We start from the raw sequence: 142,307 nt of genomic DNA on the forward strand, positions 1-142,307 counted from the left end.
CAATGGCCAAGACCAGAGAGTTGTGTAAGGACATCAGGGATAGAATTGTAGACCTGCACAAGGCTAGGATGGGCTACAGGACAATAGGCAAGCAGCTTGGTGAGAAGGCAACAACTGTTGGCGCAATTATTAGAAAATGGAAGAAGTTCAAGATGACGGTCAATCACCCTCGGTCTGGGGCTCCATGCAAGATCTCACCTCGTGGGGCATCAATGATCATGAGGAAGGTGAGGGATCAGCCCAGAACTACACGGCAGGACTTGGTCAATGACCTGAAGAGAGCTGGGACCACAGTCTCAAAGAAAACCATTAGTAACACACTAAGGTCCCCCTGCTCAAGCCAGCGCATGTCCAGGCCCGTCTGAAGTTTGCCAGTGACCATCTGGATGATCCAGAGGAGGAATGGGAGAAGGTCATGTGGTCTGATGAGACAAAAATTGAGCTTTTTGGTCTAAACTCCACTCGCCGTGTTTGGAGGAAGAAGAAGGATGAGTACAACCCCAAGAACACCATCCCAACCGTGAAGCATGGAGGTGGAAACATCATTCTTTGGGGATGCTTTTCTGCAAAGGGGACAGGACGACTGCACCGTATTGAGGGGAGGATGGATGGGGCAATGTATCGCGAGATCTTGGCCAACAACCTCCTTCCCTCAGTAAGAGCATTGAAGACGGGTCGTGGCTGGGTCTTCCAGCATGACAACGACTTAAAACACACAGCCAGGGCAACTAAGGAGTGGCTCCGTAAGAAGCATCTCAAGGTCCTGGAGTGGCCTAGCCAGTCTCCAGACCTGAACCCAATAGAAAATCTTTGGAGGGAGCTGAAAGTCCGTATTGCCCAGCGACAGCCCCGAAACCTGAAGGATCTGGAGAAGGTCTGTATGGAGGAGTGGGCCAAAATCCCTGCTGCAGTGTGTGCAAACCTGGTCAAGATCTACAGGAAACATATGATCTCTGTAATTGCAAACAAAGGTTTCTGTACCAAATATTAAGTTCTACTTTTCTGATGTATCAAATACTTATGCCATGCAATAAAATGCAAATTATTTACTTAAAAATCATACAATGTGATTTTCTGGATTTTTGTTTTAGATTCCGTCTCTCACAGTTGAAGTGTACCTATGATAAAAATTACAGACCTCTACATGCTTTGTAAGTAGGAAAACCTGCAAAATCGGCAGTGTATCAAATACTTCTTCTCCCCACTGTACTACCCACCACTGCGACCTGTGTGCTCTCGTTGGCTGGCCCTCGCTTCATATCCGTCGCCAAGCCCACTGGCTCCAGGTCATCTATAAGTCGTTGCTAGGTAAAGCCCACCTTATCTCAGTTCACTGGTCACCATAGCAGCACCCACCCGCAGCACGCACTTCAGCAGGTATATTTCACTGGTCACCCCCAAAGCCAATTTCTCCTTCGGCCGCTTTTCCTTCCAGTTCTCTGCTGCCAATGACTAGAACGAACTGCAAAAATCACTGAAGCTGGAGACTCATATCTCCCTCACTAGCTTTAAGCACCAGCTGTCAGAGCAGCTCACAGGTCACTGCACCTGTACATAGCCAATCTGTAAATAGCCCATCCAACTACCTCATCACCATATTGTTATTTATTTATTTTGCTCCTTTGCACCCCAATACCGCTACTTGTACACTCATCTTCTGCACATCTATCACCCCAGTGTTTATTAATTTTCCATACTGTAATAATTTCACCACTATGGCTTATTTATTGCCTCACCCCCCTTATCCTACCTCATTTGCACACACTGTATATAGAATTTCTCTATTGTATTATTGACTGTATGTTTGTTTATTCCATGTGTAACTCTGTGTTGTTGTTTGTGTCGCACTGCTTTGCTTTATCTTGGCCAGGTCGCAGTTGCAAATGAGAACTTGTTCTCACCTGGCCTACCTGGTTAAATAAAGGTGAAATAAAAAAAATAAAAAAAAGTTAGCTAGCTAACATTAGGCTATATCTAGCAAGGCAAATGGCTTTGAGATATGAATAATATTACTACACAGGTCATATACATAATGTTAGCTAGCTAGCCAGCCAGCTAACGTTAGCTAGATAGCTAATAGTACTCTTTAACTTGGGGCTCCGGTCTAAAGCACTGCATCTCAGTGCTAGAGGCGTCACTACAGACCTGATTCAATTCCAGGCTGTATCACAACCGGCCGTGATTGGGAGTCCCATAGAGTGGCGCACAATTGGCCACGCGTTGTCCGGGTTAGGGTTTGGCCGGGGTAGGCAGTCATTGTAAATAATAATTTGTTCTTAACTGGCTTGCCTAGTGATATAAAGGCTCAATTAAAATAAAAAACTTGAAATTAAAATGACTTTCTGACAAAATTAGAAACGTGTAATATCTGAAAATATAACTAGCTAGATTCTCTTACCCATATACATGGATGGACACGTCTCCCTCTCTGTCACGGATGCCAAGGTTACCCTTAGTTTGAAGATGCAATCCAGAGCCTTTTATGTGTTCTCTTTTATGTGTCTGTATATTTGCAATCAAACGCTATAATTTTTGCCATCTCCTTAGCTATCATACTCTAATTCCACTGATTTCAAAACTCAGTCCTCCAGAAAGTGGAGAGCAACACTTACGCAATTCTACTATGTGATGTCTTTCAAAAAAGCATCATTAGAAAAGATTACCTACACATACTGACCAGCATATTATAGACAGAAAAGTGTTGCATGGCAGACCAATCCGAACTCACCTCTCAGCATGTCCAGCCCATCCATTATCTCAGCCAATCATGGCTAACAGGATGGTTGCTGACTTTTTCCATGGCTAAACCAACAAGGCTCGTAATTTAACAATTATATTCGTATTTACAGATAGCATACAAGTTTGTTATTAAGGAACATGAAAGTTCACAGGCATTTTTGGCAAAAAACACATTTTAATTTAAAAAAAGGTTTTCGTTCAAATGCCTCTCCTGTGAAGTATTGACGTCTGACATACGCCCAGTTTCCTGAAACGAGTCACAATTGCCTTTGTTTTTGGGAAGAATTATGTGAGGTTTTATGTGTTGTTATTGGAGGTGCGTCTTGGTCAGTTTAGCTCAGAAAATGCCACCCTCGTCAATCTGGCGCCATAGCCAATGGCAATAATCCTGCTTAATGAGCGGGCCGCCTGTGGATGGGACCATGTCAGGTCTTTGGTGATGTTTATTGCACGGAACTTGAAGCTTTGACCCTCCCTACTGCAGTCCTGTCGATATCGATGGGTGCGTGCTCTCCCTTCTGTCTCCTGTAGTCCATGATCAGTGTCATGTTTTGTCTTTGATCATGTCTTGTCCCTGTGCTTCCCTCTGCTGGTCTTATTAGGTTCTTTCTCTTTCTCTCTCTCTATCGTTCCGTTCATGCTCCCAGCTGTTTCTCATTCTCCCTACGACCTCATTTACTCTTTCACACCTGTCCCCTATTTTGCCCTCTGATTAGAGTCCCTATTTCTCCCTCTGTTTTCCGCTCCTGTCCTTGTCGGATTCTTGTTTGATGTTTGCTGTTCCTGTGTCCTTGTTTCGCCCTGTCGTGTTCTTTGCCTTCTTCAGATGCTGCGTGTGAGCAGGTGTCAATGTCAGCTACGGCCAGTGCCTTCCCGAAGCGACCTGCAGTCTGTGGTCGCGTCTCCAGGCGTTCCTCTCTATTGACGAGAGGATTTCAGTTTCCTGTTTTGGATTACCATTGATTATATCCAGGAGAATCATTATTTGTTTAATACTGGAATAAAGACTCTGTTACTATTACGTCGCTTTTGGGTCCTCATTCATCAGCATAACAGAAGAATCCGACCAAGATGGACCCAGCGACTATGGATTCTCTCAACACTGCCGTCGAGTTCCAGGGAGCAATGCTCGGCAGACACGAGCAGGAATTGTTTGCTGCTCGTCATGCCGTTGAGACCCTGGCCGCTCAGGTCTCCGATCTCTCTGGACAGTTTCAGAGTCTTCGTCTCGTGCCACCAGCTACTTCCTGGTCTTCCGAGTCTCCGGAACCTAGGGTTAATAACCCACCATGTTACTCTGGGCAGCCCACTGAGTGTCGCTCCTTTCTCACCCAGTGTGATATTGTGTTCTCTCTCCAGCCCAACACGTACTCAAGAGAGAGAGCTCGGATCGCTTACGTCATATCACTCCTTACTGGTCGGGCTCGGGAGTGGGGCACAGCTATCTGGGAGGCAAGGGCTGAGTGTTCTAACGATTATCAGAACTTTAAAGAGGAGATGATACGGGTTTTTGATCGTTCAGTTTTTGGGAAGGAGGCTTCCAGGGCCCTGGCTTCCCTATGTCAAGGTGATCGATCCATAACGGATTACTCTATAGAGTTTCGCACTCTTGCTGCCTCCAGTGACTGGAACGAGCCGGCGTTGCTCGCTCGTTTTCTGGAGGGACTTCACGCTGAGGTTAAGGATGAGATTCTCTCCCGGGAGGTTCCTTCCAGCGTGGACTCTTTGATTGCACTCGCCATCCGCATAGAACGACGGATAGATCTTCGTCATCGAGCTCGTGGAAGAGAGCTCGCGTTAACGGTGCTTCCCCTCTCCGCATCTCAACCATCTCCTCCCACCGGCTCAGAGACTGAGCCCATGCAGCTGGGAGGTATTCGCATCTCGACTAAGGAGAGGGAACGGAGAATCACCAACCGCCTTTGCCTCTATTGCGGTTCTGCTGGACATTTTGTCATGTCATGTCCAGTAAAAGCCAGAGCTCATCAGTAAGCGGAGGGCTACTGGTGAGCGCTACTACTCAGGTCTCTCCATCAAGATCCTGTACTACCTTGTCGGTCCATCTACGCTGGACCGGTTCGGCTGCTTCCTGCAGTGCCTTGATAGACTCAGGGGCTGAGGGTTGTTTTATGGACGAAGCATGGGCTCGGAAACATGACATTCCTCTCAGACAGTTAGGGAAGCCCACGCCCATGTTCGCCTTAGATGGTAGTCTTCTCCCCAGTATCAGATGTGAGACACTACCTTTAACCCTCACAGTATCTGGTAACCACAGTGAGACCATTTCCTTTTTGATTTTTCGTTCACCTTTTACACCTGTTGTTTTGGGTCATCCCTGGCTAGTATGTCATAATCCTTCTATTAATTGGTCAAGTAATTCTATCCTATCTTGGAACGTTTCTTGTCATGTGAAGTGTTTAATGTCTGCTATCCCTCCTGTGTCTTCTGTCCCCTCTACTCAGGAGGAACCTGGTGATTTGACAGGAGTGCCGGAGGAATATCATGATCTGCGCACGGTCTTCAGTCGGTCCAGAGCCAGCTCCCTTCCTCCTCACCGGTCGTATGATTGTTGTATTGATCTCCTTCCGGGGACCACTCCCCCTCGGGGTAGACTATACTCTCTGTCGGCTCCCGAACGTAAGGCTCTCGAGGATTATCTGTCTGTTTCTCTCGACGCCGGTACCGTGGTGCCTTCTTCCTCTCCCGCCGGAGCGGGATTTTTCTTTGTTAAGAAGAAGGACGGTACTCTGCGCCCCTGCGTGGATTATCGAGGGCTGAATGACATAACGGTTAAGAATCGTTATCCGCTTCCCCTTATGTCGTCAGCCTTCGAGATTTTGCAGGGAGCCAGGTGCTTTACTAAGTTGGACCTTCGTAACGCTTACCATCTCGTACGCATCAGAGAGGGGGACGAGTGGAAAACGGCGTTTAACACTCCGTTAGGGCATTTTGAATACCGGGTTCTGCCGTTCGGTCTCGCTAATGCTCCAGCTGTCTTTCAGGCATTAGTTAATGATGTACTGAGAGACATGCTGAACATTTTTGTTTTCGTTTACCTTGACGATATCCTGATTTTTTCACCGTCACTCGAGATTCATGTTCAGCACGTTCGACGTGTACTCCAGCGTCTTTTAGAGAATTGTCTCTACGTGAAGGCTGAGAAGTGCGCCTTTCATGTCTCCTCTGTCACTTTTCTCGGTTCTGTTATTTCCGCTGAAGGCATTCAGATGGATCCCGCTAAGGTCCAGGCTGTCAGCGATTGGCCCGTCCCTAAGTCACGTGTCGAGTTGCAGCGCTTTCTCGGTTTCGCTAATTTCTATCGGCGTTTCATTCGTAATTTCGGTCAAGTGGCTGCCCCTCTCACAGCTCTGACTTCTGTCAAGACTTGCTTTAAGTGGTCCGGTTCCGCCCAGGGAGCTTTTGATCTCCTCAAGAAGCGTTTTACATCCGCCCCTATCCTTGTTACTCCTGACGTCACTAAACAATTCATTGTCGAGGTTGACGCTTCAGAGGTGGGCGTGGGAGCCATTCTGTCTCAGCGCTTCCAGTCTGACGATAAGGTCCATCCTTGCGCTTACTTTTCTCATCGCCTGTCGCCATCGGAACGCAACTATGATGTGGGTAACCGCGAACTGCTCGCCATCCGCTTAGCCATAGGCGAATGGCGACAGTGGTTGGAGGGGGCGACCGTCCCTTTTGTCGTTTGGACTGACCATAAGAACCTTGAGTACATCCGTTCGGCCAAACGACTTAATGCACGTCAAGCTCGTTGGGCGTTGTTTTTCGCTCGTTTCGAGTTCGTGATTTCCTATCGTCCGGGAAATAAGAACACCAAGCCTGATGCCTTATCCCGTCTCTTTAGTTCTTCTGTGGCTTCTACCGACCCCGAGGGGATTCTCCCTGAAGGGCGTGTTGTCGGGTTGACTGTCTGGGGAATTGAGAGACAGGTAAAGCAAGCACTCACTCACACTGCGTCGCCGCGCGCTTGTCCTAGTAACCTTCTGTTCGTTCCTGTCTCTACTCGTCTGGCTGTTCTTCAGTGGGCTCACTCTGCCAAGTTAGCTGGCCACCCCGGCGTTCGGGGTACGCTTGCTTCTATTCGCCAGCGGTTTTGGTGGCCTACTCAGGAGCGGGACACGCGTCGTTTCGTGGCTGCTTGTTCGGACTGCGCGCAGACTAAGTCAGGTAACTCTCCTCCTGCCGGTCGTCTCAGACCGCTTCCCATTCCTTCTCGACCATGGTCTCACATCGCCTTAGACTTTATTACCGGTCTGCCTTCGTCTGCGGGGAAGACTGTGATTCTTACGGTTATCGATAGGTTCTCTAAGGCGGCACATTTCATTCCCCTCGCTAAGCTTCCTTCCGCTAAGGAGACGGCACAAGTCATCATTGAGAATGTGTTCAGAATTCATGGCCTCCCGTTAGACGCCGTTTCAGACAGAGGTCCGCAATTCACGTCACAGTTTTGGAGGGAGTTCTGTCGTTTGATTGGTGCTTCCGTCAGTCTCTCTTCCGGGTTTCATCCCCAGTCTAACGGTCAAGCAGAAAGGGCCAATCAGTCGATTGGTCGCATTTTACGCAGCCTTTCGTTTCGAAACCCTGCGTCTTGGGCAGAACAGCTCCCCTGGGCTGAGTACGCTCACAACTCGCTTCCTTCGTCTGCTACCGGGCTGTCCCCGTTTCAGAGTAGTCTTGGCTACCAGCCTCCTCTGTTTTCGTCCCAGCTCGCCGAGTCCAGCGTTCCCTCCGCTCAGGCTTTTGTCCAACGTTGTGAGCGCACCTGGAGGAGGGTCAGGTCTGCACTTTGCCGTTACAGGGCGCAGACTGTGAGAGCCGCCAATAAACGTAGGATTAAGAGTCCTAGGTATTGTCGCGGTCAGAGAGTGTGGCTTTCCACTCGTAACCTTCCCCTTACGACAGCTTCTCGCAAGTTGACTCCGCGGTTCATTGGTCCGTTCCGTGTCTCTCAGGTCGTCAATCCTGTCGCTGTGCGACTGCTTCTTCCGCAACATCTTCGTCGCGTCCACCCTGTCTTCCATGTCTCCTGTGTCAAGCCTTTTCTTCGCGCCCCCGTTCGTCTTCCCTCCCCCCCCCCCCGTCCTTGTCGAGGGCGCTCCTATTTACAAGGTACGGAAGATCATGGACATGCGTTCTCGGGGACGTGGTCACCAGTACTTAGTGGATTGGGAGGGTTACGGTCCTGAGGAGAGGAGTTGGGTTCCATCTCGGGACGTGCTGGACCGTTCGTTGATTGATGATTTCCTTCGTTGCCGCCAGGGTTCCTCCTCGAGTGCGCCAGGAGGCGCTCGGTGAGTGGGGGGGTACTGTCATGTTTTGTCTTTGATCATGTCTTGTCCCTGTGCTTCCCTCTGCTGGTCTTATTAGGTTCTTTCTCTTTCTCTCTCTCTATCGTTCCGTTCATGCTCCCAGCTGTTTCTCATTCTCCCTACGACCTCATTTACTCTTTCACACCTGTCCCCTATTTTGCCCTCTGATTAGAGTCCCTATTTCTCCCTCTGTTTTCCGCTCCTGTCCTTGTCGGATTCTTGTTTGATGTTTGCTGTTCCTGTGTCCTTGTTTCGCCCTGTCGTGTTCTTTGCCTTCTTCAGATGCTGCGTGTGAGCAGGTGTCAATGTCAGCTACGGCCAGTGCCTTCCCGAAGCGACCTGCAGTCTGTGGTCGCGTCTCCAGGCGTTCCTCTCTATTGACGAGAGGATTTCAGTTTCCTGTTTTGGATTACCATTGATTATATCCAGGAGAATCATTATTTGTTTAATACTGGAATAAAGACTCTGTTACTATTACGTCGCTTTTGGGTCCTCATTCATCAGCATAACAATCAGCTCCTTGGTTTTGTTGATATTGAGGGAGAGGTTATTATCCTGGCACCACTCTGCCAGGGCTCTAACCTCCTCCCTGTAGGCTATCTCGTCATTGTTGGTGATCAGGCCTACCACTAACACGTCGTCAGCAAACTTGATGATTGAGTTGGAGTCGTGCGTGGCCCCGTAGGTGGCCTTACTGGATAAATAAAACCCACCTACCGTACAATAATACCTATCTGAATTATGAAAGACCTCATTCAGACTACACACTAAGGAAAATTCATCAGAAAAGGAAAGGGCGCTTTGTGAAGACGTATTCCCTTGAAGTGGGAACTGTGAAGGCATTCTCTAAAGAATCAGTTGTTTCTCTGCTAGTTACTTATTTAGACTCCTGGACGGTCAGCGTGGCTGTGGTTAATCATTGATGCTGCCTTGATGCCTTTGAGAGGGTGAAATGCCATGTAGCCATTGTTGGCTCCTATACAACGAGTGTCAGACCACGGGCTCCAGTTGGTGTCCCACTGAGACTAGCAGACACACAGGTCTTCAGACGAGACAACAGGCCTCCCTCTTTGCATCGCTCTCTTTCAGACTCCTGATACAGACAATGAAGAAGAATTGACTTATTAATAATCCTGTTTCCTGGCATTTAGGAGAGAATGACAGTGAAAGACCAATGCTGAACGAACCAGCTCAATATTGAAGCTTATGCAAACAAACACACTCAGTGCAGTAAATCCACAAACAAATAAATAGAGCCGGGACGATACCAGTATCACAATACTCATTAGTATCGTGGCAAGGAAACAAAACACAAAGCAGATTAAACTTCTTTAGGAAAACAGCCCTAATGTTGGAAACAAACATCATTGTGTTGCCTAGTTAAATAAAGGTGAAATAAACATTTAAAAAATGTAATGTTGTCATCCAGAGTCACATTTATTTATTTTCCAATCTATAGCACACATTATTTTACAAACAGCAGGTTTTTAAAGGATCAAAGAGTTTGGTCTGCTTAGTGGTTTCATTTTTTCCATGGAAAATATAGTGTAATAGTGGTATCGTCCCGGCCCTACAAATAAGTGCAACTGTTGAACGAAAGCTATTTAAATTACATGCAAACAAAGTGAATGAGCCTGAGGGTCAGAGTCCAAAATTGGTGGGGATCTCCTCACTGACACGATAGGAGAGACAAACTGGGGCAATGAGTCAATGAAGAATGAGTCAGGAAAATATACAATCGTGTTGTTTACCCATAGAGATGGCCTTGAAAAAAAACTATAGAACTGTTCGTAGGGGAGAGTGAAAACCTTCCCCGGTTTGTCTCTAGCTGCCATGGTAGATATATTGTTTTATTTATTGTTGTACTTTTATTTTGACAGGGAGTCATATTGAGACAGAGGTCTATGTTTTTCTCTTTTTCAATACAAAAAATACACACATAAAATATACGAATATGAAATGCCAAACAGAAATCGGAGGCACCAATACATCAAATTGTAGAGCATTTTAAGATTTGTCCACAAGTGAGGTGTACAAAAATGAAAAGCTTTTTTGGCTAACTCTGCAGTGACCAAAGGAATTCCTTGTGACCAGGTAATATAGATGTTTTTGTAAAAGAGCTTTTTAAATAAAAAGAATACAATGCTTCGACCTATGCGACATCAGAGAGGGCCAACCTATAACTATCATCCCTGCATTCCTGCATACCAGAAAGTTTCTGGTAGAGAATGCAGGGATGAGTACTAGACCTGTCGCCCGTAATAAAAGTAAGTGTCCTATAAACTGCATCTAAAGTTTTTAATAAAGTGGCAGTTGCATTCATATAGATGATGTCACCATAGTCTAGTACCGGTAGGAACTTTCTACTATTCTACTATTATCATGTGGTGGATATGATGGAGATCATGTGATCAAATGCAAATCTCAACATTTTGAGTCAAGACTAGAGAAGGTTGATGGGATGGTGAGAGAAAACGGATGGCGGATATGGCCATGAAAATAACAAGATATTCCAGAAGGCTGACAACAATCAGAGAGGAGCCAGATAAAACATTGAAGCAACAGACAGACATAGATGAGGCCAGAGAGTAGGCAGAGCAGATGCTCACAGGAGATTTTCTACAGGCTGTGGCGAGAACAACATATACAAGGGGAGCAATTTCCTCTGTCCATGTGTATGGTGGAAAGAGTGAGGGGCTGCGCGCAGATAAGTCAGGGAGGTGCAGCTCTACAATCAAACATAACCTAAATGTTAAAAGTGACTGCTCGAAGTGCCGTAATAGGAGCAGCGACATATGGGTGTGCTATCCTGACAAAACACAGAGAGACTTTGGTCAGACAATTACTACCATCAGCAGTGATCAATTATAGTAATTGTTAACCCTTTTCTTGTTACACTTTATGGTAGCTTCTATGATCTGGCAAATCTGATCATCATAACGGTGTTCTCAAAATATGAAAACATGGGTTAAGATTGTAGTGGTGGAGTGTATAAAGAAAACATTTTACCCTATCAATGGCTCACTTTATGCAAGTTCTAGGCACATGTATTTCTGCACATATTTAAACTTATGATATTTTCAACAAAAGAAAAATCTAAATAATGACCTTTTGGTGTTACTTCATTCTACAATAAAGTAAAACATTAAAGTGGCAATATGTAACTTTTTGGCCTACCTGACTAAATTATTATAGTTATAGATATATCATTCTAGTCTAAGAAGGAGTAGATCTGTTCTATATGCGCTATTTCTATGCTTACCATTCTTAAGTTATGTTTTTGAATGTTTTACTTTTGGTTTTGTACACCAGCTGAAACAACAATATTTTTGGTAATGGAAAAAATATTTCACAGCGGTTTAGATAGTACAATAATTCTCTACTATACTATGATATTTTGTCACATAAACTGAAATTAGGCGAAATATTTAAGTTTTAGCAACCAGGAAATGGCGGAACAATTTCTACATAGTGCAACTTTAAATTGTGAGGTAAAAGGTGTTGCCTTGGGAAAGGGTACCAAATAATGTCTGCAGCATTGAAGGTCCCCAAGAACACAGTGGCATCCATCATTCTTAAATGGAAGAAGTTTGTAACCAACAAGACTCTTCCTAGAGCCGGCCGCATGGCCAAACTGAGCAATCGGGGGAGAATGGCCTTGGTTAGGGAGGTAACCAAGAACCTGATGGTCACTCTGACAGAGCTCCAGAGTCCTCTGTGGAGATGGGAGGAGCTTCCAGAAGGACAACCATCTATGTAGCACTCCACCAGTGGTAGAGTGGCCAGATGGAAGCCACTCCTCAGTAAAAGTCACATGACAGGCACCTAAAAGACTCTCAGACCATGAGAAACAAGATTCTCTGGTCTGATGAAACCAAGATTGAACTCTTTGGCCTGAATGCCAAGCGTCACGTCTGGGGGAAACCTGGCACCATCCCTACGGTGATGGCATCATGCTGTGGGGCGGTTTTTCAGCGGCAGTGACTGGGAGATGAACGGAGCAAAGTACATAGTACATTAATGAAAACCTGATCCAGAGCACGCAGGACCTCAGACTGGGACGAAGCTTATAGCATCATAGCCAAGAGGAATCGAGGCTGTAATCACTTCCAAATTTGCTTCAACAAAGTACTGAGTAAAGGGTCTGAATAGTTATGTAAATGTGATCTGAGTTTTTTTATTTTTAATACATTTGCCAAAAAAACGAACTTTTTGCTATGTCATTATGGGGTATTGTTTGCAAATTGACGAGAGGGAGAATGAACAAGGCTGTAACATAACAAAATGTGGAAAAGTCAAGGGGTCTGAATTCTTTCTGAATGCACTGTATATTTGGTTTCACTTTCACTTAGCTAGCAAATAGCTAGTTTAGCCTACTCAAACATGCTGCTCAACCAAATAGGGATGCTACAGTATGTTAGCTAGCTGGCTAAGGCTATCCAACACTGGAACTCTTCCAAGTCAACGTAAGATTTTGGTTTAATTAATTTATTGCGACGAGGCCCACCGCTGTAACTGCTAAACTGCTGTCTGACTGTACTCCATGATTGTAGCGGGTTTACTAATGCCTTAGCTCTAGTAGCTATGTTGACTATGAGGTGACAACAATGTGTAGCGGTTAGCAGTCATGATATGAAGGTTTGGCTCTGAAAGTTTTTTTTGCCTGGTCACAGACAGCTGATGTGTTGTGCACTGAAGTCCATAAGCAAAGGGAAAATGTGAGTGGAGGAGAGCACGTAGATCGTTGTGAGAAGGAATTATATACACAACGAGTAAAGTGATCATGCTGTCTTTATATGGCTGCTATGAAAGTGAATTGTGTTTGCGAGTGATTAGGGGTGTATTCATTCTGCCAATTCTGTTGAAGAAACTTTTTTTTTTCAAGCAAACTGAACACACATATCTGAATTTGTCCAATAGAAACTCTATTTTGCAACTGTTGGACTAATGATTACACCCTAGATCAGCTAGATGCAAGCAAGAGTGTGCAAGGCGGTATCGAATGTGTCACTGTCTGTCACCTTGATTACTCAAAATTCTCCTGACCTGTGCACCTACGTTGTAAACTTTCACACATAGGCTAGGTTGTAGCAACCTCATGATCGGTAAAGAGAAAATTCTGCTATCATGTAGTAGCCTAAACCTATTGATGTTACATTGAGTTGGGTGAATGGAATATGAATGAGTCATCCAATATGCTGTAATAGAAATAAGGCCATGATATTAAAATAAATCATCCTCCCTCATTTTAAACGGCACTGACTGCCACCTCCCATAATAACATGATGCAGCCACCACCATGCTTGAAAATATGAAGAGTAGTACTCAGTGATGTGCTGTGTTGGAATTGCCCCAAACATAACGCTTTGTATTCAAGACATAATGTTAATTTCTTACAGTTTTAACTTAGTGCCTTATTGCAAACAGGATGTATGTTTTGGAATATCTTTATTCTATACAGGTTTCCTTCTTTTACCTCTGTCATTTAGGTTAGTATTGTGGAGTAACTACAATGTTGTTGATCCATCCTCAGTTTTCTCCTATCACAGCCATTAAACTCTGTAACTGTTTTAAAGTCACCATTGGTTAAATCGGTTTCCTTCCTCTCCAGCAACTGAGTTAGGAAGGACAACTATATCTTTGTAGTGACTGCGTGTATTGATAGACCATCCAAAGTGTCACGACTTCCGCCGAAGTTGGTCCCTCTCCTTGTTCGGGCGGCGTTCGGCGGTCGACGTCACCGGCCTTCTAGCCATCGTTATACGCAACTCCATCATTATACGCAACTGTTTCCCTCGTCACGCACCTCAGCGATTCATTGGACTCACCTGGACTCAATCACCTGCTTTCATTTCCTCCGCTATATCTGTCTGTTCCCGAGGTTGTTCCCCGCTTCAACATAATTGTTGTTTGTCGTTGTGTTACCCGGCTCTAACGCTGTTCTTGTCCTGTTCCTTGTCTGTGCAATATTAAATGTTCACTCTCCGTACCTGCTTCTCTACTCCAGCGTCGGTTCTTACACATTCCAAATATGTCATCAAGTTATCAAGGCTCATCAACACTTTTTTGGTTACTACATGATTTCATATGTGTTATTTCATAGTTTTGATTACTTTCTTTTCTTTGAGTTTGGGTCATCATCACTAGGCGACTCACTATGTGCAATCTACCGTTTATGGTTTCCAGCTGTGAAATTGTTTTTATTTTTAACCTCTGCACACTGTGGGGAGGTGCTGTGCTTCATCTGACCACTTTTTTATTGATCTAGTCATTGGTGCATCCTGCTTTAATTTTTGCTTGTAAGCAGGAATCAGGAGGATAGAATTATGGTCAGATTTGCCAAATGGAGGGCGAGGGAGAGCTTTGTATGCATCTCTGTGTGTGGAGTAAAGGTGGTCGAGTTTTTTTTCCCTCTGGTTGTACATTTAACATGCTGATAAAAATTTGGTAAAACGGATTTAAGTTTCCCTGCATTAAAGTCCCCGGGTACTAGGAGCGCTGCCTCTGGGTGAGCGTTTTCTTGTCTGCTTATGGCGGAATACAGCTCATTCAATTCTGTCTTAGTGCCAGCCTCCGTCTGTGGGGGTATGTAAACAGCTACGAAAAATACAGATAAACTCTCTAGGTAGATAGTGGTGGTCTACAGCTTATCATGAGATACTCTACCTCAGGCGAGCAATAGCTCGAGACTTCCTTGGATATCGTGCACCAGCTGCTATTCACAAAAATACATAGTCCGCCGCCCCTTGTCTTACCAGACGCCGCTGTTCTATCCTGCAGGTACAGCGTATAACCAGCCAGCTGTATGTTGATAGTGTCGTCGTTCAGCCACGATGCCGTGAAGCATAAGATATTACAGTTTTGAATGTACCATTGGTTGTTTAATCTTCCGCGAAGGTCATCTATTTTATTCTACAAAGAGTGCACGTTTGATAGCAGAATGGAAGGGAGGTTTATTCGATCGCCTACGAATTCTCAGAAGGTAGCCCGCCCTCTGGCCCCTTTTTCTCCGCCTCCTCTTCATGCAAATCACGGGGATCTGGGCCTGTTCCCGAGAAAGCAGTATATCTTTCGTGTCGGGCTCGTCAGACTTGTTAAAGGAAAACAGGGATTCTGCCAGTCCGTAGGGAGTAATCGCAGTCCTGATGTCCAAAAGTTATTTTCGGTCATAAGAGACAGTAGCGGCAACATTATGTACAAAATAAGTAAAGAAATAGGTTGCAAATAAACGAACAGAAAACACAATCGGATGGGGACACGTAAAACGTCAGCCTTCTCCTCCGGCGCAATTGATGTATAAGACACTAAATTGACGTCTGTCTCCAGTGGAAAGCTTCTAAGGATGTGGTAGCTTACATCTTCTCCATGTAGAAAGATGTAGGAGGAGAGGGAGTCGGCACCTTATCCAACACAAAATCCATTCAAAAAGATTTAGGGGCTTCTATATCTCATTAGCAATAAGGCTGTACAAAGAGCCCTCTATAAACTAATGCATGTAATCATTGTCTGCTTATTTGATTACATTTTTGTTTACATGTTATTTTTTTGCTGCTGTATATTTCATATTGATTAGGCATTATCCTCTACTCTGCTGCACTCCATACAGATGTGAGTTACAGTAACCATTCATCATGAATCTTTCTCTTGGGTGTGCACACACACACAGTCTGGCTGTCTCTGATACAAAGAGTACTCTGGTTTTCAAGGCTAAGTGGTTCACAAATGACAGTAAAACTATTACATATCAAAATCCAGAGATCACTTCTCATTTTCATTCAGTCATTTCAATGTCAATTTTCTCTCCAAAAATATATTAGTCCAATAGCCAATGATATTTCAGTCAACATGTATATACATAGATGTAGGCTATCTATTTTCTAAAGCCATTAAATTGCAAAAATCCGTTTATAATGATCAAGTCTACTTTAGGTATTCAAGGTGAAATATCAATGCATATATCAACAAAAAAACACAATTTACTGAATGCCACTGCGTCATCGTACAAGGTTTCGAGTCAAAGCACGCCTCCTCCTGTGCCAGATATAAAATCATCAGAACTTGCCTCTTGGGCTCAAATCCGTACTCTCCCTTTGCTGCTTTTACGCGCAAACTCACTTTCCTCACTAACGCTACATGTGTTTTCTCAACGGGATTTTTATATTTTGTAGTCTTTAACAAGTGATTCTAAGAGTCAATTATTTACATTACACAATATGGAGGTTAATTTTACACTGACAGGGCGCGACTTTCTAGATTTACGCGCGTTGGCACAAAAACTTCTGAGTCAGGGAAACAACTACTCTCTGCGTCTGGTGAACTACTCTCTGTTTGACAACGGATCGGGGTTCTATGAGGAGGACTCATTGGACGTGAACACGAACATCTACTCGAAAGTCCTGGTCACTGTGATCTATATCGCGCTCTTTGCGGTCGGTTGCTTAGGAAACTCCGTTACGCTGTACACCCTGCTGACCAAGAAGTCACTACAAAATCTCCAAAGCACTGTCCACTATCACCTAGCGAGTCTCGCCGTCTCCGACCTGCTAATACTAGTCCTCAGCATGCCCGTCGAACTCTATAACTTCATCTGGGTCCATCACCCTTGGGCGTTCGGAGGAGTCGTTTGTAAAGGTTACTATTTCATTCGGGATGCTTGCTCTTATGCCACAGCATTCAACATCGCCAGCCTCAGCGTTGAGCGTTATATGGCAATTTGCCACCCTTTCAAGGCGAAGAGCATCATGTCGCGCAGCCGCACCAAGAAGCTGATCAGCGGGATGTGGGTGGCTTCGTTCCTCCTGGCCTCTCCGATGCTCTTCACCATGGGCCAGAAGTACCATGGGCCCCAAAGGGAGAAGATATGTACCACAATCGTGTCACCTGTCTTATTGAAGATAGTGATTCAGGTGGGTTTGAAACTCCTCATTTCACAACAATCAGTTGAGTAGTGCACAGGAGGTTGGTGGTACCTTAATTGGGGAGGACAGGCTTGTGGTAATGGCTGGAGCAGAATGAGTGGAAAGGCACTCCGTTCCAGCCATTATAATGAGCCATCTTCCCCTCAGCAGCCTCCACTGGAGTAGTGGTATTTTACGCACCTATTTAGTCACTGCACAGCACACACAGAGAGAGAGGGGGGGGGGAGAGAAATGGTGCAGGAGAGTAGGATGAGATACAGAAACAGAGATGAATAACCAATAATCAGAACATTTTAATTAATTTCCCCACTCACGAGAGACAACCTGGTGGTATATTTTGTTTAATTTCCCCACTCATGAGAGACAACCTGGTGGTATATTTAATTTAATTTCCCCACTCATGAGAGACAACCTGGTGGTATATTTTGGAGATGCGATATGTAATACTGTTGAGGGGTCCTTGGATGTAAGTGGTCTGGTTGTCATGGTGATTGGCTGCTGCAGTTGTTTGTGGAAGTGTGTGACTAGTGATATTGTGGCATCAAGTAGCCTAGTGATTAAAAAAGCGGGCCAGCAACTGGAGGGTTGCTGGTTAGAATCCTAGCTCTAGAAGATTTATTGCAGAGGGTTGCTGGCATTATCCAAAATTCTATCGCCTGCTGTTGTGCACCTGAACTAGGCACTTAACCACCTATAATTGCTGCACTGTGATTGCTTCCCACCACTTGGCATATGTGTGTGTCTCAGGGGGTTGGGTTGTGCATAAAGATATGTTTCCAATCTCTGTACATTAATGGACTATAAAGCACATATAATCTTATCTTGTCCCTCCTTGCAATGTCCCCACACCCTCCACTTCCATCCTCACATATCATTGTCATATACAAAAACTGAGAGAACAGCAAGCAAATACAGGAAATCCTGTCTTCTAAGGGTGCTGTTGTTGCACAACATATTTCTTCAGAATGTATGGTTATAGCAAGGTCGAGCTCGGAGCTTGATGGAATGGCACCATAAATTGTATGAATTTTGCGCTTCCACAGAACTTACCATAATCTCCAAAATCATAAGAATTGCATTGCCAGAGCTGTCATTTTTTTCTTTCCACTTCTCTTTTCTCTACATACAACATGACCATTTTTTACATCATGTAATTTCACTTCTTCTCCTCCTCCTACGCATAGGGATGTCATTACACACGCTGCAGGAACACACACTCTCCTCCGCAACAAACCCTGTGTAGCCTAGGATACCTGGAGGGCAGCCACAAATGTCTTCGCTTATTTTATTTTGTTGGGCATAAATACTGACATTGTCAAGCATCAGGACACGGGAGGCAGTTTATCAACCTAAAGCATGGTGATAAAAGGGGGGTCACTACTACTACACTAGTTGTGTGTGCATGTGCCAGAGATGTATTAGTGACTCCCATTTCAGAAGCAACTGAACTAATAAGTCTGTTTACCTTTCAGTTTAGCTTCCTGCTGTTTGGTAGTGCAGGGCCCTATAACACTTCATCCACCAGTTTGATCACTACAGAGAGAGGAAGAGAGTCAGATAGTTGCTCCACTAGCTGCCCACAGATGTTTTTGGGTGTGGAGGAAACGTAGCCCTCTAAAATTGTTGATGTGTGTAGAGTGTGTGTGTCTGTTTGTGTTTGTCAGTGCATACGTGTTTGTGTGGAGTGTGTGCGTTTATGTTTGTGTGGGTGTGTTAGTGTTTGTGTGTGCACGCGTTTGTGTGAGTGTGTTTGTGTGCGTGTATGTGGGCGTGTGCAGTATTACTTAGTTTTTGGCATAGAGCACCACAGAATATTAGGGGAACTCCGGGATTAACATGAGTGGTGTCCCTCTGTGCAGGGAACTCTCTGATTGTATTTCTGGAGAGTCCATGCTGTGTGAAACACTTGGGATTGTGGTCTTTCTCATTCCAACCACCTCAGCGTGCTGTGACGCCACTGGGAAACAAACCAAACTCTAACACTCATGACTGATGACAGAACCGTGGCACAGCTTTCTGTGCCTTCCAGGTAACACCTCACAAACTCAGCCAAGGCTTGACTTGAGTCCAGAACTTTTGTGAAATAGCACAGTTACAAATAGATAACAAACTGGATGGACATCAGAAATAGAGGGTTGATCTTTAAGGGTTGATCTTTAAGGGTTGATCTTATGTAGCAAAAATTGAAATTGTGTTTTTTACATTGGATAAAAGTAGAGACTCAGAGATACAAAATGGTATATCATACACTACAGTTGAGGAACAATAGGAAAGTAATTATGCTTTGAACGTTGATAAACTTGTGAACTCACTTTTGAGAAAATGTCTTTTAAAATCTTTTGGTACTACTACTGGAGAGCCGTTCTTTATCTACACCCATTCAGCATCGTTCACACCCTCTTAAGCTTTAACCCCACCCATCTCTTTAAGGGTTGATCCGAGCATTCTGTACTAACAGCAGTCAAGCACCCAAGCTAACTTGCTAGCTACTTCCAAATACAAATGAGAGAACATCTCAATGAACATTACTGGCCCTAGCAGAGCTGGTTAGGTTGTTATGTTATCTAGAGCATTGGTGACTGCAACTGTGCTGTCAGATTGTCCATTTGTAAATTCAGAGCGTACACTGGACGTTCTGGTCGATGAGTAGGGTTGATCCGAACGGTCTGACCTCACAATCAATCAAATGTATTTATGAAGCCCTTTTTACATCAGCCAATGTCACAAAGTGCTATACAGAAACCCAGCCTAAAACCCCAAACAGCAAGCAATGCAGATGAAGAACCACGGTGGCTAGGAAAAACTCCCTAGAAAGGCAGAAATCTAGGAAGAAACCTAGAGATTGGCAGTCAAACAATGGCAGTCAAGCACCCAAGCTAACTGGTTAACATTGACTGGCTAGCTTGCTAGCTACTTCCAGACACAAATGAGAAAACACCCCACTCTGACCATTTTACTCACCCTAGCAGAGCTGGTTAGGCTGTTTTCATGTTATCCAGAGTGTTTGTGACTAACTGTGCTGCTGGCAACAATTTCATGATGCTTTTTTGCCGACGTTTACTGACACCGGCCATAATAAACAGGTGTTGAGCGTTCGTAAATTCATCAGTTATTCTGGACTCCGGCACACTCAGACAAGAGTGCTCTGAAATTGGAGTAGCTGGCCAGACTGAATTTATGAACACACCCGAAATGGTTACTTGCATAGTGGAGTCTTTTGTTAAGACATGAACCTAGATTTGGTAAACAATGAACCATAATCCCAACTCATGACGTTACTACTATGAATGAATCTGCATGTAGCTAACCAACCAGTTTCAATGTTAGCTACCTAACAATAGGCTATAGCTAGCCAAGCAAATGGCTCTGAGATACGAATAATAAGATCATACGCGAAACGTTATCTAGCGAGCCAGCCAGCTAACGTTAGCTAGCTAGCTAACAGTATACTAACTTGAAATGAAACCATTTTATTTCAAAATTAGTAATGTGTAATATCTGTAAATGTAGCTAGCTAGACTATCTTACCCATATACATCATTCATAGATGGATGTGTCTCCTGTCGGATGCCATGGTTGCCCTTAGTTTGAAGATGTAATCCCGAGACAGGTGTTTTCTCCACCTCCTTAGCTATCATACTCAAATTCCACTGATTTCAAAAACTCGGTCCTCTAGGATGTGGAAAGTAACACTTATGCAGTTTTACTACACTATACATTTTTTAAAGCTGCGTTAGACAGGATTACCTAGACATATTGACCAACTCAAATAGACATTTTGATTTAAAAAATGTTAAGTTCAAATGGCTCTCCTGTGAAGTAGTGACCCACGACATATGCCTAGTTTCTTGAAAGGGGTCACAAATGTCAAGTGAAGATGACTTAAACTTGACTAATTGTCTAGACTTAGGAACTAAGTTGAATCAATGAATATCAACGTGTTTACTCAATTTAGAAATACACAACCAAAAACTCAAATCCTCTAAAACAACAGAACAGCTCTATTGACAAAAAAAAGTTCAGATGACTTAAACTTATTTATTTGGGGGAGGGGGGCGTATTAGAATAATACCTAGCAATCTTTACAACTGTTTAATTTGAACATTTACAATTTTGTCATTTAGCAGACGCTTTTATCCAGAATGAACTTTCAAAGTGTCACGTCCCTGACCTTATTTCCTTTGTTTAGTCTTTGTTTAGTTGGTCAGGACGTGAGCTGGGTGGGTATATTCTATGTGTTGTGTCTCATTGGTTAGGTGTGTCTGATTGGCCTGATATGGTTCTCAATCAGAGGCAGGTGTTTTACGTTGTCTCTGATTGGGAACCATATTTAGGTAGGCTGTGTTCACTGTTTGTTTTGGGGGTGATTGTTCCTGTTCATTGCGTTCTTTGTTTTCACTAGGTTCACATGTTCAGGGGCCTGTTGCACAAAACTAGGATAAGGGATTAAGCCAGGATATCTTGGTGATCCTGGCTCAATTGATCCGTAATCCGGTTGCACTAAAGATGGATAGGGGGCAGGAGGATATGTTATGGTATAAATTACCATGGAGATTTATTCTGTGGAGCTAGCCTGCTCCAGACCAGGCTAAATTCCAGGATCTATTTAATCTCATCCCTAATGTCAGTCAGCAGTCACCACAAATGGAAACCAATAGTTATTTCACTGCTCACTATACATTGTTATCACATATAACTAGACCCACTGTTATTATTTAAACGTTTGTGATCATTAATTTCAATGATTTTGGATAAAAAATGATTTTTAGATGATGTTGCTATCATTAGATAATTTACAGTTTCCCATAGACTATAAGGCTATATATAAAATGATAGAATATTAGGGCCACAGAGGGGAAAAAAACACAAGTCATAATATTGTAACCAGTTGTTTTAAAGGAGGACAGTTGTTAAAATGACAGATGTGGGGCATTTCGTGAAATTGTACTTCAGTATGGTTTCATAAACAAAGACATGCTGATCTGCCAGAATATTAAGTATCACATTGTCATAAGTATCAAAACTGTAAAAACAATATGTAGCTTTTCTGCAGAAAGAACCAGCCTCATAAATTTATGACTTTATCCTTTTTCTTCAGTGTGGCCCTAGTACTCTGTCATATAAACAAATACACATTCCATATGAATATAAAAACACAATGTGTAACATTATGTTCCTTTATTGAATAAGGACAAAACAAAGCAGGTAAACCATCAGCTCCTTTCGAAACTGAAGTCACAGTGACTCTACAAGATGGAAAGCACAGAATCCAAGCATATTATACAAAATGATACATACACATTCAAAGGTCTGTATATAACACACCCTGCATGTCTGCACACTAAAATAAATGCAGGACAAATCCATACACATCAACTGAACAGACAAATGAATGGATGCAGTAGCCTCCCTGCAGCCTTGTATTACACACAGTATACCGCACAAACATCATAAGAGGCCAAATTCGTCAAAAAACGAACCCAAAAAAACCCAAATTCCTCTGCCACCGCAGGACATATTTAACCAAAATTGAAAGCACACATACTAACTAAAATAATTCAACACATATTGGTCCCTCAGCAGCCGACCACTGTCGTCATCAGGGAAGATTGCCGGATTGTCCCAGTCCATGGCTGGTGGCACTCTGGGGGCCCTCTCCTTCCTCAGGCAGGCCACATTGTGGAGGACAGCACAAGCCACAGTAATATCACATGCCCTAACAGGGCTGACCCTTAATTTGTGAAGGCAGTGAAAGCGTGCCTTCAGGAGGCCAAAGGTCATTTCAACTCTGGCCCTGGTCCTGGCATGGGCATGGTTGTAGGCCTGCTGTGCTTCCTGGGGGTCTGTGAAAGGTGTCAGGAGAAAAGGCTGGCAGCCATACCCCCTGTCTCCCAGCAACACACCAGAGAATTCACCTGTCAACACAAAATCTCATCATTACTACCTCATAAACACAGTGATATTCTTGACACAGCCATGATGGTTATAAATAGGGGTTGTGTGGCTTACCTTGTGATAGGCACTGATAGATTTCAGAGGCCCGAAAGATTCTGGAGTCATGGACTGAGCCAGGCCATTTTGCCACAACATTGCTGATCACACAGTCAGCATTGCAGACCATCTGAAATCATAAGATGAGGAATATTACACCAATCAATGCACATCACTGGCAATGCAGAGTGTTCGTCAATGGACAATATCAAAAAGTTATGTTCACCTGAACATTAATGCTGTGAAAGGATTTCCTATTCACAAAATCGGCCTCATGGGCACCTGAGGGGGCTTTTATCCTTATGTGTGTGCAGTCCACTGCACCAATGACATTGGGGAAACCTGTCACACAAAGTAATGAGTATCCTACTATGTGTTAACAGTTGTCCTGTAATTTGTAGATCCTCTTACCTGCAATCCTATAGAACTCCTCTTTGATGTCACAGAGTCTTCTGTGGCCAGGGAAGGAGATGAAGACATCTGCTAATGCTTTGATAGCCAGACACACACTCCTTATTGTGCGGCAAATTGTGGCCTTGTTCAGCTGTTCTGCATCCCCCACTGAGTACAGGAAGGCTCCACTAGCAAAAAATCGCAAGGCCACACAAACCATTTGCTCCACACTCAGTGCATGGCTCCGTGCAGTGCGGTGCTTAATCCTGGGACCCAGTAGTCTGCATAGATACCTGATGCCATCTGCAGAAAACCTGTATCTTTCATATAGATGGTCATCAGGGAAGGCCAGTGGGTCCAACCGGTCCCTGAAGACCCTTTCTCGCCTGAAGGCTCTCCTCAGCACAAGTGCTTCTTCATCCACCACATCTCGCACGAATGGGCATGCCATTGTCAGAGCAGAAAGGAACACACAATTTTGGGCCTTCATATAGGCTAGTGGCCACACCTGGTGCTGGGGGGGTGGGCAAAAGAGGGCGATGCCTTATAACGATGACTTGGTTGTACTGATTGCTGGGAAAATAAAAAAAACCTTAGAAAGATGCCACCGTCCTGTGTGCTCACAATAAGAGCTCATATGTCATGGCTCACTTGACTTTACGAGAATATACCTAATTTTTATTTTGAGCTGTGTCATCTTCTTGGAGCTGGGGGAGGAAAGAAAAATAATGAATAATACATTTGTGTTACAGTTAGCATACAGTGTACATTGAAGGCATATCTCACCTCCCTCTCAAGTTTTTTTATTTCAAGGTCCAGTTTCCTAATTGTCCTCTTTTTTATTTCGGACTCCAGTGCAAGATTTTCCATCTTTTTCTTCTTGTACTGAATGTCTATGTCTGCCAGTTCTATTTGGCGCCGGAGGTGGTTGCCATACAACTTTCTGATAGCTTGTGAGCTCTGTGAACACAATACAATTAGCGCAGCTGGAATTTGGCAGGATGTGGTGTCCTTTTATTAATACGCACTATGTTGCCAGGCTGGTTTTCCCACTGTATAGCATCTGGGTCCTGTAAAAGAAATTAGATTTTTTGATTTTGATGAGGACTCCTCACCATTGTAGAGTAAATAGTACTTTCACAGTCTTAACATGATACCTCATGCCTTCTGGAATCCAGAGAGATGGTCTCCTCCTCATCATCGTCTCCATCATGTGCTGTTGCTGCTGCACTGGGGCCTTCACCCTATCACATTTAATCGGATTCATATTGAAGCTAGTAGACAAGACATGCCAGGCCTACAGTATGCCTTTGATGGAGTACTCACTGGATCAGCATCGTCTGGTGCTTGTGCTGGTGGCTCTAACAGGAACACAGTGCTGCCAGACACTGCAAGGCAATAGGTAAACCAAAGTCAGACAGTCCAAATTGATTCAATATGAATGTGGTTGTATCCCATGTAGAGATGGAAGGACATACCTTGAATGAAGCGGGTGGCATCTTGGGAGGAACCTATGCTCGTCTCTTTCCCCCCAGGGATCCCCTCTAAGACGGGCCTGCCTTTATTTAGCTCCAAGGCCATGTCCTCTGCTGGGGTAAGGTCAGCCTTTGGTGACCCACCACCCGTGCCTTGTCTGTGGGTATTCTTTTTCACTGCTAAAACAGTACAGACAATGTGTGAGCAGGCACCTTCTGGGTACAATATATGCTTGTGCTTTGTTAAATATTAGTCAGGGACCATACCATTCTGCAGAATGTTCTTGTATTTGATTTTGACCTGCTGCCATGTCCGTTTTGGCCCGTTCATGTTTAATCTACACACACACACACACATTTAATGGAGTCACACTGCAAAAAATTACTTGGTATTTTTGTCTTGTTTTCAGTAAAAATATCAAAAAATGTATCATAGCTTTATACAGTGTGATGGAGTTACTTTACACAATTTCACTCATATCTGCAGTGCATTTCAATTAAAAATTTAACCGTTTCATAATTACAGTACAACTGCATTTTTGGAGATGTGAATTAAATATTTGAATTGTAATTGTGATGTTTCAGCGGAGCGGTGAGTGTGTAATTGTGCACTACTTACGCATTCAGGCGGTCTGCAATACTTTGCCACGCTTTTTCTCTTTGCTTTATCACTGTGGCGGTGTTGCCTTTCTTCTTAATTATATCTTTTACCTCCTCGTATGCCTCCATGAGGATTTGTGCTTCCGACGGGGAAAAGTACGCGGCTCTAGTTGCCATGGTAAATCAGTTAATCTGTGATCTGTGGCGGGGTCTATTTGAGTGAGCCGTGAGCGCGCACCTATCCAGGATTGGTTTCACCTGGCTTAATGAATCCGTGTCTGCTCATCCTGGCTTGGTCTTTGTGCAACCAATTAAGCCTGGACGCACATGTTTTGGCTTCATTGAGCTCAGCTGAGTCATTTATCCCGGATGTCTTAATTCTACTTTTGTGCAACAGGCCCCAGGTCTGTAGCGTCGTTGGTTTCATTCTGTTTATTGTTTTGTTCGTGTTTATAAGTGTTCCAATAAATATGGAAGCGTACCACGCTGCGATTTGGTCCTCCTCTCTTCCACCTAACGACGAGCGTTACACAAAGTTCTTGACATTTTCCTGCTTGACTAACCTCCATGTCTTACAGTAATGATGGACTGTAATTTCTCTTATTTGAGCTGTTCTTGCCATAATATGGACTTGGTCTTTTACCAAATAGGGATATTCTCTGTATACCACCCCTACCTTGTCACAACACAACTGATTGGCTCAAACGCATTAAGAGGGAAAGAAATTCCACAAATTAACTTTTAACGAAGCACACCTGTTAATTGAAATGCATTCCAGGTGACTACCTCATGAAGCTGGTTGAGAGAATGCCAAGAGTATGCAAAGCTGTCATCAAGGCAAAGGGGGGCTATTTGAAGAATCTCAAATCTCAAATATATTTTGATTTGTTTATCACTTTTTGTGTACTACATGATTCCATATGTGTCACTTTATAGTTTTGATGTCTTCACTGTTATTCTACAATGTAAAAAAAATACTAAAAATAAAGAAAAACCCTTGAATGAGTAGGTGTGTCCAAACTATTGACTGGTACTGTATATACAGGTAAAGTCTATTTAAGTTGATAGTAAAGTAGATTGATTGAAAATGTGAAGTTTTCTACCAAAACTTTAATTGATTCTGTCACGTTCTGACCATAGTTCTGTTGTATTTTCTTTGTTTTAGTGTGGTCAGGGCGTGAGTTGGGTGGGTTATTGTCATTGTCTCTGATTGGGAACCATATTTAGGTAGCCTGTTTTGTCTTTTGGTTTGTGGGTGTTTGTCTTCCGTGTGTCACGATCGTCGTTCGGTGAAAGAGAGAACCAAGGCGCAGCGTGATATAGATACATCTTCTATTTATTTGAAGAGATGAAAATGAACACGAACACTAATACACACTAAACAAAAACAACAAACGACCGTGAAGCTATAAACGAAAGTGCAGACACAAGCTACTAACGTCAAACATAGACAATTACCCACAACCTACCTAATGCCTATGGCTGCCTAAATATGGCTCTCAATCAGAGACAACTAATGACAGCTGTCTCTAATTGAGAACCAATCCAGGCAACCATAGACATATACATAAACACCTACACTGAACACAACCCCATGAAATCTAAAAAAAAAAATATATATACAATACAAACACCCTATACGAGACAAAAACACACAAACATCCCCCATGTCACACCCTGACCTAAAATAATAAAGAAAACAAAGATAACTAAGGCCAGGGCGTGACACCGTGTCAGTGTTTGTCGCCACACGGTACTGTTTCAGTTGTTCACTTCGTTTATTGTTTTGTTCCAGTGTTCAGTTTTGGTTTATTAAAAAGACATGAACACTTACCACGCCGCACCTTGGTCCGATCCTTCTTCCACCACCGAAAAAAATCATTACAGATTCAACTATAAATAGCAGGTTGTACTGAAACTGTAAAGTTGACTTGACTTTCTTTTATTAGTCAAGGTAAATTTGTGGTTAGTTTGGAAAACTCTACATTTAAAGTTAAAACTAAAATTGAAATTGATTCAACTAGGAAAATTGTAGGTTATACTGACAAATGGGGCCAACAGACATGGTCGCCCTGCTTCTAGCTCCTAGCCAACTTTGCAGTATTATTTTTTTGTTGTGTTATTTCTTACATTATTTGCTCAGAACATTTCTAGTACTATTACCTACAGCTGAAAATAATGTTTGGATATTAGATCAACGGTCACTTACCTAGATAAGGGATGCCGATGGCAGCTCCCGTATGGTTGATGAGCAATTTTATAAGGCATGACTTCCCTTACCAGAAATTTCCCTTCCCGGACCTGGATCCTTTGTTTGATGTGCCCGAGGCAGCCCCATTCATCCCGGGGATACTCCAAAACATCACTGCCGGAGAAGTGGGGTCTTAGTCAGACTTGGGAAGCAGGCACACCACTCACCGCTTCTGAGTATATTACTCTCTAACTTTCAGTCCCTGGAAAATAAAATAGATGAACTCAGGGTGAGGATCTCCTTCCAGAGCGACATAAAGGACTAACATACTCTGTTTTCCGGGAATTGTGTCGCTCTCTGGATATATTGTCCCTGTCCATACAACCAGCGGGGTTCTCCATTCATTGCGCAGACAGGAACAAAGAACTCTCCGGGAAACACAGAGGTGGAGCAGTATGTCTCATGACAACTCATGGTGTGATTGGGGTAATGTACAGAAACTCATCCTTTTATTGTCCCGATCTGGAATACCTCACCATCAAATGCAGACCACATTACCCCTCATTATCCCAGGAGGCCTGGTGCGTAGAGGAGGCACAGGATGAACCGGGCTGTGGGGGAGCACTGGAGCTCTGGTGCGCAGCCTTGGCACCATTCCTCCAGGCTGAATGCCCACTTTAGCCCGGCCCCTCCAGAGTGCAGGCACAGGTCGAACCTGGCTGTGGGGGAGCACTGGAGATCTATTGCTTACCACTCGCACCTCTCCACTTGGCTCAATGCCCACTTTAGCCCGGCACGGGCGGAGCGCAGGCATAGGACGAACTGAACGGTCCCAGCGCACCGGAGACACAGTGCGCAGAGCCGGCACAGGATACCCTGGGCCGAAACGGCGCACCGGAGACCAAGCGCGCTGAGCTGCGACAATCTGCCCTGGCTGGATGCCCACTCTCGGAGGGCTGGCATATAGCGCACCGGGCTATGAGTGCGCCCTGGAGACACTGTGCGCTTTACCGCATAACACGGTGACTGACAGTACCACGCTGCTTCCGGTAAGCACAGGGAGTTGGCTCAGGTCTATAGCCTGACTCCGCCAATCACCCCGTGTTCCCCCCCCCAAAAAAAACGAATTGGGGCTGCCTCTCGTGCCTGCTTCGCTCACTTGCCTCATATCGCCGCCTCTCAGCTTTAGCTGCCTACAATTCCTTTTTCGGGCGGCAATATTTCCCAGCCTGTCTCCAGGGTCCCTTTCCGTCCAGTATCTCCTCCCATGTCCACGAGTCCTGAACCCTCTGCTCCTCCATACCACGCTGCTTGGTCCGCTTGTGGTGGGTAGTTCTGTAATGGTCGTCGTCGTCTGATGAGGAAGAATCGGACCAAAGCGCAGCGTGGTAAGTGTTCCTGATTTTTATTTAAACTGAACACTAGAACAAAATAAAAGTGAATAAACGACACAGAAACAGTCCTGTCAGGTGCAGAACCCTAAACAGAAAACAACTACCCACAAAACACAGGTGGGAAAAGGCTACCTAAGTATGGTTCCCAATCAGAGACAACGATAGACAGCTGTCCCTGATTGAGAACCATACCCGGCCAAAACAAAGAAATACAAAACATAGAAAAATGAACATAGAATGCCCACCCAAATCACACCCTGACCAAACCAAAATAGAGACATAAAAAGCTCTCTAAGGTCAGGGCGTGACACTCAAGATAATTTTCTTCCGTTATAGTCACTGCCGTGCACATTCCCCCACAAGCCGACACCGACACGGCTCTCAGGGAACAACACTGTACTGGGCGGCAGGTAGCCTAGTGGTTAACAGTGTGGGCCAGTAACCGAAAGGTTGTTGGTTTGAATCTCAAGCTGATGTACATGAAAGGCACTTAACCCTAATTGCTCACGTAAATCGCTCTGGATAAGAGCGTCTGTTAATGACTGAAATGTAAAATGACTGGAAACCGCATTTATTGTAGCCTGGGACTTTAATTAAGGAAACGCTCCCGAAATTCAACATATCTCCCTTGCTACTTGACACAAAAATTCTTGACTAATATTTCTCTCCATTCCAGGATGGCTACAAGGCCCTCCCCCATTCTCCCTTTGGGAAATCAGACCACACCTCCATCCTGCTTATCCCTGCCTCGCCTCGCCTTATCACGGGTTATCACGGGTGCAGGAAGCACCTATGGTAAGGACTGTTCAATGTTGGTCTGACCAATCAGAATCTATGCTTCAAAAAAAAAAAATTACGAGTACTGGGATATGTTCCAGGCCACATCTGGATAAAAAAAAATTATACTGACTCGGTGACGAACTTGCAAAGGGGACGCTGTTCCTACTGTGACGAGCCTTCAACATCATAGTGCCAACGAAGCGCATAACAAGCTTAGGGCACTAGTTCTGAACCACTCACTGTGCAACTGGGTCCTGAACATTTCTGCCAAGCTGATGCTCAACACGGGGTCCCCACAGAGGTGTGTGCTCAGCCCCCTCCTGTACTCCCTGTTCACCCATGACTGCGTGACCACGCACATCTCCAACTCAAATATCAAGTTTGCTGACGACACAATAGTGGGATGACTATTTACCATCAACGACGAGGCAGCCTACAGGGAGGAGGTGAGTGCCTTGGTGGAGTGGTGCCAGGGAAAATAACCTCTTCATCAACATCAACAAAACAGAGGAGCTGATTGTGGACTACAGGAGACAGCAGAGGGAGCACACCAACATCCACATTGACGGGCTGCAGTGGAAAGGGTCAAAAGCTTCAAGTTACTCGGCGTGCACATCATTGACGACCTGAAATGGTCCCTTCACACCGACAGTGTGGTGAAGAAGGCGCAACAGTGGGTTGGCCAATGCCTCTGCGATATTGACATGTTGCACAGAAACACTCTCACAGAGAGAGTTGGGAGGATGGACACTAACGCCCATTTGGCTCTCTGGCCTGCTGGCATGTGCTCCTGGCACCACTCCCCTTGGAGAGAGAGCCTGTGCTGGGGTCTGTACACTGGTTCCTGGCCCGTCTGGTCCACCTAGCTGCTGGCTAGGCGGTGATGGGATGACTCCTCTATCCCCACTCCTTCCATCCTACATCCCAACTCTCTCGCTCAACACTCAGGCTCAGAAAGAAGAAGATAATTGCTCATGGTTTGAGAATTTGAAAACCTACAATATGGCCAACAGGAACTAGTCCAAGCCTTGTGTAAAAAGTAGATCAACTTTCTCAATGCAACCTAATCAACTTTTATGTTTTGTGATTATTCAGACCAAAGCATATTTTCTCCCGTGTGTTTGTACTGTAGGCTTCTGGCCTCAAACTCAGATACAATAACACATGATAAAGAGTTAACAACGCCGCAGGGAAGGCAGTACCCAGACTCCTGTTTCCACTGTTCCATCTCTGAGGCTGGAATTCAGCACAAACTTGGCTGACAGGCAAACATTGTTTTCAACCAAAGCAATTGAGAATAAACAAAGTAAACTGAGTTTAAACTGTCTTATGTTGGTGATGCCTGTGGTTTTGTTTTGTTCATGCCAGTTTGGCGGTGCCAACAAGTTTATTTGGGTGTCTTTTCCAAACTAGCCAAAGCAAAATATGCCATTGTGGTGAGGTTTGGCATGCTCATGTGTGAGGGGGAGGATATTTGGAAGGGTTGTGCAACCCGATGTATGGTCATCTCTGACTCTAGAATTACTTCAACAATGGATGATCAGTGAACTGCTGTTCAATGTGCCCTCATAGGAGAGGGAGAGGAGGCAATGTAAATGATAATATAGATTGAACCTTGGGGCTAAGAGTTCATTTCTTTATTACAAAGGTATTACAGTTTTTGGACTCCCATACCCAGGGCATAGGTATCAAAAACATTCATCATTTGTAATTTGCTCTCCATCACCCAGAGAGCATCTAGACACCAGGTGAATTGAATCTCATTTCAGCTCCAGACTAAAAGCTATGTCAATAGCATGAGTTACACCATTCAGAGAACTGCTCAGCTACATGACCCAGGGACCCAGGAGTGTTTTAGCACACTAAGGGCTATGCTGGCCATAAGATTAACAATAAGGTAGTACCAAATAATCACAACTCACAGTAAATTAATGAATTGATCTTCTATAGGGCAAACAGTAAGAGTTATTGCTTTTTTGGCGTGTGTGTGTAATAGCCTGCTAAATCCTCGAATAAATATTCAATCTATCCTAGTGCCATTCTAGTGATTTAGTTTTAGATTAAAATAAGAAAATCTAACAGAATAGCAAATTACAGTTTTCTTGGCTCATCTATGTACAGTGTTATGGCTCAGAGAGCTGTCCAGTTGATTCCCTTGCTCTGTCCATCCACCAGGAAGAGACAGAGATCGTGAGCAAAGTATGTGAGCGGAGCATGCCCAATTTGGAGCGAGTTTCCCAAAGGCTGGAGAGTCGGCCATCTCGCCCTCTCCAATTTCGCTCCAGTAGTGCTCACTTCACTTTATGAGTTCAGGGCATGCCCAGCCAGGCATGTATTTGTAGGCTACTTGTGTGCTGCTATAACCCCTTGCTTTAGCTACTGTCATGGAGTTCGCTAAATATTTCAATAAATAAACTGATAAAACACACAGGTGCAAAATCAAGGTGACTTACAAAGATGAGGTGGACCAAGAGCAAGAGAGGGAGGGCAGTGATGTAGTGTCCACAACTAAAGAATCATTGTGGAATCTAGGCGCGTATTCCTGAAAGCGTGATGCTATACTACATGTACGTGCTAACAGAAAGGCACCAGATGGGTAGCCAACTAAGTGTGTCATTTGAGCAAAGTATTTTATAAGTAAACAATCAGATCTCTTAAAAGTTTTGTTAATTTTCAGTCTATTATCTATACAATAGGCTATCATTGATTTTGGCCCAATAGGCCTGACATATTACCTCTTTCAAGGAGCTTTCCGTTTCTATAGGGTTATTTTGCCTAAAAACCTTTAGGCCTACCTATAGAAAGAAAAACTCTGCATCCCTGCCCATCCTGGCAAGAGTGGCCTGAAGGGTGTTACGCATCTCCAGTGGCTCTGCAAGCGCGGAGAGGGTATTCTCTGCTGCTGGCCTGCTTTCCAGGCACCATCACATGAGCCTGAAGCCACAGACTCTGGCCAAACTCCTCTTTCTAAAAGTTAATTCAAAGGAATTTTTATTTCATTGAGCCTAATATGGCATTTTTCGTAAAATGTGTATTTAATTCTAAGTAAGTCACAGCCTATTTGCGCGATTTGTCGACTCTAATAATTTACAACAACTACATGTTGTTTAAATGCTGAGCGCTTAATGTTCCTGCCAGCCTAGTGTGTTGCACTCGCAAATGCTTCACAGTGTATTTCTTTGTAGGCTATAGCCTTGAAATATAAATAATATAGCCTAATATATTTTCGTTCCTTCTTCTGATCTATTTAGTGTTTATATTGTCACGCCCTGACCTTAGAGAGACGTTTATTTCTCTATTTGGTTAGGCCAGGGTGTGATTTGGGGTGGGCATACTATGTTGTCTATTTCTTTGTTTTTGGCCGAGTATGGTTCCCAATCAGAGGCAGCTGTCTATCGTTGTCTCTGATTGGGAATCATACTTAGGCAGCCCTTTTTCCCACTTTCTGTTGTGGGATCTTGTCTGTTTGTGTTGCATGTGTTTGCACTACTAGCTTTACGTTCGTTGAGTTGTTTATTGTTTTTTGGTCGAACATTTAAAATTAAAGGAAAATGTACGCCAACCACGCTGTACCTTGGTCTCCATTTAACGACGGCGTAACATTATATCCTGTTTTAATATACGACATGTAGCCTATTTGAAATGATGAGCGCTTCTTACAGTCACCTTTTCGTGTTGTTTATTGAAATGTTTTTTATTCAGATCATATGGTTTGGTTTCAGTACTTCAAAACCAAATGGTAGGTAATCACAAAAATAGATGGATGTTGGTTAAATTGTGATTTTAATGAATGAAGCGAATTTGGAGCAGCAGTGTTTTTTTCCTGTGAGCCAGGAGTGGTTTTTAATGGAGCGGTTGAAAAAGAAGTAGAGCACTGGAATGGTGGAGCAGGATTTCCGACTGCTCAAGTCAGCTCACATACTCTGATCGTGAGAGATGAAAGAGGACCATCAAGATCTCCTTAGGTTGGGAATAAAGTGCTTTAGAGAGACGAGTCTAGACCTTAAAGGGATACTTTGTGATTTTGGCAATGAGGTCCTTTATCTACTTCCCAATAGTCAGATGGATGCTATTTTTACGTCTCTGTGTCCAGTATGAAGGAAGTTGGAGGTAGTTTTGCGAGCCAATGCTAACTAGCATCAGCGCAATGGTTGGAAGTCTATGGGTATCTGCTAGCATGCTCATTTCCACAATCCTGAAGTATCCCTTTAAATGTATTTCAACCCTGAAAGACGAGGCAGAAAAGAAAAGGTGGAGAGTTCTGTGTTTGAAGATATATTGTCATTATCTGAGAGAAAGAAGAGGAAAAATAGAGACCTTTACAACATGGCTGCAGGAAGATGTTTTGGTTTTGGGGTGCTGTCGACAGGGGATGCTGAGGAAAAATAGAGACCTTTACAGCATGGCTGCAGGAAGATGTTTTGGTTTTGGGGTGCTGTCGACAGGGGATGCTGAGGAAAAATAGAGACCTTTACAGCATGGCTGCAGGAAGATGTTTTGGTTTTGGGGTGCTGTCGACAGGGGATGCTGAGGAAAAATAGAGACCTTTACAGCATGGCTGCAGGAAGATGTTTTGGTTTGGGGTGCTGTTAACGGAGGGGTGCTAAGGAAAAATGTAGACCTTTACGAGTGGAGGGAGATTTCATTTCACCCGATTTTCTTTCATTCCAGTGAAATTTGTTCCACATTTGCCTCTACTGTTTCTGAAAAGTGTAAATAAATTCCTATGCATATTCAAGGTCCTGTGTGGCTCACAATATGGTCCCACACGGGACCATATTGTGGTCCCGTGTGGCTCAGTTGGTAGAGCATGGCGCTTGCAACGCCAGGGTTGTGGGTTCATTCCCCACGGGGGACCAGGATGAATATGTATGAACTTTCCAATTTGTAAGTCGCTCTGGATAAGAGCGTCTGCTCAATGACGTAAATGTAAATGTAAATGTCCTTTTCATTATTACACCAACAGTAATATCAAATGCTTTCATTGCATGTACAAGTGGGTAACCTGAAAAAATGTGAGGTGTGAAATGGAAATGTATTTCTTTGTTATCCCATCTAGGGCTGTGGCGGTTGTGAAATTTCATCAGCTGGTGACTGTCAAGCAAATAACTGTTAGTCTCATGGTAATTGACCGTTAATTAACATAAACACATTTAGCATCTCCTGGCATCTCCTGATGCAGACCTTTGGAACATCTACATTTTAAGGCGTCTAATAAATCCATGTAATATAGTCTACACCTTCACAATAAATCCCTTATTTATTTTAGACAGGTCTAAAGAAGCATGATATGAAGAAAATGTAGTCTATTTCAGAAGGACAGAATATCATACTCTGAGTTGTCCTTGTGTTAGGTCCTGATATGGCTATGCCAAATGGCTGTGGGCTACACTAGTTCATTTAGCAGGCAAGATTTGCTTAGAATTCCTTGGCATTATTTTATATTATTTTATAGTATGAAGAATACAATTGAACATAGCTGAATAAAATACACTGGATATTTTCTCCAACCGATTTGAGGGAGTGCGCACATGCGGGTATTCTGTATTGAGCGGTTAACAAAGAAATAGGTACTCCTGTATGCTTCATTTCGAGTTGTTAATGTGACTTTAGTTGTTCTACAAACGTTGGGCTATATGTTTTGATTGTTAATACATTGTAAGGCTGCATGATGGGACACTAATGATGATTTGAAAAAAGTTGCATGAAAGGCATGTGCTCTGCTTTGTTTTTTTGCGCAGGCTGCACACAACTCATCAGTCTCTCATTCAACATTTGACAAGCACTTGATGATGCCTCAAATTTCACGGTGGCATCCCTTTTGGGTGGCCCTAATGCACCCAAAAGAAATCCATGCCTTTTGTGGCCATTGTGCCCTTGGCCCGGAGTGCTGCGTTGTGCCAATTCCCGAACTGTCCACATTTACTTTTCATCAGCCAACAAGATGAGGAGGCCTAACGAACAGCAAAAGCACTAGCCTATGTCAATCTACTATCCCCCAGAGTATAAAAGTTGACCTATTCTGTGTGAGAAATAAATATTCCAAACATGGTCTGGGACAGTTGTGGGATGTGATAGATCCCAAATTAATTCAACCGCTAGCATCAAAAACCTTTTTTTCACTATGAGGCTGACGCAACAGATCAGAACATTTAGCTTTAAATGGTGATCAACTATTAGGCTATTTCTTCACATTATAAGCGCAGCAATGTGCACATGGCAGTAGGCTATAAAGGCAAATGTTCCATTATCGGGAAAACACCATTATCAAAAGTGACCACAAATGTGACTGACCGGCTCAAATTGGTCTTATGAAAGTGTGTTTTTTACATTGGATAAAAGTAGAGACTCAGAGCTACAAAATGATATATCATACACTGCATTTTTGAGGAACAATGGGAAAGTAATTCTGCTTTGAAGTTGATAAACTTGTCAACTCACATTTGAAAAAATGGCCTTTGAATGTTTTGGTACCTAGTGAAGAGCTCTTCTTTGTCTACACCCATTCAGTATTGCTCTTAAGCTTTATCCCCACCCATCTCGTTTCACTCTCGGAGCATTCAGAGTGCACACTTGATGCTCTGGCCGATGACTTGTTTACCTCTGGATAACATGAAAACAGCCTAATCAGCTCTGCTGGCAACAATTCCATTAGCCTTTTTTGACGACTTTTACTGACACTGAAAATATTCAATGGGTGTTGTGCGCTTTTTTGCCGATGTTTACTGACACCGGACATATTCAACGGGTGTTGCGCATTCGTAAATACATCAGTTATTCTGCGCCCTGACATACTCAAACTGAATTTACGAACGCACCCGAAATGGTTACTTGCATAGTGGAGACTTTTGTAAAGACATGTAGCTAGCCAGCTAGGTAAATCAAATCAAATCAAATGTATTTATATAGCCCTTCTTACATCAGCTGATATCTCAAAGTGCTGTACAGAAACCCAGCCTAAAACCCCAAACAGCAAGCAATGCAGGTGTAGAAGCACGGTGGCTACGAAAAACTCCCTAGAAAGGCCAAAACCTAGGAAGAAATCTAGAGAGGAACCATGCTATGAGGGGTGGCCAGTCCTCTTCTGGTTGTACCGGGTGGAGATTATAACAGAACATGGCCAAGATGTTCAAATGTTCATAAATGACCAGCATGGTCAAATAATAATATTCACAGTAGTTGTCGAGGGTGCAACAAGTCAGCACCTCAGGAGTAAATGTCAGTTGGCTTTTCATAGCCGATCATTAAGAGTATATCTACCGCTCCTGCTGTCTCTAGAGAGTTGAAAACAGCAGGTCTGGGACAGGTAGCACGTCCGGTGAGGGAACCCAGGTCAGGGTTCCATAGCCGCAGGCAGAACAGTTGAAACTGGAGCAGCAGCACGGCCAGGTGGACTGGGGACAGTAAGGAGTCATCATGCCAGGTAGTCCTGAGGCATGGTCCTGAGGCATGGTCCTAGGGCTCAGGTCCTCCGAGAGAGAGAAAGAAAGAGAGAATTAGAGAGAGCATACTTAAATTCACACAGGACACTGGATAAGACAGGAGAAGTACTACAGATATAACAGACTGACCCTAGCACCCCGACACAAACTACTGCAACATAAATACTGGAGGCTGAGACAGGAGGGCTCAGGAGACACTGTGGCCCCATCCAATGATACCCCCGGACAGGGCCAAACAGGCAGGATATAGCCCCACCCACTTTGCCAAGGCACAGCCCCAACACCACTAGAGGGATATCTTCAACCACCAACTTACCATCCTGAGACAAGGCCGAGTATAGCCCACAAAGATCTCCCCCACGGCACAACCCAAGGTGGGGTGCCAACCCAGACAGGAAGATCACACCAGTGACTCAACCCACTCAAGTGACGCACCCCTCCTAGGGACGGCATGGAAGAGCACCAGTAAGCCAGTGACTCAGCCCCTGTAATAGGGTTAGAGGTAGAGAATTCCAGTGGAGAGAGGGGAACCGGCCAGGCAGAGACAGCAAGGGCGGTTCGTTGCTCCAGAGCCTTTCCGTTCACCTTCACACTCCTGGGCCTAGACTACACTCAATCATATGACCCACTGAAGAGATGAGTCTTCAATAAAGACTTAAAGGTTGAGACCGAGTCTGCGTCTCTCACATGAGTAGGCAGACCATTCCATAAAAATGGAGCTCTATAGGAGAAAGCCCTGCCTCCAGCTGTTTGCTTAGAAATTCTAGGGACAATTAGGAGGCCTGCGTCTTGTGACCGTAGCGTATGTGTAGGTATGTGCGGCAGGACCAAATCGGAAAGATAGGTAGGAGCAAGCCCATGTAATGCTTTGTAGTTTAGCAGTAAAACCTTGACATCAGCCCTTGCCTTAACAGGAAGCCAGTGTAGGAAGGCTAGCACTGGAGTAATATGATCAAATTTTTTGGTTCTAGTCAGGATTCTAGCAGCCATATTTAGCACTAACTGAAGTTTATTTAGTGCTTTATCCGGGTAGCCGGAAAGTAGAGCATTGCGGTAGTCTAACCTAGAAGTAACAAAAGCATGGATACATTTTTCTGCATAATGTTTGGACAGAAAGTTTCAGATTTTTTCAATGTTACGTAGATGGAAAAAATCTGTCCTTGAAACAGTCTTGATATGTGTCACGCCCTGACCTTAGAGATCCTTTTTATGTCTCTATTTGGTTTGGTCAGGGTGTGATTTGGGGTGGGCATTCTATGTTCTATTATTTGTATTGCTATGTTTTGGCCGGGTAGGGTTCTCAATCAGGGACAGCTGTTTATTGCTGTCTCTGATTGAGAAACATACTTAGGTAGCCCTTTTTCCCACCTGTCTTTGTGGGAGGTTGACTTTGTTTGTGGCACATAGCCTTAAGCTTCACGGTTTGTTTTGTATTGTTTATTGTTTTGTCGGCATCGTTTCTAATAAAAGGAAAATGTATGCTCACCACGCTGCACCTTGGTCCACTTCATTCAACAGCCGTGACAATATGTTCATCAAAAGAGAGATCAGGGTCCAGAGTAACGCTTCACAGTTTTATTTGAGACGACTGTACAACCATCAAGATTAATTGTCAGATTCAACAGAAGATCTCTTTGTTTCTTGGGACTTAGAACAAGCATCTCTGTTTTGTCCGAGTTTAAAAGTAGAAAGTTTGCAGCCATCCACTTCCTTATGTCTGAAACACAGGCTTCTAGCTAGGGCAATTTTGGGGCTTCACCATGTTTCATTGAAATGTACAGCTGTGTGTCATCCGCATAGCAGTGAAAGTTAACATTATATTTTCGAATGACATCCCCAAGAGGTAAAATATATCGTGAAAACAATAGTGGTTCAAAAACGGAACCTTGAGGAACACCGAAATTTACAGTTGATTTGTCAGAGGACAAACCATTCACAGAGACAAACTGATATCTTTCCGACAGATAAGATCTAAACCAGGCCAGAACTTGTCCGTGTAGACCAATTTGGGTTTCCAATCTCTCCAAAAGAATGTGGTGATCGATGGAATCAAAAGCAGCACTAAGGTCTAGGAGCACGAGGACAGATGCAGAGCCTCGGTCTGACGCCATTAAAAGGTAATTTATCACCTTCACAAGTGCAGTCTCAGTGCTATGATGGGGTCTAAAACCAGACTGAAGCATTTTGTATACATTGTTTGCCTTCAGGAAGGCAGTGAGTTGCTGTGCAACAGCTTTTTCAAAAGAAATTGAGAGGAATGGAAGATTCGATATGGGCCGATAGTTTTTTATATTTTCTGGGTCGTTTGGCTTTTTCAAGAGAGGCTTTATTACTGCCACTTGGTACACATCCGGAGGATAGAGAGCCATTTATTATGTTCAACATAGGAGGGCCAAGCACAGGAAGTAGCTCTTTCAGTAGTTTAGTTGGAATAGGGTCCAGTATGCAGCTTGACGGTTTAGATGCCATGATTATTTTCATCATTGTGTCAAGAAATATAATACTAAAACACTTGAGTGGCTCTCTTGATCCTAGGCCCTGGCAGAGTTGTGCAGACTCAGGACAACTGAGCTTTGGAGGAATACGCAATTTGCTTTCTAATGATCATGATCTTTTCCTCAAAGTGTCACGCCCTGACCTTTGTTTTCTTTATTATTGTTGGTTAGGTCAGGGTGTGACAAGGGTGATATATGTTTTTTGTTCTGTCTAGGGTTTTTGTATGTTTATGGGGTTGTTACTAGTCTAGGTGTTTTGTATGTCTATGGTTGCCTAGATTGGTTCTCAATTAGAGGCAGCTGATTATCGTTGTCTCTGATTGGGAACCATATTTAGGCAGCCATATTCCTTGAGTATTTTGTGGGTGATTGTCTATGGTTAGTTGCCTGTGTCAGAACTATTATTATATAGCTTCACGTTCGTTTTGTTGTTTTTGTATAGTTCATTCTGTGTTCTTTCTTCATTAAAGAAGATGTATTCAAATCACGCTGCGCTTTGGTCTCATCGCTATAACGAACGTGACACAAAGAAGTACATTAATTTATTCCTGCTGAAGTGAAAGCCATCCTCTCTTGGGGAATGCTGCTTTTTAGTTAGCTTTGCGACAGTATCAAAAATAAATGTTGGATTGTTCTTATTTTCCTCAATTAAGTTGGAAAAATAGGATGATCGAGCAGCAGTGAGGGCTCTTCGATACTGCACGGTACTGTCTTTCCAAGCTAGTCGGAAGACTTCCAGTTTGGTGTGGCGCCATTTCCGTTCCAATTTTCTGGAAGCTTGCTTCAGAGCTCGGGTATTTTCTGTATACCAGGGAGCTAGTTTCTTATGACAAATGTTTTTAGTTTTTAGGGGTGCAACTGCATCTAGGGTATTGCGCAAGGTTAAATTGAGTTCCTCAGTTAGGTGGTTAACTGATTTTTGACCTCTAACATCCTTGGGTAGGCAGAGGGAGTCTGGAAGGGCATCAAGGAATCTTTGGGTTGTCTGAGAATTTATAGCACAACTTTTGATGCTCCTTGGTTGGGGTCTGAGCAGATTATTTGTTGCGATTGCAAACGTAATAAAATGGTGGTCCGATAGTCCAGGATTATGAGGAAAAACATTCAGATCCACAACATTTATTCCATGGGACAAAACTAGGTCCAGAGTATGACTGTGACAGTGAGTAGGTCCAGAGACATGTTGGACAAAACCCACTGAGTCGATGATGGCTCCGAAAGCCTTTTGGAGTGGGTCTGTGAACTTTTCCATGTGAATATTAAAATCACCAAAAATTAGAATATTATCTGATATGACTACAAGGTCCGATAGGAATTCAGGGAACTCAGTGAGGAACGCTGTATATGGCCCAGGAGACCTGTAAACAGTAGCTATAAAAAGTGATTGACTAGGCTGCATAGGATTCATGACTAGAAGCTCAAAAGACGAAAACGTCAGTTTTTTTTCCGTAAATTGAAATTTGCTATCGTAAATAATAGCAACACCTCTGCCTTTGCGGGATGCACGGGGGATATGGTCACTAGTGTAACCAGGAGGTGAGGCCTCATTTAACACAGTAAATTCATCAGGCTTAAGCCATGTTTCAGTCAGGCCAATCACATCAAGATTATGATCAGTGATTAGTTCATTGACTATAACTGCCTTTGAAGTGAGGGATCTAACATTAAGTAGCCCTATTTTGAGATGTGAGGTATCACGATCTCTTTCAATAATGGCAGGAATGGAGGAGGTCTTTATTCTAGTGAGATTGCTAAAGCGAACACCGCCATGTTAAGTTTTGCCCAACCTAGGTCGAGGCACAGACACGGTCTCAATGGGGATAGCTGAGCTGACTACACTGACTGTGCTAGTGGCAGACTCCACTAAGCTGGCAGGCTGGCTAACAGCCTGCTGCCTGGCCTGCACCCTATTTCATTGTGGAGCTAGAGGAGTTAGAGCCCTGTCTATGTTGGTAGATAAGATGAGAGCACCCCTCCAGCTAGGATGGAGTCTGTCACTCCTCAACAGGCCAGGCTTGGTCCTGTTTGTGGGTGAGTCCCAGAAAGAGGGCCAATTATCTACAAATTCTATCTTTTGGGACGGGCAGAAAACAGTTTTCAACCAGCGATTGAGTTGTGAGACTCTGCTGGAGAGTTCATCACTCCCCCTAACTGGGAGGGGGCCAGAGGGGGCCAGAGACAATTACTCGATGCCGACATCTTAAACATTGAACCTAGCTAGGTAAACAATGTGTAAGATCATCACTGGGGCCAAGCTTTCTGCCATCCAGGACCTATATAATAGGCGGTGTCAGAGGAAAGCCCACAAAATTGTAGACTCCAGTCAACCAAGTTATAGACTGTTTTCTCTGCTACCGCAAGCCAAGCAGTACCGGAGCACCAAGTCTAGCACCAAAAGGCTAATCAACAGCTTCTACCCCCAAGCCATTAGACTGCTGAACAATTCCTCAAAATGTACTGGTTGGTTAAGGGCTTGTAAGTAAGCATTTCATGGTAAAGACTACACTTGTTGTATTCAGCGCATGTGGCAAATAAAGTTTGATTTGATTTCAACAACAACAAAAATCAATGTGATGACGTTGAATCAACGTGGAAAACTGATTTGGATTTGCAAAAATGTATCAACCTGAGGGAATTTTTGTTTTCTCTCAACTTTTAAACATTTAACCTAAATCCAATTACATGGTGACATTTTCTGTTGAATTCACGTTAGTTGCCAACTCAACCAAACCTAAATCAGAACTAGATGTTGAAATTGGGTCACATCAACTTGTGGTCACAGTGAGTCACAGTAAGCAATCTGTATACCCCCCCCCCCCCCCAATCTGTATCGTTGAAGTGTTACAGATTGCACACTAGAAATGTAACGGTAATTTCCGATTGAGCCAACATATGCAGCGTTTACCGTGAATGCATTGTCTGCTAACGCGGGAACATTGCCTTAAATTTCAATCACGCTGTAATGCTGAACTTCTGTTTATGGATTGAATAGAGCCCAAGTCATAGTGACCCATAGGGCAGGAAGAACCCCTGTTTCTGTAGCGAGATACAGCTTGGTGTACAAGTACACCCCCTGGATAGGACGCTAGACAGGATGCTAGTCTGTCACAGGGCTTTACCCCTAATCCATCTCCTTAATGCTGAGTGCCAAGCAGAAAGGGATATGTTGGAGTCTTTGGTATGACTCGACCGAGGATCCAACTCCCAACCTGCCGATCGAACATCTAACCTTCCGATCACCTTACTTTCCACAACTTTTTTTAAACAGTGTTTACCCAAAAAACATGACACAATCAATGAGTCTTTTCAATATTTCCCTATTTTTCTTCACCTTTTCATTGTGCAGCTCCGTTGCCCTGCGCGCTTGTTCGTTGAGCTGTAGATCCACTCGGGTGTCCCCAAAAGTTTTCAAAAGCACCATTGCTTTTTTCTTTTAGCAACGTTAAAGAAGTTTGGTTTTGGGGAGTGCTTTTTGAAATGGATAGAGTTGATATATTAGACAACTCAAGTTTGCAAAGCCAGTGTGGCTCCAAACACCAAATCGATCACTTGCAAATAATAGGCATTCCCAGCAGTACAGTTTGCAGTGCTTCTCGGAGCCTGTGAGCCATTGATAGCGCTCGTAGTTGGAACTTTGAACGAACCCCTTTCCCGCCTGTGACAGGCTTTGTAGCGTCGGCGTCGGGTGACCTCTCTTTTCTTGAAAAGTTTGTCTTGAGAATGGCGTTATAATTATATCCTCGACCAAATCGATATCTTCTCCTCCTTCCGCCATTGTGGGTTGAAAAAACAGCTTAGTAGTACGCGAATTAATTCGTTTATCAAATTCAGCTTCCTAGTTTTGAGGTTCTGCATAGACCTGCCCATAGGACCTTCCTCTCAATATTGGTAATCCAATCAAAAGACGTGCACGCACTACGCCTGCTAGCTGGCTCCTGTGTAACACTGGAGCCAGCCAGCAGGCGTACAATAGCCAACTCTAAAGCTGATTGGTTGACACAAAATTTTAATTTCCATTCACTTCAAGCTACAAGTGCCCGCACTGTTGATTCTGGAGGCCTGAGGGCAGATTTTAGACCCCTGGCAACACATGATGGCTGAATATGATTGGATAAAAGATCTAACATAAAGACCAGCCCTCCAAATCTCAACCTGGGGCTGGAAGCAGTGCAACCAAGAGGAAAGCTATGAAATTAAGAGTATAACTCTTACTCTGGGGAATAATTTAATACATATTTGTGGGAAAATATATTTGTGGGAAAATTCTGATGATGTTTAGGCCAGCAGAGAAGGCCTTGCTGGCCCTGACGGCCCACCACTGTACTCATATCATAATTACATTATAGTATAGAGTGAGAATTTCAAGGGAATTCATAATTAATATTTTCTTATCATGAAGCCTTTATTCAGGTCTGTGGGCACAGAAACTCCAAATTGGCCTGGTCATAAAAGGGTGGTCAAAGCAGACAAACTAAGAAAGGTTCACACAACACCCACAATAAGGGAATGGATGGAGAACAAAAGGGTAAAGAACTGTGAAATGAATTGCTACAGAAATTACGAAAAGAGACTTACAAAAAACATCTGTTAATTAAAGAGAAACACGGTCAGCAGCGTTTGAGTTTGGATCAGGAGCAGGAGGGCTGACACAAAGGGACAGAATATGGACCAGGACCAGTCATCATCAGAGCAACAGCCAATACTGCTGTTGGTAATCATGCAATGTCCCCACATGGTATTTCCAAACAGAGCCAAAGTGTGTTTGATTAGTCCTGCTGGGTCCCTGTATGCGTAACGCCACAGAGCCAATAGCCTGACGTCAGTTGTCCTCTGATCATAAACACAATTATTTTTCATTGAACTTAATGAGAATGGAGAGGAAAGGAAATATTCCAATACACATCAAGACACTTTCATCTACTTCTAAAAAAAACAATACCCTCTCCATCTGTACCTGCATAATTTTATATATACACTGCTCAAAAAAAAAGGGAACACTAAGATAACACATCCTAGATCTGAATGAATGAAATATTCTTATTAAATACTTTTTTCTTTACATAGTTGAATGTGCTGACAACAAAATCACACAAAAATGATCAATGGAAATCAAATTTATCAACCCATGGAGGTCTGGATTTGGAGTCACACTCAAAATTAAAGTGGAAAACCACACTATAGGCTGATCCAACTTTGATGTAATGTCCTTAAAACAAGTCAAAATGAGGCTCAGTAGTGTGTGTGGCCTCCACGTGCCTGTATGACCTCCCTACAACGCCTGGGCATGCTCCTGATGAGGTGGTGGATGGTCTCCTGAGGGATCTCCTGCCAGACCTGGACTAAAGCATCCGCCAACTCCTGGACAGTCTGTGGTGCAACGTGGCTTTGGTGGATGGAGCGAGACATGATGTCCCAGATGTGCTCAATTGGATTCAGGTCTGGGGAACGGGCGGGCCAGTCCATAGCATCAATGCCTTCCTCTTGCAGGAACTGCTGACACACTCCAGCCACATGAGGTCTAGCATTGTCTTGCATTAGGAGGAACCCAGGGCCAACCGCACCAGCATATGGTCTCACAAGGGGTCTGAGGATCTCATCTCGGTACCTAATGGCAGTCAGGCTACCTCTGGCGAGCACATGGAGGGCTGTGCGGCCCCCCAAAGAAATGCCACCCCACACCATGACTGACCCACCGCCAAACTGGTCATGCTGGAGGATGTTGCAGGCAGCAGAACGTTCTCCACAGCGTCTCCAGACTCTGTCACGTCTGTCACGTGCTCAGTGTGAACCTGCTTTCATCTGTGAAGAGCACAGGGCGCCAGTGGCGAATTTGCCATTCTTGGTGTTCTCTTGCAAATGCCAAACGTCCTGCACGGTGTTGGGCTGTAAGCACAACCCCCACCTGTGGACGTCGGGCCCTCATACCACCCTCATGGAGTCTGTTTCTTACCGTTTGTGCAGACACATGCACATTTGTGGCCTGCTGGAGGTCATTTTGCAGGGCTCTGGCAGTGCTCCTCCTGATCCTCCTTGCACAAAGGCGGAGGTAGCGGTCCTGCTGCTGGGTTGTTCCCCTCCTACGGCCTCCTCCACGTCTCCTGATGTACTGGCCTGTCTCCTGGTAGCGCCTCCATGCTCTGGACACTACGCTGACAGACACAGCAAACCTTCTTGCCACAGCTCGCATTGATGTGCAATCCTGGATGAGCTGCACTACCTCAGCCACTTGTGTGGGTTGTAGACTTCGTCTCATGCTACCACTTGAGTGAAAGCACCGCCAGCATTCAAAAGTGACCAAAACATCAGCCAGGAAGCATAGGAACTGAGAAGTGGTCTGTGGTCACCACCTGCAGAACCACTCCTTTATTGGGGGTGTCTTGCTAATTGCCTATAATTTCCACCTGTTGTCTATTCCATTTGCACAACAGCATGTGACATTTATTGTCAATCAGTGTTGCTTCCTAAGAGGACAGTTTGATTTCACAGAAGTGTGATTGACTTGGAGTTACATTGTGTTGTTTAAGTGTTCCCTTTATTTTTTTGAGCAGTGTATATGAATATATGAGAGGGGGAGACAGAGAGAGAGAGAATTGAATGGAATGCCTGGGCATTCCCGGGAGGAGTGTTTTCATGGTGCTGAGGTTTCTGGGCAGGTATTCTTTGTTTTGTGTGTGAGACTGGCCTTGAGCCCAGAGCAGACAGCTCTCCCTGGGACCCAGTCAGAGACATCACTGGGGTTAAACCCAGTGGCAAATCCAGAGCCAGCCTGCCAGATGCTCAATGGACTCCCACATTCCACAGACTGCTATACAAACAAAAAATGTGTGTGCGCGCATGAAAAGCTACAATCATCGCCCAGCATTGACAATACAATCTAACTCAACTGTATACCCACAAATGACAACTGGATGCCCACAGAGGAAGTTTCTGAAAGGTAGCGTTCATGACATTGCATTAAACAGTTAACATAGTACCAAAATAAAGCTGTTTTGGATTTTCATCTTTTACTGGAGGCTAGGCGCTGCTGTGGCTGGAACATACTGTATTGATCTTGGGGACAGACAGAGACACACAGTATGATTTAGAGGTGTTTTATAGTCTAGACGGGTGTCCTCAGATTCATGATCCTTAATCATGTCAGTTCCGCTGAACAAATGGGGAATGCTTAACGAGTGATACAGTATATGCTCTGAAGTTCAAAGGTCTGCTAAAGCTACGGAGTGCTAATAACATGGCATTCTCAAAGCATGCAACAGAGCATGCGAGCAAATTGTTTAAATCCTTATTTAGACAATTTTTTTCTCGCATAAAGTACAAGTTCAGAGAAAAACATATATAATTAGAAAGCTCTAATCATTGAAAGCTGTCATTGAAAGTGGCTCAGACTGGCTGCAGTTCGTTAGGGTCTTGTCTCTAATTGCCTGTCCCAGCTTAGCCTCGTTAGGGCCATGCAATCAGACGTTCATGTTTTCCCAAAGCACGTTCTGCCCTGCCGTTTCTGACCCTGTTCATTACGCACACTAAGTCCTCTCAGGTTTTCAGAAGGGGGAGCTTTTACACCAATTTTCCTGGCAGACAGACCAAACACCTAATTTACAGTCATCTGTCTAAAAGCAGGAGGGCAGAACAGGGCAAAGGGAAACCCCAAACTCCTAGGGACCAGTGCCAAGAAAACAGACTTAGGCCATGTCCGAATACTTGCATTCTAAATAGTAGGCATTTTGGGTATGCGAAAAAATTGTTTTATGATAAATTTAGAATTTTTACATTTTAAATGCCAGGATATCATACTCATTTTGTCTTTTAATCTATCAGAATTCGCTGCACGCTTGAGGTAGATAATCATCTTCAGAGACCCATGTGAGTCTGACAACATCTAATAATCAGCTGAGGAGACTGTACCAAAATGAATGAATGGCAGGAATCAATGCAATTGCGCATTAGATGAGGCATTTTTACTAAACTGTACGTTCTAAACAGTATGCAGTTTAAGGAAGTAGTAGTCAAGACAGATTTTGGACACAACCTTTGGAGTGTAAGGTTAGGAAAAAAACGATGTACTGGCTGATCCTACTTTCAGTCATGTTAAATAGAAGTCACAGGCTCTCTGATTTGAAAGGTCACAGGTGTTTTGAGGGCCCATACTGCAGATAGTATTCTGTGTTTTCCAGTAAACATTACTTGGTCACATGTATCTGTTTCATTCGGTGGAGATACAGGAAACGATGTCAAAGTATGTTAGCTAAAACTAGATCCAGGAAACAAATGTACCTCTTCTTATGGATATAGAATGAGTATGGGACCAAAGATTAGGGTTTGTTGGATCCACAGAGACACTCAGAAATCTTGTTACTGTAGCATCTCTTGACATGGCTGAATACTGTAATTCTGAAAGATGACTGTGATGAGGATAAGGGTAGGGAGTGGTGGGTGGAGAGGACTTCTGTCAAAGATTCAAGGCCTATCCAAGGCCTATCGCATACAATATACAGTACTTAAAAAGTTTAAACGAACACTATAAACTCTCTCTTGAATTTGTTGGCCCAGTGCAGACCCATTGTGTCAGGGGTAGTAACGTAAACAGATATTGAGTAGCTTCCATTCCTCATGTCTCTGTTGGATCATAAAGGGCACATGTAAATGGACAGTGTCAGTGCCTCGCACTGTCAGACAGGCAAATGAATGGCTGTGAATGGCTTCCGTCATACAGTGAGGGAAAAAAGTATTTGATCCCCTGCTGATTTTGTACGTTTGCCCACTGACAAAGAAATTATCACAGTCTATAATTTTAATGGCAGGTTTATTTGAACAGTGAGAGACAGAATAACAACAAAAAAATCAAGAAAAACGCATGTCAAAAATGTTATAAATTGATTTGCATTTTAATGAGGGAAATAAGTATTTGACCCCTCTGCAAAACATGACTTAGTACTTGGTGGCAAAACCCTTGTTGGCAATCACAGAGGTCAGACGTTTCTTGTAGTTGGCCACCAGGTTTGCACACATCTCAGGAGGGATTTTGTCCCACTCCTTTTTGCAGATCTTCTCCAAGTCATTAAGGTTTCGAGGCTGACTATATATTAATTTATACTGGATTAAGCATCCATTCTCGTAACTGTAATCTCATTAGTTACTGTATGTCCCAATATTCCCTAGATCTTGTGCCAATATCAGTTATTTTTAAGTCTTGGTTCCTATAGTTTATATATTTCTTTAGGAAAAGGCCATTCAAGACGGTTGAAAGCCTTTTCGGCATCAACAGCCATTATTGATAAATCTATATCTTTATTTTTGCGTATTGTATTAAACTGAAACATGTTCTTGTATTTGTTTGTGTCTATTTTTAATAAACCCTGTGATTAATTTGTATTAAGTCTGGTAAGCTGTATTTCTGATTCATAAATATAAACGCAACAATTTCAACATTTTTACTGAGTTACTGTTCAAATAAGGAAATCAGTCAATTAAAATTGTAACAGCTGTTGGAAGGAGAAGACCAAGGTGCAGCGTGGTACGTGTCCATATTTATTTAATGAACACTGAAATAACAAAGCGAACGACCGAAACAGTTTTGGCTGGTGCAGACACACAACAGAAAACAACTACCCACAAAACACAGGTGGGATGAGGCTACCTAAGTATGGTTCTCAATCAGAGACAACGATAGACAGCTGCCTCTGATTGAGAACCACACTTGGCCAAAGACATAGAAATATAAAACATAGAACAAAAACATAGAATTCCCACCCCAACTCACGCCCTGACCAAACCAAAATAGAGACATAACAAAGGAACTAAGGTCAGGGCGTGACAAAAATAAATGAATTAGGCCCTAATCTATGGATTTCACATGATGCAGTGATCAGTGGGCCTGGGAGGGTATACTGTAGGCCCACCCACTTGTGTGCCAGTCCCACCCACTGGGGAGCCAGGCCCAGCCAACCAGAAGGAGTTTTACCCCACAAAAGGGCTTTATTACATGCAGAAATAGTCCTCAGTTTCATCAGCTGTCCAGGTGGCTGGTCTCAGACGATCCCTCAGGTGAAGAAGCCAGATGTGGAGGTCCTAGGCTGGCGTGGTTAAAAAAGTTCTGGGGTTGTGAGGCTGGTTGGACGTACTGCCAAATTCAAATTCTCAAAAACAACGTTGGAGGAGGCTTATGATAGAGAAATTCTGGCAACAGCTCTGGTGGACATTCCTGCAGTCAGCCTCAGAGAACACCATCGACCTATACACTGACTCAGTGAGTGCGTTTATAAAGAAGTGCATTGGAGATGTTGTACCCACTGTGACTATTAAACCCTTCCCAAACCAGAAACCGTGGATGGATGGCGGCATTCGTGCACAACTGAAAGTGCAAACCACCACATTTAACCATGGAAAGAGGTCTGGGAATATGTCTGAATGTAAACAGTGTAGCTATTCCCTCCGCAAGGCAATCAAATAAGCGAAATGCCAGTACAGGGACAAGGTGGAGTCGCAATTCAACGGCTCAGACACGAGATGTATGTGGCAGGGAAATCACGGACTACAAAAATAAATCCAGCCACATCACGGACACTGACGTCACGCTTCCAGACAAACTAAACAACTTCTTTGCCCACTTTGAGGATAATACAGTGCCACCATCGCGGCCCGCTAACAAGGACTGCGACCCCCCCCACCTCCCTTCTCCGTGGCTGATGTGAGTAAAACATTTAAACGTTTTGACCCTCGCAAGGCTGCTGGCCCAGATGGCATCCCAAGCCGCATCCTCAAAGCATGCGCAGACCAGCTGGCTGAAACATGTCAAACGATGTTTACAATCAATCCTTAGGGTCTTTTTATAATAAATCTTCAATAATGTTCCAACCGGACAATAGCGTATTCATTACAGAGGAAAAAGAAGGAAGAAAACAGTAAACAACTCATTGGCCTTAGCCTAGTCCACTTGTTTAAACAGCTCTTATTCGACCCCCTTCCACAATAGAAGCCTCCAACAACTTTCTAAAGACTGTTGACATCTGCTGGAAGCCTTGGCAATCTGGCCCCATAGACACAGCATATTGGATAGGCACTCACTTAAATGAAACTACAAACCTCAGATTTCCCACTTCCTGGTTGGATTTGTCTCAGGTTTTCACCTGCCATATGAGTTCTGTTATAATCACAGACATTATTTTAACAGTTTTGGAAACTTAAGAGTGTTTTCTATCCAAATCTACTACTTATATGCATATCATAGCTTCTGGGCCTGGGTAACAAGCAGTTTACTCTGGGCATCTTATTCATCCAAGCTACTCAATACTGCCCCCCTTTCCCAAAGAAGTTAAACGCATCCCAGATTATATCGGGGGTTGGCTTTTCTCTTGTCCTCTAAGCTTACATTTGTAATAATAAAGGTTTTTAGTTGATGTATTTAATACATTTCGGGTCCAGATGTGTTCTGTTTATTGTCCAAATTCTATCACTAAGTGTATTTTCTATTGCTGTAATTTAGCTGATACTGGACTACGATCTAATAGCACTATATCATGATTTTTTTAATCCAGTAATTTGTTGAGTGCATTTTTGGAAATAGAAATGTAGTCAATTTTTGAATAGCTTTTCTTACTTTAAGAGAAAAACGTATATTATTTTGTAATTGGGAGTAATCTCCAGGTGTCCTGTAAATTATTTGTAGAGATGAACATTTTCAGTCTCTTTGGAGGCTCCCTAAATGTGCCTTTTTTTATTACTACGTCTGTCAATATAATCTAATGTATGCTTTTGGTCACCTACCAAAATAATAGTTCCTATCTGGATTTGATCTAATATAGTTTAAATTATATCTAACAACTCCAGATTTGCCCCTGATAGGATATACAATCAAATCAATGCGTAAGGTAAAAATACAACAGCAGAAAACACCCTTCATGTGCTGGGATATAAGGGTAAATTGTGTATTCTTACTTTTCAGGATGACATCACTGCTGTTACTACAGTAGGTGATAACATAGGCCTCTACAACCCAGATTCTCTTTAAATATTAAATGTATCCTTTTTTTAAATGTAACGCTTGCAAGAAACCACAGCTGCTGACAATCTCTTTAAGTGTTCGAGAACCATGTTTTTTCCCCACAATGGATCCTGTGCACATTCCATGTGATGAGTTGGATTTTGTTGGTCTTTACCTGTATAGAACCAAAGTAAATCTTATCTGTTCCATCTATCATTGAAGAACCAAATACAATATTTTAGTTGACATGATCTATGAGGGCAGTGGCATTCCATAGAATGGGAGGATCATAGTATAAATGCATACTTATTGTGCACATTACATACAACACATTCGGAAAGTATTCACATCCCTTGACTCATTTCACATTTTGTTACATTACAGACTCATTCTAAAATGTATTAAATAAATAAAAATATCATCAAGCTACACACAATAACCCATAATGACAACGTGAAAACAGAAATGCCTTATTTACATACGTATTCAGACCCTTTGCTATGAGACTCGAAAATTGAGCTCAGGTGCATCCTGTTTCCATTGATCATCCTTGAGATGTTTCTACAACTTGATTGGAGTCCACCTGTGGTAAATTCAATGAATTGGACATGATTTGGAAAGGCACACACCTGTCTATTAAGGTCGCAAAGTTGACAGTGCATGTCAGAGCAAATACAAAGCCATGAGGTCGAAGGAAGTGTCCGTAGAGATCCAAGACAGGATTGTGTCGAGGCACAGATCTGGGGAAGGGTATTAAAACATTTTTGCAGCATTGAAGGTCCCCAAGAAAAAAGTGGCCTCCATTCTTAAATGGAAAGAGTTTGGAACCACCTAGAACTGGCCGCCCGGCCAAACTGAGCAATCGGGGGAGAAGGGCCTTGGTCAGGGAGGTCACCAAGAACCCAATGGTCATTCTGACAGAGCTACAGAGTTCCTCTGTGGAGATGGGGGAAGCTTCCAGAAGGACAACCATCTATGTAGCACTCCACCAAGGCCTTTATGGTAGAGTGGCCAGATGAAAGCCACTCCTCAGTAAAAGGCACATGACAGCCCACTTGGAGTTTTCTAAAAAGCACCAAAAGTACTCTCGGGCCATGAGAAACAAGATTCTCTGGTCTGATGAAACCACGATTGAACTCCTTGGCCTGAATGCCAAGCATCACGTCTGGAGGAAACCTGACACCAACCCTACGGTGAAGCATGGTGGTGACAGCATCATGCTGTGGGGATGTTTTTCAGTGGCAGGGACTGGGAGACTAGTCAGGATTGAGGGAAAGATGAACGGAGCTAAGTACAAAGAGATCCTTGATGAAAACCTGCTCCAGAGCACTCAGGACCTCAGACTGGGGCAAAGATTCACCTTCCAACAGGACAACGACCCTAAACACACAGCCAAGACAATGCAAGAGTAGCTTCGGGACAAGTCTCTGAATGTCCTTGAGTGGCCCAGCCAGAGCCCGGAGTTGAACCCTATCGAACATCTCTGGAGAGACCTGAAAATAGCTGTGCAGCGATGCTCCCCATCCAACCTGACAGAGCTTGAGAGAATCTGCAGAGAAGAATGGGAGAAACTCACCAAATACAGGTGTGCCAAGCTTGAGGCGTCATACCCAAGACGACTCGAGGCTGTAATCGATGCCAAAGGTGCTTCAACAAAGTATTGAGTAAAGGGTCTGAATACTTATGTAAATGTGACTCGTTTCAGGAAACTAGGCGTAAGTCGCACGTCACTACTTCACAGGAGAGGCATTTGAAAGTAAACATTTTTTGGATCAACATGCATTTTTTGGCAGAAATGCCTTCTTGAACATTTGGACCTTCATATGGCTTAATAACAAACGTGTATGCCATCTGTAAATAAAAAATTATTAAATTGCGAGCCTAGTTGGTTTAGCCATGGAAAAAGTCAGGAACATTCCCGCTAGCCATGATTGGCTGAAATAATGGATGAGCTAGACATGCCGAGAGATGAGTTCGGATTGGTCTGCCATGTAGCATGCTTCGGTCTATAACATAAGCTGGTCAGTATGTGTAGGCAACTTTTTTTTAAAGATATCACGTAGTAGAACTGCAAAAGTGTTGTTCTCCACTTTCTGGAGGACCGAGTTTTGAAATCAGTGGAATGCCCGGTGGAATTAGAGTATGATAGCTAAGGAGATTTTGCCGTTTGATTGCAATTATGCAGATGGATCAAAAAGAGAACACACAGAAGGCTGTTATAAAACAGCTGTCTCCGGATTAAATCTTCAAACTAAGCGTAACCATTGCATCTGTGACAGAGCGGGAGAAGTGTCCATCCATGTATATGGGTAAGAGCGTCTAGCTAGCTACATTTTCAGATATTATATGTTTCTAATTTTGTTAGAAAGTCGCTTTCATCTCAAGTTAAAGTGTACTGTTAGCTAGCTCGCTAACCAACGTTACGTGTATGATCTGTAGTAATATTACTTGTATCTCAAAGCCATTTGATTACTAGCTATAGCCTAATGTTAGCTAGCTAGCTAACATTGAACCTGGTTGGTTAGCTACCTGCATATTCATGCAGGGTAGTAACATTATGAGTTTGGATTATGGTTCAGTGTTTAGCTAGCTAGCTAACTACATGTCTGAATAAAAGACTCCACATTTTTATGTAATCTTTATTTAACAAGGAAAGTCAGTTAAGAACCAATTCTTATTTACAATGACGGCCTACACCGGCCAAACCCGGACTACGCTGGGCCAATTGTGCGCTGCCCTATGGGACTCCCAATCACAGCCAGTTGTGATACAGCCTGAAATTGAACCAGGGTGTCTGTAGATGCAGTGCCTTAGACTGCTGTGCCACTCGGGAGCCCACAAACATTGATTTTATTTGATATAGTATGTGTTTACCAGAGACGGTAATGTGAAGAACAACATGACCTGCACCAAAGTCAAATTAGGATATAACGTTAGGCCAATGAGACAGTGTCCGAGTTCTAAAATTCTCCGGTAGATTGCCCTGCTTTTATTTCGTCACACTCAAAACCGTAAGCTATTTTCTGTAATTGGCTCGCCATTCACTTGTAAATAATGATCTTGTTCCTGTAATAATAAATAGAAATGAGCTAAAGTAAAAATGCTATATGTCAGCTATATGATATGGTCATTATTTGAAATGAATAACGTAACATTAGTTAGCTAACAAGCTAGAAACAAACCAAAACAAAGTTTAGAAAGTTGCTGTTAGTTGCCTGGTTTGCTAGAGTGACACATACTGAATTCGTTTTTAAACGGGTGGGTTTATTGGTGTTACAATACACCAGTTAAGCTATTTTGGACCACCAGGCTGCTGATGTCATGTAGACTGTAGTTTTTGTATTTACACTTTTTCATAACGACATCAACAAGTTTGAAATCGGACAACAATAGAATGTTTATGATGTCACTGCTACAACTGTCGATAGATGTAGTTTAAACCAACATTTGGTCTTGAAATCTTTGGTTGTGAATCCTTAAAGAGATTGGTGGGGTTTAACTTCTCTAGGATAGGGGGCAGCATTTTCACGTTTGGATGAAAAGCGTGCCCAGAGTAAACTGCCTCCTACTCAGTCCCAAATGCTAATATATGCATACTATTATTAGTATTGGCTAGAAAACACTCTGAAGTTTCTAAAACTGTTTGAATCATGTCTGTGACTATAACAGAACTAATTTGGCAGGCAAAACCCAGAGGACAAACCATTCAGATTTTTTTTTTTGAGGTCACTCTCTTTTCAATGACTTTCATTGGGAATCCAGATTTCTAAGGGACCTTCCTGCAGTTCCTATCGCTTCCACTGGGTGTCAACATTCTTTAGAAATTGGTTGAGGTTTTTCCTTTGAGAAATGAAGAAGTAGCCATGTTCAGAATGAGGCTCCAGTGAAGTGTACTGTTTGTTAGAGGCGCGTGACCAGAAAGCATGCTACACATTGTTTTCCTCCGGAATTGAACACAGATCATCCCGTCTTCAATTTTATCGAATATTCACGTAAAAAAATACCTAAAGTCGTATTACAAAAGTAGTTTGAAATGTTTGGACAAAGCTTACAGGTAACTTTTGAGATATTTTGTAGTCACGTTGTGCAAGTTGGAACCATTTTTTTTCTGGATCAAACGCGCCAAATAAATGGACATTTTGGATATATATCGACGGAATTAATCGAACAAAAGGACCATTTGTGATGTTTATGGGATATATTGGAGTGCCAACAGAAGAAGCTCGTCAAAGGTAAGGCATGAATTATATTTTTATTTCTGCGTTTTGTGTCGCGTCGGGAGGGTTGAAATATGACGGTCTGTGATTGTTAGCTGGGGTGCTATCCTCGGATAATAGCATTGTTTGCTTTCGCCGTAAAGCATTTTTGAAATCTGACACGTTGGCTGGATTCACAACAAGTGTAGCTTTAATTTGTTATATTGAATGTGTGATTTCATGAAAGTTTCATTTTTATAGTAATTTATTTGAATTTGGCGCATTTTCACTGGATGTTGGCCAGGTGGGACGCTACCGTCCCACATATCCCAGAGAGGTTTTAAGAGGGTATGAACGATGCTGAATGGGTGTGGACAAAGAAGAGCTATCCAGTAGGTTTATCAAAAGTATTCAAGGGCCATTTTCTCAAAAGTGGGATTACAAGTTTATCAATTTTCTAAGCAGAATTACTCCCATTTTTTCTCAACTTTAGTCTATAATATACCATTTTCTAGCTCTGAGTCCCTACTTTTATCCAATGTAAAAAACACCATTTCAAATATTGCTACTTAAATCCGAATTGAGCTGGTCGGTCACGTGATATCAGATTTCTTATTCTTGTCAATAGGGGGGCGCTATTTTCACTTTGGAAATAATCGTGCCCAATTTAAACGGCCTCGTACTCTATTCTAGATCATACAATATGCATATTATTATTACTATTGGATAGAAAACACTCTCAAGTTTCTAAAACTGTTTGAATTATATCTGTGAGTAAAACAGAACTCATTTGGCACTTCCAGACAGGAAGTGAAAATTCTGAAAATGGGGCTCTGTTTCAGGGCCTGCCTATTCAAATGGCTTATATTTATCGATATACATGCACTTCATACACCTTCCACTAGATGTCAACAGGCAGTGGAAGGTGGAATGGGGTGTCTAGCTTGATCTGAGGTCAAACAAGAGCTTTTGGAGTGGCAGGTCAGGAATTTCCTTTCTCTACCAAGGCTCACGAAGCACCTCGATATTGTCTTCTGATAAGCGTTCGGTTTACACGGCGAATATCTCCGTTTTATCAGATTATTCAACGTTTATTGGGACTTTTGGAGTTTTCCGTTCTTTGCGTTAAGAGAAAATGGGAACGTCATCAACATTGGCTAGCATTGTGGCGCGAATTCGACAGAAGAAAAGGACATTCTAAAACCAAACAACGATTTATTCTGGACCAAGGACTCCTTGTACAAGATTCTGATGGAAGCTCAGCAAAAGTAAGAACAATTTATGATGTTATTTCGTATTTCTGTGGAAAATGTTGATTCCTATTCTCTGCCGTTTTGGCGAGCGCTGTCTCGCAATAACGCAAGCTGTTTGTTATGGTAAAGTTATTTTTAAAAAATCTAACACGGCGGTTGCATTAAGAACCAGTGTATCTTTCATTTGCCATACAACAAGTATTTTTATGTAAAGTTTATGATGAGTTCTTTGGTCAGATTAGGTGAGTGTCCAAAATATCTCTGGAGATTCTGGTGAATCGATGCTACGTATTCACAATGTATAATCAGGATTTGTAGCTCTAAATATGCACATTTTCGAACAAAACATAAGTGTATTGTATAACCTGATGTTATAAGACTGTCATCTGATGAATTTGTTCAAGGTTAGTGATTAATTTTATCTCTATTTTGTCAGTTTTGTGCAAACTATTTTTGCGGGGATTAAATTGCGTTGTGTGTTTGGCTACTGTAGTGAGCTAATAGAAATATATATTGTGTTTGCTGTAAAACACTTAAAAATTCGGAATAATTGTCTGGATTCACAAGATGTTTATCTTTCATTTGCTGTACACCATGTATTTTTCATAAATGTTTTATGATGAGTATTTAGGTATTTCACGTTGCTCTCTGTAATTATTCTGGCTGCTTCGGTGCTATTTGTGATGGTAGCTGCAATGGAAAACTATGATTTATTCCTCAAATATGCACATTTTTCGAACAAAACATAAATGTATTGTATAACATGTTATAAGACTGTCATCTGATGAAGTTGTTTCTTGGTTAGTGACTAATTATATCTCTATTTGGTCGGTTTTGTGATAGCTACCTATGCGGTAGAAACATGGTGAAAATATGCGGTTGAGTCTTTGGCTATTGTGGTTAGCTAATAGAAATACATATTGTGTTTTCGTTGTAAAACATTTTAAAAATCGGAAATGATGGCTGGATTCACAAGATGTTTATCTTTCATTTGCTGTATTGGACTTGTGATTTCATGAAAATTATATTATATGATATCCCTGTCCCGTTAGGCTAGGCTATGCTAGTCAGCTTTTTTGATGAGGATGCTCCCGGATCCGGGATGGGTATCACGGAAAGTTTTAAAAAATCAATCATTTCTAAAAACCTGATTTTGCTTTGTCATTATGGGGTATTGTGTGTAGCTTGATGAGGGGGAAAACAACACTTTTAATCAATTTTAGAATGAGGCAGCTTATTAACAAAATGTGGAAAAAGTGAAAGGGTCTAAATGTATTATTATTTAACCTTTCTTTAACTAGGCAAGTCAGTTAAGAACAAATTCTTATTTACAATGATAGCCTAACCCGGACGACGCTGAGACAATTGTGTGCCTCCCAATCACGGCCGAATGTGACGCAGCCTGGATTGGAACCAGGTACTGCAGTGACGCGTCTTGCACTGAGATGCAGTGTCTTAGACCACTGCACCACTCAGGATTCTGAATTGCGCAGTAAATACTTTCTGATGCACTGTAAATTAGATTTTTCTGTATTTAATCTTCAATCATTTTGCAAACATTTCTAAAAACATGTTTTCCCTTTGTCATTATGTGTTATTGTGTGTAGATGGGTGGAATTCAGGCTGTAACGCAATAAACTGTAGAATAAGTCAAGGGGTATGAATACTTTCTGAAGGCACTGTAAGAGCGAGGAGTGTAATTCGACCAGATAAAAAATGTATCTGGGCCTGCTCTACCTAGCATTTTTCATTACCTTTATAACTACAGTATTATTTTAATTGGCCTATTCGGCTGTAATTATTTAGCCTACCCCACCCACAGTAGCCAATATCTAGTTTATATTCTACTTTCTAACATTAGGATATGTAGTTTCTATTTTAAAGGAATTCAAATCTATTAACGAATGTTTTAGGTAGGAAAGACATAGGCTACAGTAAAATGTATTTGAATTTTTCTTGGAATAGAAGCACCATAATAGAAATTCAATCCTGTCTCGGTGCTCTGCGGACAATTGCTTCGACCTCATGGCTTGGTTTTTGCTCTGACACGCACTGTCAACTGTGGGATCTTCTATAGACAGGTGTGTGCCTTTCCAAATCATGTCCAATCAATTGAATTTACCACAGGTGGACTCCAATCAAGTTGTTGAAACAACACATGTATGATCAATGGAAACAGGATGCACCTGCGCTCAATTTCCAGTCTCATAGCAAAGGGTCTGAATACTTATCTAAATAATGTATTTCTGTTTAGTTTTTTTGAATAAATGTGCAAAATAAAAAAATACAACCCTTTTCGCTTTGTCATTATGGGGAATTGTGTGTAGATTGATGCGGGGGATTAAAACAATTGAATCAATTTTAGGATAAGGCTGTAATGTAACAAAATGTGGCAAAAGTCAAGGGGTCTGAATACATTCCGAATGTGTGGGCATGTGGACTCAGCAGACCAAAAAAATAAAAACATAAAGCATGGCGCGGCTGTGCCTTTTTAGGGCTTCTTAGCTCAAACTCCTCTCCTAATGTGCATTATGTCATTATACATACATTGAAGAAAGACTGACAGTTAAGTACTGTGGTCAGTTTGTATTACCTTATAAATTAAAGTATAGTGGCTGTTGGGTGTCTAATTTGGGAGAGAGGGTCCACCGAGAGACTGAAATGGGATCAGTGGAGGCACCACACACGCCTAAGAGAAGTGTCTGATGCCCTCTCAGTCACCCCATCCCAATCCCCTGGCTAAAGCCCCTCTCCATTCTCACCAATAACCACCATTGAATCTTTGTTATTATGACAAGCAAGGTATAATAATGATTAAACATAATTTCTTATCTGTCCAGAACTCTTATTCATTTTACAATGGGTTTGCAAGTCACACAAAAAAAGCATTGTAGTATATAATTAAGTCCTTCCTTCTCACTCTATCCCAAACCAAATCCATCCCTCTCCACCACCCCTCCCGGTTCTCCCCCCTTTACCCCACCCAAGCTTATTCCAACCTCACATTTTTACTTTTTACTCACCCTTTTTGCCAAACAAACATAGCTTGTTCCACCCTCCCATCCATACCCACCCTTGCGCCCCCAAGCCAAGCTTATCACCACCTCCCATACATGTCCTCTCTTACCCACCCAGGGCAAGTTTATCCCAACTTCCATCTTTTTCAGACACGTCTACACCCCTCTCTACATCTACTTACTCATCCATTCTCCTTCATTCACACACAACACACACTGAGTGTACAAAACATTAAGGACACCTGCTCTTTGCATGACAGACTGACCAGGTGAAAGCTATTATCCCTTATTGATTTCAATCAGTGTAAATGAAGGGGTGGAGACAGGCTACAGAAGGATTTTTAAGCCTAGAGACAATTGAGACATGGATTGTGTAAGTGTGCCATCCAGAAGGTGAATGGGCAAGTCGAAATATTTAAGTTCCTTTGAACAGGGCTTGGTAGTAGGTGCCGGGCATACCGGTTTGTGTACAGAACTACAACGCTGCTGGGTTTTTCATGTTCAACAGTTTCCCGTGTGTATCAAGAATGGTCCACCACCCAAACAACATCCAGCCAACTTGAAACAACGGTGGGAGCATTGGAGTCAACATGGGAATGCTTTTGACACCTTGTGAGTCCATGCCCTGATGAATTGAGGCTGTTCTGAGGTCAAAAGTGGGGGATGGGGGGGACTCAATATTCCTAATGTTTGGTATACTCAGTGTATACCCATATGCACATACACACACCCACTCACACCCTCTCTCCCACACACCCACAGAACAATTATTGACAATTAGTAACATACATGCTATATTTCCCATTTTATATTGTGTTTTGATGTCCATGTATCTCATTGGCATCGGCTAATTCCAACCCTACTTCCTAAAGAAGAACAGCTACTTGGGGACAATAGAGTCTAGATTGTATTGGGGGGAGGGGGAAAGAATATTGTCTGAACTTACAATAAACTGGTCTTGGGCATCACTGTATGTAGCCTAGTATGCTTATCACTTTTTTCAGCTTCTTCCTCTCCGCAGGGCATTGGGCTCTCAACTGGAAAGGTTTCCTGCAACCTGTTCAGGGCTTCATTGGCGCATGTGAACTTCATCCTCTGTGTTCCCTTCCATACCCACAGCACTGCCGGGAATCGGAATTGAGTCTTGATTCCTTTTTCCTCCAGTGACTGTTTGAACGGAAGGAATTGCTTACGTTTTTCCCTCAGTTTAGCAGACAGTTCCTGGATGAATCAAATGGACTGGCCATGGATTTTATTCTCCTTTCCCCCTTGTCTTCAGAATGTTGACTTTGGTCCCATAGTTTCACAGCTTATAGATTACCATGCAAGGGTATTTAGCGTTCTTCTGTTTCATGCCGATCTGATGGCATCGCTCCAGATCCTCCGGTGATACATCCAGGCCAAGCTCCTCCGATAGTTTGTGTTCCTTTTTGGGTACTTTTGGTTTTGGGTTGCTTTGGGTACTTTTGGGTTGTTTTGGATACCTGTTTTGGATACCTAAATCACCCCCTAATTTTTGGTTGTTCTGCGTATCTGTTTTGGGTACCTGTTTTGGGTTGTTTGGGGTGATTTAGTAGGACCCCGTATCATGAGCATGACAAAAATAATTATCCAAAGATTTAGCTTGGTCACACATTACAGCACCAGCTTTGCAAAAGCACTTGCCCAAATTATTATTTTGACAGCATACCATGGCATTATCCGTTTTCTCCCCTTTCAAGCCTAATCAGTATGTAATCTAGGCAAACTGAGAGCCGCTAAAATGCTGCAATCTGTTAATTAAGACGATTAACATCTTTCATCCAAAATTATCTTTGCACTTGAAAAAACAATGGGAGCAGTGCAAGGCGGGGACTGTGGGGGCACAGCAGGTAGGGCGGGGTGGGGATAGGGGTTCCCAGAATACTAATGATGAAACGCATCCATTCCAATGGAATGTATATTGTTCAAGCGCCACCGCTGATATTAAAGGACAGCAGCTAATAAGAGAGGGGAACATGGCTGAAACTTCTGGTCTGTCTGGTGTAGCATTCAGATATCAGATAACTAATTATATACAGGTACAGGGCCATCTTCCACATTGTCCTCTCGTCTACTCTCTCTCTTTCAGACCAACTTTTAAACAGACTTAAAAGGAATAAATATGTCTATTGATCGTTGATGATTGCATTTCCAAAACTGTTTGAGGCAAATACTATATTGGCTCATTGGCAGAATTCCAAAAAGTACACAGTCTTACTAACTTTATCTCGCTGCCCCTCCCTTTCTCTGGACAGGTGAATGTGTTCCTGTCCTTTGTGGTTCCCATGGTAGCCATATCTGCTCTGAACGGGGTCATCGCCAGTCAGTTGCTGCGTATGTTCAGAGAGACGAAGCAGGACACCCGCATCTGCATCATTGAAGGCAACCCTACCATGCTGAGTATCGCTGTGGAGCCAAACCGCACACAGTCGCTGCGTCATGGAGTCATGGTTCTACGTGAGTATACAATGCTCACTTGTGTACACATACAAGCACGCACGCACACACACACACACAGCTATGAAGAGTTAAACACAAGACTATTCCTTTTAACTGGCAGAAATGCTTAAACAGGTATGTGCAGTTGAAGTCGGAAGTTTACATACAGTTAGGTTGAAGTCATTAAAACTCGTTTTTCAACCACTCCAGAAAGGTATTGTTAATGAACTATAGTTTTGGCAAGTCGGTTAGGACATCTACTTTGTGCATGACAAGTAATTTTTCCAACAATTGTTTACAGACAGATTATTTCACTTATAATTCACTGTATCACAATTACAGTGGGTCAGAAGTTTACATACACTAAGTTAACTGTGCCTTTAAACAGCTTGGGAAATTCTAGAAAGTGATGTCATGGCATTAGAAGCTTCTGATAGGCTAATTGACTTCATTTTAATCAATTGGAGATGTACCTGTGGATGTATTTCATGGCCTACCTTCAAACTCAGTGCCTCTTTGCTTGACATCATGGGAAAATCTAAAGAAATCAGCCAAGACCTCAGAAAATAAATTGTAGGCCTCCACAAGTCTGGTTCCTCCTTGGGAGCAATTTCTAAATGCCTGAAGGTACCACGTTCATCCGTACAAACAATCGTACGAAAGTATAAACACCATGGGACCATGCAGCCGTCATACCGCTCAGGAAGGAGACACGTTCTGTCTCCTAGAGATGAACGTACTTTGGTGCGAAAAGTGCAAAACAATCCACAGAACAACAGCAAAGGACCTTGTGAAGATGCTGGAGGAAACAGATACAAAAGTATCTATATTCACAGTAAATCGAATCCTACATCAACATAACCTGAAAGGCCTCTCAGCAAGGAAGAAGGCACTGCTCCAAAACCGCTAATAAAAAAGCCAGACTATGGTTTGCATCTGCACATGGGGACAAAGATCGTACTTTTTGGAGAAATGTCCTCTGGTCTGATGAAACAAAAATAGAACTGTTTGGCCATAATGACCATCGTTATGTTTGGAGGAAAAAATTGTAAGTAGCCTTGCACGAGCAGTAACAGCTCATAGGAACAGTAGTATGTCCTATTTCTGTAGTGTGAGCCGGCTTGATGTACAAGTACCACCTCTGGACAGGATGCTAGTCTTTCACAGGGCCTTACCCCCTATCTATCTACTTAATGCTGAATGCCAAGCAAAAACACATCAGGGCCCATTTTTACAGTCTTTGGTATGACTCGGCCAGGGATCAAACTCCCAACCTTCCAATCTTAGACACACTAACCATAAGGCCACACTGAGTTGATTGATATAATGGCGTACTGGAGCTATAAAGAGTACATTTATCCAAGGATGCCAAAGTAGTCCTCCTTCCCATGACAAATGTGCGTAAAGATGTATAAAAGAACAGATGCCGGCCCATCCAGCCTGAGCCTCACTCTTCATATCTCTAAGCACTACTGATTTCACTCGCAGTCTATTTAGGGACACACTCTCTAAGAGAGAACCTGCAGCCAAATCTACTACCTGAATAAATCCTTTCCATTACATTTACATTTACATTTAAGTCATTTAGCAGACGCTCTTATCCAGAGCGACTTACAAATTGGTGCATTCACCTTATGACATCCAGTGGAACAGCCACTTTACAATAGTGCATCTAAATCTTTTAAGGGGGGGGGGGGGGGGTGAGAAGGATTACTTTATCCTATCCTAGGTATTCCTTAAAGAGGTGGGGTTTCAGGTGTCTCCGGAAGGTGGTGATTGATTCCGCTGTCCTGGCGTCGTGAGGGAGTTTGTTCCACCATTGGGGGGCCAGAGCAGCGAACAGTTTTGACTGGGCTGAGCGGGAACTGTACTTCCTCAGTGGTAGGGAGGCGAGCAGGCCAGAGGTGGATGAACGCAGTGCCCTTGTTTGGGTGTAGGGCCTGATCAGAGCCTGGAGGTACTGAGGTGCCGTTCCCCTCACAGCTCCGTAGGCAAGCACCATGGTCTTGTAGCGGATGCGAGCTTCAACTGGAAGCCAGTGGAGAGAGCGGAGGAGCGGGGTGACGTGAGAGAACTTGGGAAGGTTGAACACCAGACGGGCTGCGGCGTTCTGGATGAGTTGTAGGGGTTTAATGGCACAGGCAGGGAGCCCAGCCAACAGCGAGTTGCAGTAATCCAGACGGGAGATGACAAGTGCCTGGATTAGGACCTGCGCCGCTTCCTGTGTGAGGCAGGGTCGTACTCTGCGGATGTTGTAGAGCATTAGCTAGGTTTTCATCTAATCGGTGACAAATTTTCATGCGAATATCCCAAAATCTGCATAAAGAAAATCGCCCACAGTGGCGTTTCCACCAAACAGACTTGTTACAGATAAAAATCAGTGCGTGAGGATGTAGTGCACACAAACTGTACTTTTTCGCTTAAGTTTTCATGTACTGAATAAAAATCTGAAGTTCAATGTGTTTCCATCGCATTTTCAACTCTACTTAAGAGTTTTGTCACAAAAACTCTGGTCTTGGCACGTGCGTGTATAACAAAATATGTTATAATTGAGATTCTTCAAAGTAGCCACCCTTTGCCTTGATGACAGCTTTGCACACGCTTGGCATTCTCTCAACCATCTTCATGAGGCATGCTTTTCAAACAGTCTTGAAGGAGTTCCCACATATGCCGAGCACTTGTTGGCTGCTTTTCCTTCACTCTGCGGTCCAACTCACCCCAAACCATCTCAATTGGGTTGAGGTTGGGTGATTGTGGAGGCCAGGTCATCTTCCTTTATTATTTTCCCCTAGCCCTACCAAGATGGCGTAGCAGTGAAGACGTGTTTTTGTTCGTCCTCTCGTGTACTTTTATATTTTTCTTTTTTGTATATATTTTATTTTCACTCTTTTCCATTTTAATTCGATACCTTCCGATAACCTGCCTCACCCAATGTGATACGGAATCGCTATTATTTTTTATTTTAGAACACATTCAAGAACCACCAGAAGCTAATTAGCTATAAGCTATTTAGTCATTGTTAGCCACTGCTAGCGGCTTTTACCTTCTGCACAGATACCAGCCCTGTTTATTAGCCTGGATAATACTCGCCAATCTACCAGTATTGGACTATCTCTCCACTACAACTCCGGATTCCTGCCGTAATCCCTGGACCACCACTTCTGATCTTCACAGCTAGCTAGTGGCTAACGCCCCTGCCACGAAGGTAGCTCCAGTTAGCCGTGAGCCAGGCGCATCTCCCGGCTAGCAAACTAAATTCTACAATACCTCTTTCGCCATCTGGCTTAGATCCTCTGTCGACCCGGCGCCCCGCCGCACCACCACGACTGGTCTGCCGACGAATACTCCATCCGCTGTGCCTTCAACCGGGCTCCGTCGAAGCAGACGCTCCTACTAGCCCCGGGCTACTAACTTTAAACGCTGTGTCGCCCGCGTGCTAGCGTAGTGGCAACTACTCCGCGGCTTCCCTGTTCCATCTACTGCTGCCCCCTGGACACTATGATCACTTGGCTACATAGCTGATGCCTGCTGGACTGTCCATTAATTCACGGTACTCCATTCTGTTTATTTTTTTTATCTGTCGGCCCCAGCCGCGAACTCAGGCTCTGGGTGTAGTTATTCCGACCCTCTCTGCCTAGTCATCGCCATTTTACCTGCTGTTGTTGTGTTAGCTGTTAGCTGATTAGCTGTTGCTGTCTCACCTGTTGTCTTAGCTAGCTCTCCCAATCAATACCTGCGATTACTTTATGCCTCGCTGTATGTCTCTCTCAAATGTCAATATGCCTTGTATACTGTTGTTCAGGTTAGTTATCATTGTTTTAGTTTATAATGGAGCCCCTAGTTCCACTCTTCATACCTCTGACACCTCCTTTGTCCCACCTCCCACACATGCGGTGACCTCACCCATTATAACCAGCATGTCCAGAGATACAATCTCTCTTATCATCACCCGGTGCCTGGGCTTACCTCCGCTGTACCCGCACCCCACCATACCCCTGTCTGTACATTATGCCCTGAATCTATTCTACCACGCCCTGAAATCTGCTCCTTTTATTCTTTGTCCCCAACGCTCTAGGCGACCAGTTTTGATAGCCTTTAGCCGCACCCTCATCCTACTCCTCCTCTGTTCCTCGGGTGATGTGGAGGTAAACCCAGGCCCTGCATGTCCCCAGGCACCCTCATTTGTTGACTTCTGTGATCGAAAAAGCCTTGGTTTCATGCATGTCAACATCAGAAGCCTCCTCCCTAAGTTTGTTTTACTCACTGCTTTAGCACACTCTGCCAACCCTGATGTCCTTGCCGTGTCTGAATCCTGGCTTAGGAAGGCCACCAAAATTTCTGAGATTTCCATACCCAACTATAACATTTTCCGTCAAGATAGAACTGCCAAAGGGGGAGGACTTGCAATCTACTGCAGAGATAGCCTGCAAAGTAATGTCATACTTTCCAGGTCCATACCCAAACAGTTCGAACTTCTAATTTTAAAAATGAATCTCTCCAGAAATAAGTCTCTCACTGTTGCCACCTGCTACCGACCCCCCTCAGCTCCCAGCTGTGCCCTGGACACCATTTGTTAATTGATCGCCCCCCATCTAGCTTCAGAGTTTGTTCTGTTAGGTGACCTAAACTGGGATATGCTTAACACCCCGGCAGTCCTACAATCCAAGCTAGATGCCCTCAATCTCACACAAATCATCAAGGAACCCACCAGGTACAACCCTAAATCCGTAAACATGGGCACCCTCATAGACATTATCCTGACCAACTTGCCCTCCAAATACACCTCTGCTGTCTTCAATCAGGATCTCAGCGATCACTGCCTCATTGCCTGTATCCGCTACGGGTCCGCGGTCAAACGACCACCCCTCATCACTGTCAAACGCTCCCTAAAACACTTCTGCGAGCAGGCCTTTCTAATTGACCTGGCTTGGGTATCCTGGAAGGATATTGACCTTATCCCGTCAGTTGAGGATGCCTGGTCATTCTTTAAAAGTAACTTCCTCACCATCTTAGATAAGCATGCCCCGTTCAAAAAATGCAGAACTAAGAACAGATATAGCCCTTGGTTCACTCCAGACCTGACTGCTCTCGACCAGCACAAACATCCTGTGGCGGACTGCAATAGCATTGAATAGTCCCCGCGATATGCAACTGTTCAGGGAAGTCAGGAACCAATACTCGCAGTCAGTCAGGAAAGCAAAGGCTAGCTTTTTCAAGCAGAAATTTGCATCCTGTAGCTCTAACTCCAAAAAGTTCTTGGACACTGTAAAGTCCATGGAGAACAAGAGCACCTCCTCCCAGCTGCCCACTGCACTGAGGCTAGGTAACACGGTCACCACCGATAAATCCATGATAATCGAAAACTTCAACAAGCATTTCTCAACGGCTGGCCATGCCTTCCACCTGGCTACTCCAACCTCGGCCAACAGCTCCGCCCCCCCCGCAGCTACTCGCCCAAGCGTCCCCAGCTTCTCCTTTACCCAAATCCAGATAGCAGATGTTCTGAAAGAGCTGCAAAACCTGGACCCATACAGATCAGCTGGGCTTGACAATCTAGACCCTCTATTTCTGAAACTATCCGCCGCCATTGTCGCAACCCCTATTACCAGCCTGTTCAACCTCTCTTTCATATCGTCTGAGATCCCCAAGGATTGGAAAGCTGCCGCGGTCATCCCCCTATTTAAATGGGGAGACACCCTGGACCCAAACTGTTACAGACCTATATCCATCCTATATCCATCCTGCCCTGCCTATCTAAGGTATTCGAAAGCCAAGTTAATAAACAGATCACTGACCATCTCGAATCCCACCGTACCTTCTCCGCTGTGCAATCCGGTTTCCGAGCCGGTCACGGGTGCACCTCAGCCACGCTCAAGGTACTAAATTATATCATAACCGCCATCGATAAAAGACAGTACTGTGCAGCCGTCTTCATCGACCTGGCCAAGGCTTTCGACTGTCAATCACCATATTCTTATCGGCAGACTCAGCCTCGGTTTTTCTGATGACTGCCTTGCCTGGTTCACCAACTACTTCTCAGACAGAGTTCAGTGTGTAAAATCGGAGGGCATGTTGTCCGGTCCTCTGGTAGTCTCTATGGGGGTACCACAGGGTTCAATTCTCGGGCCGACTCTTTTCTCTGTATACATCAATGATGTTGCTCTTGCTGCGGGCGATTCCCTGATCCACCTCTACGCAGACGACACCATTCTGTATACTTCTGGCCCTTCCTTGGACACTGTGCTATCTAACCTCCAAACGAGCTTCAATGCCATACAACACTCCTTCCATGGCATCCAACTGCTCTTAAACGCTAGTAAAACCAAATGCATGCTTTTCAACCGTTCGCTGCCTGCACCCGCCCGCCCGACTAGCATCACCACCCTGGACGGTTCCGACCTAGAATATGTGGACATCTATAAAAACCTAGGTGTCTGGCTAGACTGTAAACTCTCCTTCCAGACTCATATTAAACATCTCCAATCCAAAATAAAATCAAGAATCGGCTTTCTATTTCGCAACAAAGCCTCCTTCACTCACGCCGCCAAACTTACCCTAGTAAAACTGACTATCGATCCTCGACTTCGGCGATGTTATATATAGTTTAACCATAATATTTGCGGTATTATTTGTTCTGTCTTTTCTGGTGGATTAAACTGAAATTGCAACCAACTTTCTATCACTTGTTGTAAAAATAGTGATATTTTGGAGATGATTTCAATAAAAAAAATGAAAGTGAGATATTGTAATCTGAATAAAGGGAAAAGGGCCATTCTTGAACATGGGGTGAGACATTCTTTCTAATCTGCTGGAGAACCAGTTTGGATTTAAGTATGACTTTTGTATGACTGAAGCCTTTAGTGAGAGGTCTAATGCTTTAATATTTAATAATTTCTTCCCTCGGAATTCATATTCATTATATAAATAGGCCTGTTTAATTTTGTCTTGCTTGCCGTTCCAAATAACATGTAATATTTTTAGCTCATATAATAAAAGAACAGGTTGCTAGGTGTAGGCAAGGACACAAGCAAATAGGTAAACTGGGATACGACTAAAGAGTTAATCAGGGTGATTTTTTTCTTCTCACAAATAGACAGGTATTTTTCTTTCCATGGTAGAAAGATCTTATCTATTTTTAAACTTTCTATTCAAATGTATTGTAGTGAGATAATTTCTTTTGGGATATGTATACCGAGTATGTCCACATCACCGTCAGACCATTTTATTGGTAATGTACAAGTTATTTTTTTTTGTGATCCAATACGTAATATAGTACATTATAATACACTGAGGCTGTTCAGGGATCCAAATTGTGGATTTAAAATAAAACATGAACCATCAGCGTACAATGACACCTTTGTTTTTAAGCCCCTTGATATTATTGTTGGATCTGATTTTAATAGCTAAGATTTTGATGGCCATAATAAATAGATATGCCGATAGTGGACAACCTTGTTTTACTCCTCTTTGACAGTTTAATACTTTCGGAGAAGTAGTGATTATTTACTATTTTACAACTTGAGTTACTATAGATAACTTTAACCCATTGTATAACATATTCTCCAAAATGTATAAATTCCAGGCATACTTTATCAAAAGCCTTTTCAAAGTCCGCTATGATCACCAAGCCTGGTTTCCCAGATTTTTCATAGTGTTCTAATTGTTTCCAATACTTATTTTATATTATCATAATTTTTTTTCTAAGTTATGACGTTACTCACCTAAAAACTGTGGATGGAAATGTGGTTAATGAAGTACCAAAAAGGAGAATAGGATCTCACAGCTTCTCCATCTGCTGTGGCTAGTTGGGTAGACACATGACCAAAGTCTTCAAAGGACAAGTTAACCTCCTTCAACTCCTGATTACCATAATAATAGGATGGAGTTGTTTCTTTATGCCTGGCATCAGGCTGTCAGCATTATTAGCGCAATGCCTCCTCCTCCTAGAGGGGAAGACGGACGGACGCCACTGTGATTACATGCACTTGAAACAGTAGTGGACCATAATCATCAGCCTCTGTCCTCTTAGTGAACTAGCTGCCCACTGATAAATACATGCAAAGGGAATCTTTCTGAAAAACTGCCATATAGTAGTAGGACAAGGCCATTACTGTTGGCACTTAACCTCAGTGACAGCACTCAGTGACAGCACTCAGAGTTCCACTCAAACTGATGCAACTGGCTTGTTTTGGTAACAGACATTAACCTCCCCTGCACACACTAGCTCATGCCTGTCACTCCTGCCTCTGATCAATCATGACAGAAAAAATGGAAAGGCCCATTCTTAATTTAATGGCAATCATAGAGTGGACTTAATGTGTGTGTATGAGAGAGTGTATGTGCGCGTTCAGAAATGAACCAACCCTGGAGTAAATCAGAGGGTTTAATCACTGTGACAGTATTATCCCGTCTGTCCAAGCTGAGTCACTGAGAAATTACTGTTTTACTCTTTCATGTTTATTTGCTCTGTGTTAATGTTTAAGTGTGTGTCTTTGCACCCCTGCTGCTTCATGTTGCTAACGGCTGGATGGTGGGGTTAAATAGACTTTGATCAGAGCCACAGTGGAGCTCCACGTGGAGACAGACGGCGCTTTGACTCACAAAACTAGAGCGAGATGCCCTTTCTTCCCGCTCTATCATCTCTTTCATGTGCTAATAAGCCAACATGATATCACATGCCATTTGTAAAGGTAAGACAATGAAACTTGCAGCATTCATAGACTAAAAGCACTCTTCGCAGAACTCTGTATTGTAGAATTTCCAGGGAAATATGTGTCTCGCAAGGAATTCCACCACTGACCCATTGGATAAAATTCCATACAGTCCAACATAGTTCCTGTAACAACTGATTGTCCATTGTGAAAGCATATGTGCAGACATGCAAGTTTGCTAATTAGACACAGTTTTGTTACCTTGACCATAAGATAGACCCACATACACAGAAAGACTGGGTGCACACATCCATATCTGTATACTACTGTATATTCTGTGAACTTGATCCAGGATTTGATAGCACTGCTAGCTGATAATCATAACAGTTATCACAATTTCATTCATCCTCTGAGATTCAAGTTTTGTAATTGTCCTCGCTATTAGATCATCAAGGACAATAAAACAAATATAGGAATGAATTGGAAAGACATGTTAATTGTGATTCACAGATACAATAAGCTTGACCATAATAAGGCTCCAGCATCTCTAATCATCCTTTATGGTCCATGACTAAAGCCAGGGCTCTGATTCAACCAGGTTAAGATGCAGCTTTCAGGGCGTCACTGACACTGCCTAATAGACACCCATCTGAGGTAACGTTTCAACCCTTGCAAATATCCAATTAAAATAGTTAAATTATTTTTTAATTTGGACCCCAGATCAGCGCTCGCTTAAACTAATCTTGGCACTGAGAACTTCTCATGTGTGACATCACATCTGTCACAAGAGACTAGTAAAAACAGCAAACTGGATTTTAAAATGTAAACTCATAACGTATAGGGACAAACTTTTCTGCTCTGTTTCACACAAATGTTTAACTGCTTCCACGGACCACATCAGGGTGGTCATTGTGTGGGTGTCCAGACTGAGGAAGAGAGATTGGCTTGGACTGAGAGCAGGAGTGAAACCGCCAGCCTGTAATGTACTCATCATGACAAAATGTGACCGACAGAAAAACAAATGTAAAGAAGAAACAAAGGATGTCTCCATGCAACTGATGTACTCCCACAGCAAAAAAGAAACATTTAAGACTATGGAAAAGGACAAATTCACACATCATGGTTGTCACATCTACTCCCGCTCTTTCCCTCTGGCGTTCGGCGTAGCCGGAATACTAACCCCGGTCCTGGGATCCATCACTACGCACACCTGGCATCAATCATTACACACACCTGCACGTCATCATCAGACACACCTGGACTCCATTACCTCACTTATTACCACCTCTATAACTGGCACTCCCTTAGATTCTTTCCCCAGTCAGTATTGTTCCTGTGTTTATGCGTAGGCTAGTGTTATGTTGTCTCGTTCCAAGTTTGTTGTTTTATTAACAGTTTCACCTGCTTCTCGACTCTTAGCATCTCCGTTACAATGGTGGTGTTATCAATAAATATCATGGAATCTGTTCAATTTCTGAATTGACTGGCATCGATGTGGAATTGACTCAAATTCCAAGAGACAATGGTCTGATTATGAGGAAAAGTTGTTTTGAATTGCATTGAACATACTTGGTAATTTGTTACACCTTTGCTGGCTATCATCACATTAGAAAGGATGTTCTGTTCAAAGAGACCATTACAAAGTACACAGATGCTACACCTCCCTTTTTAAAACCTCCCTCAATAAAATGTAGTCTTTGACCACACATACCCATGTCAATGTCCCAGTTTAGGCCCATGTCCCACAGAACCTGGATAGGGAAGATGGGGAAGGTGATCCCTATGGCCCTACAGTCCCTGACAAACTTGAGGAAGGGGTCGATACGGAAAAAGAGCTGGGTGATGATGAAGTCGGCCCCGGCGTCTACTTTCTCCTTCAGATGTCTCAGGTCCTCGTCGTAGCTCTCCGTGGCCGGTGGGGTTAATTGCCACAATGAAAGGGTTTTAATGCTCAATTCGTGTGTGTTTGAGTTTATATAGATCACATTTGTGACCTGTTTCAAGAAACTAGGCGTATGTCACGTCACTACTTCACAGGAGAGGCATTTTAATGTTTTTTATTCAGAAAATGCCTTCTTGAACATGTGAACTTTCATGTGCCTTAATAACAAACGTGTATGCCATTTGTAAATATGAATACAATTGTTAAATTACGAGCCTAGTTGGTTTAGCCACGGAAAAAGGCAGGGACCTTCCAGCTAGCCATTATTGGTTGAAATAATGGATGGGCTGGACATGCCGAGAGATGAGTTCGGATTGGCCTGCCATGTAGCGCGCTTCTTTCTATAACACGAGCTGCTCAGTATTTGTAGATAATCCTTGTTACCGCAGCTTTTTTGAAAGATATAAAGTTTGCCATGGAAAACTGCAAAAGTGTTGCTTCAGCTCTCAACAACATCGCTGCGCAGAATTTAGCAGGCGCTATCGACAAAGAGCCGTGGGAAAATGTATGATAGACCACTTTCTGCACACGGTCAGTGTGAACTGGAGCAACTTGACACAACAACGGGCCAGGTAGCCTAATGTAGCGGCAGGTAGCCTAGTGGTTAGAGCGTTGGGCCAGTAACCAAAAGGTTTCTGGATTGAATCCTCAAGCTGACAAGGTAAAAATCTGTCGTTCTGCCCCTGAACAAGGCAGTTGTTCCCCGGTAGGCCGTCATTGTAAATAAGAGTTTGTTCTTAACCGACTTGCTTAGAAAGTAAAGTAAATATTTTTCAAACCTAAAAACCGGCTGTAGCTATCTACAAACCAAAACGGAAAAACACGCTGCCGTGAAGCGTTCAGCCATGTATACGGGTAACAGGCTAGCTACATTTTCAGATATTATACATGTCTAATTTTGTCAGAAAGTCATTTCATTGCAAGTTAAAGCATACTGTTCGCTAGCTAGCGAGCGTTAGCCAGGTGTGTCTGGGGGTGATTATGGCCATCTTTTATATTTCATGAACATGTGTACAGTATCAGTCAATAGTTTGGACACACCTACTCATTCCAGGGTTTTTCTTTATTTTTATTATTTTTTACATTGTAGAATAATAGTGAAGACCTCAAAACTATGAAATAACACATATGGAATCATATGGGGCGGTAGGCTCACGTCACTAGGCAGCTCACGGATGCGTTTCCCTTTTGTAATACATTATTATTTTCAAGGCCTGCCACATCCGACGAGCATCAGAGCCGGCGTACTAGAATTTGATCTTAGTCCTGTATTGACGCTTTGCCTGTTTGATTGGTCGTCGGAGGTCATAGCGTTATTTTTCATAAGCGTCCGAATTAGTGTCCGGCTCCTTGAAAGCAGCAGCTCTAGCCTTTAGCTCAGTTGCCTGTAATCCATGGCTTCTAGTGTGGATATGTACGTACGGTCACTGTGGGGACGACATCATCGATGCACTTATTAATGAAGCCGGTGACTGATGTGGTAAACTCCTCTATGTTTTCGGATGAATCCCGGAACCTTTTCCAGTCTGCTAGCGTAATAGTCCAGTAGCTTAGCATCTGCTTCATCGGACCACTTCCGTATTGAGCGTGTCACTGGTACTTCCTGCTAGAGTTTTTGCTTGTAAGCAGGAATCAGGAGGATAGAGTTATGGTCAAATTTGCCAAAGGGAGGGCAAGGGAGAGCCTTGTATGTGTTTCTGTGCGTGAAGATCTAGCATGGTGTCGTCTATAGCTGCACAGGTGACATGTTGGTAAAAACATAGAATATTACAGTTCTTCAGGTCCCGTTGATAAAATAGTCTCGAACAGAGGTCATCCAGTTTGTTCTCTAGTGACTGTATGATAGAACGGAGGGTAGAGGCAGTTTATTTGCTTGCCAACATAGTCCAGTCAGGACACCGTCTCCTCTGCCTCTCTTGCGCCGTCGCTTCCTCTTTCAAGTCCTGGGATTAGGGCCTGGTCCGTAGTAAACACTTTGAAGTAGAAATTGTCATCCAAATCGGGGTTAGTGATCTCTTTTCTGATGTCCAGAAGCTGTTTTTGGTTGGCAGAGATATTATGTACAAAAACAGTTAAGATCAGCGTAAAAAAATACAGAAAATAGCAGAATTGGTCAGGAGTCTGTAAAACGGCTGCTATCCACTGCAGCGCCATCTCACCCTGTAACAATCAGTAACAATCAAGCTAATTAGTCTTTGGTTTATTTAGTAGAATGACAATTACCTACAGCGCGGTTCCCCAACTGGCGGTCCGCGGACCGAATTTGGCCTGCGTGTGGCCCCCCAAGTTTTCAGAGCCTTTTTCTTTCTTTTTTCAACCACAGGGAAATCAGCGATTTTTATTTAAGAAATCTGTATTCCCACACATAATTTGAGAGAAGTGATTGTATACAAATGTGAGCAAGGTTCGAAATGATTATGTTTTAGTTAAACATCTGTTAGGGCTTCTTGCAGTCAATTTGCAATTTGCAGTAATTATGTTGCGACCTCCCGACCATCTGCTCAAGAAGAAATCGTCCCGCGGCTGAATCTATTTGATGATCCCTGACCTATAGTATACTGATAATATATTACTGTACTGATATTGTAACTGTGAAAGCAATGTTTGTCTTAGCCTTTCTAGCCCACATTTGTGGCCTGCTGGAGGTCATTTTGCAGGACTCTGGCAGTGCTCCTCCTTGTACAAAGGCGGAGGTAGCGTTCCTGCTACTGGGTTGTTGCCCTCCTACGGCCTCCTCCACGTCTCCTGATGTACTGGCCTGTCTCCTGGTAGCGCCTCCATGCTCTGGACACTACGCTGACAGACACAGCAAACCTTCTTGCCACAGCTCGCATTGATGTGCCATCCTGGATGAGCTGCACTACCTGAGCCACTTGTATGGGTTGTAGACTCCGTCTCATGCTACCACTAGAGTGAAAGCACCGCCAGCATTCAAAAGTGACCAAAACATCAGCCAGGAAGCACAGGAACTGAGAAGTGGTCTGTGGTCACCACCTGCAGAACCACTCCTTTATTGGGGGTGTCTTGCTAATTGCCTATAATTTCCACCTTTTGTCTATTCCATTTGCACAACAGCATGTGAAATTTATTGTCAATCAGTGTTGCTTCCTAAGTAGACAGTTTGATTGACTTGGAGTTACATTGTGTTGTTTAAGTGTTCCCTTTATTTTTTTGAGCAGTGTATATATCCAATAACGTTCCAACCGGAGCATTTCTTCATGTCTGTATAAGTAATGGAACACAAGGCCATATCATGACTAGCGCGCGTGACCAGGAACTAGCATTCTGTCAGACCACTGACTCAAATAGCTGCCATCCGGCCCCACATTACACTAGAGGCTTCATTCCACGTTCTACAGACTGTTGACATTTAGTGGAAGGCGTAGGAAGTGCAAACAGATCCATATATTACAGGGAATTGAATAGGCGATGACTTTAACATCAACCCTTCTCAGAATTATCACTTCCTGTTTGGAAGTTTGCCTGCCAAATTAGTTCTGTTATACTCACAGACATAGTTCAAACAGTTTTAGAAACTTCAGAGTGTTTTCTATCCAATAGTAATCATAATATGCATATATTAGCATCTGGGACAGAGTAGGGGGCAGTTCACTATGGGCACGCGATTCATCCAAAGTGAAAATGCTGCCCGCTATCCCAAACAGGTTTTAAACCCACTGCACCTAATTCAACTGTGCAGGCTTTGATCATGTGTTACCCTGATGACAAAGAGAGATTCACACTGGGTTTGTCCCAAATGGCTTCCTATCACTATAGTGCACTATATAAAGGGATAGGGTACCATTTCAGATGGAGCCTCTGCCTCTGCCTGAATAGTATAACATGTCTTTACCTCTCTCTCTCTCTCTCTCTCTCGGCAGGGGCTGTGGTTGTTGCCTTTGTGGTGTGCTATCTACCATATTATGTACGGCGCCTCATGTACTGTTACGCAGAGTTCACAGAGTGAGTAACATGCAGACATTTCAATGGGTACACATACCAGTAAATTAGTGAACATCCATCAATAAGTGTTTTATATACTTTATTTCATACATAGTACACACACATTGGTTGACTGGTCAGAGAGTCATCCATCAGAGCAGGGTGACAGAGGGGAGCTCAGCCACCCATTCAGAGTAGATGGATCTCCCTGATTTAAATTAGCATCATTTGTCAGAGAGAGTGCAAGCTTTATTTAGCTAAGTCTTTCTCTCGCCAATGTCCAAACGATCGCCTGACTACTCTCAATATATGTTTTTTTAATTGAACCAAATGCACACCATTGAGTAAGTGATTACAGAAGGGAGTTTAAAGCTAATGAAGCACGTCCCAGAAACGATTTTTTAAAAAGCTTCACAGATGGAGAAGGTGGTTGTATATATACTGAGTGTACAAAACATTAGGCACACCTTCCTAATATTGAGTTGCACCCCCTTTTGCCCACAGAACAGCCTCAATTCGTCGGGCATGGACTCTACAAGGTGTTGAAAACGTTCCACAGGGATGCTGGCCTATGTTGACTCCAATGCTTCCCACAGTTGTATCAAGTTGGCTGGATGTCCTTTGGTAGTGGACCATTCTTGGTACACACGGGAAACTGTTGAGCGTGAAAAACCCAGCAGCATTGCAGTTCTTGACACACACAAACCGGTGCGCCTGGCACCTACTACCATGCCCAGTTCAAAGGCACTTCAATATTTTGTCTTGCCCGCTCACCCTCTGAATGGCACACATAAACAATCCATGTCTCAATTGTCTCAAGGCTTAAAAATCCTTCTTTAACCTGTCTTCTCTCCTTCATCTACACTGATTGGAGTGGATTTGACAGGTGACATCAATAAGGGATTATAGCTTTCACCTGGTCAGTTTGTCATGGAATGAGCAGGTGTTCCTTATGTTTTGTACAAGCCTTCTGTAAACAAGGTTTCCCATCTGACATTCTTCAATGGTTTACTTCACCCCTCTATCATCTGAGACCTAATGCTCAATTTAAACACATTTGTCTTAGAGAGGACAGTAGAAGTACATTTGGTTAACAATTGTGGTTTATAAAGAGGAAAACTATGGGCAAACAATTATTTAAATTTTCAGTATTGCATCAGTCAATGAAAACCACTGATTGTTCCTCCCTGTGCTCCCCTCCCTCCACCTCCCCGACAGGGAAGGGTATGATTACTACCACTACTTCTTCATGGTGACCAACGTCCTCTTCTATGTGAGCTCAGCCATCAACCCAGTCCTCTACAACCTGGTCTCAGCCAACTACCGGGAGATCTTCTTCAACACGCTCCGCTGCCTCTGCCTACCATGTCGTCGCAAGAAACAGAGACGTCCTCTGACCAGACACTCCATCAGCATCTGCAGTAACCACACCTTCTCCTCCAACATCATCAAGGAGACCGTCTACTGACGACGACAGAACAACACCCCTGATAACATTCCATTTCAGAACTGCAATGTATGTATTCTAGTACTCGGCAGGACTAAATATGGGCTTGATGGGGACTCTGGCACTTTGAATCACTGACACGTTGTGCTACATAGGCTACACACACAGAACATATCCAAAATGTGATATTGGTATGATCACTAATAAAAGAAAGAAAGATTAAGTGTTGGATGTAATAGTCTTTAACGCTGTAAATATTGTAACATCTATGTACATTCAGATTTTTATAGAACTATCAATGCTACTCGGATTTAACCACTTACAGTAGTTTATAAAATTATATGATGACGATCAGAACATTCTGCACTTATCAGCATACGTATGGATCTTTGAAATAGGAGGCAAAAAACTCTACGCTGTGACAGTTACCAGGAAGTGACTTCCCCTCAGTTTTTGAACATTGTAAGCTTTTTAATTGGTCTTCAATGGGAAAAAACTAAAAGCAATGGTGTTTCAAGGGCAAAAACTTCATAAAAGGCATCTGGCAGAAGTAAATTCATCCACATACACAAATATATGTGTATATATATACAGTGGGGAGAACAAGTATTTGATACACTGCCGATTTTGCAGGTTTTCCTACTTACAAAGCATGTAGAGGTCTGTAATTTTTATCATAGGTACACTTCAACTGTGAGACGAAATCTAAAACAAAAATCCTGAAAATCACATTGTATGATTTTTAAGTAATTAATTTGCATTTTATTGCATGACATAAGTATTTGATCACCTACCAACCAGTAAGAATTCCGGCTCTCACAGACCTGTTAGTTTTTCTTTAAGAAGCCCTCCTGTTCTCCACTCATTACCTGTATTAACTGCAACTGTTTGAACTCGTTACCTGTATAAAAGACACCTGTCCACACACTCAATCAAACAGACTCCAACCTCTCCACAATGGCCAAGACCAGAGAGCTGTGTAAGGACATCAGGGATAAATTGTAGACCTGTACAAGGCTGGGATGGGCTACAGGACAATAGCCAAGCAGCTTGGTGAGAAGGCAACAACTGTTGGCACAATTATTAGAAAATGGAAGAAGTTCAAGATGACGGTCAATCATCCTCGGTCTGGGGCTCCATGCAAGATCTCACCTCGTGGGGCATCAATGATCATGAGGAATGTGAGGGATCAGCCCAGAACTACACGGCAGGACCTGGTCAATGACCTGAAGAGAGCTGGGACCACAGTCTCAAAGAAAACCATTAGTAACACACTACGCCGTCATGGATTAAAATCCTGCAGCGCACGCAAGGTCCCCCTGCTCAAGCCAGCGCATGTCCAGGCCCGTCTGAAGTTTGCCAATGACCATCTGGATGATCCAGAGGAGGAATGGGAGAAGGTCATGTGGTCTGATGAGACAAAAATAGAGCTTTTTGCTCTAAACTCCACTCGCCGTGTTTGGAGGAATAGAAGGATGAGTACAACCCCAAGAACACCATCCCAACCGTGAAGCATGGAGGTGGAAACATCATTCTTTGGGGATGCTTTTCTGCAAAGGGGACAGGACGACTGCACCGTATTGAGGGGAGGATGGATGGGGCCATGTATCGCGAGATCTTGACCAGCAACCTCCTTCCCTCAGTAAGAGCATTGAAGATGGGTCGTGGCTGGGTCTTCCAGCATGACAACGACCCGAAACACACAGCCAGGGCAACTAAGGAGTGGCTCCGTAAGAAGCATCTCAAGGTCCTGGAGTGGCCTAGCCAGTCTCCAGACCTGAACCCAATAGAAAATCTTTGGAGGGAGCCGAAAGTCCGTATTGCCCAGCGACAGCCCCGAAACCTGAAGGATCTGGAGAAGGTCTGTATGGAGGAGTGGGCCAAAATCCCTGCTGCAGTGTGTGCAAACCTGGTCAAGAACTACAGGAAACGTATGATCTCTGTAATTGCAAACTAAGGTTTCTGTACCAAATATTCAGTTCTGCTTTTCTGATGTATCAAATACTTATGTCATGCAATAAAATGCAAATTAATTACTTAAAAATCATACAATGTGATTTTCTGGATTTTTGTTTTAGATTCCGTCTCTCACAGTTGAAGTGTACCTATGATAAAAATTACAGACCTCTACATGCTTTGTAAGTAGGAAAACCTGCAAAATTGTCAGTGTATCAAATACTTGTTCTCCCCACTGTATCTCTAATGCGTTTTCATGAATTTTATGAAATAATCGTAAAGCCAGTGCATAAGATTAGGGGACATGACGCGGCAGTAAAGTGGAAGGGGCGGTGACTTTCACAGGGTGTTATCCAACTCTTTTTTGGGATACAGAGAATGGTGATCAAATTAACCACCATTTTGTTATCTGCTGAGGAACTAATGCCTGGAAAGAGTATTGATAAAAACAAAATGTCTGGTAATTAAAACAATTAAATGGTCTGCTTGGACTGTGAATGTTAATGAAATGCTGAGAGAAGAGGTAATATTATGAAGAGGAGCAACAGATGGCAGTTACAGTTAATGGATGATCTGCTGTGGGGTTGAGCCCTATAGGCTTTTCTAGTATGCCAACTCCTGACCAATTACAGCAAACACAGCTACAGTTGAAGTCAGAAGTTTACATACACCTTAGCCAAATACATTTCAACTCAGTTTTTCACAATGCCTGACATTTCATCCTAGTTAAAATTACCTTTCTTAGGTCAGTTAGGATCACCACTTTATTTTAAGAATGTTAAATGTCAGAAAAATAGTAGAGTGATTTATTTCATCACATTCCCAGTGGGTCAGAAGTTTACATACACTCAATTAGTATTTGGTAGCATTGCCTTTCAATTGTTTAACTTGGGTCAAATGTTTCGGATAGCCTTCCACAAGCTTCCCTCAATAAGTTGGGAACTGGAGAAAGCCTGGCACCATCCCTACAGTGAATCACAGTGGTGGCAGCATCATGATGTGGGGATGTTTTTCAGCAGCATGGACTGGGAGACTAGCCAGGATCAAGGGAAAGATGAATAGAGCCAAGTACAGAGAGATTCTTGATGAAAACCTGTTCCAGAGCACTCAGGACCTCAGACTGGGGCGAAGGTTCACCTTCCAACAGTACAACGACCCTAAGCACACAACCAAGACAATGCAGGAGTGGCTTCCGGACAAGTCTCTGAATGTCCTTGAGTGGCCCAGCCAGAGCCCGGACTTGAACCCGATTGAACATCTTTGGAGAGACCTGAAAATAGCTGTGCAGAGAAGATCTCATTCAACCTGACATAGCTCAAGAGGATCTGGTGAAAAGAATGGGAGAAACTCCCCACATACAGGTGTGTCAAGCTTGTCATACCCAAGAAGACTCAAGGCTGTAATCGGTGCCAAAGGTGCTTCAACAAAGTACAGAGTAAAGGGTCTGAATACTTATGTAAATGTGATATTTCAGTTGTTTTTTGTATACATTTGCAAAAATTTCTAACAACCCGTTTTTTATTTGTCATTATGGAGTATTGTGTGTAGATTGAGGGGAAAAAACAATTTAATCAATTTTAGAATAAGGCTGTAACCTAACAAAATGTGGAAAAAGTCAAGGGGTCTGAATACTTTCCAATGGCACTGTATTAAGTGCATTAATGACAGAGTAACAGTTTTTTGTACAAGGCTATGCTCAGGATATCTAGGCACAAATCTATTACCACTTTCCCAGCCATTGCCATGGTGATGGTTTGAATGTGATCCTAATAAGAAAACAAAACTTTGAAAGTTATGTTTTTCTCCCCAAAGATAGCTTGGATATGAGGTGAATGTAGTCAACAGTAGCACAGCGTAGCCTAAATGTTTTAAGTCTGGAATCCTAAATCAAAATAATGAGTAATGATTTAATTCTATGAATGGTGATCATCAAATTCCTGAACTGAAAGTGGGTGCAGTATGAACAAGCATGCCCCTCTTCAACGCTGCTGGCAGGCTTTGATTAGTAACACAGTATGCACCAACAAACGCCTTGTAGCCTTCAATATAGTTTAAAGTTTCAAAGTGTATTCCCCACGTGCACAGGATACAACAGGTGTAAATAGTACAGTGAAATTCTTAGTGGCTAAGGAGGGTGTGTCACGCCCCTCAATACGCCACAGTACATTGAAATAGACCACAACCCTGAACCATGGTACTTACCTACTGGGCAAAAACTTGTTAAATCAACATTTGTTTTCACGTAATTTCAACCAAAAAAATCTATGTGATGATGTTAAATCAACACGGAAAACTTATTGCATTTGCAAAAAGTCATCAACGTAAGGGCATTTAAAATATTTTTCACGTAGCTTTTAACCTAAATCTGGTGACATGTTTTGTCCATTTCACATTGAATTCACAATAGTTGACGTTTCAACCAAATGTATATCAAAACTAGATGTTGAAATGACATCTGTGTCCAGTGTGTAGCTTCTGACAGGTGCTGTTGTACGTAGTCATACCGTTTATCTAAGGATTTGCTCATGGTGTACACCTGCTGCTTACTGTAACTACTGTGCTCTATGCCAATGGTGATGTCTTTGAGTTTTGATTATGCTATTTTTGTTATGGACAATGGAGGCTTATTTCTGCTTTATCTAAGAGTTATATACTGTATAGATGGCTCTGCTTTATATAATATATGTTTTGAAAATAAATAGTTCCATTTCATTTTGCTATCCATGAATAAAAGAGTGAATATAGTGATATCAGTTTCCTTGCTCTGTTGTTGATGATCTTCCACACACAGACACACACACACACACACACCAAGTACACAGACACACACACACTCACACACCAAGTACACACTCACACAGACACACCAAGTACACACACACAGGCACACCAAGTACACACACACACACAGGCACACCGTGCATTCATACTGCCGCACAGACAGGCACACACTCACACACCAAGTACACACACTCCCAGATGGATACACCAAGAGGCAGACACATCAAGCACATGCATCATTTAGCACAGATGTGTCTGACCTTTTCTAAAGTGTACCCTGGTGGCTTATCAGCTCTGCCTTTTATAAGGGAGCTGTCAATCACGGGGGGTCATGGGACAAGCTGAGAAAGAGTGTGTTCTTCATCCACCTAGCCCATTGAGTGTTTTGTGGTGGTAAAAGTCCTCAGCCATAACTACAGTTGAAGTCGGAAGTTTACATACACCTTAGCCAAATACATTTAATCTCAGTTTTTCACAATTCCTGACATTTAATCCTGGCAAATATTCCCTGGTCAGTTAGGATCACCACTTTATTTTAAGAATGTGAAATGTTAGAATAATAATAGAGAGAATGATTTATTTCAGCTTTTATTTCTTTCATCACATTCCCAGTGGGTCAGAAGTTTACATACACTCAATTAGTATTGAGTGTACTATTGCCTTTCAATTGTTTAACTTCAGTCAAATGTTTTGGGTAGCCTTCCACAAGCTTCCCACAATAAGTTAGGTGAACTTTGGCCCAATCCTCCTGACAGAGCTGGTGTAAATGAACCAGATTTGTAGGCCTCCTTGCTCGCACACGCTTTTTCAGTTCTGCCCACAAATTTTCTATGGGATTGAGGTCAGGGCTTTGTGATGGCCACCCCAATACCTTGACTTTGTTGTCCTTAAGCCATTTTGCCACAGCTTTGGAAGTATGCTTGGGGTCATTGTCCATTTGGAAGACCCATTTGCGACCAAGCTTTAACTTCCTGACTAATGTCTTGAGATGTTGCTTCAATATATCCACATAATTTTCCTGCCTCATGATGCCATCTATTTTGTGAAGTGCACCAGTCCCTCCTGCAGCAAAGCACCCCCACAACATGATGCTGCCACCCCCGTGCTTCACAGTTGGGATGGTGTTCTTCGGCTTGCAAGCATCCCCCTTTTTTCTCCAAACATAACGATGGTCCTTATGGCCAAACAGTTCTACTTTTGTTTCATCAGACCAGAGGACATTTCTCCAAAAAGTACGATCTTTGTCCCCATGTGCAGTTGCAAACCGTAGTCTGGCTTTATTATGGCGGTTTTGGAGCAGTGGCTTCTTCCTTGCTGAGCAGCCTTTCAAGTTATGTTGATATAGGACTTGTTTTACTGTGGATATAGATACTTTGTACCTGTTTCCTCCAGCATCTTCACAAGGTCCTTCGCCGTTGTTCTGGGATTGATTTGCACTTTTTGCACCAAAATACGTTCATCTCTAGGAGACAGAACGCGTCTCCTTCCTGAGCTGTATAACGGCTGCGTGGTCCCATGGTGTTTATACCTGCGTACTATTGTTTGTACAGATGAACGTGGTACCTTCAGGCGTTTGGAAATTGCTCCCAAGTATGAACCAGACTTGTGGAGGTTTACCATTTTTTTCTAAGGCGTTTTAATCACTCCAACCTAAGTGTATGTAAACTTCCGACTTCAAATGTACCTCTATGTGATGAACAAAGAAAGCAGTACATCGCTTAAAGATTTGTTCAACAATTTAGCAAATGATAAAGCTGTTTTAAGGCATTGAACATGCAGGCAGCTGCGTTGAGTTTATTTTCAAGTGCTTTCCCTGTTTCACTAGTCTACCCTATACCGTACTTTCTCAGAGATGCAGATGAAGTACACTGTGACTCAAGATAACTCCCCATTCATTTGAATACCAAATTAACAGTGCAGAAGCCAAGTGACAGTTTGTAAAGTCTTTTTCTTAGAGCAATAGCAATTTGCACAGATGCCCAACTTGGTAAAGGACATTTGTTGTTGATTTCACGTTGAATTCACGGTTAGTTTTGACAACTGAACTAAATGTAAATCAAACCGAGAAGTTGAACTGACGTCTGTGCCCAGTGGGATGGCTCTGCCTTTCTCTCTCTGTCCAGAGAGCTGAGTCACCCCCCTCATGATTATGTCACGAAGGCAGGACTTGATTTACAGCAGGTGTTGGGGGATTGCACAAAATAGGAACATGTGGATTAAAACAACCGGCATGGCACACCGGGTAGAGTTCACCTCAGTGACCAGCCTTCTCTTCTCAGGAAATCATGCAACATAAATCATAATCTCCTCTCATTTCTGCTCTGTCAACCGCTTGGCTACTCCCGTTCAGGGAGGGAGAGGAGCTTACAAGATTCCTGCCTGGCAGAGTGGAGAGAGAATAACTTGTAGCCTGCAGGGCAGACTAAATAATTCACTACAGCCAGGTTATGTTCGTTTTGTTTTAAAGCTGGAACCCAAGGGATTGTTTATTCCTGTAAACTCCAAATCTCCTTACTCTCACTAACGATAAATGCAGTGATCAGATGACAGCCTGAGTTAAGGAATGCATGTAAGATAGAAAATCATCTAAGACTTGCTTCATCTAAGACAGGTGCAGAAGATCTTCGATATTACCAGTGGCGTCATTCCCATAGGGAACACAAGGGCATGTGCCCCCTCAGATATTTTGTTTTGTTTTTTTGTGTTCAACTAACTACTAAACTTCATTTTTAAGCCCACGGTTTATCAGAATTATTTATAAAAAATATCTCTCAACAGTATTTTGTGTAGGGGGCACACTGACTGGAACCCCCCCCCCCCCTATTCTCCCTAGTAAGTGGTTCCTTCCAAGGTACACAAAGGTGCAAAGATATGCTAGGGCCTAACTATCTTAGCCGGCATGCCTGTTGGCAAGGTAGCTACATTAGAAAAGTAATCCACTACTAAATGTACTGAATAAGACTCGCATTCCTTTCAATCTATTACCCAGATTTTAGCAGAGATGCAGGGAAGCCTATTTGTGGAATCGTGTGGTAGCCAAAGAGGTGTTAAACAGATCAAAAAATATATATTTTGTATTCACCCCCCCTTGGCGTTTTTCCTATTTTGTTGCATTACAAACTGTAACTTAAATAGATTTTTATTTGGATTTCATGTAATGAACATACACAAAATAGTCCAAAATCAAACAAATAACTTGTTTTTTAAAATTATACAAAAAAAAAAACTGAAAAGTGGTGCATGCATATGTATTCACCCAGTTTGCTATGAAGCCGCTAAATAAGAGCTGGTGCAACCAATTACCTTCAGAAGTCACATAATGAGTTAAATAAAGTCCACCAGTGCAATCTAAGTGTCACATGATCTCAGAATATATACACCTGTTCCAAAAGGCCCCAGATTCTGCAACACCACTAAGCAAGGGACACCACCAAGCAAGCGGCACCATGAAGACCAAGGAGCTCTCCAAACAGGTCAAAGAAAAAGTTGTGGAGAAGTATAGATCAGGGTTGGATTATAAAAAAATATCCAAAACTTTGAACATCCCATGGAGCACCATTTAAATTCATTATTAAAAATTTGAAAGAATATGGCACTAGAACAAACCTGCCAAGATAGGGCGGCCCACCAAAACTCACGGACCAGGCAAGGAGTGCATTAATTAGAGAAGCAACAAATAGGCCAAAGATAACCCTGAAGGAGCTGCAAAGCTCCACAGTGGAGATTGGAGTATCTGTCCATAGGACCACTTTAAGCTGTACACGCCACAGAGCTGGGCTTTACGAAGAGTGTCCCGAAAAAAATAAGCAAACATGTTTGTTGTTCGCCAAAAGGCATGTGGGAGACTCCCCAAACATATGGAAGAAGGTACTCTGGTCAGATGAGACTGAAATTGAGCTTTTTTGGCCATCAAGGAAAATGCTATGTCGCAAACCCAACACCTCTCATCACCCCGAGAATACCATCCCTACAGTGAAGCATGGTGATGGCAGCATCATGCTGTGGGGATGTTTTCATCGGCAGGGACTGGGAAACTGGTCAGAATTGAAGGAATGATGGATGGCTCTAAATACAGGGAAATTATTGAGAGAAACCTGTTTCAGTCTTCCAGAGATTTGAGACTGGGATGGAGGTTCACCTTCCAGCAGGACAATGACCCTAAGCATACTGCTAAAGCAACACTTGAGTGGTTTAAGGGGAAACATTTAAATGTCTTGGAATGGCCTAGTCAAAGCCCAGTTCTCAGTCCAATTGAGAATCTGTAGTGTGACTTGCTGTACACCAGTGGAGCTCATCCAACTTGAAGGAGCTGGAGCAGTTTTGCCTTGAAGAATGGGCAAAAATCCCAGTGGCTAAATGTGCCAAGCTTATAGAGACATACCCCAAGAGACTTGCAGCTGTAATTACTGCAAAAGGTGGCAAGTATTGACTTTGGGGGGTGAATAGTTATGCACGCTCAAGTTTTCTGTTTTCTTGTCTTATTTCTTGTTTGTTTCATAATGAAAAATATATTTTGCATCTTCAAAGTGTGTAAATGTTGTGTAAATCAAATGATACAAACCCCCCAAAAATAATTTTTTATTCCAGGTTGTAAGGCAACAAAATAGGAAAAATGCCAAGGTGGGTGAATACTTTCGCAATCCATTGTAGTTTCTTAAAAAAAGAACCACCAGTCAGAAAGATACAGTTTAAGAGTTATGCTTAGATATGCAGAAAAATACTTGGTTTATATGTACAGTAGTCTGGCACCTTAAGATAATATCATGATATTTGTGCATTTATTATGATGCCATGACATGTGCCTGTATTGACGATGTGTGTTATGATATCATGTATGGTGTTGTCATTTGGATGTAATATTCTAGGCATGTTAGTGCAGTATATTGTGTGATTTAGGAACGGTCAGAATGACACCCTCATTAAAATGACAATTGAACAGGTAAAGAAGTATGATTAGATAGCCTATGTAGAATTTTTTTTTTTTATTACATAAAATTAGGCATAATGATTATGGTTCTGGATTGCAGGTGTTTGAAAAAAAAAAGATTCTCCAACTTCTTCATACTCAAGTACTTCATGGCCACTCTAAAATAATGGGTGCATGACACCCCTGGATATCCTGCATAGAAAAGTAGGTGAAAGGTTGTGCTATTCATGTTTATGGCAATGTACACTAGTCACGGTTAGGAACACAATGTACTGATGTGTATATTGCATTTCCCTTTTCACTGAGCAGTGAGCATATAAGGGAATTCATGTGTAAAACTAAAACGATACATCAACACATTTTTGGATGCAAACCAATCTGTTTGAAATGTAAGGTCACCTGGTCATAATGTGAAGTGTGTCTCTCATCTTGTCCCAGTCCATTGATGAAAGGTCATAGCCAGATCACGTTTGTTTCCCCAATGACAGCTCTAAAATAAATACGAGTTTCCATTTCCTTACTCTAGAAATGGCACCATTGGTTTCATTCTGTGCTTTTCTCTCCCCATTGCTCTTTCAAATGTATTTTTCTGTCCTCAGTGTTGTCTGAAATTGGGCTGGATTCATGGTTGTTTTTCTGTACACTGCTGGATGTGCCTCCTCTGAGCCAGTCTTTCTCTGGAGCCGGGAACACGGACCGGTCAGGCAGAAAATGCTCTCAATACACACCTAGAAGGAAAAGAGAAATAAAATACTGAGTGATATGAAGCGTATGAACCCCATGTCATTATCCAACCACACGGGGCTGTCAAACTAATACAGGTGCAAATAGTTTCAGGTCTGGGAACCTGGTTGCACAAAAGTAGAATTAAGACATCCGGGATAAATGACTCAGCTGAGCTCAATGAAGCCAAAACATGTGCGTCCAGGCTTAATTGGTTGCACAAAGACCAAGCCAGGATGAGCAGACACGGATTCATTAAGCCAGGTGAAACCAATCCTGGATAGGTGCGCGCTCACGGCTCACTCAAATAGACCCCGCCACAGATCACAGATTAACTGATTTACCATGGCAACTAGAGCCGCGTACTTTTCCCCGTCGGAAGCACAAATCCTCATGGAGGCATACGAGGAGGTAAAAGATATAATTAAGAAGAAAGGCAACACCGCCACAGTGATAAAGCAAAGAGAAAAAGCGTGGCAAAGTATTGCAGACCGCCTGAATGCGTAAGTAGTGCACAATTACACACTCACCGCTCCGCTGAAACATCACAATTACAATTCAAATATTTAATTCACATCTCCAAAAATGCAGTTGTACTGTAATTATGAAACGGTTAAATTTTTAATTGAAATGCACTGCAGATATGAGTGAAATTGTGTAAAGTAACTCCATCACACTGTATAAAGCTATGATAAATTTTTTGATATTTTTACTGAAAACAAGACAAAAATACCAAGTAATTTTTTGCAGTGTGACTCCATTAAATGTGTGTGTGTGTGTGTAGATTAAACATGAACGGGCCAAAACGGACATGGCAGCAGGTCAAAATCAAATACAAGAACATTCTGCAGAATGGTATGGTCCCTGACTAATATTTAACAAAGCACAAGCATATATTGTACCCAGAAGGTGCCTGCTCACACATTGTCTGTACTGTTTTAGCAGTGAAAAAGAATACCCACAGACAAGGCACGGGTGGTGGGTCACCAAAGGCTGACCTTACCCCAGCAGAGGACATGGCCTTGGAGCTAAATAAAGGCAGGCCCGTCTTAGAGGGGATCCCTGGGGGGAAAGAGACGAGCATAGGTTCCTCCCAAGATGCCACCCGCTTCATTCAAGGTATGTCCTTTCATCTCTACATGGGATACAACCACATTCATATTGAATCAATTTGGACTGTCTGACTTTGGTTTACCTATTGCCTTGCAGTGTCTGGCAGCACTGTGTTCCTGTTAGAGCCACCAGCACAAGCACCAGACGATGCTGATCCAGTGAGTACTCCATCAAAGGCATACTGTAGGCCTGGCATGTCTTGTCTACTAGCTTCAATATGAATCCGATTAAATGTGATAGGGTGAAGGCCCCAGTGCAGCAGCAACAGCACATGATGGAGACGATGATGAGGAGGAGACCATCTCTCTGGATTCCAGAAGGCATGAGGTATCATGTTAAGACTGTGAAAGTACTATTTACTCTACAATGGTGAGGAGTCCTCATCAAAATCAAAAAATCTAATTTCTTTTACAGGACCCAGATGCTATACAGTGGGAAAACCAGCCTGGCAACATAGTGCGTATTAATAAAAGGACACCACATCCTGCCAAATTCCAGCTGCGCTAATTGTATTGTGTTCACAGAGCTCACAAGCTATCAGAAAGTTGTATGGCAACCACCTCCGGCGCCAAATAGAACTGGCAGACATAGACATTCAGTACAAGAAGAAAAAGATGGAAAATCTTGCACTGGAGTCCGAAATAAAAAAGAGGACAATTAGGAAACTGGACCTTGAAATAAAAAAACTTGAGAGGGAGGTGAGATATGCCTTCAATGTACACTGTATGCTAACTGTAACACAAATGTATTATTCATTATTTTTCTTTCCTCCCCCAGCTCCAAGAAGATGACACAGCTCAAAATAAAAATTAGGTATATTCTCGTAAAGTCAAGTGAGCCATGACATATGAGCTCTTATTGTGAGCACACAGGACGGTGGCATCTTTCTAAGGTTTTTTTTATTTTCCCAGCAATCAGTACAACCAAGTCATCGTTATAAGGCATCGCCCTCTTTTGCCCACCCCCCCAGCACCAGGTGTGGCCACTAGCCTATATGAAGGCCCAAAATTGTGTGTTCCTTTCTGCTCTGACAATGGCATGCCCATTCGTGCGAGATGTGGTGGATGAAGAAGCACTTGTGCTGAGGAGAGCCTTCAGGCGAGAAAGGGTCTTCAGGGACCGGTTGGACCCACTGGCCTTCCCTGATGACCATCTATATGAAAGATACAGGTTTTCTGCAGATGGCATCAGGTATCTATGCAGACTACTGGGTCCCAGGATTAAGCACCGCACTGCACGGAGCCATGCACTGAGTGTGGAGCAAATGGTTTGTGTGGCCTTGCGCTTTTTTGCTAGTGGAGCCTTCCTGTACTCAGTGGGGGATGCAGAACAGCTGAACAAGGCCACAATTTGCCGCACAATAAGGAGTGTGTGTCTGGCTATCAAAGCATTAGCAGATGTCTTCATCTCCTTCCCTGGCCACAGAAGACTCTGTGACATCAAAGAGGAGTTCTATAGGATTGCAGGTAAGAGGATCTACAAATTACAGGACAACTGTTAACACATATTAGGATACTCATTACTTTGTGTGACAAGTTTCCCCAATGTCATTGGTGCAGTGGACTGCACACACATAAGGATAAAAGCCCCCTCAGGTGCCCATGAGGCCGATTTTGTGAATAGGAAATCCTTTCACAGCATTAATGTTCAGGTGAACATAACTTTTTGATATTGTCCATTGACGAACACTCTGCATTGCCAGTGATGTGCATTGATTGGTGTAATATTCCTCATCTTATGATTTCAGATGGTCTGCAATGCTGACTGTGTGATCAGCAATGTTGTGGCAAAATGGCCTGGCTCAGTCCATGACTCCAGAATCTTTCGGGCCTCTGAAATCTATCAGTGCCTATCACAAGGTAAGCCACACAACCCCTATTTATAACCATCATGGCTGTGTCAAGAATATCACTGTGTTTATGAGGTAGTAATGATGAGATTTTGTGTTGACAGGTGAATTCTCTGGTGTGTTGCTGGGAGACAGGGGGTATGGCTGCCAGCCTTTTCTCCTGACACCTTTCACAGACCCCCAGGAAGCACAGCAGGCCTACAACCATGCCCATGCCAGGACCAGGGCCAGAGTTGAAATGACCTTTGGCCTCCTGAAGGCACGCTTTCACTGCCTTCACAAATTAAGGGTCAGCCCTGTTAGGGCATGTGATATTACTGTGGCTTGTGCTGTCCTCCACAATGTGGCCTGCCTGAGGAAGGAGAGGGCCCCCAGAGTGCCACCAGCCATGGACTGGGACAATCCGGCAATCTTCCCTGATGACGACAGTGGTCGGCTGCTGAGGGACCAATATGTGTTGAATTATTTTAGTTAGTATGTGTGCTTTCAATTTTGGTTAAATATGTCCTGCGGTGGCAGAGGAATTTGGGTTTTTTTGGGTTCGTTTTTTGACGAATTTGGCCTCTTATGATGTTTGTGCGGTATACTGTGTGTAATACAAGGCTGCAGGGAGGCTACTGCATCCATTCATTTGTCTGTTCAGTTGATGTGTATGGATTTGTCCTGCATTTATTTTAGTGTGCAGACATGCAGGGTGTGTTATATACAGACCTTTGAATGTGTATGTATCATTTTGTATAATATGCTTGGATTCTGTGCTTTCCATCTTGTAGAGTCACTGTGACTTCAGTTTCGAAAGGAGCTGATGGTTTACCTGCTTTGTTTTGTCCTTATTCAATAAAGGAACATAATGTTACACATTGTGTTTTTATATTCATATGGAATGTGTATTTGTTTATATGACAGAGTACTAGGGCCACACTGAAGAAAAAGGATAAAGTCATAAATTTATGAGGCTGGTTCTTTCTGCAGAAAAGCTACATATTGTTTTTACAGTTTTGATACTTATGACAATGTGATACTTAATATTCTGGCACATCAGCATGTCTTTGTTTATGAAACCATACTGAAGTACAATTTCACGAAATGCCCCACATCTGTCATTTTAACAACTGTCCTCCTTTAAAACAACTGGTTACAATATTATGACTTGTGTTTTTTTCCCCTCTGTGGCCCTAATATTCTATCATTTTATATATAGCCTTATAGTCTATGGGAAACTGTAAATTATCTAATGATAGCAACATCATCTAAAAATCATTTTTTATCCAAAATCATTGAAATTAATGATCACAAACTTTTAAATAATAACAGTGGGTCTAGTTATATGTGATAACAATGTATAGTGAGCAGTGAAATAACTATTGGTTTCCATTTGTGGTGACTGCTGACTGACATTAGGGATGAGATTAAATAGATCCTGGAATTTAGCCTGGTCTGGAGCAGGCTAGCTCCACAGAATAAATCTCCATGGTAATTTATACCATAACATATCCTCCTGCCCCCTATCCATCTTTAGTGCAACCGGATTACGGATCAATTGAGCCAGGATCACCAAGATATCCTGGCTTAATCCCTTATCCTAGTTTTGTGCAACAGGCCCCTGCTCTGCAAATTATTTTTAAGGAAACATTGGAGCACGAACCACACTGTAAACAATACATTTTTGGATCAACCAAGTAAAAAACAATTCTCAATTGGAAAAAAAATTTTTTTGTTAAAACCCAATATATGATTCTGCCACCCCGAAATTGCCCCCACTGCTATTCAAATAGCAAGTGTTGAAAGCAATTTAGAAACACATTGATCTGACAAATTCGTTATTGGATTTCAGACAGTTTGAATAAAATAGGTTGAACGAACCAAAGCACTTCAGATGAAAACCAGCGCTTTCCCACTTTTTAGAGTGCAGCTTCCCACAGACTTTGGCAAACAACAGAGGCATGCCCAGGCAGTGGACTGGGCGAGTCAAGTTGGCAAGCCAAAGAGGGCATTCCACACTTTCTTCCCTTTCTTTCACAGGATGATCCCTTTCTTTTACCGGGGTTGAAATGAAAGGGGCTAAACAGGGGCTTATTGGAATGCCATCTGGAGGGGCTCAGATATCCCTGGACGTGTCTGAAGATAGGTGACACAAGCAGCGCATCCATCAGGACCAATTGATGCCACTGCTTATTAGTGTCACAGCATCGTAGATACCACTTTCATTAATGTAGACGAATAATTGGTCCCATCAATCAAGCAGGCGACAATGTCCATACAACACACACAGACAAGTTACAGTGTGTGTGTGTGTCTGTGTCTGTGTGCTGAATAAACAGTATTAGCAGGATGTGATTCAATTTATCTAGAGGAATGATAAATAATAAAAGTGTGGAAAGTAGGTATGAGAGGAGGATGAGAGCAATACAAAGGAAGTGAAAAGAGAAAGGAGAAGAGATTTTGGCTTCAAGATTTGAAAACAACTGTAATAAAGCTTATGCTTGCTTTGTTCATCACTTATTTGATGTCTTATCTCAGTGTCACACAAAGCTGCTGGGCAAGCCAAAATCAATACATTCAAGACAGTTGAGATAAATTGAACAAATTTGGTGTTCAATAGGGAGGCTGTTTTTGACTGTGGAGAAAAATGCAAAAAGCTATTGTAATAGACTTAACATTTACAAAAACATTTCTCCTCTTTCTTACTGGATCTTTCTGAAATGTGATAATCAATACTAGGCAATCCTTGCCTAAACTTTAGGCCTCTGTGGGAATATCGTTATTTAGATACGAGTCTTCATGTTGCTTGTGTTGTGACAGGGACAGTTAAACTGAATAACGCGTAATCATCTCGCATGGCGGCTCTTCATATTCATTTATTCTCTATAGCCATTATTATTATCTCTCATACTGCTGTTCATAAATCATCTTCTCATTCCATATTTCCCCCTTGTTAGACATTTCGGCTCTTCTCACCCATTTCTCCATTCCTTCCCTCAAAACATATTTCCTCTCCTAGTTGCTGCCATGATTTCTGCTATTTAACAATTAGCTCATGATCTTTTCTTTCTGAATATGTCTCTCTGCCTGCATGTACAGTGCATTCGGAAAGTTTAGACCCCTTGACTTTTCCCACATGTTGTTACGTTACAGCCTTATTTCAAATGTAATAAATATTTTTTCTCTCATCAGTCGACACACAATACCCCATAATGAAAATAATCTTGTTTCTCATGGTCTGAGAGTCCTTAAGGTGCCATTTGGCAAAAGCCAAGTGGGCTGTCATGTGCCTTTTACTGAGGAGTGGCATCCATCTGGCCACTCTACCATAAAGGACTGATTGGTGGAGTGCTGCAAAGATGGTTGTCCTTCTGGAAGGTTCTCCCATCTCCACAGAGGAACTCTGGAGCTCTGTCAGTGACCATCAGGTTCTTGGTCACATCCCTGAATTTAAAAATAAATACATTTTTGAATAAGGCTGTAACATAACAAAATGTGGAAAAAGTTCGGAATATTTCCGAATGCACTGCAATTGCTTAAAATATGCCAAAGTTTACAACCAAAGTTTCGGTGATGTAAAAGTATAATTTAGATTTTCAAAACAGGTGAAAAATAAGATTTTTTTTACAAAGCAGACTTCCTATGCCTGTGTAAAAAAAAGTGGGGGGGGTTAAAAAAGCTTGTAAACACCTCCTTGCAGATAATATACTTATACAGCAAGGCCATTATGGCCAAGGCAGCTACCGTGGTGACAAGACTGACTGCAGAGGGATTACATGTGTCAAAATAATAGGCCAGAAGGTCCTATTATAAAAAACAATGTTTTTGTCTTAATTGATTGGCATTTCCATCTAAATGACCTTTAGGGAAGCACTAAGATGCCATGATAGTTTTGACCATTCCTTATATGGCGGTACGTTCAAAAGTTTGGGGTCACTTATAAATGTCCTTGTTTTTGAAAGAAAAGCAAATTTTTGTCCATTAATATAACAACAAATTGACCAGAAATACAGTGTATACATTGTTAACTTCTCTAGGATAGGGGGCAGCATTTTCACGTTTGGATGAAAAGCATACCCAAATTCAACTGCCAGTTACTCATCCCCAGAAGATATGATATGCATATTGATTGATATTGATATGATATGCATATTATTAGTAGATTTGTATAGAAAACACTCTGAAGTTTCTAAAACTGTTTGAATCATGTCTGAGTATAACAGGACTTATTTAGCAGGCGAAACCCTGAGGACAAACCATTCAGATTATTATTTTTTTAGGTCACTCTCTTTTCAATGGGATTTCATTGGGAATACAGATTTCTAATTGACCTTCTTGCAGTTCCTACCGCTTCCACTGGATGTCAACAGTCTTTAGAAATTGGTTGAGGTTTTTTCCTTTGTGTAATGAAGAAGTACGGCCATCTTGAACGAGGGTCACTGGAAGTGTACTGTTAGTTAGAGGCACGTGACCAGAAAGCTAGCTACAGTTTGTTTTAATCCTGTATTGAAAACAAATAGGCCCATCTTCAATTTGATCGATTATTAACGTTTAAAAATACCTCAAGTTGTATTACAAAAGTAGTTTGAAATGTTTTGGCAAAGTTTACAGGTAACTTTTGAGATATTTTGTAGTCACGTTTCACAAGTTGGAACCGGTGTTTTTCTGGATCAAAAGCGCCAAATAAATGGACATTTGGGATATATATCAACGGAATTAATCGAACAAAAGGACCATTTGTGATGTTTATGGGACATATTGGAGTGCCAACAACAGAAGCTCGTCAAAGGTAAGGCATGAATTATATTTTTATTTCTGCGTTTTGTGTTGCGCCTGCAGGGTTGAAATATGCCTCTTTCTCTTTGTTTACTATGGTGCTAACTCAGATAATAGCATCGTTTGCTTTCGCCGAAAAGCCTATTTGAATTCTGACATGTTGGCTGGATTCATAACCAGCGTAGCTTTAATTTGGTATCTTTCATGTGTGATTTAATGAAAGTTTGATTTTTATAGTAATTTATTTGAATTTGGCGCTCTGCATTTTCTCTGGGTTTTGGCCAAGTGGGACGTTAGCGTCACACATATCCCAGAGAAATAAATGTTGTAAATGACTATTGTAGCTGGAAACGGCAGATTTTTATGGAATATCTACATAGGCGTACAGAGGCCCATTATCAGCAACCATCACTCCTGTGTTCCAATGGCACGTTGTGTTAGCTAATCCAAGTTTATCATTTTAATAGGCTAATTGATCATTAGAAAACCCTTTTGCAATTAGGTTAGCACAGCTGAAAACTGTTGTCTTGATTAAAGAAGCAATACAACTGGCCTTCTTTAGACTAGTTGAGTATCTGGAGTATCAGCATTTGTGGGTTCGATTTACTGACTCAAAATGGCCAGAAACTCGTTAGTCTATTCTTGTTCTGAGAAATGAAGGCTCTTCCATGCAAAAAATTGCCAAGAAACTGAAGATCTCGTACAATGCTGTGTACTACTCCCTTCAGAGAGCAGCGCAAACTGGCTCTAACCAGAATAGAAAGAGAAGTGGGAGGCCCCGGCGCACAACTGAGCAAGACAACAAGTACATTAGAGTGTCTAGTTTGAAACAGACGCCTCACAAGTCCTCAACTGGCAGCTTCATTAAATAGTACCCGCAAAACACTAGTCAAAAGGTTGCTGGATCGAGTCGCTGAGCTAACAAGGTAAAAATCTGTCGTTCTGCCCCTGAACAAGGGAGTTAACCCACTGTTCCCCTGTAGACCGTCATTGTAAATAAGAATTTGTTCATAACTGACTTGCCTAGTTAAATAAAGGTTACATACACCTTAGCCAAATACATTTAAACTCCGTTTTTGACAATTCCTGACATTTCATCATAGTAAAAATTCCCTAGTCAGTTAGGATCACCACTTTATTTTAAGAATGTGAAATGTCAGAATAATAGTAGAGAGAATGGTTTATTTCATATTTTATTTCTTTCATCACATTCCCAGTGGGTCAGAAGTTTACATACACTCAATTAGTGTTTGGTAGCATTGCCTTTAAATTGTTTAACTTGGGTCAAATGTTTTGGGTAGCTTCCCACAATAAGTTGGGTGAATTTTGGCCCATTCCTCCTGACAGAGCTGGTGTAAATGAGTCAGGTTTGTAGGCCTCCTTGCTCGCACACGCTTTTTCAGTTCTGCCCACAAATTCTCTATAGAATTGAGGTCAGGGCTTTGTGATGGCCAATCCAATACCTTGACTTTGTTGTCTTTAAGCCATTTTGCCACAACTTGTAAGTATGCTTGGGGTCAATGTCTATTTGAAAGACCCATTTGCGACCAAGCTTTAACTTCCTGACTGATGTCTTGAGATGTTGCTTCAATATATCCACATCATTTTCCGTACTCATGATGCCATCTATTTTGTGAAGTGCACCAGTCCCTCCTGCAGCAAAGCACCCCCACAACATGATGGTGCCACCCCCGTGCTTCACAGTTGGGATGGTGTTCTTCGGCTTGCAAGCCTCCCCCTTTTTCCTCCAAACATAACGATGGTCATTATGGCCAAAGAACATTTCTCCAAAAAGTACGATCTTTGTCTCCATGTGCAGTTGCAAACCGTAGTCTTGCTTTTTTATGGTGGTTTTGGAGCAGTGGCTTCTTCCTTGCTGAGCGGCCTTTCAGCTTATGTTGATATAGGACTTGTTTTACTGTGGATATAGATACTTTGTACCTGTTTCCTCCAGCATCTTCACAAGGTCCTTTGCCGTTGTTCTGGGATTGATTTGCACTTTTCGCACCTGCATCTCCTTCTTGAGCAGTATGACGGCTGCGTGGTCCTATGGTGTTTATACTTGCATACTTTTGCTTGTACAGATGAACATGATACCTTCAGGCGTTTGGAAATTGTTCCCAAGGATGAACCAGACATGTGGAGGTCTACAATTTTGTTTTCTGAGGTCTTGGCTGATATCTTATGATTTTCCCATGATGTCAAGCAAAGAGGCACTGAGATTGAAGGTAGGCCTTGAAATACATCCACAAGTATACCTCCAATTGACTCAAATTATGTCAATTAGCCTATCAGAAACTTCTAAAGCCATGACATCATTTTCTGGAATTTTCAAAGCTGTTTAAAGGCACAGTCAACTTAGTGTATGTAAACTTCTGACCCACTGGAATTGTGACAAAGTAGATGTCCTAACCGACTTGCCAAAACTATAGTTTTTTAACAAGAAATTTGTGGAGTGGTTGAAAAACGAGTTTTAAGTGTATGTAAACTTCCAACTTCATCTGTATATTATCACAGAGTTTCTAAACCAAGAGGCACAACATCACGAGGCTTCTGAGAATGCTTACCAAACAGACCAGGCCGGGGTTTGGGGTTTGAGTAGTCAATTAGAGAAGTTAAAGATTCTTCCTTAGTTGTTCATTTCTTTGAAATCTAAAGGCACAACCTAGATTCGAGCCAATGTCTTTTCATATATATTTTTTGTTTAGATCAGCTTTAATATTGCAGATAGATTGTTATGTAATTGTATTTATTTGTTAATATATGTTCCTTTATTATTTTCACGTAACCCTACCACCTCTCCCCTAATTGGAGTAAACTAATGGACAACAACACTTACGCTTCTACTTACAGCTTATGCATACTATATACATTTTATGGACAACATATATTTTTCAATAGTTATCGATTGTTTGTTTTTTGTCCCATCCTTCAGCTACCCTCAACCCATCCCATCTATCTCTGAAGACCATCCAATTTTGATTTCTATTTGCCATATTATTTTCTTCATACTGGACACAGAGACATAAAATGGAATCCACAAATTAATCTGACTCTGGTGAGGTAGATTAAGGGCCTCATTGCCAAAATCTCAAAGTATCCCTTTAAGAAGCTATTTTTTCCCTCTGTATCTCATGTCTGATTTATGATCTAAATTCAGAGGTGAATTATGGGTATGCTGCCCAGGGTATGGGGGTATAGGAGACCTCAGGCTGGTGAGCCAGAGATCATTAATCAGGTTGGTACTACCCTATATCACCGCCATGAACTAGCATTCCCCATTTACCCACTCCCCTCACAGCTCCCACTCACTCGTTCATTCACTCACCTCTCTCTCTCTAACTCACATGCTCTTACTCAACTCACAACTCAAATTCTTAGAGTCTAAATTGTAACATAACATATACTGACGACACTGGGAGGAGACTGGGGATTCTTGACGAGAAAAAGAAAGAAGGACAAATACGGACAGGAAGAAGATTAGAAAATGTAAAGCTATAAGTTAAAATAATTGGGAGGAAAGATATTGAGGCTGATATATAGAAATAACAACGGAGAAGATACCGAAGGCAGTATGTAGAGACGGAGACGGAGGGTAGATCACTGTCACTGCTATGCTCCTTTTCCCTGAGGCAGGACAGGGCAGAGCAGAGCGTTGGAAGAATTACTTATGAGAGCATGTAGACTGATCGCTGACACAACACACTTCGTTATCTCCCATCCCCATCACCATCATCCCCCGCATACTCCCTCCCACTCACCCTAAAATGTAACTTCTCAGACAAAAAAAAAGCAAGATAAATACAGTCGATATGGAGTTACAATTTGAAGCCTCACATAGGGAGGTGCTGCTAACAACTGTTTTTCTCCGCTCATACAGGAGTAATAAAGGCCTAGTGCACTAATTTTGTGGAAATAAAAAATAAAACATCTCAGCTCATACTGGATATATAAAGGCACGGTGCACTAATTTGGTGGGGGGGGGGGGGGAAAGCACCTCTACTTCCCGCAGCTATGAATACACATGTAACACAAATGCAGATGTATATTGGAACACATAGATGCATAAGAACACACGTACACACCAGCAACCCCAAGGACCCATCAATTAATTATAGAGCCAATTCATAACGCAGCTTGCCCTCAAACATATAGACCTTCAATGAGGCAATCTGTTACAGATTCATAAGACATGAAATAGACAACAATTGAATCTGAGAGAATGAGAAGGATGGGGTACACTGATGTGCAATAAAATAAGCATTTTCCTTTACGAAGAGAACAGTACAACTGAGAAAGAGTGTGTTGCAATGGAATCAATGGAAAATATCAAAGTTCTGTCTGTAAAAAAAAAACTATTAATATGGCTACAACAACACACTACAGAGGAGTTCATTCTGATGATGAGTAGCATGACTCCCAAACTTACTCCATATTTGAAGGTTTAAAATAAAAATGTAAAAACGTAAAATAATATTATCATCAAACTTGAGACCAAGAATGCTGCCATCCTCAATATAGAGAAAATACTCATTAGAAATCAATGCCTGATTTTAAGTACAGACTTGATGAGAGAAAATGCTAATTAAATAGATAAACACTGAGGAAATCAATTATAGTGAAATCCTTTTCAATAAAGGAGTTGGAGACCACTTTCATAATTACTCCAATATGAAAGGAGTAACCACTTAGTCTTACGAGGTTCTTGTTTATTGTCTATTAATCCTCAGTTGTCCTGGACACAAAGCAGTCATCTAAGGCCAAATGGGCTAGGAATAAGAGGCTGCGCACCACACCGCTCGACCGAATCTCAAGATGCCAATTAAACATTCAAGACCCAATGGGGTATACATTTATGGGGAAAGAGTCCTCTGCAATAGCATCATCCACTCTTGTATCCATTTTATAGCACTAACACTGCAGTCAGAGTAGAACATTTAAATTTGAACAGAGAAGTAACGCACAGTGAACACAGTAATGTAACAGACCCAGAGAACAACTGAGAGCTCATGAGTGTGCTTTAGAGGAGACAGATAGGCAGGGGCATGGGAGTTCAGAGCTGCGATTTAAGCCTCAGTGTTAAAGGAGGTCCGGAGACTCCCCAGGTCAGCCGGGAGGACGCAGATTAATCTCTACCAACAAACACCACAACAATATGGCCCATAGCCCAGCTCAACCAAACAGCTGGTACAGGGTGCTGGGGGTGAGGTATACGAAGGAAGGTTTAAAAAGTGATCTTTTATTTATCTGTGGTCATCTTCAACAACATTGTTGTCAATCATTGTGACAGCTTAAAGCCCCCATGCAGTCTTTTTAATAAAATGTTTAAATCATCACTTTGTGTCTAATAAATCAATGTGAGTTTTTTTAATTTTTGTAATCATTTATTCCCCTGATCCTCCTTGGGCCACTGAAATGCTCAGTCTGATCGTGTGGGTGAAAGGGGAAAAAAATGAAATATGAAATTAGATATTTACATACACAACTTGATTGGCTGATAGGATGGTCTAGAGCCGCCCACTTTACCCCTTCAAAAATCAATAACATAGGCACATGGTATTCAACCTGTCAGTCAGAGTTGGAAAGTGAAAGAAACAAATCTCCATAGCTGTGTAGGCTACTTTGTTTTGTGATCAAAACAAAAGGCATACATAATGCATCTTAATTTGCTGTACCATTTTTGTACTGTTTTCAATAGGTCACCAGAAGACGCAGGACCAGAACAGCCTGTTTGCATGCTGGACCATCCTGGCCTATACCGTGTCTGCGGTCTATTCATCGCAGAGTGCCATGATTATCTACAGGGCAGACTACAGGCTGCATTAGGCCTCTGAGATGCAATGGCCCGTGTTATAATCTTCAGTATCATCACAATTTCTATTTTATCAATTCAGTTTTCTTTATTGTAAACTGTGATTCATCTCAGATTGTAAACAAGGTTATAATGAGTCAAAATCATGGCATGTAAGTATCTTTTCAAGTTATTGTTTTACAACTCGAGCTCTGGAAGGTTTAACTCATTAACAGTCAAATGTATTTATATTCTGATCTTTCGAAAATAAGGAACACCTGTTTTAGTGACTGATGGTACTTTTAAAAAATTCGATGAACTTTCCGGGATCAGACACTTTCTTATCCGGATAGTAAATTAAAGACATATCTGCGCCAAAACAAATTACAGAAAGCATTGAGTCTTAAAAATGATAAGGAAAGACATACACAGGTAATATAATATGAATAAAACAATAACTTTATTGAAAGAATAACGTTAGGGGAATACATTGTCTCATTCAAACCTGAAAACATTGTGCAAGTTACATCACTATCACAATCATAACATCATACAACCGCTTGCCCTTGCATTCAGTTGCCACACAAGGAAACCACATAATATTCTCCTTTCTATCTTTCCTGTAAACAAAGCCAACATTTTCTAGAGTAATCCTCAAGTACATTGAAGTTTCATTCTTTCTGTTCTGACAATCAGCCAAATGTTAGCTTGTTTTTTGATCTGTTTGTGATATATAGCTAACTCCTATGTATCGCCAAGCCAAATGCAATGGCAACATGGCATGACAACTATTAAACATTAGGAGCTATCAAGACAGCATAAACCGATCTGGGAACAGGCTATAGCATTTCTACAACCTGCACCACCATAATCGTATGTAGAGCAGCCAGTTCCACCAGCATCAACCTATGAGGGTTAGGGGGGAACCAGTTTAGCTGCTTCTCTTCCATTGTGTGTGTGTGTGTGTGTGTGTGTGTGTGTGTGTGTGTGTGTGTGTGTGTGTGTGTGTGTGTGTGTGTGTGTGTGTGTGTGTGTGTGTGTGTGTGTGTGTGTGTGTGTGTGTGTGTGTGTGTGTGTGTGTGTGTGTGTGTGTGTGTGTCTAAGCTGAAATAAAAATCCCAGAAGTTTTCCATACATACAGAAAGCTTACACCGGTGCACCTTGTGCTGGGGACAATAAAAGGCCACTAAAATGTGCAGTTTTGTCACACAACACAATGCCACAGATGTCTCAAGTTTTGAGGGTGGGTGCAATTGGCATGTTGTGACTGCAGGAATGTCCACCAGAGCTGTAGATCCATACACAATTCCTGGAAGATGAAAATTACCCAGTTCTTCCATGGCCTGCATACTCACCAGACATGTCACCCATTGAGCATGTTTGGGATACTCTGGATCGACGTGTACAACAGCGTGTTCTAGTTCCCGCCAATATCCAGCAACTTCACACAACCACTGAAGAGGAGTGGGACAACAATCTACAGGCCACAGTCAACAGCCTGACCAACTCTATGTGAAGGAGATGTGTCGCGCTGCATGAGGCAATTGGTGGTCACACCAAATACTGACTGGTATTCTGATTCACGCCCCTACCTTAATTTTAAGGTATCTGTGACCATCAGATGCATATCTGTATTCCCAGCAGTGGTGTAAACATACTTTAAAGTACTACTTAAGTCATTTTTTGTGGTTTCTGTACTTTACTATTTATATTTTATACACAGCTTATACTTTTACTTCACTACATTCCTAAAGAAAATAATGTACTTTTTACTCCATACATTTTCCTGACACCCAAAAGTACTTGTTACATTTTGAATGCTTAGCAGGTCCAATTCACACACATCAAGAGAACAGCCCTGGTCATCCCTACTGCCTCTTATCTTCTCTAGGATAGGGGGCAGCATTTTCACGTTTGGATGAAAAGCATACCCAAATTCAACTGCCAGCTACTCATCCCCAGAAGACAAGATATGCATATTATTAGTATATTTGGATAGAAAACACTCAGAAGTTTCTAAAACTGTTTGAATCATGTCTGTGAGTATAACAAAACTTATTTAGCAGGCGAAACCCCGAGGACAAACCATTCAGATTTGTTGTTTTTTAGGTCACTCTCTTTTCAATGGGATTTCATTGGGAATCTAGATTTCTAATTGACCTTCTTGCAGTTCCTACCGCTTCCACTGGATGTCAACAGTCTTTAGAAATTGGTTGAGGTTTTTTCCTTTGTGTAATGAAGAAGTACGGCTATCTTGAACGAGGGTCACTGGAAGTGTACTGTTAGTTAGAGGCGCGTGACCAGAAAGCTAGCTACAGTTTGTTTTAATCCTGTATTGAACACAGATCATCCCGTCTTCAATTTTATCGATTTACGTTAAAAAATACCTCAAGTTGTATTACAAAAGTAGTTTGAAATGTTTTAACAAAGTTTACAGGTAACTTTTGAGATATTTTATAGTCACGTTTCACAAGTTGGAACCGGTGTTTTTCTGGATCAAAAGCGCCAAATAAATGGAAATTTTGGATATATATCGACGGAATTAATCAAACAAAAGGACCATTTGTGATGTTTATGGGACATATTGAAGTGCCAACAACAGAAGCTCGTCAAAGGTAAGGCATGAATTATATTTTTTATTTATGCGTTTTGTGTCGCGCGTGCAGGGTTGAAATATGCTTCTCTCTCTTTGTTTACTATGGTGCTCAGATAATAGCATCGTTTGCTTTCGCCGAAAAGCCTATTTGAATTCTGACATGTTGGCTGGATTCACAACCAGTGTAGCTTTAATTTGGTATCTTTCATGTGTGATTTAATGAAAGTTTGATTTTTATAGTAATTTATTTGAATTTGGCGCTCTGCATTTTATCTGGCTTTTGGCCAAGTGAGACAGTAGCGTCCCGCCTAAACTCAGATTTCTGGATATAAATATGAACTTTACCGAACAAAACATACATGTATTGTGTAACATGAAGTCCTATGAGTGTCATCTGATGAAGAACATCAAAGGTTAATGATTCATTTTATCTCTATTTCTGCTTTTTGTTACTCCTCTCGTTGGCTGGGGAAATGGCTGTGTTTTTCTGTGGCTATGTACTGACCTGACATAATCGCAAGGTGTGCTTTCACCGTAAATCCTTTTTGAAATCAGACATGTTGGCTGGATTCACAACAAGTGTAACTTTAATCATGTGTGATTTCATGAAAGTTTGATTTTTATAGTAATTTATTTGAATTTGGCGCTCTGCATTTTTACTGGCTTTTGGCCAAGTGGGACGTTAGCGTCCCACATATCCCAGAGAAGTTATCTGACTCACTGAACACATTTGTAAATTATGTCTGAGTGTTGGAGTGTGCCCCTGGCTATCCGTAATTTAAAAAACTAGAAAATCGTGCCATCTGGTTTGCTTAATATAATGAACGTGAAATTATTTAAGTAAATTTTACCAATTACATTTACTTTTGATACTTAAGTATATTTAAAACCACATACTTTTAGACTTTTATTCAAGTAATATTTTATTGGGTGACTTTCACTTTTACTTTACTAATTTTCTATTAAGATATCTTTACTTTTACTCAAGTATGACCATTTGGTACTGATTCCCAGTCATGTGAAATCCATAGATTAGGGCCTGAACTGTAACTCAGTAAAAACTTTGAAATTGTCACATGTAGCGTTTATGTTTTTGTTCAGTATAATTAGTAGGAAACAACATTCCTCCTTTAGAAATGTCATTGTTTTTCCAAGTCACTTCAATGTACTTTAGACTAAATCTTCATCAGCACATGGCGGCTCAGAGAAGGTCATTGAGTAGCTAGTAAAATGTTCATTTGTGCATCAGTCCTCAAGAGAACGTTCAGAACAATATTGTGCCAAAGCATGCAACCCATGAAAAATACGTCCTTTACTTATAATAGAAAATTAACTAACTAACTATCTAGATACTTCATGAATGGTTGCTACTACCGATTTCAAGATCCATGTGACAATTGATGGAGCTGCTTGGAAATCCACATGTACCTAGCCTGTTTTGCAATGTAGTCCGATACAAAGTATGCCATGCCGGAAGTTCCGCTGAGGCCTCACTACAGACACCCTGGTTCGATTCCAGGCTGAATCACAACCGGCCGTGATTGGGAGTCCCATAGGGCGGCGCACAATTGGCCCAGCGTCGTCCGGGTTTGGCCGGTGTAGGCCGTCATTGTAAATAAGAATTTGTTCTTAATTGACTTGCCTAGTTAAAGGTTACATTTTTAAAAATGTTTTTAAAAACTTTTCTGACAGTTGATTATGAAAAATAAATTGAAGCCAAATCAGACGAAGTGATTGTTCGGATGGAATACAGTGTAAAGACCTCACAATCACTCTTTATTTTGGGCGGGACCAGCACCAAAAGTAGGAGCGAAAATGCAAATAAATGAACATTAATTGATCTATTATATAATCAGATCACCGGGTGACGTTATGTGGTGGGCCAAAATTACATCTCACCTGAACAAGCTGCAATTCCAGGTGGGTTTTTTTCTTCAAACAGCGCTTACACAAAAAAATGCATTTTCATAATTTTCACAATTTCCGAGTGTTATTTCAACCTCATAGTGTAGAAATCTATTACTTTTTTCTTTACAACAGAGAAAACATGTTTTTAACTGCACTGCCCTTTTAATTAAGATTATCAAATCACATTTGTCACAAACGCCGAATACAACATTAAATGTTTACTTACAAGCCCTTAATAACCAACAATGCAGTTCAATAAATAGAGTTAAGAAAATATTTACTACATAAATTAAAGTAAAAAGTAACATAAAATAACAATACCGAGGCTATATGCAGGGGGTACCAGTACCGAGTCAATGTGTGGAGGTAGAGGTTAGTCGAGGTAATTTGTACATGTAGATAGAGGTAAAGTGACTATGCATAGACATTGCACACCAACTGTTATTGACAAATAGACACACACCCCCACCCCTCGTCTTACCAGACGTAGCTGTTCTGTCCTACTGATGCATGGAAAACCCAGCCAACTGAATATTATCCGTGTCGTTCAGCCACGACTCGGTGAAACATAAGATATTACAGTTTTGAATGCCCCGTTGGTAGGATAGTCTCGAGCAGAGATCATGTATCATGTACCACACAAGTGGCTCAGGTAGTGCAGCTCATCCAGGATGGCACATCAATGCGAGCTGTGGCAAGAAGGTTTGCTGTGTCTGTCAGCGTAGTGTCCAGAGCATGGAGGAGCTACCAGGAGACAGGCCAGTACATCAGGAGACGTGGAGGAGGCCGTAGGAGGGCAACAACCCAGCAGCAGGACCGCTACCCCACCTTTGTGCAAGGAGGAGCACTGCCAGAGCCCTGCAAAATGACCTCCAGCAGGCCATAAATGTGCATGTGTCTGCTCAAACGGTCAGAAACAGACTCCATGAGGGTGGTATGAGGGCCCGACGTCCACAGGTGGGGGTTGTGCTTACAGCCCAACACCGTGCAGGACGTTTGGCATTTGCCAGAGAACACCAAGATTGGCAAATTCGCCACTGGCGCCCTGTGCTCTTCACAGATGAAAGCAGGTTCACACTGAGCACATGTGACAGACGTGACAGAGTCTGGAGACGCTGTGGAGAACTTTCTGCTGCCTGCAACATCCTCCAGCATGACCGGTTTGGCGGTGGCTCAGTCATGGTGTGGGGTGGCATTTCTTTGGGGGGCCGCACAGCCCTCCATGTGCTCGCCAGAGGTAGCCTGACTGCCATTAGGTACCGAGATGAGATCCTCAGACCTCCTGTGAGACCATATGCTGGTGTGGTTGGCCCTGGGTTCCTCCTAATGCAAGACAATGCTAGACCTCATATGGCTGGAGTGTGTCAGCAGTTCCTGCAAGAGGAAGGTATTGATGCTATGGACTGGCCCACCCGTTCCCCAGACCTGAATCCAATTGAGCACATCTGGGACATCATGTCTCGCTCCATCCACCAACGCCACGTTGCACCACAGACTGTCCAGGAGTTGGCGGATGCTTTAGTCCAAGTCTGGGAGGAGATCCCTCAGGAGACCATCCGCCACCTCATCAGGAGCATGCCCAGGCGTTGTAGGGAGGTCATACAGGCACGTGGAGGCCACACACACTACTGAGCCTCATTTTGACTTGTTTTAAGGACATTACATCAACGTTGGATCAGCCTGTAGTGTGGTTTTCCACTTTTAATTTTGAGTGTGACTCCAAATCCAGACCTCCATGGGTTGATAAATTTGATTTCCATTGATAATTTTTGTGTGATTTTGTTGTCAGCACATTCAACTATGTAAAGAAAAAAGTATTTAATAAGAATATTTCATTCATTCAGATCTAGGATGTGTTATTTTAGTGTTCCCTTTATTTTTTTGAGCAGTGTATATTGCATTCAGAAAGTATTCACACCCCTTTACTATTTCCACATTTTGTTGTGTTACAGCCTGATTTAAAAATGTATGACTACAAACTACACACAATACCACATACCGTCAAAGTGGAATTACGTTTTTAGAATGTTTTTCTAATTAATAACAAATGTAAAGCTGACATGTCTTGAGTCAATAAGTATTCAACCCCTTTGTTATGGCAAGCCTAAATATGTTCAGGAGTAGTAATGTATTTAACAAGTCAGATAATAAGTTGTGTGGATTCCCTCTGTGGGCAAAAATTGTGTTTAACATGATTTTGTAATGACTACCTCAACTCTGTACCCCACACAAACAGTCGAGCAGTACATTTCAAACACAGATTCAACCACAAAGATCAGGGAGGTTTTCCAATGCCTCGCAAAGAAGGGCGCCCCTCTCCCGGCTTAGACAGGGGTTGGACACTGATGGGCTAAATTAACGATAGGGTAATTAATTAAACCACTTTGTCTCACATGATGTGAATAATAGTAGGTAAGTAGTTGTTGGAATGAGCCCATTGTCTCTCTGTCTATGACATCTGCAGGGGAGTAAAGTATGTGTGTCAGGAGAGTTGTAGAACTCCAGCTCCAGTGGATGTCTGAACCAGACAGACAGACCCAGTCTCGTCAAGTAGAGGTCTTCACGGATCCACCTGTACCCGAGTGGGTGTCACGACTTCAGCCGAAGTCGGCTCCTCTCCTTGTTCGGGCGGCGTTCGGTGGTCGACGTCACCGGTCTTCTAGCCATCGCAGCTCCACTTGTCATTGTTCCATTTGTTTTGTCCTGTTTCCCTGAACACCTGGTTTACATTCCCTAATCACACTACATATATATTCCCTCTGTTTCCCCCATGTCTTTGTGTGGAATTGTTTTGTTACATGTTTCGTGTTACGCGCCAGGCTGGTTTTTCCCCCGGGTACCGTGTTGAACCCGAGTGTGTTTAATTGTTTAACTTCTGCATTATTGTGACGGTTGTCGCGCTTTGCACTTTTGCCATTTGGCTGGAGTTTTTTTGATGCAGTTGTGTCCGTCTGTTGTTAATTCTGCCAATTAAAGTGTGCGCCTGATCACAACTCTCCGCTCTCCTGCACCTGACTTGTTACCAGTTGCGCACAACCTGACAGTTTGCCCCCGGTGATGCGTTGTGGAGACCGCACTACCCTCTGGCGAGCCTTGCGGTTGTGGGCAGAGCAGTTGTCGTACCAGGCGGTGATACAGCCCGGCAGGATGCTCTCGATTGTGCATCTGTAAAAGCTTATGAGTGTTTTAGGTGACAAGCCAAATTTATTCAGCCTCCTGAGGTTGAAGAGGCGCTGTTGCGCCTTCTTCACCACGCTGTCTATGTGGGTGGACCATTTCAGTTTGTCTGTGATGTGTATGCCGAGGAACTTAAACTTTCCACCTTTTCCACTACTGTCCCGATGTGGATGGGGGGGTGCTCCCTCTGCTGTTTCCTGAAGTCCACAATCATCTCCTTTGTTTTGTTGACGTTGAGTGAGAGGTTATTTTCCTGACACCACACTCCGAGGGCTCTCACCTCCTCCCTGTAGGCAGTCTCGTCGTTGTTGGTAATCGAGCCTACCACTGTAGTGTTGTCTGCAAACTTGATGATTGAGTTGGAGGCGTGCATGGCCACGCAGTCATGGGTGAACAGGGAGTACAGGAGAGAGCTGAGAACGCACCTTTGTGGGGCTCAAGTGTTGAGGATCAGCTGGCTGGAGATGTTGTTTCCTACCCTCACCACCTGGGGGCGGCCCGTCAGAAAGTCCAGGACCCAGTTGCACAGGGTGGGGTCGAGACCCAGGGTCTCGAGCTTAATGACTAGTTTGGAGGGTATTATGGTGTGAAATGCTGAGCTGTAGTCAATGAACAGCACTCTTACATAGGTATTTCTCTTGTCCAGATGGGATAGGGCAGTGTGATGCGATTGCGTCGTCTGTGGACCTATTGGGGCGGTAAGCAAATTGGAGTGGGTCTAGGATATCAGGTAGGGTGGAGGTGATATGATCCTTGACTAGTTTCTCAAAGCACTTCATGATGATGGAAATGAGTGCTACGGGGCGATAGTCATTTAGTTCAGTTACCTTAGCTTTCTTGGGAACAGGAACAATGGTGGGCATCTTGAAGCATGTGGGTACAGCAGACTGGGATAGGGATTGATTGAATATGTCCGTAAACACACCAGCCAGCTGGTCTGCGCATGCTCTGAGGACGCGGCTAGGGGCGTGAACACGTTTAAATGTTTTACTCACGTTGGTCACGGTGAAGGAGAGCCCACAGGCTTTGGTAGCGGGCCGTGTCAGTGGCACTGTATTGTCCTCAAAGCGAGCAAAGAAGTTGTTTAATACAGTATGTCTGGGAGCAAGACGTCGATGTCCACTACTGTCCTGATTAGCCAGTAAACCCACACACTAAAGAGGAAGACAAACAGCCTCACACTTGACCACTAACACACTATTAATAATGAGTTGCCTATACAGTCTCCCAGTATACAAGACCAAGAGAGCTGTCAATAGTTTTGTGCCATCATCAATACGGCTTATAAATGAATAGGCCTAATGATCCCTGAGCCTAGTGTTATAGTCTATGTTGTATAGGCAACTCATAATTATTTTTTTTTGAGTGTTGTATATTACATTGTCATGTATTTATTTTCTGTCTCTTGTCTAGACAATACATACTGGTTTCCTACAGGATCACTTTGGAGTAGATGCTGAGGAAAGAATGTCTCGGTCGAGGCATTCCCAGCCTGTGTGGTGGCAGCAATTCGATCTAAATACCATGTGAGAGAAGTTGGAGCTCAGGTTGATAGATGAGTGCAGGTGGTCTACATAGCAGTCACACAGTACATGTAACAGGTGTGAAATGGGGATGGGTAACAACGCTTCCTGGGTGACTGATGAGATCAGAAGGTCCCTGGTTCCAGCAGAGGCTGGGGCAAAGAGAAGGACGGAAGCAATGCGGGCAGTATAGCAGCTTAAAATTAAGTGTAACAACTTGTAAATGACATTGTAATTATGCAGTCTCTGTGGGGAACTAGTGTGTTTATCCTCCAACTTGGATGGCTCTTCCAGAAGTCTTAAAATAAAGGACAAGATGGGTAATGTACTATAGAAGTACATATTAATTACAAGTAATTATGCCTCAAGACTAAACACTTCATTTTAACTAGCAAAATCCTCTGTAACACCTAGTAATTACATATGAACCAATGCAGATATTATATATACACTATACTTATGGGTTTATCCTCTCACTTGGATGACAAGGAGGTTCAGGTTGTCCTAATGGGTAATGTGCACATTAAAGATGTTATTTTTTTTCATAATTTTACATTTTAGTCATTTAGCAGACGCTCTTATCCAAAGCAATTAGGGTTAAGTGCCTTACTCAAACGCACGTCGACAGATTTTTCACTTAGTCATTTAGGTTACTGGACCAACACTCTTAACCGCTAGGCTACTTGCCTCCACCTGGGATGACAATTATATGATAGATCCCAGTCAGTGAGGTTGACCTATATCTTATCTGTTTTTGTAAACTCAACCAAGTTAACCCAGATGGTACAATCTTGAAGGGCAAGTGCCAACAACAACATTGAGTGGAGATTTTTAAGTGTGTGCATTCACGGGTGGGTAATTAGAGCCTATTGAGCCCCCAACCTTTAATCTCGGACACCCAACACATCTGTCCACAAGAGAATACAACCTTGTGACAGTTATTATCGAATTGGATGCAGCTGAGAAGAAAATAAACACTAAATGGGTGAATTTAGTGGAAACTTTCCCATTTGAAACAAGCATGATAACAAGCATTTGTTGCTAACACTATGTCATTACAGACTGCATTTACCACCATTTATATTTTGTTATTACAGTGTAACTATGAGTTAATACAATTAACTACAATACTTGGAGTGTAATTACACTGTAATAAGGACCCTTAAAATGAAGTGTTACCAAATGTTTATGTAAAATTGGTATAGGGATCAGTGGCGGCCACTGATTGGCTGAATACCCGGGGCACAAGGTGGTTGGAGTTGTCAACAAAGCAGCATGACAGAAATATGATGGCAAGTTTTTGAACTACTCCTGCTACTGTTTGAGCAGATTAGATTATACTATTTACAATGAACAGTCAGCTCACGAACGAATGAGTGCCCCAGGAAGAACGCAACAAGCATGCAGATGCAATAGGTGAAAACACATTATCTAACTGGGGACAGCAAGCTAACAATGTCAAAGCATGATGCGCTAGCCAGTTAACTATCATTCTGAAATAACTTCATATTTTCAATTTAGTCAGATATTAGTTTAGAAAGACTTGAAATTAGCATGGAAGCTAGCAAGCTACTTATCAAAGGTAGATAACTGGTTAATTTGACCCAAAAATCACACAAATTATTTCTCAATATTTAAAAACATTACTGTAGCCGGCTAATTACTTTGATCATGCTTTGTGATACACCTGGTTTTATGCTGTTTTAGTCCACACAACATGTCACACTGTCACCTAAAGTAGAACCTGATTATAAACAGCAGTGAAGGCTCCTCAGAGGAAGAATGGGAGGACCATCCTTCTCAGTGAATTTCATTATTAAAACGTTTTTAAATTAGCCCTTTTAGATAAAACTATACTCACCAAATAATTTATTAAAACACACAGTTTGCAATTATGGTCTACAGTAGTCTCATTAGCACTCTGTAGGGTAGCACCATAGTGTAGCCGGAGGACAGCTAGCTTCTGTCCTCCTCTGGATACATTGACTTTATGACAACTTCCAGAGGACGTCCTCCAACCTATTCGGGCTCTTGCAGCATGAACTGACATGTTGTCCATCCAATCAAAGGATCAGAGAATGAATCTAGTACTGAAAGCATAAGCTACAGCTAGCTATCGCTGCAGTGCATAACATGTGGTGAGTAGTTGACTCAGAGAGAAAGACAATAGTTGAACAGTCGTGAACAAATTAATTTCTTCCAAAATTAAGGAGAATCATGAGAGAGAAAGCTAGCTATATTTAAGCAATAAGGCCCGAGGGGGTGTGACATATGGCTGCAGAGTTCCTGGATACAGCCCTTAGCCATGGTATATTGGCCATATACCACAAACTCCCGAGGTGCCTTATTGCTATTATAAACTGGTTACCAACGTAATTAGAGCAGTAAAAATACATGTTTTGTCATACCTGTGGTATTCGGTCTGATATACCACAGCTTTCAGCCAATCAGCATTCAGGCTCGAACCACCCAGTTTATAATTGGTTGTATTCTTTTTAATTTTCACTTTCCCTTAGCTCGTGAATGCAGCTAGCTAGTTTAGCCTTCTCAAACACCTGGCTCAAACAAAGTGTGATTCTATGTTAGCTAGCTGGCTATGGCTGTCCAACACTGGTACTCTTCCAAGACAAGGTACGTTTTTGGTTTTATTAATTTATTGCCACCGGGGCGCGTAGGTATAACTGCTAAACTGCTTTCTGACTGAACACTGTACTGCATGATTGTAATAGGTTTACTAATGCATTAGTGTTAGTATGTTGACTAGGAAGTCACAACGATGTAGGCTGTGTTTAGCGGTCATGCTATAAAGGTTTGGCTTGGAAAGTTTTTTTTGCCTGGTCACAGACAGCTGATGTGTTGTGCACTGAATTCCACAAGCGAAGGGAAAAGGTGAGAGGAGAAAAGCGTGTAGATTGTTGTGAGAAGGAATTATATATTCAACAAGCAAAGTTAAAATGCTGTTCTTATGTAGCTGCTATGAAAGTGAACTGTGTTTGCATGTGATCAGGGGTGTATTCATTCTGCTGATTCTTTTGAAAAAGTTGATATAATCTAAGGATTACACAGTATGTCTATGTTGCAATATCTTTATATTTTAAATTGTATATACAGTAACTGCCGTAATTTTGCTGGATCCCAGGAAGAGTAACTACTGCCATAGCAGCAGCTAATGGGGATACTTAATAAATACAAATACAATTGTCCACAACGCAACAAGCTGTATATTTAGCGCGCATGCTGTCCAAATTGCAGCGTTTCCCACTGTAGGCAACCAGTAACTGCCAAAATAAAGGAAATACTTAAGTAAATGAGGGCTACAAAGTTTATGTTATGGTGTGGGGTGCATTTTCCTGGCATGGTTTAGGTCCAGTTGTAGAATCTATTCTGGAATTCTGGCTGTTTGGTTGTGGCTCAACACCCTTTCAAGACACACTATGCTGTTGTTTCCTTTATTTTGGCAGTTACCTGTATGCACTTGTGATTTAAAAAAAATACTGTGTATAAAATGTTAATTACTGATCCTCCTGTTGTTGGATATTTAAAAAATTGTTAACTTTTGGGGAGGTTTGTTTTGCCTCTTGGGCCGCCAATGGGCTTGGGCCCAGCCTCTGACTCACACAATTGACCAGTCACATTTATTTATTATGCAGTTGATTTTATTTTATTAAATCAGTTACCCAATCAAGAAAGGGCCCCACAGTTATCCATATGGGCCCCCTACCTCCTCTCCTCCCCCCATCTGATGATTAGCAGAGTGGCAGTAAGGCAGCAGCACGCTGTCTACACTCCTGTAGTTGGTGGTTGCAGTAAAAAAAAATACAAAAGCTCAGCAAAAAAAGAAACGGCCCTTTTTCAGGACCCTGTCTTTGTAACGCCCGGGGTGTAGTGTAGGAAGAAGTCAGGCGCAGCAAGCAGAGAGTTCAGGGTAGCGATACTTTTAATACACCACACCGGTGAAAATGACGCCAACTCAAACAAATGCCCCAAACAGGGGAGAACTAAACAGTTCAGCAAAACACACACACACGGACAACCGGGACTTACAGTCGTGCACAACCATACACTGAAAAATAATCCCGCACAACCAGCAGGCGGGCCGGCTGGTAAATAAAGCCCAACCAATTAACCTAACTCAACACAGGTGCAACTAATAAACAGACAAGGGGGAAAAAAGGATCAGTGGCAGCTAGTAGGCCGGTGACGACGACCGCCGAGCACCACCTGAACAGGAAGGGGAGCCACCTTCGGTAGGAGTCGTGACAGTCTTTCAAAGATAATTGGTAAAAATCTAAATAACTTCACAGATCTTCATTGTAAAGGGTTTAAACACTTGCTTGTTCAATGAACCATAAACAATTAATGAACATGCACCTGTGGAACGGTCGTTAAGACACTAACAGCTTACAGACGGTACACAATTAAGGTCACAGTTATGAAAACTTAGAACACTAAAGAGGCCTTTCTACTGACTCTGAAAAACGCAAAATGAAAGATGCCCATGGTCCCTGCTAATCTGTGTGAACGTGCCTTAGGCATGCTGCAAGGAGGCATGAGGACTGCAGATGTGGCCAGGGCAATAAATTGCAATGTCCGTACTGTGAGACGCCTAAGACAGCACTACAGGGAGACAGGACGGACAGCTGATCTTCCTCGCAGTGGCAGACCACGTGTAACAACACGTGCACAGGATCAGTACATCCGAACATCACAGGTACAGGCCGGCAACAACAACTGCCCGAGTTACACCAGGAACGCACAATCGCTCCATTAGTGCTCAGACTGTCCGCAATAGGCTGAGAGAGGCTGGACTGAGGACTTGTAGGCCTGTTGTAAGGCAGGTCCTCACCAGACATCACCTGCAACAACGTCACCTATGGGCACAAACCCACCGTCGCTGGACCAGACAGGACTGGAAAAAAGTGCTCTTCACTGACGAGCCGCAGTTTTGTCTCACCAGGGGTGATGGTCGGATTCGAGTTTATCGTCGAAGGAATGAGCGTTACACCGAGGCCTGTACTCTAGAGCGGGATCGATTTGGAGGAGGGTCCGTCATGGTCTGGGGCAGTGTGTCACAGCATCATCAGACTGAGCTTGTTGTCATTGCAGGCAATCTCAACGCTGTGCGTTATAGGGAAGACATCCTCATCCCTCATGTGGTACCCTTCCTGCAGGCTCATCCTGACATGACCCTCCAGCATGGCAATGCCACCAGCCATACTGCTCGTTCTGTGCATGATTTCCTGCAAGACAGGAATTTCAATGTTCTGCCATGGCGAGCGAAGAGACCAGATCTCAATCCCATTGATCACGTCTTGGACCTTTTGGATCGGAGGGTGAGGGCTAGGGCCATTCCCCCCAGAAATGTCCGGGAACTTGCAGGTGCCTTGGTGGAATAACATCTCACAGCAAGAACTGGCAAATCTGGTGCAGTCCATGAGGAGGAGATGCACAGCAGTACTTAATGCAGCTGGTGGCCACACCAGATACTGACTGTTACTTTTGATTTTGACCCCCCTTTGTTCAGGGACACATTATTCAATTTCTGTTAGTCACATGTCTGTGGAACTTGTTCAGTTTATGTCTCAGTTGTTGAATCTTGTTCATACAAATATTTACACAGTACATATTTAAACTCAGTTGACAGTGAGAGGACGTTTCTTTTTTTAATGAGTTTATATACTATATAATGTATAATATACATTGCATTTTGTAGCTTATTTTTGCTGCCTCTTGGGGCCCCCCCATGGGCCCTGTTAAGCCCCTGCATTAATCTGGTTCTGCACATACAGATAATTCAGTTACATTAGTTTGAAGGACAGCGGTTGCCAAGTCTGTGTAAAGCCAGCATTGAGTGGGTTCCATGCAAAAACATTCCAATCCTAGAAACGTTCGATCTCAGTCTTTTTGTAACAGAGAAAACTATCAAACCCGAAGCTCAAACTTCTATCAAGGTTATTAGGTTATTAAGAGGCTGGTATTACTGAGAAATATCAGGGATTAGACAGTGTGCCCTTTATCAATGTCCAGAATCTCTTCCAAGTTACCAAAGAGTGCTAAGCAAGTTTGGTGGTGTACACACACACATACTTTACAGTGCAGGGATCAGTGTGTTCATGTAAAGCATGAATCGTTGAAATAAAACCTGATTTGTGGGTAGTTAAATTGCTTCGCTAACCCCTTTAGCATTATCATTCATATCCACAAGTCGGCTGTGCTAAGTATTTGGCCATTTAGCTACCTACTCACCCTGCCTGCCCAGCGTTCCATCTCAAGCAAAATGATTGTCAAGAGAGGCTGACTGTCTGAAAGGGGAGCATTTTATAATGTAATTGCTTGATCAGCAATGCATCAGCTTTTCTGTATAAACCCTCAGCTCACTTTCTCAAACATGCCTCCAGCCATCACAATTAGAGGCAATAGGACTGCCAGGGTGTCTGCAAAATGCATCTCTACTCCATGACACCTGATGCAGAAACAGGCTGGGGGGGACACAGAGTGAGTGGCCTGAAGACATGCGCACAGGCTGCCTCCAGGTATCTATGCTTTCTATGTGATGAATGAAAACATAATATCCCTGAGAGTGAGGGAATCAGATTAGCCTGGTAGGGAAAGGGCAGGGGCATACAGGCTAATGGATCTTTGTTTGGCATCAATTTATCAAATCAAATATCAAATACCGTGTGCTGGGAGAGAGCTGGGCGATGTAAGATTGTGACTCCTTTGTGTGTTGTTGTTTGTAGGAAAATCCTATTAAAGGACGACTCAGCAATTTGACGTCACCATAATTCCATGTCAAGAGAAATTACGAAATGTAATTTTTCGATGCATATCTCTTCAAGGAATGCAAAAGTGTTCCTGTGATTTGTAGCGTGCCCGCTCTACAACACTTGCATAATGGAGAGCGTTAATTCCACCCAGGCACTCTCTGCTCCTGTTCCATAGACTTTAATCAATCACAGTTGTCACACAACTATGTGCACTGATGACTTGCTACTCTCAAACCATTTCTCTGCTCAGTAAACGGCTGTAATAATCCTGATCCTTTTTCAGGTTCAGAGAGAGTGGAAAGAAGCGAGAAAAGGACAGAGGGAGCACTTGAAAGGTAAGAAGATACAGAGGGAACAAAAGGGAGGGATGGAGATGATGGTGGCAGATGAGGTGATGGAACTTAACTGGTTGTGATGGAGAGGCACATGTGTTGAGGCAGACGCTATCTTTTCAACCAACAGACATAAACAACTTGCAAATTACCCACTCATCTGAATCCTTCAATCTGTGAGACTACAAACACAAGGTTTCTGATCCTCCAGTTCTGAACATTATGTTTGAATTGGAGTCTTTTTGGCTCACAAATGTAAGAGGTGTTCTCCATTCCTTTCTGACACACAGAGTGACCTTTTGTACATTTCACATTGGCTGTGGAAGCGAAAGAGTGTGTACGATGAAGGGAGGAAAGTCTGGCAAAGAAATGTGTATTGATGAGGGGGGAAAAACACACTTATAAATGGTTCGGAGACAAGGGAGCTGAGAGGTGTCAAATACCAAATGATAGGAGCTGAACGGTGTCAAATACCAAATGATAGCTGAATTACAACAGTTGCAACACCGCTGAAATGTAATGAAGGTGTAGAATGTTTTCAATCAGACAGTACATGAATATATGGCTGCGGGAAGATGGGGGGAGTTTAAGTTGCTCCACTCATACAGTAGTAATAAAGGCCTAGTTCACTAATTTTGTGAAAATGTTATTTTATTTTAATTTCAATTTATCAGGGAGTGCTGCACCCTCAGAATTCCTACTTAAAGAGCATTCTCTGTGCTTTGTGCAATATTTTTCAAATTGAGTAGAAGTCAGAAACAAACAAACACAGTACTAATATCACTAATGCTCTTGTGTAAACTGTGTTTCTGCCCTTATGTTTCCGTTCACTTCGGGGTGGCAAGGCAACATAATTACAAACATGGCAAGTCTACAATAAGCTCCTTATGGATCACTTCCCTGTCTAAAATATGATCTCCTTTCAAATCCTTACCTCTCTCACATTGCACAAACCTAACAATCATACTCTACTCCACATCAGCTACCTCAGGCGCAACTGGACCATATTAGCTGTTGGAGACCATGGTGGACTATATCAGGGGAACAAACAATACACAGAGGGGGACACAGCTACACACATTCATCACAGAAGGAATGGTGTAGCATCCAGCCCAGTAATAAGAAACCAAGCCTGGCGTGATCCATAGGACTAACACAGGATTAGGCCTGTAGCCTGCGCTGGCCTTATGTTCATGTGTGTGCTTCTGTCTTAAAAGGGTGTTGGGTGACAACGAGCTGCCAGAACAGCTTCAATGCGCCTTGGCATAGATTCTACAAGCAGAGCTAAACCATTCCATGAAAACGCACGCCAAACCATAACATAAACTTTGTATCCCTCATTTACTCAAGTGTTTCTTTTATTTTGTCTGTTACCAGTTGCCTACAGTGGGGAAGGCTGTAACTCTCTGAGAGAAGCTGGAGTCAAGTACACTAGCACACAGAGTCCTGAGGAACAAGAGTGTGCTTCCCTGGTTCTATAGGGGGAAGCAGTAAGTGCCACAGAGAGACAGGCAGTGTGGTGCCCAGACAAGAGATGACAGGACTGAACCATGGGCCAGCTGTATATTTCAGTTCCGTCTGATGAGGTGAGGCCAGAAAGAGGCAGCGGAAGAAAGTGTCCACACATACCGTAAGGCATGTCACTCCTGTTACGACTACTGCTGTTAACGCCTCAGTTACTTGAGTGTGAACACCTAAGCAAACAAACAGTGTGTCTTCAAACCCTCAGGCTCCAGGCTGACTCACTGCACGCTATCTCCTCATCGGAAACATCTGTGAAGGGGGGTTAGTATATTTTCTTTAGAACTCCTTAGCATATACTATTATGGGAAAGTATTTTGTGCAATCCTCTGTCGGCGTTTGCTCTGACTTTTTTATAGCTGGACAGATGGCTAAGGGAGTAATGTTCTGATGTATGTGACATCACAACCCAGTACCATAAAATAACTGTCCTATTACCTCATCTACTACACACCATTCCAAAAATATTCATAAGTGATTTGTGATTGTGAGCTCTTTCATGCTACACTGTAGCTCTGATTGATTCGTTTCTATATGAAGACAGAGGGGTGCTGTTCCTCTGAGAGTATTCTGACCTTCTCAAACAGAATGGAAAGATTAGGAGTGGCGATGAGGGCTCCTAGATACCTGACAAGATAGCACAGATAGAGGGGGCAGAGAGGATAGAAACAGAGAGGAGAGAGACGAGGAGTGACAGAGAGGGGTGGGGAGGTGGGCGGTGGCATCCACTCAGATGGTGAGCTGGGGGGGAAAAATCTGGATGGATTGTCCTCGGGTTTTCGCCTGCCATATCGGTTCTGTTATACTCACAGACATTATTTTAACAGTTTTGAAACTTTAGAGTGTTTTCTATCCAATACTACCATTATATTATATGCATATCCTAGCTTCTGGGCCTGAGTAACAGGCAGTTTACTTTGGGTACACGTATTTAACACCTTTTTGGGAGTAGGCACAAAACTAACTCCATTCTTCCATAAAAAAATGTAACCCTTGTGTGGTGTTCATGTTTTTGTTATTCACTCAATGTTCGCGGGTCTGATGGACACACAACATTATTGGATTTTTAAAACAATACAGCCATAACAATTTACGTAAAAATACTTAATACTTAGATGTTGACTTATATCAATCATAAGCAAAATAGACAGCCTACATGGTTAATATTAGCCATTTATCAATAAAAGTGCTATTCGTTTTTTTAAAATAAAATGTAAATGAAACATGTTTTTCATCACTATTGATGTTTTGCTTTGAACTGAACAAATTAAAAGGACACATTTTACATACAGCATTTTATGGAAATGATAAATGAACCCCATTGAACACAAATTAAGGCCGGTCACCACACCACATGAGGGACAGAGTTTTACTGTGTGTGTGTTGCAAATGTCTTCCTGTCCTTCTTGGGTCCACACACATCGCAGCGCTTCTTCTTGTTGCTACCAGCAGCAATCTAGAATGATGAAAACACTTAGCTCAGGAATATTACTAACATCTCACTCACTCACTGACATATATAGTTACAGCAGGCCAAGGCGAGGTGGCTCATTCCTTTGGCAAGAAGACACATTTTTTACATCCACATTTCTCCTCCTGCAGGCTGTTGATGAGCTGGTTGCTCATGGGCTGGTCCTGAGTCAATCTCATCCTCTTCTTCCAACTCACTGTCAGACCCAGAATTGACGGCGACATGATCCTCATATTCTGAAAATTCTTCATCTTCCAAAGTGAGAGACGCTCCTTCCACACTAGCTTCTCTCTCTTCAAAAATTAGTTCTAAGGCCCTCTGAGCAGAGATTATTTTTGCCATACTGATTGATTGTGGTAAGGGGCCACACATGCAAAGCTATTTATTTGTTGTGTCCCTCCCCCAATTTGCACCTGGCTGGGGTAGAGTGTGGGGAAATACATTATTTCGATACATTGTAAAAAAGTATTGATCGAAATACTGTATTGTAATATCACTGTGCAGGTTCCCGCAAGACAATGTGTAGTTTCACACACTAGAAAGGGTAAATAGTGCAAGAAAAGCTGGAGATAGGCAGACAAGCAGGGAGACAGACAGGTTCTTGGTGCTATGTTGAAACAGCAGGCCCAGGGAGGAGGAAGACAGAGTGAAGGCACACAGCAAACCTTTTTGTTTAATTTTTACTTGTTTTCACCTACACACACACACACACACTTCTCCACACTTTTATTACCCAACAGCCCAGGGGACCCGAACACCGCATATGTAATATAAATGTGTAGGGGGGTGCACAGTGTGCACTCAATAAAAATGTGTTATTTTACATGTTCTTCACAGAAAATTAGCCAAGGCCAATGAGTCTCAGGTTGAAAAAATAATTAATTGTATCATTTTTCTTTGAGTAAACATTGAAAATGGGTCCCACAGTCCCAAACTCAACAGAAGGGTTAAACCAGTACTGGTTTCCTTCAGACGTGGGTCATAGAGCAAAATGGAGAACAACTTCGTGCTCATGATAATCTCTCCTTTCCACTGTGGGGTCACATTAGTTTGTAGCCCAAACGGTTCAGACACTACAAACAGAAGTTGCCACATCAAGGCTTGTGGGGGTTGTAGAGCAAAACGGAGACCACCATTGTGTTAGGGAGAATCTCCCTATTCTATTGAGTGGTAATAGTTCTGAGGCTACAACTGTTTTCGTGAGAAGACCAATTTTGGTCTTCCACTTGGTCTCATGGTCTGACAAACGCGGCTGTAGCTCGGCCACATTCCATCGCAGATGCAGAAGGCCACCATAGGAGGATGTGATAGATTGAGACGCAGCCCATGCAAAAAATATATCTAGCTTAAACTGAAGCATTTTTATGGAGATTGTTTTTATTATCTTACTAATATTGATGCACCTGTGTGTCAATAGACTCTAGAGGGTTCTAGCTAGCTAACAACCTGGTAACCTTATTAGTAGGCTATATACAAACATTTGGGGGCACCGAAAGAAAGCAAAAGGGATAGGTTCTTCAGGAGTTCAATTATCATAGAAGTGAATGAATTAATGATCTCTTGCATGTAGTCACAAACTTCATGTTCCTGTTAAACTTTGTCGCCCTCTGGTGGCATTTTTTAAGCGACACATATTGTATACTACCTTCATGAAATACATTTAGATTAAAAAAATATAAGTCCTACAAACAAATGCCTAGTACTGTTAGAAAGTTGAGAACTGTGGGGATCTGACTCAGATGTAGGCAACAATGTAACTATTACAGAGCCAGGGCAACAGCAGGCAAAGAAAAGCTGCAATGTACGTTTATTTGTATTGTTATTATTATTTTGGGGGGGGGTTGGTTCCCCAATTGTCCCCATGTTGGGGAATAAGAGATTTCAAAGTCTAGATTTGAAATAAAATGTAAAAAATTACTGTTCCAAAAGGATTATATATATATATATAGTACCAGTCAAAAGTTTGGACACCTACTCAAGGGTGTTTCTTTATTTGTACTATTTCTACATTGTAGAATAATAGTGAAGACATCAAAACTATGAAATGTGGAATTATGTAAATTCCCAATCTTGCCCAATCTGGCTCTCATGCCATCATAGTCACCTAATCATCCCCAGTTTACAATTGGCTCATTGATCCCCCCCCTCCTCTCCTCTGTAACTATTCCCCAGCTTGTTGCTGTAAATGAGAATGTGTTCTCAGTCAACTTACCTGGTAAAATAAGGGTAAAATACAATAGTAAAAAATGTAGTGACTAAAAAAGTGTTCAACAATTTAAAATATATTTTATATTTCAGATTCTTCAAAGTAGCCACCCTTTGCCTCGATGACATCGTTGCACACTCTTGGCATTCTCTCAACCAGCTTCATGAGGTAGTCACTACATGATTCCATATGTGTTATTTCATAGTTTTGATGTCTTCACTATTATTGTACAATGTAGAAAATAGTAAAAATAAAGAGAATCCCTTGAATGAGTAGGTGTGTCCACACTTTTGACTGGTACTATGAATCAAAATGCAGTAAAGAGCAATAACAAACGGGGTCTTTGAGAACCTTCAAAACTGTCAGTGCCGATAGCAGACAAACATGAGCTGATCGGAAGATGAAAGCAGAGACTAACACACACCATAACACCTGAGACGAATGAACTTACACGGGGCTTAAGCAATTGACATCAAATGAAAGATGAGAAGAGTTGGGAATAGGGAAAAGAGAGAGAGATGGAAGCACTTCTCTAAGCGATTTGGAAAGCCATAGTCAATCAATAATATAATAATACTCGTAGGAAAGTGTTTCAGCTTTAGCTCACAATCTATGGATCCTATGTGATTTGAAAGGTTCAAAGGTTCCATGGCACATGGAAACCAAACGAGGGTGGTCTACGGTGACAGGTGGGATGTGCTGAGAGTGGCTGAGGGCTGGGATTAAAGAGCTCGTGTTCGGTAACGTATTATTGTTATGTGATTGCTGTATATAAAAGTACCATGTATGTAAAAATGTAATGTGTAAAATGTATGTACAGTATATGTAGCAAAAAAACTGTAAAAACGAAAAAATATGTTTCCTCCGAAGAGGGTAGATGGGTTAATATTTTTTGTATTATTTTAAAAAGAAAAGAGAGTGATTATCACCCTCTCTGGGATTTTGGACATGTACACGTCACAAACTCTTCAATCCTCATAGTGGCATCAACACACCCTTCTCTTGCCTGTCTTCTTGACATCCTCCCATGTTCCTACCTAACCCTTCATTAATTACCGCCTGTCACTCTGTCGAATCACTTCATTTGCACTTCAATGCATCAGAGCAGTACTCAAAGACACAGCAGCAGAACTATTGAAGCGATAAGGTTACACATATAAGACTGATGACAGTCATGTCACACGACACTATCCAGACCTAGAGTTGTTGTTCATAGTACATCTCTTTGAATTTCCCGCAACTGTAATGAAGTGTCACATTAGAAATGCTCTCACATTAGGATGATGGAGGACTCAAGAAACAGACAGGGACTTATCTGGTTAATTTCTCAAGCATGTTCCATAAATACGTTTTGGCAGTTAACATGATATGACAAAAATGAATTGTAGTGTGGTTGAATACATTCTAGCACAAATCAAAAACAAAGCGTACTGTGGAACATCACTTAGTACAGTGTAAGTCCCTGTTTATTTTCCTCCATTACTTTTACAGTGACACTATTCATCTAATGGTCCCGGCAGTGTTTTGAAATGTTATTTCCTGCTTTCCTCCTACTCACACACACTCATTCTGTAGTGGAAAGTATTAACTGTGGTTTTGATTAGAGGCATTGCTGAAGGTCGTGCAGTGCTGGGAATCACGTTGTTTGCTTTGCTAGCACTACAATACAAGTTCACAGTCAGCTACCATGATCAATGACCTCTGTTAGGCTTCTGAGTATTCTGATTGCGTCAAAAGCTACTGCGCTTAGGTCTAGCATAGCTATCACTGTCCCTCTCTTGCAAAACCATGACACAATATACTCTCACTCACTAAGAAAAATTAGGTCCATACAGTACTTTAATTAAGGGGCACACACATCCAAACACACACACACATCAGTTGAACCCATTCAAAAACAAACACTTCACAAACCAAACTATAATGTTTTTTTCATTCTCCTTCTCCCCCCTTGTACTAATAACTAATAGGTGCCTATTTATGTATCTTCTTGTTGTTTTGTTCTCACAGCCAAAACAAGCTGTAAAGGCACCCCCAGACTAGGTTCTTGCTGCTCCTAGCAGAACTCGGCAATATTACTGTTGTTTATCCCTCTTGAGCCACCATAGCAACAACATACCCAGTAACACTTCCTCAAAATAGGCAGAATTAATCAGTAAAACATTTTGACGTTACTGACGAGGAGGTCTTAGTCGTGCAATTTTACAACTAGCAAATGGTGCAGTAACTCTGAACTGAAAAAAATGTGCATGAAAACTAGTAGTCCCTCGTTGAATGACAAGAAACAATTCATGTTCCCACTCCTACTAGCTTATTGTTATCCATGTCGGCACCAACGATGTTAGGATGAAACAGTCAGAGGTCACCAAGCGCAATATAGCGTATAACTTAGGTAGAAAGATGATTCGGCACTAGTGATGTGCAGTTTGGGAAGTGTTCGTTCTTTTAGAACGACTCTTTTTACTGACTCGAGTGTCATGATTCGTTTTTCTAAGTGACTCGTTCATTTTAGTAATTCGTTTCACCTGCTAGTGCTGGCCGCAATGAGTCCTACAGCAGTATTAATACACGCTGTCATGACGATGCCCTGTTGGGTGAGGTTAATACACGCTGTCATGACGATGCCCTGTTGGGTGAGGTTTATGATCCCCCCCATAAATACCGTTCCCCCTTTTCTCCCCACTCTACAGAATGGACTCTTGGAAAGCCCTTTGTTAACATAGAGAAAGTATGGTAACGTCGAAAGATTGGGGAATGGAACAATATTTCCCTTTCTCAAACAGTTCAAAGTGTCCGTTGGTACTTAAAGAATATGATGTCAGATCAGTTGTCGTCTGGGACATTATATCTGATGATAGGAAGACATAAATTGTATCTTGGAAAGTCTACAAAATCAGATTCACATGGAATTGTTGTGCAATTTAAATGTTTAAATATGAAACTATTTGTGAGAAGATGAAATGTGATTTTAGCTTTTAAATTAGATTATTGTTTTCATAAGTAAACTTATGCTCACTCAGTGGCCACGCCCAAGTGAACAGACATTGGTTGAGAACTATGAAACATGCCCTTCTCTCCCTCAGTACAAAAGCCCGTTGACGGAAGTCAACCTCAGTTCCCGATGACGTGAGGACTGGTGTCCCTACGTTTAAAAGGGCTAATTTCAATGTGGAGGTGACGATCATCACGCTGGAATGGTGAATTTTGACTAGACCATCCAGAATACAGCACGAGCATATTTTGGCAACTTGGTATGAACTTTGAACGATTATTCACTAAAGAATAAGTGATAACTCCTAGATGTTGAGTTATCAGCTGCAGCTGTAAATGTACGTGGCCTAGGAAGGGACAGACAATCTCAGAAGAACGACAGGGTACTTTAACATATCCGCTCTACAACACTACGACCAGAAAGATTCTTCAAAGGACAATGATAATCTCTGCTGGGCAAAGTCCTCCATATTTGACCCATCTATCGAAGCGCAGCTCAGGGTAAATATATATATACAGTGGGGAGAACAAGTATTTGATACACTGCCGATTTTGCAGGTTTTCCTACTTACAAAGCATGTAGAGGTCTGTCATTTTTATCATAGGTACACTTCAACTGTGAGAGACGGAATCTAAAACAAAAATCCAGAAAATCACATTGTATGATTTTTAAGTAATTAATTTGCATTTTATTGCATGACATAAGTATTTGATCACCTACCAACCAGTAAGAATTCCGGCTCTCACAGACCTGTTAGTTTTTCTTTAAGAAGCCCTCCTGTTCTCCACTCATTACCTGTATTAACTGCACCTGTTTGAACTCGTTACCTGTATAAAAGACACCTGTCCACACACTCAATCAAACAGACTCCAACCTCTCCACAATGGCCAAGACCAGAGAGCTGTGTAAGGACATCAGGGATAAATTGTAGACCTGTACAAGGCTGGGATGGGCTACAGGACAATAGCCAAGCAGCTTGGTGAGAAGGCAACAACTGTTGGCACAATTATTAGAAAATGGAAGAAGTTCAAGATGACGGTCAATCACCCTCGGTCTGGGGCTCCATGCAAGATCTCACCTCGTGGGGCATCAATGATCATGAGGAATGTGAGGGATCAGCCCAGAACTACACGGCAGGACCTGGTCAATGACCTGAAGAGAGCTGGGACCACAGTCTCAAAGAAAACCATTAGTAACACACTACGCCGTCATGGATTAAAATCCTGCAGCGCACGCAAGGTCCCCCTGCTCAAGCCAGCGCATGTCCAGGCCCGTCTGAAGTTTGCCAATGACCATCTGGATGATCCAGAGGAGGAATGGGAGAAGGTCATGTGGTCTGATGAGACAAAAATAGAGCTTTTTGCTCTAAACTCCACTCGCCGTGTTTGGAGGAATAGAAGGATGAGTACAACCCCAAGAACACCATCCCAACCGTGAAGCATGGAGGTGGAAACATCATTCTTTGGGGATGCTTTTCTGCAAAGGGGACAGGACGACTGCACCGTATTGAAGGGAGGATGGATGGGGCCATGTATCGCGAGATCTTGACCAACAACCTCCTTCCCTCAGTAAGAGCATTGAAGATGGGTCGTGGCTGGGTCTTCCAGCATGACAACGACCCGAAACACACAGCCAGGGCAACTAAGGAGTGGCTCCGTAAGAAGCATCTCAAGGTCCTGGAGTGGCCTAGCCAGTCTCCAGACCTGAACCCAATAGAAAATCTTTGGAGGGAGCCGAAAGTCCGTATTGCCCAGCGACAGCCCCGAAACCTGAAGGATCTGGAGAAGGTCTGTATGGAGGAGTGGGCCAAAATCCCTGCTGCAGTGTGTGCAAACCTGGTCAAGAACTACAGGAAACGTATGATCTCTGAAATTGCAAACTAAGGTTTCTGTACCAAATATTCAGTTCTGCTTTTCTGATGTATCAAATACTTATGTCATGCAATAAAATGCAAATTAATTAATTAAAAATCATACAATGTGATTTTCTGGATTTTTGTTTTAGATTCCTTCTCTCACAGTTGAAGTGTACCTATGATAAAAATTACAGACCTCTACATGCTTTGTAAGTAGGAAAACCTGCAAAATTGTCAGTGTATCAAATACTTGTTCTCCCCACTGTATATATATCTTGCATTTTCCTTTTCCGAATGGGCGGTTATTAAAATGCATAAGATTCTGTATTTACGGTGGCATAACTTCTCAAGGTCCGATAGAGACCCAATCCCCTTGTCCCTCAGTCTTCCCGCTCTTTCATTCAAACCCAACCCCTTTCCTTTGTGCAATCAGCCGTCATATCAGGTTAGCCCACTAGGGGCTTTTAATGACATGATAGGTACATTTACATTTAAGTCATTTAGCAGACGTTCTTATCCAGAGCGACTTACAAATTGGTGCATTCACCTTATGATATCCAGTGGAACAACCACTTTACAATAGTGCATCTAACTCTTTTAAGGGGGGGGGGGTTAGGTAATCGATGTATGATCTATCCTGTGTATATATGTAATTCTGTGTGATTATTTAGGTATTTAGTAAATAAATAAGCCAATTTGTGTATTGCTGATTCAACTTATTAGCTAGGGTTCATGCAGATAACCAAGTACTTACGACAATCAGAATGAGACCGATGGAGGTGACGATTAATAATTGACTGCTATTGATATAAAAGATCTTCAGATCTTTAAGAGAGTGGATTCGGGAGATACAAATGAATGCTTCCATGGTGCCCCAGGTTATTAATGATGGTGTTGGAGTCTTGCCTGGCCGTACAGTCATGAGTGAACAGGGAGTACAGGAGTGGACTGTGCACGCACCCCTGAGGGGCCCCTGTGTTGAGGGTCAGCGTGGCAGATGTGTTGTTACCTACCCTTACCACCTGGGGGCGGCCCATCAGGAAGTCCAGAATCCAGATGCAGAGGGAGGTGTTTATTCCCAGGGTCCTTAGCATATTGATGAGCTTTGAGGGCTCTATGGGGTTAAACGCTGAGCTGTAGTCAATGAATAGCATTCTCACATAGGCGTTCCTTTTGTCCAGGTGGGAAAGGGTAGTGTGGAGTGCAATAGAGATTGCATCATCTGTGGATCTGTTGGGGTGGTATGCAAATTGGAGTGGGTCTATGGTTTCTCGGAGTGGGTCTAGGGTTTCTGTGCTTCCCTTTGTAGTCTGGAATGGTTTGCAAGCCCTGCCACATCCAACGAACGTCAGAGCCGGTGTAGTACGATTCAATCTTAGTCCTGTATTGACGCTTTGCCTGTTTGATGGTTTGTTGGAGGGCATAGCAGGATTTCTTATAAGCTTCCGGGTTAGAGTCCCGCTCCTTGAAAGCGGCAGCTCTACCCTTTAGATCAGTGCGGATGTTGCCTGTAATCCGTGGCTTCTGGTTGGGGTATGTACGTACAGTGACTGGGGGGATGATGTCATCGATGCACTTATTGATAAAGCCAATGACTGATGGGGTGTACCCCTCAATGCCATCGGAGGAATCCCGGAACATATTCCAGTCTGTGCTAGCAAAACAGTCCTGTAGCTTAGCATTTGCTTCATCTGACGACTTTTTTATTGTTCTAGTCATTGGTCCTTCCAGCCACAGGACGCCGACAAAGTGGACAAACCCGGGGATCAGGAGCGGACCGGTCGCGCGGGAACCTCTCACGCTGGCGGAGGCGTGGGAACCTGTCGAGCCGGTTGGGGCGTGGGAACCTGACAGACTGGCTGAGGCATGAAAGCCAGACGATCTGGCTGTGGCATGAGAGCTTGCGGAGGCAGGGGAGCCTGGCGATCTGGCTGAGGAGTGAGAGCCTGTAGCGGCTCCCGGACCTGACGTCATTTAAACTAACACAAAAAAAACACTGATGCTTCACTTAGGTGAGGTGTTATTCTGTAACGAGTGCGCTGAGAGTCGGGAAGCAAGTACAGGGAGTGAGTGTTTTAATAAATAAACAAAACAATAAACACGAAACTCAAACAACGCACTGACATGAAACAGCGTCAATAACACTTTAGGAAAGAACCAAGGGGAGTGACAGATATAGGGAAGATAATCAAGGAGGTGATGGAGTCCAGGTGAGTGTCATGAGGCGCTGGTGCGCTTGACGGTGGTGACAGCTGTGCGGGATAATCAGCAGCCTGATGACATAGAGGCCAGAGAGGGAGTATATGTGACAAACATGCTGATAGAAATTTGGTAAAACGGATTTAAGTTTCCCTGCATTAAAGTCCCTGGCTACTAGAAGTTTGCTTATGGCGGAATACAGGTCGTTCAATGCTGTCTTAGTGCCAGCCTCTGACTGTGGTGGTATGTAAACAGCTATGAAAAATACAGATGAAAACTCTTAAGCTGTAGACCACAGTATCAACCTAATCTTTCCATGCTCGTGAAAGTGGTAAATTACCTTTTCATGGCTTCAGACCAAGGCTATTGTTCTCCATTGTTCTCACTATATATGCTACCTCCTGGTGATGTCATTAGGAAACGCAATGTCAACATCCACTGTTATGCAGACGACACAGAGCTGTACATTTCAATGAAACATAGGGAAGCCCTAAAATTGTCTATCATGGAAGCCTGTGTTTTAGACATAAGGAAGTGGATGGCGGAAAATGTTTTACTTTTAAACGCCGACAAAACAGACATGTGAGTCCTAGGTCCCAAGAAACAAAGATCTGCTGTCGTATCTGACAATTAATCTTGATGGATGTACAGTCGTCTCAAATAAAACTGTGAAGGATCAGCATTACTCTGGACCCTGATCTCTTTATTGACGCACATATAAAAAAGAATGCAGCTTTTTTTCCATCTTCGTAACATTGCAAAAATGTGAAACTTTTTGTCAAAAAAGAATGCAGAAAAGCTAATCCATGCTTTTTTCACTTCAAGATTAGACAACTAAAATGCTGTACACTCCGGTTACCCGGATAAGGCACTAAATAAACTTCAGCTAGTGCTAAATACGGCTGCTAGAATCTTGACTACAACCCCAAAATTATGTTATACTATTCCAGTACTAGCATTCCTGTTAAGGCTAGGGGTGATTTCAAGTTTTACTGTTAACCTACAAAGCATTACATGGACTTGATCCTACTTATCTCTCTGATTTGGTACTGCCGTACGTACCTACACATACGCTACGGTCACTAGAATTTCTAAAAACAGCTGGAGGCTTTCTCCTAAAGAACTACATTTTTATGGCATGGTCTGCCGATCCATTCTAGAGACGCAGACTCTGTCTCTATTGAAGACTTTTCTCTTCAGTAGGTCCTATGATTGGGTGTAGTCTGGCCCAGGGGTGCGAAGGTGAACGGAAAGGCACTGCTGTGATGAACCACCCTTGATGTCTCTGCCTGGTCGGCTCCCCTCTCTCCACTGGGATTCTCTGCCTCTGACCCTATTACGGGGGCTGCGTCACTGGCTTGCTCGCGCTCTCCCATGCCGTCCCTGGGACTGGTGCATTACGTCATGCCAGGCTTTCGCTAGACTCGACTTGAGTGGGTTGAGTCACTGACATGATCTTCCTGTCCGGTTTTTGACCCCCTTCGACTTGCGCGGTGGGGGAGATCTTTGTGGGGTTATATTCTGCCTTGTTGACCCTGTCTGGGGGCCACAGTGTCCCCCATCCCCCCGTCTCAGTCCTCAGTCCTCAGTATCTACGCTGCAATAGTCTATGTGCTGTGGGGCTAGGGTCAGTCTGTCTATCTGGTGTCCTGTGCGATCTTAGCTATGCTCCCACTAATTATCCTCTCTCTCTCTCTCTCCCCCGCTCTCTCTCTCTCTCTCCCCCCTCCCCTCCCCTCCCAGAGGACCTGAGCCCTAGGACCATGCATCAGGACTACCTGGCCTGACGAATCTTGGCTGACGGCTCTTGGCTTGTCCCCATCCCCATTCCACCTGATTGTGCTGCTGATCCAGTTTCTGCTGTTCTGCCTGTGGCTATGGAACCCTGACCTGTTTACCGGACGTGGTACCTTGTCCCGAACCTGCTGCTTCAATTCTCTCCTTCTCCCTCTTTCTCTTTCTCTCTCTCTCTCCTGCACCTGCTGTCTCGACCTCTGAATGCTTGGCTAGAAAAAGCCAACTGACATTCACTCCTCAGGTATTTGCTTCCTAGGTTCCTGCCTTTCTAGGGAGTTTTTCCTAGCCACTGTTCTTCTACATCTGCATTGCTTGCTCTTTGGGGTTTTAGACTGGGTTTCTGTATACGCGCTTTGTGACAACAGCTGATGTAAAAAGGGCTTTATAAATACATTTGATTGGTTGAAATTTGATAGTGCTGTTGACCAATCACCGACGAAGAGACGTAGACTTCGTCTACTGATGAAAAAATGTTGTGTGCAGGAACAGTCAAAAAAAACACTACCGACCATCTCAAACGTTCGCCATAATATCTGCTCAAACTGCTTTGACTGGGAAGCGGTAACCTTACCACTCTCAACACCTTATGACGTGATGTTTTATCTACCCAGGATGTGCTGAGAAAAGGCCACCACTGAGCTATTTCTGTTCACAGAGGGCAGAGACAAACAGGACTGCTGATGGGGTACTCATCCGGGTGGATAGGATATGTTAGACTGGGATACAAACACCCAGCTGGTGTCCATTTAACCATCTGAATGTTAATCAGGAGTGTTTTAGCGCAAATCACGTAGCCACTTTTAAAAAGATAAATACATTTCTTTTATATCAATAAACGTTGTGTAACAAAGCAGTACTGAAAGATTTTTAAAGAGTTTGAAGTTCAAAGAGATTCAAGTTGAGTTATTTTATGTCCTTTTAGAATCTTTGTAAGGAGAAGACAGAGATAGTGTTACGGCTGTCCTCGCTGACAGAAGGTGTGGACCAAAACGCAGAGTGGTTAGTGTTCATTCTTTTAATGAAAGTCAACAAAACACTTCAAAATACAAAAACAACCAACGTGACAAAACCGAAACCGTCCTGTGTGGCAACAAAACCTCCACAGGAACAAACACCCACAAAACACAAGTGAAACCCTGGCTGCCTAAATATGATTCTCAATCAGGGACAACGATTGACAGCTGTCTCTGATTGAGAATCATACCAGGCCGAACACAAAATCCCAACATAGAAAATCAACCATAGACAACCCACCCAACTCACGCCCTGACCAACTAAAATAAATACAAAACAAAGGAAAACAGGTCAGGAACGTGACAGAACCCCCCCCTTAAGGTGCGAACTCCGGGCGCACCAGCACAAAGTCTAGGGGAGGGTCTGGGTGGGCGTCTGTCCACGGTGGCGGCTCTGGCGCTGGTCGTGGTCCCCACCCCACCATAGTCAACCCCCGCTTCCGTGGCCTCCTCCCAATATCCACCCTCCATGTCAATCCCACTATTCCAAAGGGCAGTAACGGACTGAGGGGCAGCACCGGACTGAGGGGCGGATCCTGGCTGGACGACTCTGGCTGGACGACTCTGGCTGGACGACTCTGGCTGGACGACTCTGGCTGGACGACTCTGGCTGGACGACTCTGGCTGGACGACTCTGGCTGGACGACTCTGGCTGGACGACTCTGGCTGGACGACTCTGGCTGGACGACTCTGGCTGGACGACTCTGGCTGGACGGCTCTGGCTGGACGGCTCTGGCTGGTCCTGGCTGGACGGCTCTGGCTGGTCCTGGCTGGACGGCTCTGAAGGCTCGGGACAGACGGGCAGCTCTGAAGGCTCGGGACAGACGGGCAGCGCTGGGCAGGCAGACAGTTCAGACAACGCTGGGCAGGCAGACAGTTCAGGCAGCGCTGAGCAGGCAAGCAGCGCAGGCGGCGTTGGGCAGACGGCCGACTCTGACCTGCTGAGGCGCACAGTAGGCCTGGTGCGTGGTGCCGGAACTGGAGGCACTGGGCTGGAGACACGCACCACAGGGAGAGTGCGTGGAGGAGGAACAGGGCTCTGGAAACGCACTGGAAGCCTGGTGCGTGGTGTCGGCACTGATGGTACTGGGCTGGGGTGGGAAGGTGGCGCCGGATATACCGGACCGTGAAGGAGGACACGCGCTCTTGAGCACCGAGCCTCCCCAACCTTACCAGGTTGAGTGGTCCCCGTAGCCCTGCCAGTGCGGCGAGGTGGAATAGCCCGCACTGGGCTATGCTGGCGAACCGGGGACACCATCTGTAAGGCTGGTGCCATGTACGCCGGCCCGAGGAGACGTACTGGAGGCCAGATATGTTGGGCCGGCTTCATGGCACCCGGCTCGATGCCCAACCTAGCCCTACCAGTGCGGCAAGGTGGAATAGCCCGCACTGGGCTAAGCACGCGTACTGGGGACACCGTGCGCTTTACCGCATAACACGGTGTCTGACCAGTACGACGCCCTCTCACTCCACGGTAAGCCCGGGGAGTTGGCTCAGGTAGCCAACCCGGCTTCGCCACACTCCCCTTTAGCTCCCCCCAAGAAATTTTTGGGTGAGCCTCTCGGGCTTCCGTGCTAGCCGCGTACCCTCATACCTCCGGTTCCTCTCTCCGGTTGCCTCTGCTCTCCTCGCTGCCTCCAGCTGTTCCCATGGGAGGTGGGATCCTTTCCAGCCAGGATCTCCTCCCATGTGTAGCAACCCTTGCCGTTCAAGACGTCTTCCCATGTCCATTCCTCTGTCTGTCTTTGCTGCTGTCGCTGCCCTTCTCCACTCCGCTTGGTCCGTTTGTGGTGGGTGTTTCTGTTACGGCTGTCCTCGCTGACAGAAGGTGTGGACCAAAACGCAGAGTGGTTAGTGTTCATTCTTTTAATGAAAGTCAACAAAACACTTCAAAATACAAAAACAACCAACGTGACAAAACCGAAACCGTCCTGTGTGGCAACAAAACCTCCACAGGAACAAACACGCACAAAACACAAGTGAAACCCTGGCTGCCTAAATATGATTCTCAATCAGGGACAACGATTGACAGCTGTCTCTGATTGAGAATCATACCAGGCCGAACACAAAATCCCAACATAGAAAATCAACCATAGACAACCCACCCAACTCACGCCCTGACCAACTAAAATAAATACAAAACAAAGGAAAACAGGTCAGGAACGTGACAGATAGAAAAAGTGGAAGAGGGTAGAGAATTGAGAGATAAGAGAAAAACATGAGCAAGAGAGATAGAAAGGGGGAGAAACAAAGAGAGTAAAAATGGATCTGAATGTTGTAGTGGGATAAGAGAGTCAAGGAGACAGGCAGAGAGAAACAGAGACTGGGATATGCCTTCCAGAGCCAGGAGAATGTTTCCCATCGTTCTGCACGTCTCCCACAGAGTGTGGGGAAATTACTAGCACACAGACACACCGGATGACCTATCAAACACGTCATTTCACCACAGGCCTAGCAGCATTGTCACTACAAGGTCTTTCCTCCTAAACCATTATAATTAGTCCACACCAAACTCCTGCAGTTGACCCCTATGGTGGTACGGGAAATCCCCGGAAAATTACTGCAACATAATTGGATAAATTAAACAGTCTCTTCAAAACAACCCTCATTTGATATATCTGGCAAATTAAAATAGTTTAAGGACAGAAACTTGGACTAGAAATAAGACCCAATAATTATGTGCTTTGAAAAACAACTCATTTTTTTAAGTGAATGTTGTTCCCTTGAATTTCCCCAAGATGTTTTTCCATGGGACAAATAGATTGACTAATTTGTTATGTACATCTACTGACATAACTGTAATTTTGTCTTTCAATTTATCTTTGAAAGTGCACTGTACATACCACAAAAGGTTCCATATCGTCTCTAGATGCCATCTCTGATCATTTTCTTTCTTTCAAAATTGTTTATATTAATCTTCTGCTCGTTTTAGCTGATAGGCTCAATCTAATTGCTATGCTCAGCCATATAGTGTCTGAGTTTTTAAAAGTAAAGTTATAACTTCCAGCTCATAAAATATTATAATAGGAGGTGGCACTGCGGTGCCTAAGGCAGTAAACATGTCATTATGACTGGAACTCAGATCAACAGGGCTGCCAGAGAGTCATACATAACCCCTGGTATATTCATTCCACCCAAACACCCTCTGTTTATGTCGGGGAAATGAAGTGTGAATATCATTACATTCGATATAAACCCGGGGCTAATCGTCCTGGTTTTGATTACTATGACACTGAGGACAATAGAGGCTTCATCAGCCCTGACATCTCAAGTCCCTGTAGTGCCCATCTAGCCCCGCATTTCCCAAGCTCGGTCCTGGGAACCCGAAGGGGTGCACCTTGGGGTCTCCAGGACTGAGTTTTGGAAATGTTGATCTCGTGAAAGCTAGAGAAATAAAAAGAGCGAGGACTCCAGATGCCTGTGGTTCTGCGCATTAGCTGTGTAGAGACAAGGTATCGTAGAGTATCCAGGGTGAAGTGTAATAGCCACTCCTAAGATGACAACATGTGTTCCTATGCATTAGTGCTTCTCCCATTTCCATTAGGGTTGAGATGAGCCTCTCTATCCCTGCCTGTCCACATCCAAGGAATGCACAGGGGGATGTGCACAACACTGGTGCCAAGACCCACACATTTATGCAACACACATCAGCCATGAAATTGAATTCATTCAAAATGCTGCCAGTGGCCAGGCGATGGGATATGAATCCAGGCTGTAATAACATTCGCACTAGTCTTTTTCTAAAATGTACACTGAACAAACATATAAACTCAACATGTAAAGTGTCTGTAAATAAGCCCTATTGTGGGCAAAAACTAATTCTGTTTGGCTGGGCCTTGCTCCCCAGTGGGTGTGCCTATGCCCTCCAGGGCCCACCTATGGCTGCACCCCTGCCCAGTCATGTGAAATCCATAGATTAGGGCCTAATTTATTTATTTCAATTGACTGATTTCCTTATATGAACTGTAACTTTGTAAAGTCTTTGAAATTGTTGCATGTTGCCTTTATATTTTTGTTCAGTATAAAATGTATTTGTTAAATGCATGTGTTGAATATAGGGAGTAGACCTATAAGCGATCTCTTTTCACACAGATACACACACATAAATGCAAATGTATGTAGACTCCGGGTTCAGAACGCTGATTATACAGACTTAATTAAAGTTGTAGATTATATGCGTAGTCAATTATCTTGGGCTCACGTAATGATAATCGTATGGCTGATCCATTGTATCCACTAGTAAATAATGAGTAACAATTTAACTATTTCCTTCATGTGTTCCTTTCATACATTTCTTCGAACACGACTGAGCACCTGATTCCCTCTTGACTCCTATGAACAACATCACTGAGATCACCACTTTGACCATTGTGCCAATCAGAAGAGACGCTTGCCAAAGGTCACATGTCTGTCAAGGACGGCTTCCCAGAACGGCAGTATTCAGTAGACCTACAGACTTACAGAAGGCCTACCATACTAACTCTCTGATTGCTCTGTTTCAACCATTTCTCAGAACATGTGCCCTCACATTCACCAATAGTAGCATGTGGCTGAAGAGTTCATCTGAACCATAAACAGGAAGAAAGCCAATCCATTTGCTTCTTTCTCTACCTTTTCACCTGGACTAATGTACCAACGACATCCAATCCTCTAATATGTATGAAAAGGCCTGCTGCGGAGGTTAGTACAAGGCGAGTGGCCAAGAGTACATCCACCACTTTCCCGGGTTCACAACAGAGAGCAGTGGAAAGTTTTAGCGGAAGATTGAGTCATTTAGATTCATTAAGTATGCAAAAATGAACACCCAGTGCTACAGGTATTGTAGCCTAAAGGATGATCGTAATGATATACGGGCAACATTTTTCAATGCTTCTCTTCCATTAATATAAAAATAGCATGATGAGAAGGACTGGTAAGAGGATGGATTCTGCTGGTCATGTGGTCTTATCTTGGCTTTTTTCTCAACTCACCCATTATCTGCCATGTGATGTAATGAAAGTGGTCTGTTATGGTTGGTGGGTTAGCTTGATTGGATTGTTGCTCCCAGGTGCCATAGAAAGAAAATAAAGGTCAAAGAATTGTCAAGAAAGCGTAGATGAAAAACTAAAGACAATGTTAAAGGGCAATTCCACCACTTTCCGACCTCCTTTTCATTATCACCAGCACAATACCAATGTCTACATATATGAAAACGGCCCCCATTTCTACGTTTTGTAGAAAAAAATATAAAGTCACCAAATTCTACCCCATTTTTTTTATTTTTTTTATTTCACCTTTATTTAACCAGATAGGCAAGTTGAGAACAAGTTCTCATTTACAATTGCGACCTGGCCAAGATGAAGCAAAGCAGTTCGACACATACAACAACACATAGTTACACATGGAGTAAAACAAACATACAGTCAATAATACAGTAGAAAAATAAGTCTATATACAATGTGAGCAAGTGAGGTGAGATAAGGGAGGTGAAGGCAAAAAAAGGCCATGGTGGCAAAGTAAATACAATATAGCAAGTAAAACACTGGAATGGTTGATTTGCAGTGGAAGAATGTGCAAAGTAGAGATAGAGATAATGGGGTGCAAAGGAGCAAAATAAATAAATAAATAAATACAGTAGGGAAAGAGGTAGTTGTTTGGGCTAAATTATAGATGGGCTATGTACAGGTGCAGTAATCTGTGAGCTGCTCTGACAGTTGGTGCTTAAAGCTAGTGAGGGAGATAAGTGTTTCCAGTTTCAGAGATTTTTGTAGTTCGTTCCAGTCATTGGCAGCAGAGAACTGGAAGGAGAGGCGGCCGAAAGAATAATTGGTTTTGTGGGTGACCAGAGAGATATACCTGCTGGAGCGCGTGCTACAGGTGGGTGCTGCTATGGTGACCAGCGAGCTGAGATAAGGGGGGACTTTACCTAGCAGGGTCTTATAGATGACCTGGAGCCAGTGGGTTTGGCGACGAGTATGAAGCGAGGGCCAGCCAACGAGAGCGTACAGGTCGCAGTGGTGGGTAGTATATGGGGCTTTGGTGACAAAACGGATGGCACTGTGATAGACTGCATCCAATTTATTGAGTAGGGTATTGGAGGCTATTTTGTAAATGACATCACCGAAGTCGAGGATTGGTAGGATGGTCAGTTTTACAAGGGTATGTTTAGCAGCATGAGTGAAGGATGCTTTGTTGCGGAATAGGAAGCCAATTCTAGATTTAACTTTGGATTGGAGATGTTTGATGTGAGTCTGGAAGGAGAGTTTACAGTCTAACCAGACACCTATATATTTGTAGTTGTCCACATATTCTAAGTCAGAACCGTCCAGAGTAGTGATGTTGGACAGGCGGGCAGGTGCAGGCAGCGATCGGTTGAGAAGCATGCATTTAGTTTTACTCGTATTTAAGAGCAATTGGAGGCCACGGAAGGAGAGTTGTATGGCATTGACATCATCAAAAGTTAAAACATTTGAAAACAATATGATTTTCAAACACTATGAGATTTGCAGTGAGGTGGGGAGCAAAAAAATACTCTCCCTCGGGCCAGAAACTCGTTGCAGGTTTAAAAAATATATTTTAATCCTACCCTGTGATGATAAAACCTTTTGAAGATATTTCTTCTTATCTTTTTAACCACAGATCATAGAAACATGCCATGTTCACAAATGTAGACACTGATATGTAGATAATGAATATGAGGTTAAAAGTGGTGGAATTGCACTTTTTTTTTTTTTTCATAGAGGACAACATGGGTCAGTGGGAGAAATATTGGGAGAAATATTGTCAAATTGCTCTGCCCATTAGTGCAGAACGCCTATGTAGGCCTATTGCACAAAGTCTAAGTGCATGACTTTAAATATTTTAGCTGAAATAAAACATTGTAATCCAGGACAGGTCACCTTTAACTCCAATCCAAAGGAAACTAACACCTGGGGTGTAATCATTAGTCCAAACAGTTCCAGAGATTCTATTGGAAAAATTTCAGCAAGTCCCTCCGTTTAAAAAACGTTTTACAACACAATCTGTGGAATGAATACAGCCATGTGTCTGTCAACAGGTATGTTCAGGGCAGTCGCCTTGGCTGTGAATGGAGGAGTGAGTATGAGAATGATCATATAGTGACATCTACTGGTAGTTGAGCAGTTGATACTTAGAACTTTAGGTTATAAACTGGGGGTTTATTCAAGACCACAACATTTTACAGCTGTTTGCAATTAATCAATACATTGGAATAACCACTACAAACTCTTTGTTCCCTGCAATACTCCCAGCACCAAAGAAAAATAGGACTATCTGTAACGACAGGCTTACACAGTCTTGTGGCATGCAGGAGACCCGGGTTCAAAGCCTGGCTGTTGACATAAAGCAACCCCCGCCCCACCCACCCAAAAACACTACACCGGCAATACCAATACCAGCACTACTCTTTAGCCCAGGGGTTCCCAAACTTTTTCACTCAGGCCCCTCTTCCAGCATTGGGGAACATCCCGAGCCACATCTACAATATTTCTATGGGCACAAGCACTGTTCATGACACAAACTGTTCACACCCCTCTTGTTGGCCGAGAGAACATATATCAGGTTTAAAGCTTGTTCCTGCAAATCTACACTTTTTGTCATGGGTACAGAGAACATATATCAGGTTTAAAGCTTGTTTCCTGCAAATCTACACTTTTTGTCATGGGTACAGAGAACATTTTGCCGTTTCAAAACTAATTTTCTTGCAATTCTATACATTTTGCCGTCCAGTGCTTTTGGAATTTCAATGTTGCTGAAAGTTTATTGCTACCTCCACTAGATGACAGCATTGTCAGGAAAAAAGAGAAGGACCAGGGGAAGGCCTTTAATACTTAGTTTATATGGGGAGCATTCTGGAAATTACTACTGAAATATAAGAATACAAGGTGAAAGGAATTTAAAGCGTAGATCACTGTCTATTATTCATCAACCAAAGCTAGTGTGGATTGTGAACAAACACTGTCATGCTGCTCATTTGGATGACATGATTTTAACCTTAATCCTGATATTATTATTTTACAGAACATATATATAGCCTACATCAAAGCTTGATAAATTATAATAAAAAAATATATATATATATATATTAACCTTTATTTATAGATACAACACATTATACTGTGTTGTATTTAAATGTCACATTCTGGGGGTCAAAGATAATGAGCTTTGAGAGCATTTAGTGCACATTTATTTATTAGAGGATATGTGGATCACAAATTAAATACTTTATTTGAATCTACCAATCAAATGTACAAAAAAAGGATCCAAACACATTTCAAAGGTCCCTGTATGAATGGCACTCAAGGGTACAGAAAGCATCTCCTTCTCCAAACAGCTAGGCTGCCCATGACAGCTGAAACAGAGCAGTACCTAGACAACTGCTTTGCCATAGTTTTTGTCAGGCCTGCAATCTGGAGGCCACACA

The 142,307-nt window shown here is 42.8% G+C and overlaps 3 protein-coding genes across 10 annotated transcripts; 2 read left to right on the forward strand and 1 right to left on the reverse strand.

Moving 5' to 3' along the window:
• Positions 1–16,126: 16,126 nt before the first annotated feature.
• On the forward strand, positions 16,127–103,159 carry LOC139557246 (neurotensin receptor type 1-like). 4 transcript variants are annotated; one of them, XM_071371783.1, is made up of 5 exons: positions 16,127–16,972; positions 62,465–62,666; positions 77,123–77,204; positions 77,688–77,722; positions 78,402–83,336. In XM_071371783.1, exons 1-5 carry the CDS (start codon positions 16,280–16,282, stop codon positions 78,437–78,439), a joined length of 1,050 nt encoding a protein of 349 aa, XP_071227884.1. In that variant the 5' UTR covers positions 16,127–16,279; the 3' UTR covers positions 78,440–83,336. The 4 variants fall into 4 exon arrangements, with proteins under 4 accessions (XP_071227884.1, XP_071227885.1, XP_071227882.1 ...); XM_071371781.1 differs by having other exon boundaries at positions 16,128–16,972; positions 77,688–77,807; XM_071371782.1 differs by lacking the exon at positions 77,688–77,722 and having other exon boundaries at positions 16,129–16,972.
• LOC139557247 (putative nuclease HARBI1) lies at positions 22,148–25,846 on the reverse strand. 4 transcript variants are annotated; one of them, XR_011671354.1, is made up of 10 exons: positions 25,111–25,846; positions 24,847–25,023; positions 24,695–24,756; positions 24,526–24,612; positions 24,397–24,438; positions 24,155–24,328; positions 24,040–24,075; positions 23,387–23,941; positions 22,994–23,105; positions 22,148–22,899 (listed from the first exon to the last, which is right to left on the reverse strand). XR_011671354.1 is itself a non-coding variant. In XM_071371785.1 (10 exons), the coding sequence occupies exons 7-10, from the start codon at positions 23,856–23,858 to the stop codon at positions 22,529–22,531; spliced, it is 1,071 nt and encodes a 356-aa protein (XP_071227886.1). In that variant the 5' UTR covers positions 23,859–23,941; positions 24,040–24,075; positions 24,155–24,438; positions 24,526–24,612; positions 24,695–24,756; positions 24,847–25,023; positions 25,111–25,846; the 3' UTR covers positions 22,148–22,528. The 4 variants fall into 4 exon arrangements, 2 of the variants coding, with proteins under 2 accessions (XP_071227886.1, XP_071227887.1); XM_071371785.1 differs by adding an exon at positions 23,202–23,317 and having other exon boundaries at positions 24,155–24,438; XM_071371786.1 differs by adding an exon at positions 23,202–23,317 and having other exon boundaries at positions 24,847–25,846.
• Positions 89,151–92,856, forward strand: LOC139557245 (uncharacterized). 2 transcript variants are annotated; one of them, XM_071371779.1, is made up of 10 exons: positions 89,151–89,872; positions 89,960–90,136; positions 90,227–90,288; positions 90,371–90,457; positions 90,545–90,586; positions 90,655–90,828; positions 90,908–90,943; positions 91,042–91,596; positions 91,878–91,989; positions 92,084–92,856. In XM_071371779.1, the coding sequence occupies exons 1-7, from the start codon at positions 89,782–89,784 to the stop codon at positions 90,941–90,943; spliced, it is 669 nt and encodes a 222-aa protein (XP_071227880.1). In that variant the 5' UTR covers positions 89,151–89,781; the 3' UTR covers positions 91,042–91,596; positions 91,878–91,989; positions 92,084–92,856. The 2 variants fall into 2 exon arrangements, with proteins under 2 accessions (XP_071227880.1, XP_071227881.1); XM_071371780.1 differs by having other exon boundaries at positions 89,156–90,136.
• Positions 103,160–142,307: the final 39,148 nt, after the last annotated feature.

This window comes from Salvelinus alpinus, chromosome 28 (assembly GCF_045679555.1).
Source record: "Salvelinus alpinus chromosome 28, SLU_Salpinus.1, whole genome shotgun sequence".
NCBI classification, from domain to species: domain Eukaryota; kingdom Metazoa; phylum Chordata; class Actinopteri; order Salmoniformes; family Salmonidae; genus Salvelinus; species Salvelinus alpinus.

Excerpts from the sequence above, each read along its gene's own strand:
- LOC139557247 (XM_071371785.1), bottom strand. The coding sequence starts at position 23,858 with ATGAAGGCCCAAAATTGTGTGTTCCTTTCTGCTCTGACAATGGCATGC. Across the intron at positions 23,106-23,201 it reads TTCACAGCATTAATGTTCAG|ATGGTCTGCAATGCTGACTG; the intron begins GTGAACATAACT and ends TTATGATTTCAG. Across the intron at positions 22,900-22,993 it reads CTATCAGTGCCTATCACAAG|GTGAATTCTCTGGTGTGTTG; the intron begins GTAAGCCACACA and ends TTGTGTTGACAG.
- LOC139557246 (XM_071371781.1), top strand. The coding sequence starts at position 16,280 with ATGGAGGTTAATTTTACACTGACAGGGCGCGACTTTCTAGATTTACGC. Across the intron at positions 16,973-62,464 it reads TATTGAAGATAGTGATTCAG|GTGAATGTGTTCCTGTCCTT; the intron begins GTGGGTTTGAAA and ends TTCTCTGGACAG. Across the intron at positions 77,205-77,687 it reads TGTTACGCAGAGTTCACAGA|AACAGCCTCAATTCGTCGGG; the intron begins GTGAGTAACATG and ends TTTTGCCCACAG.
- LOC139557245 (XM_071371779.1), top strand. The coding sequence starts at position 89,782 with ATGTGTGTGTGTGTGTGTAGATTAAACATGAACGGGCCAAAACGGACA. Across the intron at positions 90,289-90,370 it reads CACCAGACGATGCTGATCCA|GGTGAAGGCCCCAGTGCAGC; the intron begins GTGAGTACTCCA and ends TAAATGTGATAG. Across the intron at positions 90,458-90,544 it reads TGGATTCCAGAAGGCATGAG|GACCCAGATGCTATACAGTG; the intron begins GTATCATGTTAA and ends TTTCTTTTACAG.